Below are 111,922 nucleotides of genomic sequence, written 5' to 3'. Positions count from 1 at the left end.
CATATAAACAGTAATTTATCTTAGCAATAACTACTGATTCGATTACGAGAGAATGCGGTAGGCAGCGGCTTGGCTCTGCCCCTGGCATTGCTGAAGTCCATGGGCGATGGTAACCACTCACCATCAGGTGGGCCGTATGCTCGTCTGCCTACAAAGGCAATAAAAAAAAAAAAAGAATGGTAAATAAGCCGGCCGTTGCTCACAATTCCTAGACGTCTTTCACGATTTTATTAAAATTTGTTGTTCACTTTATTAGAATTAACGCGATCCGACGCGGTCAAAGGAAGCGGTTACGAAACACGTTCTCGATTCGTCCATAACAAATAAATGACAGAGCGTGTTTGTGAAGGTTCGTAAAACTGAATAGATTGCGAGCGGATTTGTTTTGCGTTCGTATTGCGTTCGTATTTTTGAGGCTCCGAGCTTCGAAAATTCAGCAAGAAATTAAGCCTTTACATTAAGACTAGACGATTAAACGAAATCACATTCTAACTTGTGACCAGTGGCCAAAAAGACATCGTCATGAATGGTGTTAATCTTAGCTTTTTTCCCTAATTATTCGCTGGTAACCTAAGGGGCTATTCCAGCTACGACTGGATGGGTAGGTGAGCTCACGGGCTCAACCTGAGAGAATTTAATAACACTAGCCCTAGCAAGAGCAGTACTTCGTAGAATCTACCACCGGATCGGAATCGCGATCCACTGAGAAGATCCGGCGAGAAACTCGGTTGGTATCTGAGCCTTCACACTTTAGTGCTACGAAATGTTTCAAAATGTATTTATGGATGTATATTGCGAGCTTACTTTGTTAATACCGAAGAAAGAAGAGGAGAAGAAGGAGGAAAGGATGAAGGGAAGAGTGAAGAGAAGAAAGAAGATACAGTCCCACCCATCACGAATCTATGCCTGCAATATACCAACACTCATCACACCACCCCTGCCTGAGATTTAGCTCGGGCAAAGGGGTTTCCCCGAGGCCCTCTCCGCGCCCCCGCAATGGGACGAGACGACCCCGCGTACTTTGTTAAGGCATTGTAAGCCGACACGGGTAGGTACCGTACTACCTATTATTTCCGCGAAATAGTCATGTTTCAGTTTAAATAGTCGTTATAGCCAATTGAGACTTCAATCTCATGTCTCAAGGAAGATGATTCCCGTACCCATTTCGATGCAAATGAGCACTTAAAATCAGCTGAGCCATGAGTATGGACACCCACCCATCTTAGCAAGAATGAAAACGTTACCATTAAATTGACGAAATCTTTCACGCAATTTCAAGATTTTTATTATATGCCTAATCTTAACCTGTAAAGACACAAACACTATCTTTTCAAACTGCAGAAAATTGTGAGCAGAAACAAAAATCGCTCAAGTTCTTTCTATCCTCTGAATAAATTACCTTCGGAATGGTTATCATCTTATGTTTTATAAACATTATGTGTGCCAAAATTATGAACAAAAAAATAAGAATTTCATATAATCAAACAAAGTCTCTTGGGCTTATTCCCATTCAGGGTTGGCCGTTTTGATAATTTTATAAGAAGTTTGAATATTTCACGGTTTATCCAATTTTAAATTAGAATTTATAAATAAAAATAGAAACCAATTCATTTAGCTCAACACCCGAGAAAGGTTTGAGTCATCATCAAGAATAAATAATTATGCTAGTATAAATTTAAAGAGCTATCGGATTATCACAATATTGTTTGTTATATACTATATATATATATATACTGGTGGTAGGACCTCTTGTGAGTCCGCGCGGGTAGGTACCACCGCCCTGCCTATTTCTGCCGTGAAGCAGTAATGCGTTTCGGTCTGAAGGGTAGGGCAGCCGTTGTAACTATACTGAGATCTTAGAACTTATATCTCAAGGTGGGTGGCGCATTTACGTTGTGGATGTCTATGGGCTCCAGTAACCACTTAACACCAGGTGGGCCGTGAGCTCGTCCACCCACCTAAGCAATAAATAAAAAATAAAAAAATTATAACGAAAAAATATTTTTTTGGCACACGATAAACAAAACAAAACAAAAACACAGCTAAGAAATGACTCCGAATAAGAAAATGGACGGAAAAATCAACCAAAGCAGTACGCGATGAGCCAGATATTTTTTGTTAAGGAAAAACAATAACAGAAAACGAAATAACACAGAAATGAAACACGTGCTCTATTGTTTATACATAAGGCTATTACTGTGAAGCTCTCACGTGGCTATTCACAAAGCCACTTGCGCATTTCAATAAGATCCATTGTCTAGACTCTTGACTGAAATTCTTGGAAACTGATTTCGAGATAACTTTAGAACATCCAGGGGCTTAAATTGAATTTGTCTATTTTATTAGTGTAGATGGGCTGAAAACTCATAGCCTATTTGATGACAAGCCCACATCACAGCACGATTACCACCACCCACCTTGGGATATGAGGTGGTAGTCTATATGGTATATAAACTCTTCAAACCGGCACGCGTGAGCTCTTCGTGACGGTAACAGTAGAACCAGTCACTGTACTGCTAGTAAATCAATAGCAGCCCAACACTTCAAACCAGAGTACCTAGTTTCTCCCCAACAACGTCGAAATAAAACATCAAAATCGTTGACAGTGTAATAAGCCAATGCGACTGACAGGCTGTGAAATGTAATGCACACGTGAACACACTTCATTGTCCGTCCAAATGTATTTTTAGAAAAAAAAAAAAACAATGGCAAACTCTCACGTGTTCACTAGCACGCTTCTCGTGTTCACTCCGGTCACGAGCGCTTCGACGAAATCGACGAGGGATCCTACTTTGAAAATCGGACTGATGTTTAATTAAAGAGGTAAAGAAAAAACAGTTTTTTTTTTCTCCTCTGTTTGTCCACCAATTTTCTTTGTTTGTGCTTAAGGTCGATTATTTTATGTGTAGTTAGCATACGTAAAGGTCAGAATGGTTATACATATTTCTAATTTTTTTTTTTTAATAATAGGCCGAATTAATGAGCTGCTAGATTTTTTACCACAAGTTTGTCGATGGATTAATAATAATTAAATGCCGACTAGATACGTCTTGAAGCAACAGTTGTACGGACATTTCGTATGAAGTATAAGATTGAGTCAATTGTGCCAACAATTTATTTAAGCTTAAATATTTTATGAAGACGTTTTGTGATGTATATGTTGAAGTTAAAGTAATAGCTTCCTTACAAGAAAAATAATACAGCCCCCTATTTGTGAACTCGTAACTAAAGCTGGCCAGGCCAAAGATAACGCGATTATTTTATAGATCCGTAGCGAAATAGAAAAAACGAAATCCTACAATTTCATCGTGTCCCTCAATAGTATAGGTATATTACAGACATATAAGTGGAGAACTATTGACAAAGGTTTACATAAATCTTGGATGTTTAGAGTTAGGATTTTTTATTTTTATTGCTTAGGGGGATGGACGAGCTCACGACCCCTGGTGTTAAGTGGTGGAGTCCATAGATAACTACAACGTAAATGCGCCACCCACCTTGAGATATCAGTTCTAAGGTCTCAAGTATAGTTACAGCGGCTGCCCCGCCCTTCAAACCGAAACGCATTACTGCTTCACGGCAGAAATAGGCTGGGTGGTGGTACCTACCCATGCGGACTCACAAGAGGTCCTACCACCAGTAAAAGGTATATAAAAGTAACGCTGCAGTGTTCTTATCCGTGGTCTTTACTGAAAATCATTATGGCGATTGAGAGGATTTTTTTATATTTTACGTGATATGTAGACAAGCTCTTGCAACACTTGGTTTTAAGTGACCGGCAAAGTCAAAGGAATAAAATCTGCTCATTAACCTTGAGACTTTAGATAGAACACTCAATTGTAATTATTAAGCCGAAGAGTATGACAGCGTGGTATTGGAAATAGGCAAGTACTAATTATCCGTGCGGGCTCACACCACGTCCTATGATTACCCATAAACTTTCAGGGTTTATTTTCCCACCCAGAGTAAATTGTATTTCAATGAAATAATTCATAAAGAAAAGTTCGTATTTTTTTTAGAAAAATTTCTATTTTTTGTGGGATTTAAACTAAGGCATGCTACATCGCGTCTAATTAGGTGTCTTACGAATTAAACATCAAAATAAATGGATTATTACGAGATCATAGACACAATTATCTTCCGCGTAATTGCCCCTACTATTCAATCTAAGCTGGGCTGCCGTAAAAATGCGTCAGGGGACATACAAACACAGATCAACATTTACGCAATTGTGTGCCAGATTCGTAATTTCCAGCTCCGTTAAAGAAACTGAACGTTCGTTCCTAAGGCCGTTTACTTAGATAGGTATTTACTTTAAGATCTTATAGTACTAGTTAAACTCAATTAAAATTAGTTACGATTCTTATCTTCTTCGCGATTTAGGTAGCTTAGAATCAATAGATCAACACTATTGAACACCATCAGAGAGGCTGGTAGGAAGTACGTACATGCGGTGACATACAATTTGTCTTCCTCCCATCTGAAGAGAAGGAGCTAGAGTAAGAATCAAAAGAGTGAGTGAATCATGATCATATTCATAAGCTCCAACCTTTGTGAAATAATTTGGTTTCATTGTTCAAACAAGGCTTACCAAACTTTTCTCGTGTGATTCGAACTACTTACTTCTTGTTGGAATTTCAAAAAGTCGACATGCAAAAGTTAAATTCAAGTCAAGAAGTAAATTAATTAAGCAAGAGTTCTTTAACATGAACCTCTGGGTCTAAGCGAGATTAAATTCTTATGATATAGCCTGGTGTGCAGAGTTCACTTTAATCTCTCCTTTTCTATAGTACACTTACACCGAGGTTTTTTCTTAGCTTAGCTACATTGAGAAATAAACTGAAGATGTACAACAACTTATAAATATGCTGAGATAGAACACGAGATTACATTCAATAGTTTGTGCACAACTTTTGATCCTTTGAGCTTCGGGTGATAGTTTTTATAACATGTGTATTATTTTCCCACGCTCAAAATAAGTATTTGAAGATTCCAGCATTAGGATACGCCTCCGTTACTGCGTAGGACGTATTCGCAGAGACTTTTTATTGCCCTTGTAAGTAGACGAGCATATGGCCTGGCCCAACTCATGATGAGTGGTTACAGTCACTTGTGGACGTCAGCAATGCTACGAGTCCAGCCAAGCCGTTGCCTAACATTGAGTACTCTCCACAAAACTAGTTTGAAGAATTACATGTCTTAGAATTCAGGAAACGCCGAGGAACGAAGTTCATTTCGAAGCCAAATACAAAACCCTACGCGGCCGTACGCGGCAAAAAAGATCTCCGAAAATGCACTATGGATGAACGCAGTGGTTCTTGGTAGTAATAAGAACTCTGCTCTGGTGGCGGGTGGTGCGATAGTAAAAACGAGATAATGGGATCATCTCAAACAATTACTTATACGGTCCAAAATATAGAGGGAACCATAATCCCTATGATCCTTCCGTAAACCCAGAGGTTTCAATTCATCCATGAGAATGGGGGCATCAACAACCCGAACGGCCCTCTTCTTTATGGAGCCAAATGAAAGTGACTGCTATTTGGGACGCGCTTTAACTGTATGACTCACTTTGTCTGTTTGTATGTCCTATCTACCATCTACTTTTTCACTGCAGAGGAATACGTCCTGATAGTAGGGCAGTAATCATTTAGCACTGGGTGAGCTGTGAGTTCGATTTTAAACAATAAGCAATAATAGTATATAATGCCAGTCGCAAAACATGAGATCGAAGTTCTGATAGCATTGGGTTTTGTATTTCATTGAACCCATGTGTAAATATCACAATAGATTGGGTACATATTGTGGTCATATCATGATATATGGATCGGCATTCAAACTGCCACTAATCGCCCATAAAGCTAAGTCTGTTTCTCGTACTTCATTTTAACTATTTTGATTTTAAATTCTTTTGACAATGCTCATCCTGAATGTAAAAAAAAGTTATCGTAAAGAGTTTGAATTAAACTAGTCACTATCAAAGCATCTATCTAGTAGGTCAAGAATTCAAAGTATTTATTGTATTTTTATCGAAAATTTTAACTTTAATAATCCAAACAAAATGTGGTTAGATCGTGTGGCACCAAATAAATTTTTATGCCGTTTCGAACTAAGAACCGGTTCATTATTTTATGGCATATTATTGACAGTGAGTATTCCACCAATTTATGAAATTTTTTACTGGTGGTAGGACCTCTTGTGAATCCGCGCGGGTAGGTACCACCACCCTGCCTATTTCTGCCGTGAAGCAGTAATGCGTTTCGGTTTGAAGGGTAGGACAGCCGTTGTAACTATACTGAGACCGTAGAACTTATATCTCAAGGTGGGTGTCGCATTTACGCTGTAGATGTCCATGGGCTCCAGTAACCACTTAACACTAGGTGGGCTGTGAGCTCGTCCAACCATCTCAGCAATAATAAAAAATATTTTCTAAAATCGTTTTGTTTAAGAAAATTCTTCAAGCAATTACATAAGGGAATATTTGCTTTTTTCCAAACTTTGCATGAAAGCCCATTAATGTCAGCATGAATACAGCTATACCATCCTTCAGGAATAATAAATATGATAGAAAATCGGATACAATTCATTCAGTCACTCGAAACCATATTAAAATTCCTCGTGCTATGGGAACTAGATACTGATACACATACTTAAATACGTTTAAACAAATAAATCAGTAGATATGTAGGTCCATACAAACACAAATCAAGCTTCTAAACACTGTGCCACCGGATAAATAAAAGAGGTTGGAATCTCAATTACATTGTATAACAACAATTATTTCTGTTCAATTCAACAAAGCATACTTTTATATAGCAGTTCAGTTTTTGTTCCAAAGATAATTCTAATAAAACATTAATAATGTTTCACTGTTGTGTGTCAAGGGTATGGCGGCAGAAAAGATAATGGTAATTTGTGTGGGCTTAGAACGTTAGGCTCCATAGATTTTAGAGGCTGAGCTTAATACTTTTGACCCTCAGAATCTTTTGTGTCAACAGTATCTTCTTCCAAACTGATTACGTTTTTATTCGGTAGCTGCTTCTATAAGAGATTTAAAAGATAAGATTAATTCTCGATAACATTGTTACATAATCGTGAGATTCCAGACAGACTAACAAAATTTACTCTTATAATATCTAGAGGCGCTTTGGCACAATTTGGTTGCTAGCAAACTTTGAGTTTGCCTGATCAAACATATTGTCGATAAACAAGTTTCTTAATCATAATTAGTGGATAACATTAAAATAACGTTATCAGAATTTTCATTTCAAGATCGATTTATTTTAAACTTAAAAGAGGTAATTATGGTCATGGTAATTATGCTTTTCATCATAATTACCATCTTCTTGCTCCTACCCTTACTTGGTTGCAGGTTTACCCATCTATATGTCAATATCTATACTAATATACAAATCTACAGTGGTTTTTACGGATGTTCCGTTATAACTACTGAACCATGCATCCGATTGACTTGAAACTTGGTATCCATGTAGAAAATACATATATTTAATGGATAGGCTGCGACAACTGCATAGTCTTTCCCTTAGGAAAAAAACAAAACACTAGTGTCTCAGTAAAAAAATATATATTACAAAAAAAACAGGCAGTTGAGCACACAAATTTGTAGGGCGTGGTTGGTTTTTTGGAGCCTGTTTGCCAGTACAATTTGAACACTCAGGTTTCTTAACTCCCTTGCGACCACACTTAAAACACAAAACTTCCGTATTAGTGCAGTCCCTAAAACTATGCGTATTGTTGCGGCACCTAGGACAATAGGGTAATTTTTCCCTTGCATCGTGATGACTTTCTTCAATACTGTGTAGATATTTTTGATTAATATTAGTGTTCCTGTTTATTTTTAATGGTTGATACGACTGTTTGTTGTAACTATAGCTAGATTTATAGTCGTAGGTCGATTTCACCTTGGTCGCATATTTGTACGCAAATTCTGGTGCCAAGGTATCGGAAGTCGCTGCAGATGGTTCTCGAAAGTGGACGAGCCTAGACTGAACAATTTCATAATTCCTGCACAAGGATCTCAATTGGTCAATGTTGCATATTTCAGTAGCAGAGGCTAGAGTGCTTGCATAGCAAGGGCGGATATTATGTAATACTATTTCAAGCTTGTCCTCTTCCGAAAGTGGTTTTAAGAGGCGGGCAAACATACCCGAGAGAATAGCTAAGTATATCGTAATATTTTCCGTTTCCCCTTGAGTCCTAGCACGAATCTCAGCAAGTAAACGGTAATCATAGTCTGCTTTATCAAAATCTTTTTTTAAAAGAACAACAAGATCATCCCAAGATGAAACCTGGTCCTTAACACTCCTGAACCAATGCAGCGCATCATCTGTAAATATTTCTGTAGCAGATGAGATAAGTTTTGAGTCGGGGATGCTACGCGCCTCGCTAAATTCGTAAACACGTTGAATAAAAGATCGAACACATGACTTACCATCGAACTTCAGCCTACTCAGTTCTGAAGTAACACCTCTATCACAAGTAACAGCGACATTAATTGGTGCCTGAATGCCAGGTACAGAAGCAGATGCTGAACTAGATACACCAACTAATAGAGGATCAACTGCCTTTTTGCTTAATTTCTGGAATTTTTCATAGGATTCTTTAAAAAGTTTACAACAAGCAGAGTGCGGCTTCTCTACTTCATCAACCACTATTCTGTTGATCCTATGATAAAGGTGATGAAAAATATTCTCTATGCGCGATAATGTACTTTTATCAGTAGGGCTTGACTCGAGACTTGCATTGACTTTATTCAGCAAGTCCAAAACAGATTGAAGATCATCTAGGGGTTCGAGATGAGAACATAATACATCTTCTGAAGGAAAAGATTGACTTAATTTGCTAATCTGTTTCCTAAGATCAGCCACCGTAGCACCGGGGGTCTCACCTCTTATCGCAACTTCGTATTCCAGTTCAGTTTTTTGTAGGGATAAAAATTTTATCGTAAAAACCATAGTGATACCTCAGAGTTAGCTCGAAATGGCATACGAATAAATAAAGGAATATAGTTAAGAGAAAAAAAAACTCCGTTCTGTTACAAGGTTCGTACCAATAAAACGTCTAGGACTAAATAAAAAAAATCCAGAAGATGAAAATAAAGTAAAAATATATATGTACTATTTAAATTTAAAAAAAAAAAATCGTCTGGATTGTATTAATACAAAAAAAAAACAAGCTTTTTGTTTGATTAAATTTTAAATTAACAAAGAAGAAAAAAGAAAAAAGAAAAAAATTTAAATCTTATTGCACTTTTGTTTAGGATTGTACCTATTTTTGCTTGAAACAAATCTTAAATAAAAACGTTAGGTTTGTAAGAGTATCATAAACTAAAAATGTAGGTACACAAAAATAACACAATATAGGACATGTACAGTACGACGATTTTTACAACACTTAGGACAGTCACAACACAATAATGCTTAACAAAAGGACACACACACACACGTATAATCTGCAACCACTTGACTCGAGAGGCAAAGTCAGATATAACCACGTAAAGGGCGCCAGTGCGACAACTGCATAGTCTTTCCCTTAGGAAAAAAACAAAACACTAGTGTCTCAGTAAAAAAATATATATTACAAAAAAAAACAGGCAGTTGAGCACACAAATTTATAGGGCGTGGTTGTACGGCCGATCTGACTCTCCCTCTGTAGGTTACCCTCCTGAATTCCGGCAGCCAACGGACGTGGGTTGACCCGCTGAAGCACCACGTCTGGACTCCTGGAGGTTTCCTGGGCTGGCTAGATCACCAGGGTACGGGTTACTGGGTGGAGATGACCTTTTCAGCACACGCAGTTATCGGGTGAAGCAATAAGCAAGAAGCGTGAAAAAAACAGCTAGGCATGAACCCCTAAAAGCGGGGTCGAATCCGTTTATTTTAATCGTGTTAATATTAAACAGCACACGATATTGCTGTACTAAATATATTTTTTAAATAAATTATTTGTAGGTAAGTCGTCTAGGTTTGAAAACGAACTTTAACTGAACTCGAATACAAACGTAAGACTAATAAGGAAGTCTAGTGACGACTCCGGCGGCTGCGCAGTGTCTGCGCCAGCCGAACCTACGTCTCGGGGGGAGGTGGGAACTATTGTTCTCACCTCAGCGGTACAGTCGATAAAATAACTGCTTTGAACATAAATACTTTTGTTTTTTTTTTTTATCTTTTTTTTTTTTTCAGACGATTTCAGTTGTAACGTTACGTTACAAGGCTAATATTTATATGAGTGTTGGACTCCCTAATAATAATGACAATAAATAATAATGTTAATTTTAAATGCCCAGCGAAGCGGGCGAGTACGGCTAGTACAATATAAATCTATGTGTCATTCTGAAAATTTCATAATGACAAATAAAAGAGCCTTATCCGATACTCGCTATACACCTTGAGAAATAATATGCCTCAATAATTCGATTTTTTTTATTGCGTAGATAGGTAGATGAGCTCAAGGCCCATCCGGTGTTAAGTGGTTACTGGAGCCCATAGACATCTACAATGTAAATGCGCAACCCACCTTGAGATATAAGTTCTAAGGTCTCAGTATGGTTACAACGGCTGCCCCACCCTTCAAACCGAAACGCATTGCTGCTTCACGGCAGAAATAAGCGGGGTGGTGGTACCTACCCGTACGGACTCACAAGAGGTCCTACCACCAGTAAAATTGATGGAAGGTGTGATTAATTCGCAGCAGAAAGGGGTAAAATAGTGATACCTTACTCGTGTGGGCGGCATTAACTGCTAAAAGTAATTATTAATCATAGACATTGGGCACCACAATGTACAACCACATGTACATATCAACGTAACATGGCCAAATTATTTTTACAAAATTATTTTGTTAATATTATACATGAATATGAATTAATATATTTTTTGAAATATCTATTCTTGACGCGATTTGAATACAATATAAATAAAATAATCTCATATTCCTTTGAAATGATATATTTTGAGAACTTCGAAGAGAAAAAACCTCGCATATATTATTAATCATCTTACGTCCCACATCCTGAAATATCCTGAGCAATACATAGAGTAAATTGGTTAAGCAATATTTTCACAAACAGACAGACCTCAAATCAAAAAGAGAGAGGTAGACGAACAAGTGACGTAAGCCAATTTATGAACATATTTCGTATTGCATTATAATTACACATTCATATAATTTTTGAGTGCCCACTTCCAACACTGTTATTTCCAATATTACTACTAACACAATAGTGACACTTGTTCTAAATTTGATTGTACACTTTTCTTGGAATGGTGTGAAATAAAACAGTTTTTTTAGTTGACCCTCCCCAAACAAAAGATTTACACTAGTAATAATTTTTTTCCTACCTATTCGCTAATAGCCTAAAGAACTATTCAAATACGCGCGAAAGAGTAGGTGAGCTCACGGGCTCAAGCTGAAGTAATTTGCTAACACTAGACACTAGCAAGAGCAGTGCTTCACAGAATCTACCTTACCAGACCGTAATTGCGAACCACTGAGAAGATCCGGCGAGAAACTCAGTGGGTATTATTAGTAATATTTGAAATAAAATATACATATGTAGAAAATATATAGACTATATCCAGTACACATCCTATTTAAAAAAAAAAAACTAGCCCCGGCCCGTTCTGTTTTGATCCGACCGGTCGCACTTCAAGGGGTTAATCGTTAGACCAATCAAAAGATTATCTCAGATTTTCATCGAAATCAGTCTAATCGTATATACATACATATACAGAAATCGACTATGAATACTGCAAATACATATACATTATATGGTAGTATCATAAAAAGCGACTAAGGAGAATGCATAGTAAAATTCTTCGAGTATAACACCAGACTAGTACGATAGCCAGATCCTTTTTACCGGAGATACGCACAATTGTTATCCCGCACAGGTATCATCATCCTGCCTCATTCTGAGAGACTGTTACTGTTTAATAGCAACAGCCACAGGCAGTTAAGTTACAGCGATATCTACATTCAAATGAACGCTTTAAGTATTGATTTTAAAGAGACCTAAGTGGTATTTATTGGCTCAACCCATCCAACTACTATCAGGGAAAACCACTTACTATCAGGACTATGCTTTTTTTATTGCCCTTGTGGGCAGACGAGCCACACAGCCCACATGACGGTGAGTGGTTACCGTCGCCTATGGACTTCAGCAATGCCAGGGGCAGAGCCAAGCCGCTGCCTACCGAGCCCTATCTGCCTTTTGGTAATAACCATTATAGTTCACAAGATATGTGACAAATGCCTGAATCACGCTAACAGCGCTTTCAAAATAATCTTTCATGTTATATACCAGTTCCGTAAATTAACAATTGGCCCGTCGGTCTACCAAAAAACCTCACCTGTTCGAAGGAATATCTTCTCTTTCCAATTATGCCCAAAGCCTCTCGACTCCAAAGAACTCAGCGACATTTTCGATTCTATTCTCCCAATCTTGGTTAATTTTGTACGAAAAACCAGCCCTATCGTCATGAAACTTGGTAAATTGCACCTCGACTTGTGGATGCGGATTTCGACGAGGCTATTATTCGAAAATGCCATGTTGCCGACGCAGCTAATCCGGAACATCAGCACAGCTTGGTAGCACGTGCCGATTATTGAATAGAGCGACCCGGCAAATATTAGATAACGTTGCCTTGAATAAAGTTCATAAAATAATGTGAAACGTTTGTTTGTTATTAAGGGATTCATTTCAAAATACAAACAAAATGACGATCTTTGATGACCACTTGAAAGGAATAGCATCGTTTAATAAAAATGAATTACAAAATCGTTTATAGCGTTCTGACCATTTTATTTAAGCACTAGCAGTCCCGACAGAAGTTTTGTACAAACTACCTAAACTACTACCTAAGTATTTTTTTTATTTTAAATTCCCAATAGCTCTACTATGAGGTGTTACAGGATTATCCATTCTTTCCGGGACACCCTGTATATTAAGATAATAAAGATTAATTTGAATTTCACTCTTCCAGAGTGCAATGGTGATTTGCACAATAACGATGATCGTGGATACGGTGAACTTGCTCAAGAACACGGAGTGCTCGAAGACCGTCACAAGCTACCGGATCACCGCAGGAGTGTACTGTTTGTTCATGTTGTGTGTCCATTTGTGGCTGATATGGGGCGTTAAAAAGGTAACAATTTGTTACATCAACTAAAGTAGGTAACGTCTGAAGCCACACATATTCGTGAAGATAACGTGAAAAATCGGTTGAAATTTTCCTTTTTTGTCGCTTCTTTACCGATTTTAGGTCACACGTGCTTTTTATTGCGTGGCCGCTTTTACGACTTCTCGGACCACATAGTGTTAAATAGTTTTGTTTTTGTTATTGCCCTTATAGGCAGACGAGGATGGTGGCCCACGTGATGGTGAATGGTTACTGTCGCTTGTGGCCGTCAAAAATGCCAGGGGCTTGGCTCAGCCGCTGCCTACCGTCGGTCGTTTTCTTAAAATATTAGATCTATTCAATTGGGAAGTTTCATTTTTTTTTTACTGCAGGATGTTATTCCTTCTCCTTGGAAATCAATCGTGAATATGAATTAAGTACGTACTTCATTACAAAAATTCGTATCAGCGCACAGGATTTTAATACTGCCATCGCATTCGCTCGATATGAACTATACAATGGGCGACTTATCATTTAGACCGCTACGCTTTCGAGCTGTGAATACCATCATATTATATTTCTACCGCAAAACTATTGGATTAAGAGTTAGGATCGGCTGTTACACGTACAATACTTATACGCATTGTCTTAATTTTTCTCTAGATACGCGGTACGTGCTCACGAACCACATGATATTAAGTGAACGTCGCCACTCATATTTAAGACATGCGGTCGAACTATCAATTGTGTAATATTAGTACTTACTTAGTATGATCGATAATTTGTCCTATCAACACTCCTTCACAATAATTATAATAGTGTTATGGCAAAGTTAGCTAGGCTAGACGAAAACAATTTTCGATAACTTATGCGATGTGAACTCAAGACTCCATAATTGATATGATAGTTTTGAAATTCTACCAACTTCGAGAAATAGCAGCTACCAAAATTATTAGTAGGGGGGTATATTAAAACAATGTTTTGTGTTGGTAGCACACATAAGATTAAACGAATATTCTAGAACCAGATCTTAAGATAGATCATAAAGTTTTCGACCAAGAAGAATACCCTCATTTCTTTTTCTTTTTTTTTATCGCTGGGAAATTACTCTTTACCGTTACCTGGACATGAGGGGACCGAAGACCTCTCCCTCTAGTTCATCCTTGGAGACTATGCATCGAGAAATGCATACTCGGGATTTTGTTTTAGTCTGGATAACTAACGAATATAATAAAGAGGCTATTTTTCCCTACCAATGCTGATAGTCTTGAGAGCATATTTCAGTTTCACCCTAACGTGTGTAGGTGAGCTCACGGGGCCCAAGCCGGAGTGTTGCTAACACTGATCCTAGCAAGAGCAGTGCTTCGCAGATCTACCACCGGATCGGAAACGCGACCCACTGAGAAGATCCGGCGAGAAACTCAGTGGCCTGTGTCTGTGGGTTAATTCGCTCGTCGAGCCCTTCGTCGCAAGCGACGGGTTCGATGAGGTTGATGACCGGCAAAGAGGAGATAAAAGCTATTTTGTTGTTCAGGAGAAAACCTCAGTGTTCCTAGGCTGGACGGTATTGACAGCCATGTGGCTGGCCCAAGTTTGCTGTCTGCTTCTCGTACAGATCAGTTTGAATGTCAACGACGGTGCTGTTTTGGCGTGGCTAATAGTCGCCGCGGTAGTTCTAGGTAAGATCTCAACCACTTGATCTAAATGTTTCTAAACATTATTATACAACATACTGCCGAAAAACCGAATATCGTCGATTTAAAAGTTAAGACGAATCATTTCATTCGAAAATAGAACGCCGTGTTTGAAGTTGTGTAATTGTTTTGATATCATTTTGTAGACACGACAAAGTTAGTGTTGCAAATTGACAGGTTAATGCTATCTAAATATCACGGGATTTAACAATAGAATGCGGTGCCTCTTATAGCTGGGCCCTGATTAATTTTATCGTATAGCAGCATCTTTAAAAAAATTGCAAAAATAATCGGGCATCCTATACCTGTTTGGGGGGTGACGCAAAACGTGGAAGATCTTTCACCGAGCGACTGAAATTTGCACGATACTTGGTGTATACCTAGTCGTGCCATAAATGCTGAGACAAAGGAAAAAAGAAATTCTATTGCAAATAACATTTATTACTTTTACAGCTTGTTAGTTTAATACATAAATATAAAACAATTTAAAGTATAAAAAGCTTATTCGAAGTGGTCTCCATTGGCTGCAATACAGTCCTTTAAACGTTGAGGCCAGTTATCAATAGAAGCACGCACTCTTTCCATGGGAAAAATGTTCACTGCCAATCGTACGGATTGTTTTAGGGACTCCAAATTATCATGGCGTTTAGAGCAAGCCGTACTCTCTAAAACTGACCATAAATCATAATCGAACGGATTAAGATCGGGACTAGACGACGGCCAGTCTTCAGCTCTGATGAAGTCCGAAACGTTCGTTTCCAACCAAGACTGCGTAGACCGAACTTTATGACCTGGCGCCGAGTCTTGCTGGAAGATTCTTGATTATTGAACATGGTGTTGTTAAGGGGCTTCACTACCTTCTCAAGAATGGTATCTTGATACACTTGTGCCGATGTTTTGATACCTTTTTCACAAAAGTATGGCTCAGTCACTCCTTCATAGCTAATACACCACCAAACCATCACTGAAGTCGGATAGTGCCCACGTTGCACTCTGTCGACTAATTGGGAAGCTTCCTTAGAGCTTTGAGCATTAATACGCTCATTTTGTTTGTTAAAATGTTGCTCAATCGTAAAAAAATTCTCAGCCGTAAACAAAAATTTTCTATGACCTCCTTTTGCGTACCGCTTCAGTGGTTGTTTCGATTTTACCACCCTATTCTCTTTTAAATTATCAGTTAAGAAATGACCAGTACGTCTCTTACAGGCTGCAAGTCCTAAGTCATCTTTTAAGATACGCGACATGGTTCTAGGTGCTATCTTCATCTCCCGAGATAAAATCTTTTGCTTTCGGTCAGGATTTCTTCGAATTCTTTCCCTTACTGCTTTGACCACCTTTTTCGTGCGAACACTACGTGGACGGCCAGATGTTTTTCTGTCACAAACAGAAGAGGTCTCATTGCATCTATTAATAGCCCGGTATACCTAGGCGGCACTGAAAATTTCGGGAATTAACGAAGTGACACAACATTACCATTTAAAAATGTATTTATTGCTTTTCGAAGTATTCTCCGCGAAATTTGACACATTTTTCCATACGATGGAACCAATCATTGAAGCAACCATTCCATTCGGAAGTTGGGGTCTCCAAAATATCCGTTTTGTAGGCGTCCACAGCTTCTTCAGGTGATGAAAATCTCTGTCCACGCAATTTATTCTTTATTTTAGAGAAAGTATAGAAATCATTAGGGCTTAGGTCGGGGCTGTACGGCGGATGGTCTAATAGTTCTAGTTCTAATAGTTTTCTTGCTCTAAAAACTCTTTTGTTCTGTGCACGGTTTGAGAACTCGCATTGTCGTGATGGAGGATGATGCGGCGGTTGCAGTTCTCTTTACGGAGTTCAGAAACGACCTGTGGCAAACAAATGCTAGCATACTATTCTGCGTTAACCGTTCTTTGTCCCTCAAGAGGAATAGTCGTAACATGGCCGGTTTTGGAGACAAACGTGGCCACCATTTTTTTTGCAACACTTCACACCACATTTTTTTTGAACGAACAATTTTTGTTGGCTTTAACTCATTTTCGAACACCCAAACTCGTGACTGGTTTTTTGTTTCGGGTTCGTACGCGTATATCCAGGATTCGTCACCTGATACAATGTTGTATACAGCATTTGAGGATCCTGCGTGGAATCTTTCGAGAGTTCTGACGCACCAAGTAACGCGAGCCGCTTTTTGCTCTTCACAGAGCGAATGCGGTATCCATCGGGAAAACAGCTTTTTTACACCTAATTGTTCATGTAAGATTATTTGTATTTGACTCATGCCAATGTCTAAAGTTGCCTGAATTTCGCGGTATGTCACATGTCGATCTTTCTCAATCAGCTTACGCGCAGCATCAACGTTTTCTTGGGTGACTGCAGTTTTTGGACGACCTTGACGGGGCTCATCACTGAGCTTGACACGTCCACGTTGAAACTCAGCAAACCAGCGATAAATTGTAGTTTTGGATGGGGCTTCATCACCAAATGCAAAAATCATCCGGTCAACACACTGTTTTTGTATTAAACCACTTCGAAAGTCATAATAAATCATCGCTCTTGAATTTTCTCGAGTCAATTCCATTTTCTCAACGACTAAACAAGATTGACAAAACCTCGTGACAAGACCGAGAATCTTTTTTTAAATAAATAAATGGTATTCGATTTTTAAAACCAAGGAGTTTTCAATTAAAAAGATTTTAATATGACAGGAACAGTGGAAATATTCCATTCCCGATACTTTTAGTGCAGACCTCGTATAAACATTTTACTAATACCAAGCGTATGGAGAAAATGACAGATTCCAAATTCAAATGTAATATTTTGTTTATTTTTAATTGTAACAGTATTTATGGCCAGACTAAGTATATCGATACGGTCCGAATTTTGTTATTCGGCACTTGTATATACCTAGTGGTCCCGTAGTAGTCGGAATTCGACTATAATTAATTGAAATTATATGTTTGAACATTATCAAGGCTCTATTGTCAAAGACTATTAAGCTTCTATAATCACAGATTTCGCCAATACTACAATATAGACAAATAATATTAAAGACAAACAATATTATATTAACCTATTCTCAATTTGACCACAGAATTTAAGCAATAACAAAAGTTTGACAATAAACAAAGCGTATATATGTGTGTGTGTGTCAAATACATGGTAGTGTGTGTAATGGTTTTTTATTGATTTAATGTATTATTAATGCATAATTTAAAAAAAAATAGCATTCTGCACTCCTCTATATTCTCTATAAGTGTGGGAAATTTCCTAACTCTCCGACCGCGCAATTTTTGTAAAAAGGGGTACAAAGTTTTGGCTTCACGTATTAATATATAGATAAGCTTAAGCAACAATAATTATTTTGAAAATGCCGTTAGCGAGATTCGTCGACGTCCGTCAAATATCTTGTGTTCTGTGATAGCTGCCCGCTACACCTGTATCACGGAAAATGTATCAGAAACAGATAATAGATAACGTATGTACCCATAAATAAAGAAAACTGTAACTTCTTGAAGGGTTATAAATCACTAGTGTCTAGACACGTTTTTCTTTCACAACATTAAGGATATTTTCCTTTATGTAATGTCTTGGAAGAGGCTCGAGCCCTTATCAAATGTAGAATACGTCAGGGGAGAGGATACAAAAGAAATTAAAAACATGTGTGCAATTCACACGTGGTAGAAGTGAAACCTTCAAAAATTTTGGCGTCAAGATAATGAGACGAACGTAAAATTTCGAGAAGAGGAAATAAAATTGTAGATTTTATTAATGATCAGAGTGATACAAAGTTTGATTATTATTTTACATTTTATTTGTATATGTTATATATATTTATTCAGAATGTATTAAGTACGAATATTAGATAAGAAGCAAAGCACAAAGAGAATCACGAATATAAGAAACACTATGTAATGCTTCCCATCTCATTTTCTCCCACGTTAAATCTTGTGAATTTATGTGTCTGTCTCTTTTTACTGTCGCTTTTTCGTTTCATTGAATTTCAAAGCACAATGATGCTACATAAGTTTTCACTTCAAAAACAAACAGCAGTTCGTGTGTAAGATTTTTTTTTCTTATTGCTTAGATTGGTGGACGAGCTCACAGCCTACCTGGTGTTAAGTGATTACTGGAGCCCATAGACATTTACAACGCAAATGCGCCACCCACCTTGAGATATACGTTCTATGGTCTCAAGTATAGTTACAACGGCTGCCCCGCCCTTCACACCGAAACGCATTACTGCTTCACGACAGAAATAGGCAGTGTGGTGGTACCTACCCGTGCGGCCTCACGAGAGGTCCTACCACCAGTGTAAATAATTACGAAAATACTAAGATAAAGCGGTCAGGTGAACGCTAGGCCCACCTGGTGAGCCATGATTGCTAAAGATCACCCTTCACCCTTCCGCAATCTAACGATCAAAGAAAGACCGTCAACTAGTATTTTTAACGAAAGAACAGACAATTTGAGTATGCTAGCTGTCTGTTCTGTTGCTGCTATTGATGGTAAGACGTATTGTGAGCCCGCACGGGTATCTACCACCACGCGCCTATTTCTGCTGCGAAGAATTCATGCGCTCCAGTTTTAACGGTGGTATAAGCCTTCATAAAATACAATTTAATTTTCGACCTTTGATATAAATGAGCACCAGTGACCACTTAACACCAGCTGATCTGTGAGTATGTTCGCTCGTCTTCACAAGAATATAGTGCTTAGTGGAATGCCATAGACATTTCGATCTCAACAACGGTCTACATATTATTATATCGACGTAGACGGTAACATCAACGCTAGAACGTTGCGCTTTTAAAAAACTCCCATTCAACTATCCTAAAAGTTACAATACTTCACTTTTCACAGCCACATTTTAAATATGATATACAAGTTTAAGGCTGGTGAAAACGCGGCGACAGTACAGTTTTTTTTCACGTCGGTACAAAAGTATTTATCAGTTGTTATCATCTTACTAGTAAAAAATCGCACAGCACACTTCCAAAATCCGACCCATTATTACTTTGTAGAATTTTGTCAGCGCTCAATGTTTCAATTTATGGTTTCAGTGATACCATTTTACGGGATACTAGTCGTCCACGGATACAGACTGGAAGTAATACGTGACAAGAAAACACAAAGGCACGAAACGGAAACGATCTGAATCATTTAATTAAACTACAATAAAAATATTTGTAAACAACCCGCTACAATTGTATTAATTGTATGTATATTTACGGAGGTATGTATGTGTGTACGTATGTGTATATTAATGTGTACATATATGTATATGTATTTCACTGGAATGGTACACCGCGCGTAGTTCGTTTCCAAATGATTCTTGTCCACCTGATGGTTGTCTGGAAGAGATCGCTCTTAGCGATAAGACCGCCAATTGTACTTTTTTGTGTTTAATGTATCGCACTGTTTATTTGTTTTTGTGGTGTACAATAAAGAATACTCTCTCTCTCTCTCTCTCTCTCTACAATTTAAACTGATTTTTGAAGTCGTTTTCGATGGCTGTTCACGACCAAAACGAAGTATATAGTTACTGAAAAAAGAAATTCAAATATATTCCATATTAGAAGTTTCTTAGAAATTAGAGGGTGAAAGAATTTGTTTCTTTGTTTTGCCGCCCTTGCATTTAGTTTCAAAGTAATTCAACTAGCCGTAGCTATCTTAACCTTTAAACGGAAATATATTATTACTTCGGGCTTTAATTGAATATGCAATTTCGAAAAGGGCACATGTCGCATATTTTGTCAAATACGTTTTTTCATATACATGTAGTTTTGAGGCTTACCTACACCAATTTCATAATAATTCCAGTAATTTTCAATTGCTAATTGACACTAAAATATATCTCAAAAGTTAATATTTTAAATTTTACACTGCTTTAGAAAATAATCAGTTTTTTTCATTTCCTGAACATTTTACATTTTCAGAGATGTACCCTTTTCGAAATTGCATATTCAATTATACTCGTAGTTTGTCAGGTTAGAAACATAGGAACTACAAATATGTTTGAAGACACGTTATTCTTGTAGATACTTCCTTACTTACATGTAGATTAGATTTTTACAATTTTCCCAGTGTTAAAAATTAAATCAAACTTTTTTTTAAAAGGAAACTCTTTTGGAATCCTTAGTGGAGTTTATTGTAACAAGTATGATTCAATTTGTAACAAATAACTTTGAATTTAAAATACGAATTAAAGAAGCCCATAACATATTAGCGTAGCCAAAATATTTTGGATGCCATTTGCAGAATACCTAAATTCCAGGAAGCAATATTTCAGTACGTAATCTCATACATCAGAACACGATGCACGAACAGCAACTAGAAAATCTAATTAAAACAACTTTTAAATTTGAATTTCGCGATTTTTTTTATTGTCCTTGTAAGCAGACGAGCATACGGCCCACCTGATGGTGAGTGGTTACCGTCGCCCATGGACTTCAGAGCAATTCCAGGAGCAGAGCCAAGCCGCTGCCTACTGCTTAATACTCTCCACAAGCCTCGTTCTAAGAAGGACATGTCATAGCGCTCGGGAAACACCGTGGAGGGGAGCTCATTCCATAACCGGACGGTACGTGGCAAAAAAGACCTCTGGAAACGCACTGTGGATGACCGCAGTGACTCCAGGTAGTATGGATGAACTTTACTCCGGTGGCGGGCGGTGCGATGGTAAAAATGAGATGAAGGGATCATCTCAAACAATTCTTCAGAGCATTCCCCATGGAACATACGGTACAAAATACAGAGGAACCGAAGTCCCTCCGTAGACCCAGAGGCTCCAAACGATCCGTGACAATGGGATTATCAACATATCGAACGGCCCTCTTCTCTATGGAGATATTTCATTGTCATTACATTATTTCCAACGCTTCGAATACTCTACAGTTTCCGTGGTCACAGATGACAGTCACAGTGGCTTTAATTATGCTTACATACGTCTCGCAAAAAATTAAGAAAATACTAGAAGCTCTAATCTCAAAATTGAAAACTCTTAAATTGGATTAGTGTTTGAGGAGACTTTATGTGGATCTTATCAAAGAGATTTTGGGCACAATCGCTTTACGCTAAATGCGGAGAGGATTGAGGAGGCTTAACTGGGGCCATTTAGAGCCAATTAGGATTTAATAAATGGAGCAAAAGTTATTTATACCATAAGGCCAGATCGCTTATAAGTTTCCAAAATGAAACATAAACTAGATAGAAACATTAACTTATCCAAACTGAAATGAATCTATATTCTACATCTCTATATATAAAAATGAATTGCTGTTCGTTAGTCTCGCTAAAACTCGAGAACGGCTGGACCGATTTGGCTAATTTTGGTCTTGAATTATTCGTGAGTCCAGGGAAGGTTTAAAAGGTCATAAAATATAAAAAAGCTCGGAATTATATAAAAACAAACAATTTTGTTTTCCTTTGATGTGTCCCCTTGATGTGTCGATTGAGGCACTACGAAGTCTGTCAGCTACTATTTAAATATATATTATACATTTTGAAAACAAACGTAGTGTTTCGTTCGAAATAAGCTAATAGCTGGAAGACATGAGTTCTAAGCTCAGTAAATGACGGCTTACGGTGAAATATTAGAGCAATAAACATAGATGAATCATGTTACTTACAAATGTACCAAAGCATTCCAGTAATAGCGACGAGCACCCGAGTCCTTTGCTTTCTGGACGTGAACACTAGGGCTAATAGCACCATCATGATCAGCATTACTACCGCGAACACCACCGCATACCATATCCAAATAGCGCAGAGAAAACTGTCATCCTTGAACATAACAACTTTAGAATTTCGTAATGGAAAAACAACTCCGCGCTGCCAATATTGACATTATATATTAGACGAAAGCTTTAGAGTCGCTAACGTCTCAAACTTTTTTTTTTAGTGTGAACGACCTGCCACGGTTCATGCAATAAGCTGGCGCTATGTGTAGGTAGGTTTTTTTAAAAGTCGGGCTGATAAGTTCTTGAATATCCAGCGGGTCGCGATTGAGATCCGGTAGTAGATTCATTCGCGAAGCAATTGCTCTTGAGTTGTTAGGTCTCCTTCGGAGGCGCTCGGACAGCTGTTAGCAAAGTCCACCCCTTCTGGCTGAGCCTTTGCTCGCCCACCTGTCCTGGTGAAACGGGAAAGGCCTCTGGGCCACCAGTGATCCTTCAATCATAAAAAAAACCAAGAGCTCATAGCCCGAGCTCCGGTTGAGGATAATAACAAAAACATGTGACCAATGAGCTATAGAAGTGAAACCTTCATAAATATTCTCATACTCTCACAGATTAAATACTTTGTATTATTTTTTCTACTCTCACTCATTTTTGGTGCTACAGAAGAGTTCACTTAAAAGTTAAATTTCAAAATGAATCACATGATGATTATGATATGGCATAAATATTATGATACTGGTGATAGGACCCCTTTTGAGTTCGCACGGGTAGGTACCACCCCCCCTATTTCTGCCGTGAAGCAGTAATGCGTTTCGATTTCAAGGGTGGGGCAGCCGTTGTAATTATACTGAGGCCTTAGAACTTATATCTCAAGGTGGGTGGCGCATTTACGTTGTAGATGTCTATAGGCTCCAGTAACCACTTTACACCAGGTGGGCTGTGAGCTCTTCCACCCATCTAAGCAATAAGAAAAAAAAAACAAGAAAACCTTATAAACACCACAAAACAAAACGACGCTTGCAGCAAAAAACAACGCAACCATTATCCATATTGTGACCAGTAGATAGCTCAGGGGTAAGAAGAACGTACATCCGAATGACGTTGGGTGAATCTGAAATAAGTTATCGTAATTTTAAACGACTATAGTCCTTTTCCGGTTGATAATATGCGATATTGTCGCAGAGCAATTCCTCTCACATATTCAGACCGGCTTAAGCTGCTAATAAGAACGTATATAATAGGTATATTAAGAGAAACAAGTATAACAATATGTTCGTTAATAGTTGACTGGCACGCGCTTCGTGCGTCTTTTGAATTAGCATCGCGATTACGGTTCAAGACACGCATCACACATATTAACATGTAAATTTCACTTTGTAACATGCTAATAAGTAATTATTGAAGACGTAACCGTTGTATTTTGATATTTGGCCAAAGCGTTTCATAGTTAAATCAAAATAAATAGTTGGAAAATGAATTACGCATATGTCTGGTTCCGAACTAGGATTCCCTCAACGAGCCCCAATTCTCTCTAGTTCGTCTAGTATAGAAATTAGTGCAAAGCGTAAATTAGAGAAAGTAAATATTGATAAAATAATTAAGAACTTTTAATAAAAAGTAAACCACAATTTGGGGAACATCAAAGTCTATATGAGAAATATCAAAGAAGGAATAATCTTATTTAACTCACCGATAGACAAACTATTTCGCATCGATTAACTATAAGACGAACTATTTTGCCTATAACTTCTTCGAATTTAAAACAGGATATTTATAAATTTCAAAAGCTAAAATAGTTTATTGGTTCATAATTAAAAAAGGGCGTAAGTAACGCGACATGCGATAGTAGAATAGCTTAATATTTTATATAGGTATACAAAAATCATGAAGTTAGAAAAAAGCTCACAGAGAAAATTTCACACGAACTATTGCATCGGGGCTTGTACTATGGGCACTTAAACCGCTTTCAGACTACGCTATGATATAATAGCATATATAGTTATAGCACAACAATATCGCACACCATACATTGCTATGGACATGTTCACACTGTACTGTACTATATATTATTGGCTAAGTATAGGCTGTTATACCATATGGCCCAAAAGTATAGCGTAGTCTGGAAACAGCTTAAAGATAGGTACGTAATTTTCGAACAGACCAAACAGTCGGTCTGTTCATTACACCAATTTTTATTTTCTATAAACCTATAAACCTAGCTCTACATTATCTTTTTTTAATCTTCTATCTATCGACTGATGGCATACCAGGTATTGAGCACTAATGGGAGCTATCAGAATCACCACGTCATCAATTATATTAATGCCGACTATAAAGTTGCCATAATGATCATGCGGCAGTATAACATTTAGGTCTAAATACACATGACGAAACGCTTGACATACCTTCTTCAAACGAGGCTTATGGAGAGTATTAAGGGGTAGGCAGCGGCTTGGCTCTGCCCCTGGCATTGCTGAAGTCCATGGGCGACGGTAACCATTCACCATCAGTTGGGCCGTATGCTCGTCTGCTCACAAGGGCAATAAAAAAACCAACGAAAAACGCGTTACATAATACGTTATATAACACACACGAAATTTATCTTTGTAATTAAAGGTCCGTTGTATTTGGCATTAGCATCAATAGTTCGCTGTTTTGAATTGAACTTCAGTTAAGTTTACTCCATTCATATAGCTGGAAAAGTTTTTATGCTATGATATTATGCTTTTTCTAAATTCTAAACTTTAAATGGCTCTCCTGTAAAGTTGCGAAATGTCGCTTAGCCTTTCACCCCTTGATATGTAAATATGTCCAGAAAATATCGTTAGAGCGATTCAGGCTTTCGTCAAATACATCTTCTATTGAACGATACTACAGATATAAACCAAAGCAGCTGTAAATGAACCACCTTACGTGCACACAGTTTATTTCATTGCGGAAACACAAGCTATCCTACCACCAGTAATTACGCAAATTATAATTTTGCGGGTTTCATTTTTATTACACGGTGTTATTCCTTCACCGTGGAAGTCAATAGTAAACATTTGTTAAGTACGTATTCCATTAGGAAAATTGATACCCGCCTGCCAGATTCAAACACCGGTGCATCGCTAGATACGAAGGCCACGACGACTTCAACGTTACAACAATAGTATACTTATGTAATTTTGTGCTAATTTATGTACACAAGCAGTACACTATAACTATTTGTTTACACAAAGCCACTTACTATACCAATGGAAGCTACAACCATCGAACCCGTTTTTAAATCAACTCCAAAAAACGAATCAACATCCGGTAGCTGGTCCAAAACGGTCATGTTCTTAATTCTATCGACTAATTCCAATTGCAGATGTACCGAAATTCCGTAACTTATTAGTACAAATATAAATCTAAACGTAACATATTAATTGTATAAACATATTAACTTGTATAAACTAAAATACGCTCTTTGCAAAATAACATTAATATTTGACGTGTAATGAATAACGAATTCATAAAACTTTTTACCTTAAACAATGCTAAAGAGGTGAAACTCATTGTTGCCAAGAGATTTATGGACAGGCGTACGGAAAATCAAGTATAGTGCTGATGTAAACTTCTTACTTGAAACTATCAGTCATAAGTTGACGTCATTGTCAATCTGTTTTATTAGTTATTTGTCAATGTATCAAATGTAGCTAAAAGAAATTTTACTGTTAATTTTAGCTTATTATAACCTTATATTCAGTAAAGGTTTTCTCTTATTACAAGTGCCACCAACTTATCTGTGAAGTGGCAAAAATACGAACTACGATCGCCATGTTGAAATGTCATTCGACTATCAGTGTCTACTACTCTCGAGTGTTCCGTTGATTTATAAGCCTTGTCGACGTACGGAATAATTCCCTGATAGCAAACCTACTCATGTAGGTCGAGTGGTTCTCCGTTTTTGAAACAATAGGAATGTGAGCAGATTAATACATAGTGAAACGAATGAAGGGCTAAAAGAACTGTAATATAGGAATTGGGTCGCATTTTTATAATCCGCGAATTGTTTTATTTTCTTTGCTACTGGTAGCTAAGAGAGTTATGTCAGCGTAATCAGATGAGGCCGCGAATAGTGAAAACGCGAATGAGGGAAGCACGAATAAGTCTTAGTAGGTTTTACTGTATATTATCTTCATCCATTATTTTTGCTTACCGCGGATAAAAAAGGAATCCAAAATAGATTTAATATAAGCTAAAATCTGTTTTTTTTTACCAAACTAAAAACGCAATTTAGAATTTTATTTTTGCTGAAATTGTAGTTGTAAAAACATTATACTTGATCAATTCTTCGCGACGGGTGGTTTTGTTTGGAAAAGCGAAAGAAATATAATACATATCTTTCCTTATTCGATGCAACAAATTATTCTCAACGAAGATGTATAGAAGAACTAGGCCCCGAGTTCAAATATATACCAACTTCTCCACATATGTACCAATTATTAAAAAATAGATTAAATTACGAACAAAGAAAAGAAAATTGAAATAAAATTGATATTTATTATTAAAACTTGAAGTTTTGGTGGCTTAATAAAGGACGAATTTAGCGATGTAACTATGCCAGTCTCCAAGCCTCGCGGGTAGGTTATTTATGTATAAGGAAATGTACGTATTGAGGAATTATTACCACAACTCCCACAAGACGATAGATGGGTTGAAGTTTTTTTTGCGTTTGATGTTGATGATGACGAATGAGTGTTCTTAAAGGAAAATCAGCAATCACTCAATCAATTGTATGGTATACGGGCTGTTCTATTCTTTATCTGGCTATATTTGCAAACAAGTTCATAGACCAGAAGCAAAAGACAGGGCAGCGGTACCTACCCTTTTTTTATGTTTGAGAAAGGTCCTACCCGTGCGGGCTCACAATACGCCCCACAACCGGCAAACAATTTAACAGAAATATCTAGTTTTTTTTTTTTAAACGAACTTCCTTATGGGACGATGCGGACGGGTACCCTAACCGGGAAAAAACGTCCGTAACATAAGATTTATATTAGTAATGCACACAGTGTACGACTTAACTTTGTAATAACGTACAAAAAATAACATGTCGCCCCCGAAATCCCCTGTATATTAAATTTTATGAAAATCGTTGGAGCCGTTTCCGAGATTCAGATTATATACATATATATTAATATACAAGAATTGCTCGTTTAAAGGTATAAGATGTTTATTACTTTTTGTATTAAATTTAATGCTATGCTGGTACGAGTAACGCCATGGATCGACAAATAACAGAAACGGATATCAAAAGAAATAGTATTATCGGGAATAGTATTATTGTAGTCGTCGTGGCCTAACGGATAAGACGTCCGGTGCATTCGTGTTGAAGCGATGCACCGGTGTTCGAATCCCGCAGGCGGGTACCAATTTTTGTAATGAAATACGTACTCAACAAATGTTCACGATTGACTTCCACGGTGAAGGAATAACATCGTGTAATAAAAAATGAAACCCGCAAAATTATAATTTGCGTAATTACTGGTGGTAGGATCTCTTGTGAGTCCGCGCGGGTGGGTACCACCACCCTGCCTATTTCTGCCGTGAAGCAGTAATGCGTTTCGGTTTGAAGGGTGGGGCAGCCATTGTAACTATACTTGAGACCTTAGAGCTTGTATCTCAAGGTGGGTGGCGCATTTACGTTGTGGATGTCTATGGGCTCCAGTAACCATTTAACACCAGGTGGGCTGTGAGCTCGTCCATCCATCAGCAATAAAAAAAAAAACGTTCGTGAAGTTTTATGGCGGTACGAGTAACGACATCTGTTACCAAATAGTGAAAACGGATACCGAAATGACTAGTATCATCGAAAATATTCTGGAAAATGTCGTATCGACTACAAAAGCATTGCAAAGAAGACATGAAGGCAGTCAGGATTCAATTACATTCGAACCGACACAAGGACTGCAAAATCTAAAGGGAGGCCATTTTTTTTAGATGTTTTATCGGATGTGTCAGCGAGCTCATGGGGCTCAGCCTCGTGAATTTGCTAACATTAACCCTAACAAGGGCAGTGCTTTGCTGAATCTACCACTGGATCGGAATCGCGACCCACTGAGAAGATCCAGTGAGAATCTCAGTGACCTGTGTCTGTGGGTTAGTTCACGACGAACCCTTCGTCGCATTCGATGGGTTCGACGAGAAGCCGAAGCGAAACGAGGAATGAAATTGTAAATGAAGTTAACCTTAAGTTTTGTAATAATTAAAATCAGTTTTAATTTATGTTTACGCGGACAGTTATTATTTATCCCGATCACAAAAGGAGTTAAAACGTCTTTGACATTAGCATTCCTGTTTATATAAAGGAAGCATTACTGGTGGCTCGGAGGCCTTTCTAGTTTTACCAGGGCAGGTAGGCGAGCAAAGACTCAGCCAGGAGGATTTGCTATCAGTTGCTCGAGCGCTTCCGAAAGATAACAGCTCAAGGACAGCTCCTTCGCGAATGCATCTACTACCGGATCGGAATCGCGACCCACTGAGAAGATCCGGCGCGAAACTCAGCGGGCTGATGTATGGATTAGGTGGCACGTCGAACTCTTTGCCGAGTTCGACGAGTACGGTAACCCATTACGGCATTCCATTACAGACGTTATTCTCGCCCCAGTTTTTACGTCTTAAAGTAATGTAATTTGAGGACGTATTTTTCAAACTTGTGACAATGCGTTTTTTTTTTAATACTTTCTACGATGGACGATTTAAAAGCCTTGTCGACGGATGGAACAATTCCCTGATAGCAAACCTACTCATGTAGGTCGAGTGGTTCTCCGTTTTTCAAACAATAGGAATGTGAGTAGATTAATATATAGTGAAACCAATGAAGGGTTTAAAGAACTGTAATATAGAAATTGTGTCGCATTTTTTTAATCCGCGAATTGTTTTATTTTCTTTGCTACCTATACTGGTAACTTAGAGGGCTATGCCAGCGTAATCAGATGAGGCCGCGAATAGTGAAAACGCGAATCAGGGAAGCACGAATAAATAGCTTTTACTGTATATTATCTTCATCAAAAAAGGAATCCAGAATAGATTTAATAGGAGCTAAAATCTTTTTTTTTTTACCAAAGTAAAAAGGCAATTTAGAATTTTATTGTTGTTGAAATTGTGGTTGTAAAAACATTGAGCCTGATCAATTCCTCGCAACGGGTGGTTTTGTTTGGAAAAGCGAAAGAATCCATATCTTTCCTTAATCATTGCAACAAATTATTCTCAACGAAGATGTATAAGAGAACTAGGCCCCAAGTTCAGATATATACCAACTACTCCACGTATGTACCAATTATAAAAAATAGATTAAATTACGAACAAAGAAAAGAAAATTGAAATAAAATTGATATTTAATATAAAAACTTGGAGTTTTCGTGGCTTAATAAAGGACAAATTTAGCGATGTAACTATGCCAGTCTCCAAGCTTCGCGGGTAGGTTATTTATGTGTAAGGAAATATACGTATTGAGGAACTATTACCACAACTTCCACAAGATGACAGATGGGTTGAAGTTTTTTTTTGCGTTTGATGTTGATGATGATGAATAAGTGTTCTTAGATGGAAATCAGCAATCACTCAATCAATTGTATGGTATACGGGCTGTTCTTTTCTTTTCTGGCTATATTTGCAAACAAGTTCATAGACCAGAAGCAAAAGACAGGGCAGCGATACCTACCCTTTTTTTATGTTTGAGAAAGGTCCTACCCGTGCGGGCTCACAATACGCCCCACAACCGGCAAACAATTTAACAGAAATATCTAGTTTTTTTTTTTAAACGAAGTTCCTTATGGGACGATGCGGAGGGGTACCCTAACCGGGAAAAAGCGTCCGTAACGTAAGATTTTTATTAGTAATGCAAACAGTGTACGACTTGACTTTGTAATAACGTACAAAAAATAACATATTTTTATCATTAATTGACTACGATCTCAGAGCGCTCGTTTGCGCAATACACCGTGAATGAAGTGTACCACAATAAGTTCGCACATTACCGAATAACCGTGGGTTGTTGCGAAACCTCCAGTTTTATTTTCTTTATACCTCGAATAGAACTTAAAATTAATATTTTTATAATAAGGAACTTCGTTCCTATCCGGTGTCCCACGACACCTCACATCTTTTTTTTCATTTAACTGCCACCGTCTCCTTGGCTAGAAAATGATAAATAGCAAAATAAGAAATCTTCGACTAACTATACCGAGAAAATCACATTTTATCAGGGCACATTTCATACAGTACGGTTGCTACGGACAAACTCCTTTATGGATTGGCAGTTTTATTTATAGAGATGTTTTTTTTTTCGACAATCGTTGGGAGAGCGACGTATTCATTTAGGTGTGATGTCGGACACGTAATATTCGTTTTGTGACAATATTTCGCACACACGTGATCTGCGAACAAACGCCGATGTACTTTAAAAGTACTTTTTCATAAATATTATGTAGTATGTCTGGCTGTATCGAATTCAGACGACTTGAATCAAGTTCGGTATAATACTTTTTTTTTTATGTTTGAGAATTTTCTGGTGGCAAGTCAACTTCAAGAGGGGTCGTCGTACGGAACGGGCCTCGGGGCAAACCCCACTACCCGGGCTGAAACTCCCTGCCACACAGGGCAGGGGTGGATATAGTGCTGGGACGACATTGAGAGGGGAGGGAGCTGTTCGCTGCGTGTACGGCGGCAATTTACATCTATTATTTTTAGACTTCTTTTCTGGTGGCCCGGAGACCTTTCCAGTTTTACCAGGGCAGGTAGGCGAGCAAAGGCTCAGCCAGGAGGGGTGAGATTTGCTAACAGCTACCCGAGCGCCTCCAAAGGAGACCTAACAACTCAAGAGTAGCTGTTCCGCGAATGAATCGGCGAAAGAAAAGGGCTCCCGTGTATAACGGTTTAGGCCAGTTAAGCCCTATGAGAATGTACTCCGTGAGGCGGTGCACCTACTTTACGCATGAGTGATTTGCGCGGAATCTGCCGTGAAGCAGTAATGCGTTTCGGTTTGAAGGGTAGGGCAGCCGTTGTAACTATACTGAGACCTTAGAACTCATATCTCAAGGTGGGTGGCGCATTTACGTTGTAGATGTCTATGGGCTCCAGTAACCACTTAACACCAGGTGGGCTGTGAGCTCGTCCAAACATGTAAACAAAAAAAAATTATAACATAGTCAATTAAAATGCAAATAAATAAAATGACATTTCGTTATGTTTAGTAATACATAATAAAAAATAAATAATAATTAGTTAATTTATAACTCTCAATTTATAGCTGTAAATAGGTACATATATTTAGGTATTCTGAATATTTTCTGAAATTGGCGATACCAGACTTCTGAGAGATTCGACGCAATTTCAATAAGATAGTCTAGACTTCTAAATAAACCATTAGATATTTTAGTGTACAATCGTTTATCAGCAAGGCGTTCGTTAGATTTTAGGTCGACTTCGTATCTAGATTTATTGATCTAGATTGACAGTGTGATCAATGGATTTAAAGATTAATGCTTTTTGTTCTAATTTAGCTTAAACAGTTATAGGACTAAGGTCACATTGATATAAAATTTGTTAATATTTTCAGTTTCGAGATGTCAAGAAAAAGAAAATTAAAAAACCACAGGAAAATTGTAATCTGTGATTTGTTATTTTGTGATATTCAAAATCGGAATAGTAGATCTTAATATGGATATGTCGCTGAATATTCTTGATAATCCTAGTAAAGTCTAATTGTTAAAATTTTAAATTGTCATCGGTTCTTGATAAGTATGCCAAATTTTCAATTAATCCGACGTTTTGAGGGGGATCAAAATAATTTTCAAAGTTTCCATTACATAGACAGATACTAACATACATACATGTAGGATTGGTAAGAACGGAACGTATGAAAAGAGTGTGGAACGGAGCGTTAAGATGTGAGTGAGAGAAAACGGAAAGAAAGAGAGAAGAGAATGACAGATAGAATGACAGAGAATTGGAAGATGGCGAAGACGGTTGAAAAATGAGTAAGACGTAATAAAATTAGTGTTAATTATTAATTACTATTATAATAGAAGATTTTGGAATAGTATAACTTTTATTTTGTGCGCTGCGATCCCTATTCTACATACATATGAAGCTAAGTGTTTTAAAATGATAGACATAGACAATATAATAATAGACACATCTCTAAACTGGTTACTTATTTCATTAACTCGAGCTGACAGAAATTCAAAGCATATGCTTGTACTTTACGCTATGAAATATTCATATTATGCCAATCATAGACTCTGAGAATCATTTTTACGTACATACATTAAACTTTCCAAAATACATTATTACGTAAGACGAAGTACGTTACATTACGGGACGTAACATTCATATCTTTGATTCGCTTAAACATTGCCCTAAAGAAATCCCCTGGGTACATGTTAGATAATGGCATGGAAACCCTTCTACTGCAGAATGGAAAATGTTCTAACGTTCGCAGCTTTGTCTTACAGCAAAATGCCGTAGAAAATTTAACCTTACGTAAATAAACATAAAACACCACACCACACCAGACGTGCAGGGTCCTCATTAGTATACAATACCTTTCCGCATATACTACAGAAATGAATGTTCTTTGGTACATGTGAGGACAATGTTGAATTAACAACCAAAACAGTCGAATCCACAAGTTCCTGTAGATTTCCACTTAAATTAATTATAGTGTGTGCTTCTGTAACATTAGGTTTTTATTTTTATTTTATTTTTTCATTGTTATTTAGAAATCAATAAAATGACCAACGCACCAGAGTTTATTTATTTTTCTTTAAACCAATAATTAAAAATCAATAACTAAAATGAACCAATGCAAAAATAAACCACACGCGAGCCAGCAACATTCAAATTGTGGAAGCCTTGTAATTTTAAACAAGGGAAAGTACGTAAAGATGTATCGTCAGCGAGTAATATCAACCAGTGGCGGGTTTCAATAAATTTTGGTAAATCGAGCAATAGGAAGGGACCCAATACGGAACAATAAGGGACACCTACATTAAGTAAGATATCGAAAGATTTATTTACTTCAATATGTACTATTTTGATTCTCTGTGTTCTTATTCGCCGGTGGCAAGTTCAAGACATAAATTTTCTTCTTACCATTATTTGAGATTTCGCGACTTGCCTTCTAAGACAATATATTGGTTTGTTTGTGAATGGATTAACAAATAACAACGCTAAGCTGTCAAGAAGTTACTAGAATTTGAGAAAAATAGTTAAAATCTGTAAACTGTAGATTGATATTTTAGGGATATTAGAGGCTCACTTGGCATTTACTTCCTCTTTCTCCCTCTCTTTCTCTCTTTCTATTTTGAGAACACACGAATCAGCTCGGATCTCCAAATGGGGCCGCTGATACATTTGCCTCAATTTATAACTATCAATAAAACTTCATTGAAAATTAACGCGATTTGCGAAATCTACAGTTGTGGTGATTTAGAATCTATGTCATGAGCCCTCTCGTGTGTTATAGCATGTACCATGATAAACGTATCCTTTGAATAGATTCGTGTTATTGGCCTATATCTTTGTGCGAAATTTTCTCCAAATTCGTAGAGCCATTTGTGCACCCCAAAAACTGGTTAAAAACAATTTTCCGGTCGTTTTTCTGTGTTATTGGGTGATAGACGTGAATAGAAAGAAAATATGACGTATTGTCGTTTCCTAGAAGGATGCCATTTACATTATAGTATTTTCTTTACTGAGTAATATTTATTTTATAAAAAATAATGTGAAAGTATATAGAAATCAATTTACGTGAATGTGAGAGTTGTTTGGTTGAAAAAACTCAATACAATAACTCACATTCACGTAATAAAGCTTCTTCCAAGATTTTACTGAACGTTTTTGTATTCCAATGAAAGCCTCATGACAGAAATGTTTTCTAGATAATTCGATGCGGGGTTTGCCGCGAGAATCGAATCACTGAATTATGTTTTTTTTATTGGCATAGCCGAATGAATGAGTTTGCGATCAAAATTGATGTTAAATAGTGAATTGTTTCTTTACACACTACATCTTTAACGTTACACTTGAATCCGGAAATAATACCGCATCTCTTCATAAATAGGTAGATAAGGACATATAAATAATAAGACTAATCACTTATAATCAATATCTTCTATCTATATATATAAAAATGAATTGCTGTTCGTTAGTCTCGCTAAAACTCGAGAACGGCTGGACCGATTTGGCTAATTTTGGTCTTGAATTATTTGTGGAAGTCCAGAGAAGGTTTAAAAGGTAGATAAATGTGAAAATGCTCGGAATTAAATAAAAATAACAATTTTGTTTTTCCTTTGATGTGTCCCCTGTCGAACGGATTCCTTTTGTTTGTTTTAAGTTTATTCTATGCAAAAGTTTAGGTTTTTTATTTATCGATTGAGGCACTACGAAGTCTGCCGGGTCAGCTAGTTATTGATAAATAAGGGCGCGTAAACTTTTTAAATAATAAAAATAAGTTAAAGTTGAGGCTAATAATTTATTTTGTTATAATTTTAATCGTTGGTAATTTCGTCTGTTATTTTTCTGTATTCGACCAAATGTATTTTTTTAATTTAGAGCGGGCAACACCGAGTGGAGTTGCATTGTGTTGAGTAGATGGGCGGACGAGCTCACAGCCCATCTGGTGTTAAGTGGTCACTGGAGCCCATAGACATCTACAACCGAAATGCCGCCACCCACATTGAGATATGAGCTCTAAGGTCTCAGTATAGTTACAACGGCTGCCGCACCCTTTAAGCCGAAACGCATTACTGCTTCACGGCAGAAATAGGCGGAGTGTTGGTACCTGCCCGTGCGGAGTCACGAGACGTCCTACACCAAACTTAAATTTTAAAGAACTTTCCTGTAAAGTTGTAAAAATGTCGTTTAAATCAAATAGCTTTTCACCTGTCAATATTATTATGATAATGTGATAAGTTTGAAATTATTTTTTTATCGCGTAAAAGTACTTGCGGGCAATGCTTTATGTCGCAAACAAGGATCGAGACTTGAATTATTATCTTTTCTTTGAATCTTATCACACTATCAATCGGTCTTATCACAGGATTTCTTTGTCAGTAAATTTGAGTAAAATAGAGTATGATTTATTTTACACCATAACCACGCATAACCGCTGGCGGGCACCTAAGCATCGAATTCCGGGGAAGGTGTCCCGGCAATACCCTCAGATCGCCATTCAATTGTTTTAACCCAAAAAAAAATCCAGATTTATTTTCACGCAATCCCAAAAGACGTTTTACGAAAATTAATTTACTTCCGTAATTGTGATATTGTAATATTTATCATGAATAGCATAGAGCGTCGTCACATTGAAAACATTCACTTTACGAACCGTTGTCGAACAAAATGATTTATATGTACCAAGTTAAGATTTCCCAGAGGTTAACTTGTACAATGGTTAGGCGCTGAACAGAAACAATAAATTCCTTTTGAAACTTCCGGAAATCTCTAGAGATAAGTTTTGTTCAATTTCGATGAGTACATGACGTTTCTGAATTTGAATTTTCGTTCCTTCTCTATCGATTTTCAAAATATTGCTTAACTAGCGACCCGCCCTCGATTCGCTTCGGAAACTGTAATTTATTATTGATTTCTCCACTATTTAATGGGAGTTATTATACATATAAACCTTCCTCTTCAATCACTCTATCTATTAAAAAAAACCGCATCAAAATCCGTTGCGTAGTTTTAAAGATTTAAGCATACATAAGGACAGATATAGGGACAGAGAAAGCGACTTTGTGTTATACTATGTAGTGAAGCCGTATAAATTATTCACTAGATGATGACCAATGATTTTTTGATAACGCCATCTTGTTGTGTCTTTAAAGCGGTTAGTTGCCCTCAATTAAGAAAAATAGTATTATTATTCGCCTATAGATGTCGGGAAGAGTTGATTATTGAAAACACGAATAAAACAACATAAATCGTAGCTAGATCGATTTATCGCCCCCGAAATCCCCTGTATACTAAATTTTATGAAAATCGTTGGAGCCGTTTCCGAGATTCAGATTATATATATATTGCTCGTTTAAAGGTATAAGATATAAGATAAAAAGAATATGAATTATTATTTTACTTCGCTTATATCTTTAATAATTATTCTTGGTAGAACATTGATTGACGTCCAAGTCAGAGTTCCGCCCGAAATTCACGTCGCGCAAAGTTACTTTACAAAACGTTTATCTTATGTAAAATTTTGACGTTCCGAATAAACTGAAGATTTTGTTTGTTGAAAAAATTCTCTCTTGAATAATTTTGTTCCTACGCTAGTTCCTTAGTTGTATTTTTAACGAAACTTCTTGATCGAATTCTTGACCTTTGTAATAATAATAACAGAATAATATTGCCTCAAGAAACCCGTCTATTATTTCATGATCTATTGTTACATAATCTTGTTCAGCGTTCGTGGTATTAAGCCTGTATTTTTTTTTTTAAAACTTATCGCCTCCATTTCAGTTTGCTACATGTATTCGGACAGACAATTTTAAGACTTAAGTTCTTAGTAATACATTTTTGACGTGACAACGTCTTTAATTCGATGGAGCCGGCTGCACGCACGAAAAAACATGACTCATGCGGCGTTACCTCGCTCGAAGGCGTTCCATTTATGGCTTGAAGTGCAAGCGAGAGCGCGCAACTAGCGACAAAGAGGCACAATCGGCCTCCGCGTTCGGCAGCGTTCGACATCTGTTTCTCTCCTACTTGAGTGAGCGATGCATCCGCGTGGAAAGCTGCTATACAATAATACATTTACATGGTTTCGTCAAGTGTGAAGTTCAGTGAAAAGTGAATGTGGTGTCAATTGTCCATACAAAATATCTATCAAACAAATAAAATTAAAATTTCTTTTGAAAAATGAAACCATTCCATCAGTATTTTCTTATGACGTTGTCACGTTCAACTATCATCAGTAAACCGACTTTACAGACAACCGATTTTTTTTATTGCCTTTGTAGGCAGACGAGCATAAGGCCCACCTGATGGTGAGTGGTTACCGTCGCCCATGGACTTCAGCAATGCCAGGGGCAGAGCCCTATGCCAAAGGCAATAAAAAAAAATGTTTTTACTAAATTAAGCATAAATTTTTTTATTCATAGTTTGTGCAAACGAAAAACTTATTTTTGAGTCCAGCTGTACATCCTTAGCCTTACTGGAAGCCGCACCAATTCTCACCAATCAGGTTCCATTTTTGTCGAACACATTATAAAATGTGAGAATCTAATAAAGGATGACAAATGTAATAATTGGGTTTTTTTTTATTGCTTAGATGGGTGGACGAGCTCACAGCCTACCTGGTGTTAAGTGGTTACTGGAGCCCATAGACATCTACAACGTAAATACGCCACCCACCTTGAGATATAAGTTCTAAGGTCTCAAGTATAGTTACAACGGCTGCCCCACCCTTCAAACCGAAACACATTACTGCTTCACGGCAGAAACAGCCAGGGCGGTGGTACCTACCCGCGTGGACTCACAAGAGGTACTACCACCAGTAAAAAACGTGTTGTATGTGTTTACCAGAGTCCATAGACTTCAACAACGTCAAAGGTGCCTCCCACCTCGAGATATGAGTTCTAAGGTCTCAGTTTTTACAATAGAACGGCTACCCCACCCTTCAAACCGAAACATTGCTGCTTCACGGCAGATATAGACAGGGTGGTGGTATCTACCAGGGTGTTGATACAAGCGATGGTAAAAATCGAAATGCCCTATTAACTGTCACAACCGCTGCCACATCTCAGAACTGCGAAACTACTGTCGCTATGACATGACTTCTTCAAACGAGGCTTGTGGAAAGTACTTAACGGTAGGCAGTGGCGTGGCTCTGTCCCTAGTATTGCTGCTGTCCATGGGCGAGGGTAACCACTCACCGTCAGGTGGGCTGTGTGGTCATCTGCCTACAAGTGCAATAAAAAAAAAAACAGAAGAATGGAAGCATTTTATACACGCAATATCTACAAGTTTCGTAAGTCACTAAGCTGGTAGACAGTCAGATTAACGTCGAAAATAAAACAAAACAATAAACAGGTATTCATAAATGAAACAATAAAAATTTTTAATATTTTTTAATTTATTCAAACATTCAATGAGGCGAACATAGACAATAAATATATTTTCCTTTAATCAAACATATAGGAAATAATTAATTCAATTATTTAAAAGCTTTTCGATGACTATCCAAGTCCGAGTACCCTCACATTTAGAGTCTCATTATTATCTGTTTTTATTTTTATATAGTTAATATATCAATGGAAAAATGTAAAAATTAATGTTAATTAAACTCAAACAAGTTCTAGTTACAACAATTGTTACAGAATTCGAACTTTACGAGTTCCGATGGTCCACTTCTAAGAACAAGATATAACATTAGGTTGGTAAATACCGAAACGATAAACGATTGGAGGGAGGAGAAATTATTACAAAAAAAAAACACAATTACGTTCAATATCCAACAGATTTTTTTTTCTCTCTTTGAAACATTCTTAACCTTACAACACCTTGAATGTAAATTTTATTTAATAAAAACGACATTTACAAAGCCTTCAAATAAATGTGTGCTAATTTATCTAATTTACACATCAACACATCTTATTGTCAATAATTAATAAAACATTTTTAATTACGATTGCGTTAACTGTGGATGTTCATAAAAAGAATCTATACTAATATTATAAAGAGGAAAGATTTGTTTGTTTGTTTGTTTCGAATAGGCTCCGAAACTACTGGACCGATTTGAAAAATTCTTTTTCCATTAGAAGCCGACATTGTCCCTGATGAACATAGGCTACTTTTTAATTTTTTTTTTTTTTTTTTTATTTGGTTTCATGTGTGTTTTAATGTTTCCGAAGCGAGGGCGGGTCGCTAGTGTAATAATATTTGGCGAGTTGTGAACATAAATAAAATTACATATAGACGCCTTCATTTCGCTTCTTTTATTGTCATTGCTTTACGACGAAACTTTTATTCGTCGATATACAAATCGCGTTCACACTAACGTATATTTTCCAAAAAAAAAAAAAGTTTTCTAATTTTATGTTTCATTTCACACAGAACGAATCTATGAATCTATAAAACCTGTACATTATTCGAAAGAGTCATCTAATACCATCATTGTCCTGCCCTTCTCCCAGTCACCTGGGGTCGGCGCAACATGTTTTCTCCTTCCATACTCTTCTATCATATACCATTTCTTCGCTCACTCCCCTCTTACTCATATCGTCTTTCACACAATCCATCCATTTCTTCTTAGGTCTACCTCTTTCTCTATATCCTTCCACATTCATAGTTAACACTCTCTTACCAACCTCATTTTCATTTCGTCTCATCACATGTCCATACCATCCCAAACGCGCACTTCTCAACTTCTCTGTCACAGGTGCCACACTAATATCATGACATTAAAAACGTTGAGATAAAGCCGTAAAAGTAATTGTAATTGTCTCTTCGTAAATAAACGCCGTGTGTATCTGCGGCAGATGAGCAGCTGTCTTTATCACAATCGCCCTCGCCATTACATGAATATACAAGTACAATTGTTACGGGGTAGAGTCAAACGAGTTGGTCAAACGAGGTCTGTGTGTGACTCGTTCACATCCCACATGTATTGTATATTTTCACAATATGATGAGAAAATTTATAAGTGCGGAAAATTGATACGATTCCACATTTAAATAGAGCTACGGCTATAAGTACAAAGAACAAAACCGAATTCTCCAAAATAAATGTGATCAATGTCAATTAAACACTACTAAGGATTACTCAAAAACCATTGGTCAGATCGTGATAAAAATTAAATAGAACCATATGATTATTCAAATAAAAAAATTCAAAATTCAAAAACGGTTCACCCAAAAAAAAGTTCGGATGTAAAAAAAAAATATTGACATTGAGAACCTCTTCCCTTTTTGAAATCATTTAAAAATACAAGCCTTCAATCGTGAGCTCTCAAATATAGATCGTTGGCTTTAAAAAAAAACCGGATTATTAATTTTCCATCCCCATTCTCGAAGGGTTTGTGTGTGAGCTGTACTTATTAGTCATCGCTAACAACAATAATAATATAATGAAAGTGTAGAATCCTGTGCGTCTGACTCCAGATCAGAAGGTTGCGTATTCAAATTACGTCGGTGTCACCGGTGGAACTAAGAACAGAAGATCTTCCACCGAGGGGGTGAAAATGCTCGCTAGACTGACGGACCGAATGTTGTTGTTCGGAACTTGTATATATGTGAGCTTATCTTGAAAATGTCATAAGCGAGATTCAGGCATCTGTCAACTCGAACTGAATATCTTGTGTTCGGTGATGGCTAACGCCACACCGGTATGTCTGAACATTGAATAAAAGTAATAAAAATAACAGAAACACCAGCAATTTTTTTAATAATTTTTCATCTCTGTTTAGGCAATTCGCGCAATCTCCGGAAATGCTGAATGGATTTTCATCGGTAGATAGAAATTAATTTGCAGCAGAATTTAACCTTTGTTTCATCGAAATCGGCTATTGCCAGAATTTTGAAAACATTATTAAATTTACTCTTGTAGATAAAAGTTACTACATAACAATAGAATATTAATACGAAGGCAATTAATTATATCTCTTACGCTTTGGGCCCAAATCTCTAAACCAATGTTTTCTTAGTTCCGTATGGGTATAACTTGAACCCTAGGAAATATCTTTCCTCCCACGACCGAGCACGGGTAATATATAGCGAAGTACATACATGCAGGCGAAAATGTGGCTGGAAAGATGGTGCATAACAAAAAACTTCACGATAAAAACCACTACTTAAATATCCCAGTAATTTATCAATAAAGAACTATCTTCTAAAGAGGTCAGCTAGTTCGTTTGATTCGAGTTCATACCAATGGCTCTTTCTGTCCGTAGTTATTATTTTAATAACATAACTACAATACATGACGTGACGTTTTTTAAACTCTTTCAAATAATGGTAGGAATAAATCGTATTCAATCATTGCACACGTTTCTTTGTTGAATTTTGGAATAGCAAAAGACAAGGGGACTATATTATTTTATTACAATAAAAAAAACGAACTGGGAATAAATAGAGAAATACGATATAGATAAATAATAGAATAAAGAGGGGTAATAATATGAAGGTTATTATTTTTGTAATCCAAGATTATTTAATCGAACCAAGATTGAATGAGGTCACTAATAATAAACACGCACAGTTAACAAAATCGATTTGTGTGACGTAGAATACAATGGTCACACAGGACAATATTTTAAGACTTAAGAAAACATGAATCCTTCATTAGTATAATAGAATAATTAAATATAATAGAATTCCTTCTTCATAAAGCCAAATAATCGTTACACAACAGGAATTCAATTTTCATTTAATTTTCTCTGTTGAGAAATTTCGGTGTCCTCAAGTGAAAACAACTATAAATTGGAGTAAGAATAATCTAAAACATTTAATTTCCTTATTCACATTATTTGTCACTGAAAATCCGAACCATCAGAGCAAATTTTTTTATTTTTTTATTGCCTTTGTAGGCAGACGAGCATACGGCCCACCTGATGGTGAGTGGTTACAGCAATGCCAGGGGCAGAGCCAAGCCGCTGCCTACCGCTTAATACTCTCCACAAGCCTCGTTTGAAGAAGGACATGTCATAGCGCTCGGGAAACACCGTGGAGGGGAGCTCATTCCATAGCCGGATGGTACGTGGCAAAAAAGACCTCTGGAAACGCACTGTGGATGACCGCAGTGGCTCCAGGTAGTATGGATGAACTCTACTCCGGTGACGGGCGGCGCGATGGTAAAAAATACCATAAATTGTTTGATTGGCTAAAAATTAAGCCTTTTAATAGTTCCTTCGGTATTCGCCTGTCGCAGACATACTTAAAACAACTTAATAATTTAATCTTGCGTTTTATTAAAGACTGTCAGTAGCTACTGACCACGAAAATTTTTTTTTTTTTTTTTTATTGCCTTTGTAGGCAGACGAGCATACGGCCCACCTGATGGTAAGTGGTCACCGTCGCTCATGGACGTCAGCAATGCCAGGGGCAGAGCCAAGCCGCTGCCTACCATAAATTGTCAAGTATTCGAACGTTTAACATAATGATAACAAAAATGCTAGATTTAATATTAAAATTAATTTTAATTAAGCATTCTAAGCGAGACTTGAGCACACCGAATTCTAATACGTCCTTAATCTAAAATAAAAAATAGTTGATAGAGTCAAACATTTTTGATGATTACTAAATTAGTAAATCCAACAACATAATTCCATTTTTTTTTTTTTATAATATCACACGATTTTTTTACAACAGCAAATAATAATTTTCTTAACCTACTCTAAGCCGCCGAACAATAAATATTTTTTTTCTTTGCTTGTTAGCCGTCAATTTGGAATATTCTATCCGCAATAACTATTGAGCAAATTTCATTAAAAATTACACTTTTTTCAGTACTCATTCAAAGTACCACAATAGAATGTGAATGAATATAATATAACAATTTTATAATTATATTGATATAATAAATCTTACACGATAATAAGTTCAATTGACATTCCAAATATTCAATGTTAAGTACATAAAATTTTATTCGTCTAATAATATAATCTTTTCTTAAATTCTTATATCACTAAAAATGGTAAAGTCACCAAATGACAATCGCAATATACAAATAGCATTCGTTGAATGCAGTATTATATTAAATTGTACGACCATTTATACAAAATGCAAAATATCCCACAGCAATTTGATAAATTCTGGACCTCTAGAGCCTCTTCAAGCACCCTTCAATACTTTAAATACAATTCAATTATTCATTTAAGCACGTGTTATAAATTAATGAAGTCCAAAATATTCTAAAATATGTATGATTACGTATTACAGCAAATTAATTTTTTTTTCTACCCTCCAATACGGCTTTTCCTTTTTGCCCGTATTTAAATTCTAATTTACCTACCTCATAAGTACATTTTTCTGGTTTCTTATTTCTTGGCACTCGTATCTATATCACAGATCTTTAATTTACATTCTCATTCTTATTAATTTACGTACTTACGTGTCTCGTTTCAGCACCTTTCTGGCCTAAATTGGTACCGACTCGGTCTGATTAGAGAAGAGACAGCGGAGACAAAGTCTTAATTTTATCTTACAAACCACAAATGGCAAAAGTGCCTATATCTTCGGTGGCATCATTTACTGTAAAGAATCAGGAGACTTTTATTCGATAATTCATTTACCAATTATCCCGTAGGACGATTACTTAGATTGAACTACAACTCGTCATTTCCCGTGCCACTTTTATCACACAAATAACTTTTGAAGCTATCGTGGCCCTGTTTGTATTCGTGATCGAAGAGCTTACTAATTGTACCTTTGAGAAAACTCTTCGGTTGCATCAAACTTTCCAGTTTTGTTTCAATTGACAATTTCCTTTTTTTGTTTTCGCTTGAATACCGTGGGAAATCTAAAGAGAAACTTTGCCGTATCATCTTGTGTCTCACATAGTTCTTGTAATCGTTCTCAGCATTACTATTATCATTCATAGTATCATCAGTAGCGTGTTCTTCAAAAGCTGTATTACCGTATACATTGGACGATGATGCTTCTGTTTCGTCATCTTTGCGACATGGCACTTTACTAAAGAGTAATCTCTCAGAATCCATTATTGTCAGTACAGGAGATTTTTCGTTGACGGCTCTGCAAGATTCACCGAACATATCAATTTTTCTGTTGCTGCTAGAATCGTCATAGGCGGACTCCCCTGAGCGATCAGTATCCGATACGGTCTTATTTTCTTGTATGGTACACAAATCCGGATTCCTAGTATACTGCCTATGGTATTCTTGATTAGTAACATCAGATGCATCTTCGTAGAAGACTCTCTTGTCTTTCAAAGTTTTAGTTGCGGTTGATGAATTAGTTTCAGAATTAAATTTCGTAGTATTCAGCGATAGTTTGTGAGCTGGAGACATCAGAGTATTATTATAGCCTCTTTCGGTGTGCGAGTTTTTCGATTTGGTATGAATGCCAAATATACGTTTGATAGATTGACGAAACTGTAAAATAGACAATTCAAAAATAAAATAACTGTAACTTTTTGTTCAAAATACTATTTGCTATTTCAAGAGCTTACTTGTGTATTCATACCGACGTAGATGAGAGGGTCATAGCATATAGAACTCTTCGCTACCAGTGCCGGTATCACACTCGCCCCGGGCGATACCTATAATGATATAACAAATTTTCAAACTTTCTATGTAAAGAAAATTATGTTCAATTGAGGTCAACAAACTTAAATCTTTTACTAAAACACATTCAACATTCTGTTGCCTAGCACTACCCTATTTCTTCTGTAGCATTTTATTAGGATTATATCAGCGTACTGCTATTGTCAACTACGTATTGTAAGGCCGCGCGAGTAGGTACTCGTTCTGTTTTTAAGGCGATACAGCCGATATACAATTGAGAATTTGACCTCAAGTCACCAAGCTGATGCCGGCATTCACCTTGTGAGGTCGATGGTTCCCGGTAACCACATTGGATGGGTCGTGAGCTCGTTAGCTCACCCATACAAAAGAAAAACATTTCAAAATTCTTTTAAGCTTTTTTTAAAATTCCGATATGTGATAACACCAAAAACCTAATCTATTTTTGCAAAGTGTACGGATCCATAACAATTCAATACGAAACTAATTTATCTGTACTTCATGCATTTTCTGTCCCAGAAATAAATTGCCAAGGGTATTTTCACGTGTCATCTATTGTGTGACCAGGATTCTCTAACATTAGATTTGGCCACTCAGGCTTGTGAGTAACACGCACTGAATATCAATAGTTTCCGGCAATTGAAATAGCCGTGAGCTAAAATAAAGGGTTCGTAATGAGTTCTCGAGAGATCGGAACACTTGGAATCGTTAATGAGTTTTAAGAATTCTAGGAATGTTGAAAACGCCACTTATTAACGCCGACTTTTAGCATCCTATTGAAATTCCGTGACGGAATGTCTTTTTCACTCATTTTATTAGCTTAACTGTATCTATATACGTATCTATGTAAGAAAATCTTTTAAAGACATTTTCAGCAACTTAAAATTTTTCGATTAACTTGAAAAAAACACGTATTAAAGACAGATGAATTATTATAATTTTATTGATAATAACAGAGTCACAAAGAAAAAATGTAATTTTTTTTTCAGCCTGTTATTGATGCGTGTTTCATTAAGTCTGAAACTATTTTTTTTATAACCTATTATTTACCGTACGTTACAAATATAGTTGTACATGTTTTTGATTGAGCGTACTTCTCTTTTATCTTCCATATAAAATATATATATTTTAAATGTATTTTGAATGCAAACAATGAAAAGACATTCAAACATAGGGCTTTCAAACCACAATGAAACAATGTTACTGACGATGATTTTGAAGCCAGAGCGAAATGGAGGAAAAAAATAAGGAAAACGAACCCTATCTACCTTTTGCTATAAATAGCTAGGAAGAGAAAGAGAAACCACAATGAAACAAAAGAAGAAGCACGCATTCGGATTCGTAATACAAAGAGAATAAGTTTTAATAAATTTGAATTAAAAATAGAGTAAGAAAAAATGATTTTATTGTAAATAGCCCTTCTACCCATATCTGTTCATAAAATATTTATAACTCTGACACCGTGCACCCCACGTTTTTTTTTACAATAAAAGCATTTTTTCTTACACTATTTTTAATTTAATTTATTAAAATTTATTTTCTATTTTTTAGTTGGAGATTCTATAAAAGCCTATGCCCAGCAGTGAGCAGATAAAGGCTGAAGATGATGATGTATTTTGTTAGTTTTTTTAAACTATTATTTATTTTTCATTTTTTAGTTGAATTTCAATTTTTTCAATTTCTTTAATTTAATTTTTTTTTAATATTCAATTGTCATCGGTTCCTAATAAGTATAACAAATTTCGAGTTAATCCGACGTTTTGAAGAGGGTCAAAATCATGTTCAAAGATTCCGTTACATTCTAACATACATACTTCTGAAGCTAATAAAAGCGTATTAAAAAACGGTCAATTTACTCAATCCTTAGTTATTTTCAGCCCATTAATTTTACACTTTTAAAACACTCACAATGCCTTCAGTGGCGAACTGTTCCATCAGAGCAAAGAGAGAGTAGGGTGTCCAGGCTACGGTGAACGCGATGATCATTATGAAAACCATGGCGGTGGCGCGTGCTTCGGCTCGGCTCACTCGACCTAGACGCTGCGAGTTCTGTGAACAATAAGTATTATTAGACTAACTGACCCGGCAGACTTCGTAGCGCCTCAATCGATAAATAAAAGACCTGAACTTTTGTATATAAAAAACTTAAAACAAACAAAAGGAATCCGTCCGACGGGGGACACATCAAAGGGAAAACGAAATTGTTATTTTTATTTAATTCCGAGCATTTTTATATTTATCTGCCTTTTAAAACCTTCTCTGGACTTCCACAAATAATTTGAGACCAAAATTAGCCAAATCGGTCCAGCCGCTCTCGAGTTTTAGCGAGACTAATGAACAGCAATTCATTTTTAGATATATAGATAGAAGATATATTTATGACAGGCCCAAGCAGCATTACTGTAATTAATAAAAACCAAAAAGTACATCAAGCTTGAAAGATTCGAAATTTCAAGTAACGTTTAAATGACGAACTATTCCACTCTATTTATTCTAAATGTAATTTTTAATAACAAAATTACTAAATAAGAATTAAAAAAAATAAAAACACGCTGCTGTAATTAGCGCTTTGAAAGGAAAAAAAAAAGGTTTTAGACATGATAGTTCGTTCTAAAGTATATGTAAAAAAGGTTTATTATAATTTTAAAATAAGTCTTAAATTATTGTGAAACCTGTTTTTTTTTCCTTAATCACTTTACTTTTGTCAAGCTATTATCGTCTTATATCAATGGGTATACTTTGAGAATAGCTGATCTAAGATGAATTATGCCGATTGATTAAATTCAATATACGTATATCATAAATTTTTCTAGGGCTTTTTTTGTAGAAGCCAACGCCGCTGTGACATTTAGGCGTTAGAAAGGCTAAGTTACTGATATCTGGGCAAACACTGAGTTCCTGTGCACACCACGTTTTTTAAACGCGCCGTCGACGCGCGTTCGTAGCGATACAGACGCGATACGCACGCAAGTCAGACGCAGCCTGTAGACCTTTGCACACCTGTATTAATTCAAATACGCGTTTGAATCGATACAATCGCACGGTAGCATCACGTTTGTATCGATACCAACGACAAGAAACCATTCTGTGGGATAAAAACGCGCCGTCGACGCGCGTTTGTGGCCATACAGACGCGACGCTCACGCGCGTTTGTATCGATACACTTGCGCGTTAGCATCGCGTTTGTATCGATACAGATGACAACAAACCGCTCTGTAGGATAAAAAACGTGGTGTGCACGGGCCCTAAGCTTCATCATGCAGGCAGATACTAGATAGGCTACTTTGGCTCAAGACACACATACATAATGTTGAACAATACATAAATCCATTGATAATTTTAAGTAAATGTCGTCGCCAATCTCTAGAGACGACGTAAATTTTTATTGAATTAGTCTCTGCGTAAGCTAGTCAAGAAGAAACTACAGATTTATTCTTACAGTTCTTATGAAAATTTTATTAAGCCAATTAACTTACTACTTAATAGTATTAACTTCAATTAAGAATCCGTAATTACCTAACTCTGCATATAATTTAGTTCTCGAAATGAACAAATTTAAATTCAAATAATTTTGAGAGTACAATATTTAGGTACAAACATTTTGTTTTGCATGTCACGTTTTTGTCGCGATGGAAGTTTAATTCAGTCTGTGCTTGTTCGTGAATTATTAATGTACAAAACGTAGCTTTGCTTTAAAAAAATGTAAGTCGACCTCAAATCGTTAGATGTTTGAACTGGAAAATTTAAACTGTGAACACATATTTATCTGTACACGTGAGCGTTTGTGCAAACCATATTTTTTATGAAGAACGAATTACTGCTGGCCCGAAGGCCTTTCCAGTTTCACCAGAACAAGTGGGCGAGCAAAGTCGCAGTCAGGAGTGATGGCATTTGCTAACAGCTACCCAAGCGCCTCCATAGGAGACCTAACAACTTAAGAGCACCATGCATACCACTCTACACAATGGCCCCTTTTAGGTGCTTACTAACAAGGGACAGGTAACAGCCCTCAGGGTCGGTAGTGACGCTCTATACAGGACAGCTAACAAAAGTTGGATGAAAGAAGGTGAGGATCGTGATGAGTGGCGTGCAAATTTAAGAGACCTATGCCCAGTAAATGCCCAGCAGTGGAGCTATAGGCTCATGATAATAATGAACAGACAAAAATTTTAAAATGCCAAAAAAGTATATTATTTCCAAGCAATGTATACACTTTATAATTCAGTCGCGATAAAGTGGAATACTAGATCGAAAGAAATAAGCGGCATATTCAGGTACTCATGCTTATTAGGAATATTTTTTGTATCTTAGTAATGGTTTGCCTTGATATTAGAGATACCAAAAAGAAATTGTCACACCCTTGCTGTCAATAGCAATTTATTGTGTACCAGAAATAATAATAATAAAAATGATCTGTCATTACACGATACTTAGAATGCAAAAGAGATCGAGAGGGCGGAGAGGGGCAGACGGGGAAAGTAAAATTAGAAGGGGAAGAAGAGAGGGGGAGAGAGAAGGGTAAATAAATATATATTAATCGCAAATTTAAACAAATTAAAAAACATTTCAAAACATGTACCTCTTCTATTTAGAAGTATTATTTTTTTATTGTCGTATAGGCAGACGAGCATACGGCCCACCTGATGGTGATTGGTTACCGTCGCTGATGGACGTTAGCAGAGCCAAGCTTTTAATACTAATCGTTTAATACTCGGTCTCTCGGGTCAATCTCGGGGAATTATGCTACTGAAGCGTTAATACTTTACGTAAATAATAAACGAATTGCAGCTTACTCGTTTCAAGGTCCTGATGATGTTGACGTAGCTGAAGGTGATCACAGACAGCGGCACGATCTGTCCCATCGCAAACAGGAACATGATGTAGGTCAGAGTGTTCGTGGATTGCTCGTGCCAATTCACGGAGCAACTACAACAAGAAATCTTTATATACCTAACGCCGAATGCCAATATACAAAAACTTTTTTCTATTTTTAATTATTATTTAGTTGGTTTTTTTTTCTTACCTAAGCTGAGAACCTTGAGAGATTATTTCAGCGTAACCTTAACTAGTAGGTGAGCACACGGGACTCAAACCTGACGACGTTGCTAACACGAACCCTAGCACGAGCCGTGCTTCGCGGAATCTACCACCGGATCGGAAACGCGACCCACTGAGAATATCCGGCGACAAACTCAGTCGGCTGTGTCTGAGGGTTAATTTACTCGTCGAGCCCTTCGTCGCAAGCGACGGGTTCGACGAGAACGATGACCGGTGCTTGAGGTACCTAACAGCGCCGTTAGTGGATCGGGAGGATCCGAAATGACGTGTTTTAGTTGGGTGAGTGAGCTCTCGGTCCACCCGGTGTTGAGTGGTAAGGAGGCCCACAGATATCAACAAAGTAAATGCATCCTTGAGACATGAGTTGTAAAAAGTACAGCAAAAATACATTTGTGTAAAAATACCTACATCATTAACAAATTGATCGAGAAATCGATAAACGAATTGTTGGGTCAAATATCTAAGAAATACGATTTAAGTGTTTCGACAACATATGGCTAATGCTTCTATTTAAAAGCAATATTCAAGTTTCAATTGTAATAAAATAGTCTGGTGAATCTTTTAAGAAACATCATTTGAAATTATTTCGTATGAAAAGATTTCCTCATTTATTCATTTATGTACACACAGAAAACAAGACATAGTACAGAGTAATAGGAAAATTATGTACAAAGGCGCTGCTTATTTCTTTAAGAAATCTCTTCCAGCAGACCTGCGAGAGGATTATGAGAATAATAATTAAAAGTGATGAGTGTGTGTAGAACAAATAACACATAACTAAAATAACAAATACAACATGAGAATTATAGTAATACATTTTCTTTCGTCTTTTTTAACCTTAACCCAATCGATTACACATTACGGCAATGCTATAGTATAAAATATAAATTCCTTAAACATTCTGATGTAAATTTATTTGATGATAAATAAAAACAATCACATCGTTCGTGATCATCGCCTCGTCGTCAGTACCTATTCTTACCGGGATCCCAGTTTCAGTCGAAGTCACTATTTTTGTCCAGACTTACCTAATATTGGCGGCCTCGTTGACATAGTTTCCCCATCCCAACAGCGGCGGTGTGGTCAGGGCCAACGAGTACGTCCAGATAAACATGATGGACAGAACCGCTCCTTTCGAACTTAGGTGGCGAGATGTCAAAGGCCTGGTCACCATCAGGTATCGCTCAAAAGATATGACCGTTAACGTTGTAATTGAAGTTATACCTGTAAGTAAATAAACTGTTGATATACTTTTTAATGCACTGGAAATCGGAACTTACTATAAACTAGATGAAACATTCGTCCATGATCGAGACTAAACTGTAGAAAGTGATTTAAAAAATGACTATTTCATAGTTTTGAAGTAAATGTGTAAGTTGAAGTAAAAAATCTGAATTCTCAATGCGAATTAACATAGAACAAAATCCTTGAAATACTACTTAAAATAGATTTGTTCATTAGTTTATTTACATAGGAAATTTAAAATTAAACGCCTTTTACGCATATTACAATTTTTTTTATTAATCTTAAACTTATAGAAGATGTTTAGCTGTTTAGTTCAGCTAGCTACAAAAGCGTGTTTTTAAACTGTTACTTATTTTTTATTCTGTAATTATGATAGTGTCATGGTAAAGAAGAATGAATAGGTTTTGTAGTTAATCAGGTTATTAGGTCGTTCTGTGATTTATTTCGGATTCGAAACAGCTCCTCCAATGTATGACTATTAATTACATAGGATTCTCTCTGTCAACGCATTGCGCGGACGGAGGAGTATGAAATTTTTTTTTTTTTTTTGCTTAGATGGGTGGACGAGCTCACAGCCCACCTGTTGTTAAGTGGTTACTGGAGCCCATAGACATCTACAACGTAAATGCGCCACCCACCTTGAGATATAAGTTGTAAGGTCTCAGTATAGTTACAACGGCTGCCCCACCCTTCAAACCGAAACGCATTACTGCTTCACGGCAGAAATAGGCAGGGCGGTGGTACCTACCCGTGCGGACTCACAAGAGGTCCTACCACCAGTAATTACGCAAATTATAATTTTGCGGGTTTCAATTTTATTACACGATGTTATTCCTTCACCGTGGAAGTCAATCGTGAACATTTGCCGAGTACATATTTCATTAGAAAAATTGGTACCCGCCTGAGATTCGAACACTGGCGCATCGCTCAACACGAATGCACCGGACGTCTTATCCCTTAGGCCACGACGACTTCTCACACTTATAGAGAATATAGAGAAGGAGTCCACAATGCCAATATTTTTTTTAAATAATGCATTAAAGATACTTTAAATCAATATAGAAAACATTACACACACTACCATGTATTTGACACAACACATACATAAAAATATATTCTTTGTTTACTCTCAATTGGGAAACTTTTGTTATTGTTTAAAGTCTGTGGTCGAATTGAAAATAGATTAATATTTTTGTCTAATTTATAATCAATTAATATTATTGATCTATAGTGCAGTTTTGGCGAATACTGTGATTATATTATCGAATTATAATAGGGTTTGACAATAGAACCATAATAATTTTTAAGCTTATAATTTCAATTAATTAAAGTCGAATTTCGACTACTGCGGGGCCACTAGTTTAGACTAAATACAGACTTAAGTCGCGTGTTAATTAATTTTAAACTAACACTAAAGTACGGATAAGTTTATTATTTCACACCAGTGCTTCTCACACTGACTTAGACATAAAATACTTTGGATGACTGCGTATTTCCTTTCTGATTCCCGAAACTAATTCATTTCCGAAACTCGAGAATGAAACTTCTTGTTGTCTTGTATTCTTAGAGTGGAGGCTATGTTCATTAATATTAAAACATAGCAACGATGATATTAGAAAAGTCTTTGACTTAGTTCGATTGTTTTATTAAAACTAATAATTTATATCATTACAGTAGCGTTTTCTGTGTTATCATCATATTAGACTTTTTTACCATCTTCAGCGCAATATACAAACGGTTTTGTTTTTGAATATTTTTCAAATAGTATTTTCCGGGTTTTTTTATTGCCTAGATTTGTGGCCAATCTCACAGCCCACCTGGTGTTAAGTGGTTACTGGAACCCATAGACGTAAATGCGCCACCCAACTTAAAATATAAGTTCTAATGTCTCAGTATAGTTACAACGACTGCCCCACCCTTCAAACCGAAACGCATCACAGCAGAAATAGGCAGGGCGGTGGTACCTACCCGTGCGGGCTCACAAGAGATCCTACCACTAGTAATTACGCAAATTAGAATTTTGCTGTATGTGGTAACCATAGACTATAGTTACCACATTGTAAATACCCCACCACTTAAGACATTGCGATCCGGTAGTAGATTCACTTGCGAAGCAGCTGCTCTTGAGCTGTTAAGTCTCCTTTGGAGGCGCTCGGGCAACTGGTAATAAATTCCACCCCTCCTGGCTGAGGCTTTGCTCGCCCACCTATCCTGGTGAAACTGGAAAGGCCTCCGGGCCACAAATAATCCCACATTCATAAAAAAATCCAAGTCTCAGCTTATGTAATACAAGCTTTAAGCTGAATCTGACGAGCGCTGCAGATCTAGACAGAATGACTAACTTACTCATACGGGTTAGTTGTACGCCATTAGCTCAATATATACCAGTTGACGATCGCAGTACTCTGATAAAAATACACAGAGAAAGATTTGTCCATTTTTCGGTGAACCCTATGATTTGGACCCGGTACCTCCTACTGTGGAAATCGGGTTGATGTTTTTTTCTTTTCTTTCTGGTATATAATTTTTGAAATGCTACTGAAACTTCGACGTAATTTCTTAAAATATACAGTGATTTTAATTTCATGATATCTATCGTGTCGGATATCCGATAAATACCAGATAGGCTTGCGTGTACCTATAACGATAGAAGCTACTTTTGATCATTAAGGAAAACATGATATTTCAGCATTACCTATTATTATAATTATAGTAGACGTATCTTAATTAAAAATTAATTGCAATAAAAACAAAACTAAAACGAAAAGCTCTTATTTACATTTAATTAAGAAAAGGTTTATACGTTTTAATGATGAATCATAACTTGAAATAGCCTTTATTATTATTCTATCTCTGAATATTATTGCGTCGTGTATTTCATAATTTCATAAATTCATCTATTATTGTTAGCAAGTCCGAGAAATAATTTAATAATTAAGCTGATTTCGATAGACTGGCCGATCCGTCCGTCGGTATCAGGATCTTCGAGGCTATTCTGCGATTATCCCTTTGCTCGTAGACTAAGTGAATAATACTTATTTCAAAACCCTAGCAGATGTGAAGAGATCTCAACTTTCAAAGGAGACCTTGCAGAATGGGATAGCGAATATTTCTATTTAGACAGATCCGCAATGACCTCCGTGGTGAAGGAATAACATCGTGTAATAAAAATCCATGCCTCGAAAATTTAAATTAGCGATTTTACTGGCATCTTGTGGGTCCACATGGGTAGACTCTTCCCATTACTGCGGCAAAGTAGTAATTTCTTTAGGTACGAACTTTAGGGCAGCCGTTGTACTATAAAAAAATGAGATTTATTATAGAACTCATGTCTTAAGGTGGGTGACGACATTTACGTTTGTTGATTTCTATCGCTCCAGTAACCAATTAACACCAGCCGTGATCACTTTGATTGGAACAGAGACATTCTATCTTCGGAAGTCTGTTACGAAAGCGATTTATAGAGAAGTATTATTGCACCCCCTTCAATATACTAGTGGATTTTTATTATTATACGACCCACCTGATGGTGAGTGGTTACCGTCGCCCATGGACTTCAACAATGCCTATGTAATTTGCAAATGAATTTAAATGTCACGAAAAAAAGTTTTTTTTTTATTGTTTAGATGGGTGGACGAGCTCACAGCCCACCTGGTGTCAAGTGGTTACTGGAGCCCATAGACATCCACAACGTAAATGCGCCACTCACCTTGAGATATAAGTTCTAAGGTCTCAGTATAATTACAACGGCTGCCCTACCCTTCAAACCGAAACGCATTACTGCTTCACGGCAGAAATAGGCAGGGTGGTGGTACCCACCCGCGTGGACTCACAAGAGGTCCTACCACCAGTAATTACGCAAGTTATAATTTTTGCGGATTTGATTTTTATTACACGATGTTATTCCTTCACCGTGAAAATCAATCGTAAACGTTTGTTGAGTACGTATTTCATTAGAAAAATTGGTACCCGCCTGAGATTCGAAAACCGGGTGCATCGCTCAACACGAATGCACCGGACGTCCTATCCCTTAGGCCACGACGACTTCTAAAGATATGCTTTAATTCGTTTTAAAACATGAATTAAATGAAAAACAAAAAAAGAGAAATTAATTTTGTTTTATATTAACTCGATGGCGAACAACAACACGTCTCCCAATAATACATACATTTAAAATCTTAAAAAAAAAAAAAAAATTTTGTTCAAAGGATTTCAACAATCGGAACATTTCCTACTCTTATATACAGATACCAACGCACGTTAGAACTATTCAGGTTGTCATCGGCAGCCATACCGTTATTTCAACATGGCACCAAGACATTAATACGCAAAAATATGTACATATGTTTTTGAACCGGTATGGCGTGTTTGATAAAAAATTCTGTATTTTATTTTGTCTACAAATTTTTATTGAAGCTCCGTGTATGTAGGTTCCAGTACAAAATCTTTGACCTGAAATATTTGTTTAATGGCCCGCAGATTTAAACTGCTGGACATAGGCTACCCCAGGGTTCGCCACAATGACCAGTGCTCCGCAGCCTGCGTCCATTCCTGCGCCCTTTAGCAGGTCAGTACACCTCGTAGGAGACCTACCCACCCTGCACTTTTCGAAACATAATCGCTATTGGAGAACTTTTCGGCCCTAGCAGCTATGTGCTCTACGGGCAATATGCCCACTGCCACTTCAATCTAGCAATCCTTCGGGCTATGTCAGTTACCTGGTAATTTTGCGAATCCCCTCATTACTGATTCGATTTCCAATGGTCTTTAAGTGACATTGAGCATTCTCATTAAACCCATTATCCGCAGCCTCGTGTTTTTTTTATTGCTTAGATGTGTGGACGAGCTCACAGCCCACCTGGTGTTAAGTGGTTACTGGAGCCCATAGACATCTATAAGGTAAATGCGCTACCCACCTTGAGATATAAGATCTAAGGTCTCAGTATAGTTACAATGGTTGCCCCACCCTTCAAACCGAAACGCATTACTGCTTCACGGCAGAAATAGTCGGGGTGGTGGTGGTACCTACCCGTGCGGACTCACAAGAGATCCTACCACCAGTAAAACGCCGTACGCCATTACCGACAACTTACACTGGTCAAAGCCATTTGTTGTTAAGCACTGCGGTATTTGGGACGAGAAGCTTTGTCCAATTTACGGCTTATAGTGGAACACAGTAATATTATTGAATCAATGGTAATTAATTATTTTTTAACATCAACGAGCTTTCTTCATTAGTGCTTAAATTCATAGCAGTCATCGCGTCTACGCCTAAGATTTTTTTTTTATTTTTTTTTTATTGCCTAGATATGTGGACGAGCTCACAGCCCACCTGGTGTTAAGTGGTTACTGGAACCCATAGACATCTACAACGTAAATGCGCCACACACCTCGAGATATAAGTTCTCAGTATAGTTACAACGGCTACCCCACCCTTCAAACCGAAACGCATTACTGCTTCACGGCAGAAATAAGCGGGGTGGTGGTACCTACCCGTGCGGACTCACAAGAGGTCCTACCACCAGTAAAAACCAGTAAGATATTTCATCTCATTCATTAATTACTCAAAGACTTGCGAAACTCAATAACAATATAATTTGAACCGGTCTCCGTCTTTGTATTTTACGAATCTGGAAGCGTATTTCAGAAGTCATCATCCTTAATTGAAATGCAAACTGTTTGTTTTGCAACTCTGCTCAAAACTTTATTGCTGTTCGGATATCCGTTGAGTTTCGTGTGAGTCACATGCTACGCTTGTTTAAAGAGTATGAGCCTTGAGGGGGAAATAATCACGTTGGAATATTCTTTTGTTTTTGTAAAATAGAACCAAGTATAATTTGAAAAGTTAAACATCACATACCACGAGAAGAGTTAAAACCGAGAAACATTTAACCGAATTGGTTCCAAAATTGTGAAGATAAAACATACACACAAAATATATATGAATCATTTCATTCGTCATGTAATGTATATGACAGAGCGTGGTTGGTTCCATGGTCTTTATAAAATGGTGACGTCAGCGTTGCTGACGCCATTCCCGTCATCATTGTCATTGCCTTCCATAGTGACAGTAATTAAGACTCACTTTTCCAATGAATTCCGTTATCTATATATTAATACTGTTTCGTACTGAAACAGATTTTCGTGTTTCTATATTTTTATTAATATCGAGTATTAGGCAATACATCTTCAAGACAACACAAATCTTAACCTAGGTGCAGTAAGGTTCGATCTTGCCTGTAGACGGCCGACTAGCCAACCAGAAGCTTGCTGAGCAACCCCTCCAAGCCTACGGGCAGAGATCGCCGTCGTATAGTAACTTAGCACACGCGTTCCGCGGCAGACATTCTTTTATTACAAACAACAAAAATTACCCAACGCAAGTCACGCGTAACCATTAGAACCAGCGACAATTGTTCATCGTGTACCAGTCAAGGGACAGACGGTCCCACCTCCGGAAACGACGCTGAGCCCAGGGAGCGCGAGGCAGTGGAAGGAAGGTGAACCGGTAAGTCTTCAGACTTATTTCGTTCCTTACTGTACAAATACGTTAAGGAAAAACTTTGTATCCTTTTTACGAAAATTGCGCGGACGGAGGAGTATAAAATTTCCCACACTTATAGAATATATAGAGAAGGAGTGCAGAATGTTAATATTTTTTTAAATTATGCCTAAAAAATTTATTAAATCAATAAAAAAAACACACCCTACCATGTATTTGACGCACACACGCATGCATACTATTTATTTATTGTCAAACTTTTGTTCTTGACGTCTGTGGTCAAATTGAGAATAGATAATTTCATACTTCAGTGGAATCATAGACCTATATAGGTTACATACTTCAGTGAGTTGAATACATTAAATATTGTTTCTCTTTATTAATATTTTTCTACAGTGTAGTCTTGGCGAAATTTGTGATTACAGAAGTATAATAGTCTTTGAAAATAGAATCATAATAGTGTACAAACTTATAATTTCAATTAATTATAGTCGAATTTCGACTACCGGGCGACCACTAGTTACATTTCAAGTGTACTCAGCTCCGTTCGACAGTTCGAGCCAGAACGTGTTGTGCTTTTTTTTTAGGATTGAAGGATTACTGGTGACCCTGAGGCCTTTCCAGTTTCGCCAGGACACGTAATGTACTGTGCGACAATATTCACTCGTATTTTTAATAGAAAGTGGTCAAGCTTGGTCATGAATTCTCTTGAATAGCGTGTTATACAGTTGTTGACGTGTGTAACATTAAGGAAACAGTCAATTTTAACTATTTCAGTCAGTAAGTATCTACAGTCGACATCATTACGCCACTTCGAGAAGGCGGCACGTCTAGAAAACCCTCTTGTCATGGCCGCTGGTAATTACATACCCGATTCTGTTGAACAGTCGACGCCGCCCTAAGCACGTCATTACGATAAGCCCGATCCATTAATGGTGCTTTTAGTTACCACAAGCACCGGTCAGCGTCCTCGTGGAGCCCGTCTACCGTATGGTAGATTCTGCGAAGCACTGCTCTTGCTAGGGCCAGCGTTAGCAACACTCCCGGTTTGAGTCTCTTGAGCTCACCTACACGTCAAGGAGAAGCTGAAATAGCCTCTCAAGGCTATCAGCATAGGTAGGGAGAAAAAAATTAACTATTTTTAGTTAGCTAAATAGTCACATTGCGCGGACATATACTATATAATTGTAGTTAGGTAGATAAGAAATTAAAATACTGTGCTTACCAAGTAATGCCATGAAGAATCCATACAGAACGCACATTGTGTGCCCGAAGATCCATCGATGGAACAGAGCCGAGATCAAAGTGAATGGATTCCCGAGAACGGACACGGAGAAGTCCGAGCAGACGAGGTTGAAGAGTATTATGTTCAGCGGCGTCCAGAGCTAGAAAAATAAGCTTTATAAATGTTACAAATAAAGATTGAATTGCTATGAACTGTTATGTTACAAAGTATGTTTTAAGAATGTTACCAATTTTGCAAGCTTCCACGTTTTGCAAACAACTGTGCGTTTTGAATAAGCTCACAGCGATTAATCCCATATCTCAAAGTTAACAGCGCTATTTAGTTAACGGTTTCTATAAATTCAAATTCAAATTCAAATTCAAAATCATTTATTTCAACTTAGATGTCAGTATGACACACTTGTTGAATGTCAAAATACAAATAACAATGTTAACTCTACCACCGGTTCCAAAAAAAGCCACAGTCCTGAGAAGAACCGGCGAAACAAACTCAGCGGGTTTTTTTTTTTGTTTGTGCTCAAATATTTTCTTTTTTTTAAATAAATAAAAATATTTACAATAAAAGAAAAAACAAGTCAAAAAATACAATTAAAAAATAATAATAATAATGAAAAATGAAAAGGCCAGGAGCGAAAGCTAGAGCCATTAAAGTAGGTGGATTTTAATTGTATTTTTTCCGGTGTAAATATCGTCGCCCAATTGAAGAAAACAATCGAATTGTAGTGGCTGTTTTTGTTTACAGAAATAGCACTGATGGAAATAACATTGAAATAAAGACTTCCTCAATATCCAAACATGAATACTTTCGAAGTAAAATAAACAGAAGGTGGAGTGTTACGGCCCGTGTAGATTCAGAGCCTGCTCAATGAATATCTTACAATAAATAAGTAACTTCGAAAAACCTTTAGAACAGTATTTACTAAGTCGTTTTCCTCTTTTATAATTAAGATAAAAAGTATGTACGTAAAATTTTGAATTACATCTATTTTGCCTACCTTCTATGCACTATTTAGAGATTACTGGGTATATTTTTGTTAATTTTTATTTTATTTATTTATTTATACTTTATTTTAATTTAAAAAAAAATCATAACATTTTGTTAGTAAGAATTATTATCAGGCATACATTACATTGCGTTACAATTTTTTTCCTTCCAAGTGCCTGCTGCAAAGGCTATTAATCAGGAGTCCCTCGATCTTGCTCGATATGACGCGCACTCAACGCAATAACGATGCACTTCTCTTACGCATTATTGCAAAGAAGTCATCGGTGTGAGATGTCGCAAACATTGTGGATGCACCACAAAAGCGCGGCAGTGACAACATCATCTTAAACGCATTATTATATTCAACACGTAGGGCATTGTAAGCTCTCCGCGTATATGTGGTCCACAGACTACTGGCGTAGAAAATTCTGATAAGCTTTAAAAATTTAATAAAATACAAATTATTGCTAAGATGAATCATCGAGCTACCACCCGGTTTTAAGTGGTTATCAGTGACATGACCACATGAACGCCGTTATCCACCTTGAGACATGAGGTCTAAGTCTTAATTGTGCAGTATAATTGCCGTTAGTGTTAGTTAAGCTGCTTTCACACTACGCTATAGTATAGTGCCATGTAGTATAGCAGCGTATACTTAGCCAATAATATACTTAGTCTGGCCATAAATACTGTTACAATTAAAAATAAACAAAATATTACATTTGAATTTGGAACCTGCTACCTTTTTTATATGATTGCTCATTAGGTTTTCTCATTTTGGCGCCAATACATTGTACTATATTTTGCGATATTAAAATGGAGTGGGGTGATAAAGAGAACCGAATCGCTGTGATTGCATTACACAAAGTAGGGATGGAGCCAAATGCAATTTTTAAAACTCTCCATACGCTTGGTATTAGTAAAATGTTTGTGTACCGGGCTATTAATAGGTGCAATGAGATCTCCTCTGTTTGTGACAGAAAAAGATCTGGCCGTCCACGTAGTGTTCGTACGAAAAAGGTGGTCAAAGCAGTAACGGAAAGAATTCGAAGAAATCCTGTCCGAAAGCAAAAGATTCTATCTCGAGAGATGAAGATAGCACCTAGAACCATGTCGCGTATTTTAAAAGATGACTTAGGACTTGCAGCCTATAAGAGACGTACTGGTCATTTCTTAACTGATAATTTAAAAGAGAATAGGGTGGTAAAATCGAAACAACTACTGAAGCGGCACGCAAAGGGAGGTCATAGAAAAAAATTGTTTACGGATGAGAAAATATTTACAATTGAGCAACATTTTAACAAACAAAATGATCGTATTTATGTTCAAAGCTCTAAGGAAGCTTCCCAATAAGTCGACAGAGTGCAACGTGGGCACTATCCGACTTCAGTGATGGTTTGGTGGGGTATTAGCTATGAAAGAGTGAGTGAGCCATACTTTTGTGAAAAAGGTATCAAAACATTGGCACAAGTGTATCAAGATACCATTCTTGAGAAGGCAGTGAAGCCCCTTAACAACACCATGTTCAATAATCAAGAATGGTCCTTCCAGCAAGACTCGGCGCCAGGTCATAAAGCTCGGTCTACGCAGTCTTGGTTGGAAACGAACGTTTCGGACTTCATCAGAGCTGAAGACTGGCCTAGTCCCGATCTTAATCCGCTGGATTATGATTTATGGTCAGTTTTAGAGAGTACGGCTTGCTATAAACGTCATGATAATTTGGAGTCCCTAAAACAATCCGTACGATTGGCAGTGAACATTTTTCCCATGGAAAGAGGGCGTGCTTCTATTGATAACTGGCCTCAATGTTTAAAGGACTGTATTGCAGCCAATGGAGACCACTTCGAATAAGCTTTTTATACTTTAAATTGTTTTACATTTATGTATTAAACTAACACACTGTAAAAGTAATAAATGTTATTTGCAATAGATTTTTTTTATTTTTTATTGTAACAGTATTTATGGCCAGACTAAGTATAGTACAGTACGGTGTGAACGCGTCCATAACAATGTGTGGTGTGCGATATTGTTGTGCTATGAGCTATATGCTATTATATTATAGCGTAGTCTGAAAGTGGTTTTAGTGTATTGAAAACGTATTACTGCTTTGCGGCAGAACTAGGCAAAGTGGTGGTGGCTACCCGTGCGAACTCACAAGACTATTTTTAGAGAATATTTTGTTCGGGAATTGATTTTTTTATATTGTTATATAATACATGTATCATATCCTACATCGTAGAAGACATTCGTGAACGTGTGCTATGTACGAATTTTATTAATAAAACTTGTCTTCGAAAATAGAGTATCGCCATAGTCACGTTGCCCGATCGATATACCAGTACATCAAACGTCTTCTGCTTCAGACAACGATAATATCTAAACGACTGTACAAGTTGTGTTTGTAACAAAAATGGAAATATCCTTTTTGCTTTTTTTTTGTTTTCCTTCTATTAAACTCATTTATTGAGTGTCGATTTACACACCAAATACGCAAAATAAAGTGGAACAATCTTGATGCTATCGGAAACACGAATATCATATTCAGTCTATCTATGACAAGTAAGTCTAAGTAAGCTATAGCAATAAGTAAACATAAAAAAAAGTAAAAAAAAAACCCAACATCATTCTCACCCCTCTTAGTTGTTATGGATACTGACAAAACAAAATTTTTGTCAGTATCCATAACAAAAAAAAAACAAATCTTTCACAGAATATTAAAATATAACATGCCCGGAAATCGATCTTCGAAGACACAAAATGGAAAACCCGGGGGAGTCTCGATGCTCCGTGGCAATAACAGCGCTTCGCGTTTTTATGTCGCTGTTCCTTTCACCAATTTCGAATCTGAACAGTAACAATTTAGAAATAATGCGTGCTCAAGATCTTCACTGCGTGAAACGAAACGCATATCCTCATTTTTATATTATCTGTGCATTTTTACATTCAATCACGACTTTGGCATAATCATGAAGTTAATAAGTACCTACAACAGTAACTCTATGGGCATAATAAATATATTAAATGTATAATCTATAACTTTGGCACCTTTTTATAATTTTTGGACTTTTTGGCGGGAACGCGAAGAGTTAAGTTGTGTGATTAGTTTTAAAATTTGTCTATTTAGTGTTTCTTCAGGTTTAAATGTGTAAGAACGGTGGTTTATTAACTGTTTAATATCTGTGAAAGCGCATAAATGTGGGAAAATGAAACAAAACCGCTAGACGTAACTTCTCAGGATCCTCCAAAAAGTTCACTAAAAAAATCTCGGTAAATGACCACCATTTTACTGAGATTATATTTCATGCCATACCTATTATATCAATCACTTCATTTAATTTCATCCCAGTTGATTAACGTCTCAAATTAATAATCTTCATTTCATTTCACTCCATATAATCATTTTTCATAAAAATAAGAATATAAATTAAAATAAGACGTGACCTAAAGGTCTTAAACAAAATTACGGCTTTTGCAGCTTTTTTATAAAGTTTCAATTAATCTAATTAACAATCTCGGATTAAAATTATATAACACTAGCAACCCGCCCTCGCTTCGCTTCGGAAACATTAAAACACACATGAAACCAAAAAAAAAAAAAAAAATTAAAAAAAGTAGCCTATGTTCCTCAGGGACAATGTCGGCTTCTAATGGAAAAAGAATTTTTCAAATCGGTCCAGTAGTTTCGGAGCCTATTCGAAACAAACAAACAAACAAATCTTTCCTCTTTATAATATTAGTATAGATCACTTCCACAAGACCGACTTATTATTTGTGCCAAGCCTGGACAATGCGATTAAAAAAACTTAATAAATCTAACCTTAAAAAGTACACGTTGTCGGATGTAAATATATAGATACTATGTAATTATGAAAAATTGTTATTAAAAAATCTCGTTTTTTTAAATTATATATTTATAAATTTTATCTACATATTAAAGAAAAAACCCTATTATTATTTTCGCTTTAGAAATTTGCATTTATCGAATGTTTCACGGTTTTGACCTCATGATGAATAAATTTGACTTTTAAACTAAAAGTTTGAATTTATATTTCACCCTGAGGTGAATCAATCGTCTAATATAAATTCAACTTCGTGTTAAGATAAGCGTCATCAACTTCTTTGACATGTCTGCTGTGTACTTAATATTTCTTTACCATACGTGATATTAACATTTTTGCTTTATTATTCATTTGGGTTTTGACGTATTAAATGAAGTGATTAGTTGTCGTAGGCTTTATTGTTTTTAACGCCGTCGTTCAAAGGGGAATGCCCATTTCAGGCCCAAAGCGGACAATAGATTAGAGAAACAATACGTACTTAGTGCATTAATTTTGTCATAAATAACTTACTTTACTTTCTTACTTTCTTCCAAATAAGCGCCACTACAGTTTACAATAAGTAGTTTTAAAAAAGTAACTCTATTGAAAAACCAAGGTTTTTTATTTTTGCGGGAAAAATATTGCCAGCATCAAAACCTTTTACGTATTAAGTAAACATTTTAAGTATTATCATTAATCAGTCGAATTTAATCGATTATAAGCACATAAATAAATATCAAAGACATATCCATTGGACTTTAACTTGTAACTATACTTGAGACCTTAGAACTTATATCTCAAGGTGGGTGGCGCATTTACGGTGTAGATGTCTGTGGGCTCCAGTAACCACTTAACAGGGTGGTTGTGAACTCGTCCACCCATCTAAACAATAAAAAAAACTTTACCAGTATTGTTATTTAAATATGTACAACTAAAACAAAAACATAAAAAATAAAAAATAATGTGTACTCGTAAGAAAAAAGATTAATAAATAAATCAATTATCGGTTATTTAAAAAAATTATCGAGATATGAATTTCATGTAATTATTTTTCTTTATACTGACAACACTGAATTTAATCTGACTGACTGACACTTCGCTTGCTGCTTGTGCTTGCGTTCAAAATGGATGTGATTTATTTTACTTTTATCAATAACGTTTCATACTACGACTGAAAAACATTGTGTGAATTGTGGTTTTAACCTGACCGAGATTTAAAACCGTGTATATGCTCTCCTGTGCTATTTTTAGATGATTTACTAATTGTGTATGAAGATGAAGAAAACATAGATATTTAAAGAAGTATGTTTGTTTTTTTATACCCTAATAACTACAATTGGATAAAAATACATTAGGAACATCTTAAACACTAAGAAAAGAAAAGTGTTTGAAGTATCTCACAATGCGACACTTATTTATATAGAAAATAAACCTCAAAACGAAATTTTATTTTTATTATATTTTTTATAATAGTGGCGTCAATTTCAATATATTTTTTAGATATCCAATACATTTAAGAATTTGAATCAGTCCATTTTTATAGTAATATTTGATGTCCATCTTGGGCCTAGCACACTATGGAGAGTGGGCACTCCTCTTTGTAAGTGTCTTTTCGACTCCAATCATTCGTCCAACTTCACTATAAATTCCATCGGATAGCGACAATCTCGACGGATCGCAACGGTTGCATTTAAACGATTTTCAATTTCCCTTGAATCTTTCCAATAAAGCGGGTCGTCGGCAGTAAAATGCTCTGAATATACGTCTTTTACAGTTCCGTATTAGAATCATAAAATTAATTAAAAAAAATCTTTAATTCCTGCGATCAGTCGCCATAATTATAATCAGGTGAGTTGCGAGAGGTCAGGGTTAGGTGAGGCAAAGCCAATAACTCCATCTCCCCTTTATAGAATAGCGCATCGACTCTCTTAAGTATTTTAATCGTATTTGGCTGCAAGAGTATACTACTAATAGCCCAAGAGCCCGCGACAGCCAGACCTTCGTTATTTTATAAAAGCTGAAAGTTTCTCTGTGTATGTCTCCAACACAGGTAAGAACGACTCGCGATTATAGAGTTTCGATTGTGGTTACTTGGGCAGGTAACAGGCAGTAAAGGTATATAAAATAGTACCTTAAATTCGTTAAAGTATAAAGGTCTTTTTTTTTATATTTACTCCAGAATATCTTTAGAAATCATGATATCCGTTGCCGGACACTTTTTCCAGTTGTTACCCCCTGCCAGACACCCCTAAACTTTAATAAATTTTAATTATACTTTCGTTATACTATAAAAGCTAAATTTTATATAAGGGACTTATAAAAATATGTTACCCCAATAGCCGGACAGTTTTAATGGTTCTTACATCTTGCCAGACACATTGAGAGCCCGCTGTAGGTGCGAGCGCGAGGTAGCAACTGTTCAAGCGGGTGTGAGCGAGATAGAGTGCTTAGCCTATTGTGATCTTTTAAGATATCCAATAAAAAAATTATTTTATTACGTTCATAGCAATATTATAGAAAATAAAAAATGTTATTTTAATATTATAAAGTACAAACAAAATATTACATGTCAAAGAAAAATATTTCATCGTTCTTATAATTTTCCTCATTGTCGTCGATATTGAACTGATGAATAAGGCGATATTGATATCGCCTTATTCAGTCGAGTCGGCCTGAGGGGCCTACGAGGGGGGGCATAGCTACTACCGTATCCGATTTGAGAGTACGAGCTAAGCGGTAGTAAGACCTTTGAGAGGGCGCGAGTCCTTCTAAGAAATCAGACCATCTGGCATCTCGGACTTCGGCGATGCGAGACTTTACGTCGCGTTGTAGGGCACGCATTCGAGTACGATTTTCCACTGTAGGATACCTGTCGTAAGCGCATATCGAGGCGTTCTTAGCTCTAAGGAGTTCCCTAATATCGTCGGGCAATTTGAAGCGGTGAAGGAAGTCCTCCGCCACAACTTGCTTCGATGACCTATCTAATGTCGAGGTGATGTGTGACGTTACGATGTCTATGGCTTCAGCGGTATCCTGAGTCCGGGCTAAACGGGAGCGATGGTGGATCAGACTCAGCCAGGCTAATGCCCAGCGTGTGCCAATCCACCACAGTCCTCGTGACGGGAACGGAATCGGGAGCGCGACCGAGCTTCATAATGACGGGGCGGTGGTCTGAATCTAACTCTAAAACTACTTCGATCGAGTGTAAGCGCAGAGTTACGTTTTTTAATAACGCTATGTCGAGTATATCCGGGCGATGCGCGATATTTAGCGGGTAGTGAGTCGGGGTTAGCGGAGCGATGATATCGAAGGCGAGATCATCGACTAACGCGTCGAGCCGCCTGCCATTAGGGGTTGTGGTGTGTGAGTTCCACCTGATGTGTTTACAATTTAGGTCGCCCGCCAGAATGACAGAGCTTCCCATGCCGAGTAGCGCCTCGATATCACTGCTTAGAACGGATAAATCCTATAAACGACAGCTGATGTGCAGTAAAAGATCACAATAGACTAAGCACTCTATCTCGCTCACACCCGCTTGAACAGTTGCTACCTCGTGCTCGCACTTACAGCGGGCTCTCAATGTGTCTGGCAAGATGTAAGAATTATTAAAACTGTCCGGCTATTGGGGTAACATATTTTTATAAGTCCCTAAGTAACATATATAAAATTTAGCTTTTATAGTATAACGAAAGTATAATTAAAATTTATTAAAGTTTAGGGGTGTCTGGCAGGGGGTAACAACTGGAAAAAGTGTCCGGCAACGGATATCGTTATTTCTAAAGATATTCTGGAGTAAATATTATAAAAAAAAACCTTTATACTTTAACGAATTTAAGGTACTATTTTATATACCTTTACTGCCTTTTACCTGCCCAAGTAACCACAATCGAAACTCTATAATCGCGGGTCGTTCTTACCTGTGTTGGAGACATACACAGAGAAACTTTCAGCTTTTATAAAATAACGAAGGTCTGGCTGTCGCGGGCTCTTGCTCTATAACAACGGCTTTGGGTGAGCTATCAAGCGGTTCTTATAGTTGGCTGAGTATAAAAATTTATATACCTAATTTTTTTTTTAATTCGTGCAATTTTTCTGTCGCTTGCATTTTTATTATACATATTTAATTTTCATAACTATTGGTTTTTTTTGGGAGTCCGCACTGCTAGATACCGTTCTGCTTATTCCTAATCTTATTGATATGTATTATTAGACTGCGACAGTATCTATGAGCTAGATAACGATTTGGTAATCAGTTAACTGTGAAGTGTATTTGTGGTTACAAAATTTTAGTAATACATATGTTGTAATCTTATTAAAAAAATTAGCGTTCGATTCTGATAAAATCAAATCTATCCCAAAAGTTTTCTACCTTCATTTTAGTCCATCTTAAGTTTATACTAGTGGTAGGACCTCTTGTGAGTTCGCGCGGGTGGGTACCACCACCCTGCCTATTTCTGCCGTGAAGCAGTAATGCGTTTCGGTTTGAAGGGTGGGGCAGCCGTTGTAACTATACTTGAGACCTTAGAACTTGTATCACAAGGTGGGTGGCGCATTTACGTTGTGGATGTCAATGGGCTCCAGTAACCACTTAACACCAGGTGGGCTGTGAGCTCGTCCACCCATCTAAGCAATAAAAAAAATAAAAAAAATCAAGAAAATCTCCATTTACAATACGTACCACCCTCGTTATTAATTTTTATATTTGTTTGGCATTTTTTTTTATTATAGCGTGCAACAAAATAAATTCTACTTTATAGGAAGTTATCTTGCCCTAAAGGATAAGACGTCCGGTGCATTCGTATCTAGCGATGCAACGATGTTCGAATATCGCAGGCGTGTACTAATTTTTCTAATGAAATACGTACTTAACAAATATTCACGATTGACTTCCACGGTGAAGGAATAACATCGTGTAATAAAAATCTAACCCGCAAAAGTATATTTTCCGTAATTACTGGTGGTAGGACGTTTTGTGAGTCCGCACGGGTAGGTACCACAATCCTGCCTATTTCTGACGTGAAACAGTAATGCGTTTCGGTTTGAAGGGTGAATTAGCCATTGTACTGTAAATACTGAGACCTTATTACTCATATCTCAAGGTAGATGTCTATGGGCTCCAGGTGGGCCACTCTTCCACTTAACTAAGGAATAAAAAAATAAAAAAATCAGCAACCAATATTTAATAAGTCTGCAGCTAAAAACCAATTGTTATACGCACAGATTATTATAATGCGGGATCATGAAATACGCATAAATTAATCACATAGCTTCGGCTCGATCCATGAAAAGCCATTTAAATATTGCATATAAAGTTCCGCCCCGTTTGTCTGAAGCGGAGATGAATCTAATATTTCAGTATTATGTTGACGTAGCCTCAGAAATAGCTACGTCATTATTAATGTTAAATGAAATTCGCTCTGCATTTGAACACGTAAAATTGTTCAAACGTTTTTGTCTCCTCTGCTTTAGCGCATCATTCACACATCTTTCAATTATAATTTTAGGACGTAAAATGTACCGCTACAATAATTTGATTTTATTTTTTATTTTCCAGGTGGGATGTGGGCTCGTCCACCAATATAATGTCTACGTCTCACGGCCTAGAGTGTATTGCTATGTGTATACTACCATCCTGCCGATTTCTGCCGCAAGTGGAAAAGACGTTGTACAATTCAACTGAAACTTCGATCTCGTGTAGCATTAACGATGTCCATGAGCTCCGCCGCTCACTTTACAACAGATGAGCAGTGAGCCGGTTCACTTATCTACACAATAAATTAATAAAATACTGTAAAATTTACACACAATAACCTCACCTGTCGATCCTTGAACATGAGGAGAATGACCATCAAGTTGAGGAAAAACCCAAAGAATCCGATTAGGAAGAGCACAAAAGCGGAAGCCACGTATCCCCATCTCGGCATGAGGAGAGGGAAACCCTCGTCGTAAGCCTTAGTCACTGTGTCGTTCATGTTTTCCAGAAACGACGTCATTTTCACTGTCCTCCACTCGCGCCTCGCCTGGTTTTCAAAACCATTCCCGATCTAGAAAGAAGAAAGTCATAAACAAATTATCCACTCGATTACAAGAGTCGGCAGGTTAATAATGAATAAGGTTTTAGAAAAATATGCTGTCCCGACACTTTTTGTAAGTAATAATGCGCTCTACAAAGTCGTAGTACATTATTTTATTCTACCATCAATAGTTTTCACAGGGCACGCGATGTAAAGAATATTTTAGGTTTTTTTTTTACACCTTGGATTACATTATTGGAGTTTTAGTAAGGATCCCTAATTGTTTTCAAAAAAGATTAGTGCCTATGTCACTCGGGAATAGTTTAGCTTCCAAACAGTGAAAGAATTTTTCAAATCGGTTCGGTAGTTTCGGAGCCTACTCAATACAAACAAACAAACAAATCTTTCCTCTTTATAATATTATTAAGTATAGATAAAACTAACTCATTAGCATCAATCACAAAGAACAATTCCGGGACCCATCTCGAAATACGAGGTCGTTCAACCTCAATTAATGCAATAAAAAACCTAAATAAAAAAGCAATATTCACCGTTACTATTGTCGGAGTTTCATATTTTATTTTCCCGTTTCATTGTTCGATTAATATCACTTCGACGACTTCGTACAGTGATCGTGAAACAGAAACAATGAGTAATTTGCCCTTGATCGGTTCCTGGTAGATTCCAAGAAATCTAGAGAATAATATATAATAATAGGGAAGCTTATTTTTTTTTGCTTTTTGTTTTTTTTGGGAATATTTTAAAATAACGTAAGGCTACTCTCATCGTAACACGACTTTGTGAAAAAGCATTGATGATATAGGTTTTATACTCTTCTTCTTCTTTCTTTCCTATTACCCTGCGCTCGGTTTTAGGGCTCGAATCAAATCCTTTCATTTACATCGGTCTTGGGCAGTCATTCACGTCATCGTCGACGTCAAGTTATGTATTTAATTTATTCTTTTGATATTAACATTTCATGTTTAAAAAAACTGATTTTTCCAAGAAAATATTGGTAACACTAAATCTAGTCATTGGCTACTAAATAGAACAAAAATCAAAATCGATTAACAACGAACTGGATAAAATGGTGCTTATCCGTTTTGTTTTTGCCAACATAAATATATCGCCTTTTCGCATTAAAAGTGTACAATTTCCAAAAATATCACGTCATCTCGGATTTTCTCACGTCATCTCGGATCCTCCCGATCCACTAACGGTGCTTCTAGGTACTTCAAGCACCGGTCACCGTTCTCGTTGAACGCATCGCTTGCGACGAAGGGCTCGACGAGTAAATTAACTCTCAGACACAGCCCACTGAGTTTCTTGCCGGATCTTCTCAGTGGGTCGCGTTTCCGATCCGGTGGTAGATTCTGCGAAGCACGACTCTTGCTAGGGTTCGTGTTAGCAATGTCGTCAGGTTTGAGCCCCATGAGCTCACCTACTAGTTAAGATTCCACTGGAATAGCCTCTCTAGGTTACCAGATTAGGTAGGAAAAAAAAAAAAAAAATTACCAAAAATATTTTAAATTGAGTTAATATGCGTAAACATTTGGTATCACCAGTATTTTATCCCATAAATACTGTCAAAAGAGCGTAGTTTAGTTTTAGTTTTTGTTTTTTAGTTTACCTATGCTTTGACTACTATTAAAAAAATTAATACATCATTTTATCTTACTTTAAAAGACAGATAATGTAACTGGTAAAAAATAAAAAAAAACAAATGTTGCAAATATAATTAATATTAAAAATGTTACATGTTAAACCTTTATAACACTCTCCTGTAAAATTATTCAGCTTTGAAATTATCCAGTTTTAATGCGAGAAGACGATATTATGTTATTTCAAAATTTTGCGGTAGCGCGGTCTCCGTCAATGTTCCTTCGGAGTTGTTCGATTGCGCTGAACTAACTTTAAGTGAAATAGATGTTTTTTCTAATTGTCTCACAACTTACAGGAAAAATCTGTCACAGATCATCTCCCAATTAAATATAAATTAATCTTAAGCAATGAATGAAATGTAATCAAATCTTAGTTGTATATTTTTTTTTTATGTTAATGCACTGTCGATTGCACCTATAATTGAGGTGACATCTGTCATGAACTTTTGTCAATTGTTCAATGTTTTGTATTGATGATCACTTTGTTGGTGCAACTTAATAAATAAATAAATAAATAAAAATTCGTTTACAAGGCTTCTCTCTCTCTCTTCGATCGGTTCCTCACTGCTGAGGATCGTGACTCCGTCCGATTTCGTCAACCAACTGTCTCCATCGATCCCGCCCTGCAGCCCGGTGGAGTGCGTCGCTGATAGGTATCCCCAGTTCCTCCGCTATTTGGTCCGACCATCGTTTGGGACCTCTACCCCTAGGCCTTTTTCCCTCTATTTTACCGGTCACCACAAGGCGTTCCAAATTGCTGGTATCCCTACGTGCAACATGACCAAAATACCGCAATATTCTTTGTAGGCAGATTGTGGATAGACGTTGAATCTTTTCTATTTTTAACTGCCTGAGAATAGTTATGTTGGTGCGGCGGGCTTAATGAGTGACAATTAAAAATAATTGAAACTACCACTCGCGATCTATGATATAAATGATCTATGTGTGGAAAAAATATAAAATTTTGCACCTTTCTAGATGGAAACGTTCAAATGAATTTACGGAAACGTGTTTTCATCAAAACTCTGCCAGTTGCGCGGTGCTTTCCGTAAAAATGAACAAAAAATAATATTAAAAAAGTTTCACACCTCGACGAGCATCACATATTTTATTGCACACGATCCGTCTGTTGTTAAACGGTCCCCGGAACTACTAGACAATTACAACGGGAATGCTGACACTAATCTGAAAACATGTGGGTCGAATCTGAACTGCCTTTTCTAATTACGGTCGACTTCAAACTGAAACGCATAGATAGCTACTACGCGACAGAAATAGGCAGTAATGTAACAACCGAATTATAAAATCAGGTCCCTCGGAATTGGTATAATACTTTTTCTGAATAAAAAGTTCTCCATCCTTTAGCATACCCCTGAAGAACTGCAGCGAAAATCTCACGATCATTCGCTTAGTATTTAAGAAGGGAAACCGTAAAAATCCAATTGACTTTCGTTTATTTTATAATACTGACATCCGGACATAAAATACCATGTAAGTTTAGCTAGCGTTGGTAATCCTTAAGAACCTTATATAATATTAAAAAGAAGCACATTCACTGAATATTTTCAGGGTTTTTTTAAAATATCTAAACAGTGCGTCCCTCTCGGAAATTTCATGACCTAGTAAACTTTGTATAGATTTATGTTTTGGGGTCGACGGCTAGAGGAATAGAGAAGGCCAATGGTAATTAACTGAGTTTAGCTTACACAAACTTTACCTACACCCTATGAGACCTTCGCATATTAATAGCCAGCGTACAATAACACTCAAGATATGAGATAAGTGTAAATTCGTACGTAGCAATAATAATTATGTTTACGCACGGGTAGGTACCACTACCCCGCCTATTTCTGCAGTAATGCGTTTCGGTTTGAAGGGCGGGGCAGCCGTTGTAATTATACTGAGACCTTAGAAGTTATATCTCAAGGTGGGTGGCGGCATTTACGTTGTAGATGTCTATGGGCTCCAGTAACCACTTAACACCAGGTGGGCTGTGAGCTAATCCACCCATATAAGCAATAATTTTTTTTTTTTAAAAGGACTGGTTACTGCTATGTAATATAAATGGAAATGAAAAGAGTGATCGTTTGTTATAATAAATTGAAAATACTCAGAGGTATTTTGCTTTATGTCCATACTAAACTGTTTTAAATTATTATTGGTCTAACATTAATTGTTCGGAACACTAGTTAAAAGTTTAATTGCAAAGCAACAATTATCATGTATAATTTTATAATTTTTTATTTTGTTTCTAAGGTTGTCAATAATAAACTGTCAGCTACGAGATGTGCATCCTAATTTTTTTATTGTAAAGTCTTCCTCCTAAGAATCCCAGGAATACCCAGGAAGTAAGGGAAGTGATCAATGTCTAATTTTAGGACACTTTAGTAATGTGTAACCAATTACTCTGTTTTTTGTTTAGATTACCAAGTACATACTCCTAGCATTTGTATTTGTGCACTAATAATAAGTAGAAACCAGGTTTGTCTGTTAAAACCAAAATAAATCATTATTTTGTGTTTTCTTCACTTATTATTGAGTTTTGTATTTACTATATTATAAGCTGGGTTAACTATAAGGTTTGTTTAATGCGTTTTTGTTGGCATTTTTTGGCAAAAATCTATAGACGTTTTTCATTAATTGTACATAATAGTGTGACTGTATCTACGTTATAGTTCATTATTTCAATTTTTACTGCTATCAATGCCAGATTAACTAGCCCGCTTCTGTCCAAATCCTTCTAAAATGAGTGAAAAAGATCAAAAGGAGTTAGTTAAACTACAAGCTAGTCTAAAAGGTCGATTGACTACATTCAGAAAGTATATCGAGGAGCGGTACGTTGAATCAGCAACAAGTAAATTAATTGCAATTAAAAATCGGTAAGATCGAATTATTATTTCAACAATATGACGTAATATAAACTTTCAGCTCGCAAAGCACAGAGAGAGAAGATTTCGAATCAATTTATTACAAATCCCTTTCACAGGCTCAGGAGATTCTTTCTCGTAATTCTAAATTGTTACAAACTGATGCGCATAGTTTTGAGAGTTGTTCTCATGTGAGCAATCATCGCCTGGTTAGACCTACCCAAATTTAATGGTTCATATAACAACTGGTTGGAATTCCATGACACCTTCAGTAGTCTTATACATTCGAACGAGGCGATAGGAGAAATTAATACATCACCATTTAAGTTACAAGAGGCAATTTCACGTTGCCATGGACATTCATATTACATAAACCAATCACCAATCAATCATCACCATCAACAATATCTCTCCAAATTAAATCTATTACAAAGAGCCCGCAATCATACAATGGAGTTCCCGAAAGCTGTTATTACTTAATTGATTTAATAGAAAAACATACCTGCTAACAAGATACTCATGTGTCTAAAGAAAATTAGATTAAATAACCCATTTAGAGAGCTTGCTGATGGCTGTTGTGGAACTTCCGTTGTGAAAATGGTAAACTATGATTATAAAATGTATTTTAGCGAGAGGTAAAGCGAAAACAATCGTTTTTTTGTTAAAATTGCAGTGATCGCGCGTAAGCTCTAACGAAACAAGATGACGTTTACTAAGGCGTGACGTAATTCGCTCTGATTGGTGTTTAAGCTATCATGGCTGATTGTTATATTTTGTAGATTTATTTTAACAAATAAATCATAAATCTCGCCATTAATATGAAAATAAATACATTTTTCAAAATCCTTGAATCCTGTTTCATTAGATCAGTTAAATATTATGGCGATACTTGACTACTGTCATCATGCCTATTGTCATGTATATTTTTATATTTTTTTATTTTGTTTCTAAGGTTGTCAGAGATGTGTCCTAATTTTTTTATTGTAAAATCTTCCTCCTCAGAAACCCAAAATATACCTAAGCAAGAAACCGTCCGCTACATTAATATACGGTTAGGTAGAGCAACGTGTTATTTCAACATATGAGGTTATTGTATAAAATAATAATTGATTCGAAGCGAGACCAGTTTCGACTGTTAATTTTGTACCAGTAAATATCTTAGAAAACGAATCGCCAGTGATCTCGAACGTCATAGAGCGAGATCGGTAGACTTGCCAGCTAAAATCGGTATATTTGTACTATTTTGTACCCAAAATCGGTATTTGTCAAAAAATATACAATATTCAATCAAATTCGTTTATTTATGGGGAAAAAAAAACTTACAGACTAATTTATAACAATCATATTTAAGAATAATTATTTATATTGTTCGGCCATAGCTGCAGTCATCGTCGAATTAATTTCAAAATCATAACAATTAGCTGTATAAAAGAGTCGTTTCGCATGTAATAGACCAGTGATTGACTCAGTAGACAGCCTATTTCACTGTTTTGTTTTCAAAAGATTAATATGTGAAAATATGCGTTCAACGTTAGCGGATGAATAGGAAAGTGATAAAATATTAAGGATGAAATTAGACAACAAGTGAAACATTTGGGTTTCATCGCCACGTTTTAATAAAGTTTACTTCATCCCAAAATAGTTCTACATCATTAGGAAATGTTTTGATTTGTTCACAATTTCTTAAAATGCGCCACTCTATCAATTTCCTGGAAGTCATTGCTCTGAATAATATTGGGAAAGAGCCTACTCTTAAGAAGTATCGAAGTAGTTTTGCCAATTTTAACATGTTTTGGATCAATAATGTCTAAAAGTGTCAAATCGGTAGAAAAATTGGGAGAATTTCCGTGCATACTCTGAAATCGTAGAAAAATCATTATATTTCGGCATTTCGGTAGATCAGTGATCAGTATCGGTAGATATACCGAAAAATCGGGACCACTGCGAATCGCGAACCTAAATCGCGCTAACGACATGTTCCCAAAAAGATGCCATTTAAACAAGCTTCGCAAAATAATATTTTGTAATCGTCGAACTCATTGACGTAAAACCTAGCTCTTATGCAAGAGCATCCGGGTGATGGAAGGCCGGCTATCCTCGACCCACGCTGGTTCTGACCCAGCGGGGTATTCGGGGGCAGACCGGTGATTTCCTAATGACAAAAAAAAAAGCTCACAACATCAGCCCGCTGAGTTTCTCGCCGGATCTTGTTACTTTTATACGCTAGTATTCGTGAATTCTCAGCGAAGGAACCACCCTTCAGCTGTTAGGTCTCCTCCAGAGGCGATTGGCAGCTGTTAGCAAACCCCACCTATCCTGGCTGAGCCCGGACCGGCCCACCTGTCTTGGTGAAACTGGATCTCTTGTGAGTCCGCGTGGATAGGTACCACCACCCTACTATTTCTGCCGTGAAGCAGTAATGCGTTTCGGTTTGAAGGGTGGGGCAGCCGTTGTAACTATACTTGAGACCTTAGAACTTATATCTCAAGGTGAGTGACGCGTTTACGTTGTAGATGTCTATGGGCTCCAGTAACCACTTAACACCAGGTGGGCTGTGAGCTCGTCCACCCATCTAAGCAATAAAAAAAAAGAAAGGCCTCAGGTCTACCAGTCTACTGGTCTACCAGTAATTCGTTCATCCCAAAAAAAAAACAAAAAACTTTCGTACCGTCGGTCTATCCAGCAATAGCAGCCACTCGGTTGAAAGTCTTTCTTTTTTTTCTATTTTACTTTAGTTTCTGTTAAAATATAGTCTAGACTGAACTGATTTAGTCATAACCCTTTGCCCTAAAGCCCTAAATCCAATTTAATTAGTTAACGTCGTTTTTAAATTTGAATAAAGAATTAACCAACCAAAATATAGTTCAGGTAGGCAGGCATATTTCATAAATTAAGCCATCGTTACTGCTAAGTGTGACCGGGTTTCGTCGGTTATAAATATTAAAGTTTTCAATTTTAGATTAATCAACTAAACTAAATTAGTGGGATGTATATGTTACCGGCAATCTGTATAATACGGTATTCTATACAAATACTTAGGCAATGTATAGAATACCTAAAATGTTAAGGTAATGTATAGATGAAGTATTTTTCATTTAATACTTTGCCTAGGCATTCTATACAATACCGAATGCGCTGCCGGCAATGTGTTTAAAGACGATAGTAGGAAAGGGAGAGTGCGGGCTAGCAGTAAACGAGGTAGGTACTACTGTTAGAATCCCTGTTCCGGAAGTCGACAAAGGTCGCGGTGATGCTCGCATTAAATTGGCTGTAGTCTTACAAAAAACGGATGACGAACTTTACAAAATTGGAACAAAAGAAGGTGTTGTAAAGACGTTGTTTTCAAAGGCAGCAGTTTAAAGTTTGTCATCATCAATTACTTTTATTTTTATTTTTTTATTGCTTAGATGTGTGGACGAGCTCACAGCCCACCTGGTGTTAAGTGGTTACTGGAGCCCATAGACATCTACAGCGTAAATGCGCCACACACCTTGAGATATAAGTTCTAAGATCTCAGTATAGTTACAACGGCTGCCCCACCCTTCAAACCGAAACGCATTATTGCTTCACGGCAGAAATAGGCGGGGCGGTGATACCTACCCGTGCGGACTCACAAGAGGTCCTACCACCAGTAAAATTAAATTTAAAATTATGTCCCTAATGAAGACGCTCCGTACAGTTCCGCAAATCGGCAGTCTACGGGGACCGGTCAGGGATTTGTCAAATGTACATGTAAAAAACTCTGTAATACTAAAAAGTGTTCATGTCTTAAAAGTAAGATTTTATGCACTTCAAAATGTCACGATAGTTGTTCATGTAAAAATTTTTTTTTTTTTCACTTACTCTATTCTGAGAAGCCAGTACGATCCACTTCCTATTTTTACAGAATTGTTTTGTTGCTTAGCTTTTTAACTGATAACTTATGAGTAAATTAGAACAGGTTAGTTAACCCAGAATAATTTTAAGTTCAATGTTATTTATTTGTGAATTTACTACAAATACCTACCTTTGAATAATGATTGTTTTTAATCAGAACTAACTACTTACTAATTGTTAATTTTAATCAAGTTGATTTTAAGCAAATCTAATGTGTTATTTTTGTCTGTCATTTTGTACCCTTCTACTTACTTGCTTCTTTTTTATTGCTTAAATGGGTGGACGAGCTTATAGCCCAACTGGTGCTAAGTGGTTACTGAAGCCCATAGACATCTACAACGTAAATACGTTACACGTGGCGCATTTGCGCCACCCACCTTCAGATATAAGTTTCTAAGGTCTCAGTATAGTTAGTTACAACGGCTGCCCCACCCTACAAACCGAAACGCATTACTGCTTCACGGCAGAAATAGGCGGAGTACCTTTTTACTGGTGGTAGGACTTCTTGTGAGTCCGCACGGGTAGGTACCACCGCCCCGCCTATTTCTGCCGTGAAGCAGTAATGCGTTTCGGTTTGAAGGGTGGAGCAGCCGTGACTATACTGAGACCTTAGAACTATATCTCAAGGCGTGTGACGCATTTACGTTGTAGATGTCTATGGGCTCCAGTAACCACTTAACACCAGGTGGGCTGTGAGCTCGTCCACACATCTAAGCAATAAAAAAAATAAAAAATAAACTTACCCGTGCGGACTCACAAGAGATCCTTCCACCAGTAATTACGCAAATTTTGCGGGTTTGATTTTTATTACACGACGTTATTCCTTCACTTCCTTGTGGAAGTCAATCGTGAACATTTGGTAAGTACGTATTTCATTAGAAAAATTTGTGCCCGCCTGCAGGATTCGAACACCGGTGCATCGCTACATACGAATGCACCGGACGTCTTATCCTTCAGGCCACGACGACTATAAGCTCTCTTACTTACAACATTGATAAATACAGGCCCATATATAGTTATTTTACATATTACCGGTGGACCAACAGGTACTCTATACAATACCTAGGAATTGTATACATTACCTAGGTATTGTATAGAATACCTGAATTATATAGATTGCCGGTAACATCCATATAATTTATTCACCAAAATTTAAATTCTTGTCATAATTAAACTACTACTAAATGTGTAAAATCTATTTAATCACCACCTAAGCATTGACCTCCGGTCTGCTGAATAGTACCCGTTTGTAGAAATATCCTACAATCTAATTAATTATATTGGTTGAGTGACCTAAATAGTCCTCGGTGGTCAAAAATCAGTTACGTCACATAACCAAGAAATTTAGTTAGCGCAATACGAAATTTCCACAATCTCAAAGCCTTAGAAACTTTGCGGCAAATGACACAGCTTGCTCACGCAGATGTTTGTGTTTGAAATTCCAAAAGCTTTCAGACTAATACATCGTATCTCATGAAGTTTTGGTAAAGCAGACAAACAGCCAAGTATTTTGCTGAGCGGCATATACTACATTCCAAAATAAAATAAATGAATATAACAATCCTAAATAATTTTATTTGAAAAATTAAATAATAAAAAATAATAAAAATTATAATTGTAAATAAACATGCCTTACCAAAAACCGATTTTGATGATTATTGTTTAAAAAAGATATTCCAAAACAAATTAATATACACTATATTCAGTTGTTCATCTTTTTTAAACAATAATCATCGAAATCAGTTGGCGTGATATTGAGTTATTGGGTTATTCATCTATTGGTCGCGCACGTACTTAATGCAAATTTAAGACTTATATGGTTTTCTCATGTATACCATTATCAGAACTGGACTAAATTGAAATGGGACCACACGGGAAGCGTCAGCTTTCTAATAATAAAAAAATCATCGATTCACCCACTCAAAAACTATGAGGTAACAAACATTAAAAAAAAAAAACATACAGTCGAATTGAGAACCTCCTCCTTTTTTGAAGTCGGTTAATAAATAAATCCTAAATTAGTGGAGTTTAACACTCGGAAACAATACGTTTAAGAAGTGAAATATCTACTTTGTTCCTTAAAAACTTCAAACTATCTATTAAAACATTTCCGCTATAATTTGGATGCATGATGCATAATTACGAATTCCGATTGGCACTGTTTTAAAAAATCTGTCTTTCGGAGTAGAAAGTAGATTTATTATCACCTCTTTAGTGTGATGCTTAACTTCCTATTATTCTTAGTTTTGTTTTTCTTAAAACTTATATCTTATACTTACTTACATAAACTTATATCTTATACTTATATATTTATATATAGGTATACTTTAAACTTATACCTCTAAGTAGGTTGCGCATTTACGTTATTGATGTTTGTGGGTTCCAGTTAGCACTTAACACCAGGTGGGTTGTGAGATCGTCTACACAACTAAAAAAAAAATTATAGAAAAAAGGAGAATAATGGCTGACAGAAAAAAATGTTTTTTCTTTCTAGCTTTACCAGGAAGGGTTATTTTTAATACACATTCGAATTCACAGTACTCGTTTTGTTTGATGTTACGGCTAGTGAGTTTTCGTGAGTTTATATAATAACACTCGAAGATTTTTGCAACTATTAACATAATCATGTACAGGTGAATAAACTTTGGTACGATACGAGACCTTCGGTATGCGGTGTATATTGGTATATATGCGGTATACTATTACTGTTGGGTTATCAAAAAACTTTGTTACCTTTGTGTATCTTCTATTTTTTTTTTCAATAAATTAAAAGTAAAACCATTGTTTCGCCTACTTTTAAACAGTACAATATTTAAATATATTAACAAAATTTTGGTACTCAAATAAATATGTATAATACATGCGAAATCTAAATATCTATGATTTGGATTCAAGTATGTGGGTATTACGACGAAGGGCAGTTCTTCCACCGAGCGGGTGTCATTGCTCGCTAGACTGACGCGACGGTCCGGAGATTGTTGTTCAGAACTTATTTTTTTTATTGAGAGATTACTGGCGGCCTGGATGCCTCTTCAGTTTTACCAAGGCAGGTGGGCGAGCAAGGGCTCAACCAGGAGGGGCGGGATTTGCTAATAGCACGGAACTTGTATGTAAGTATGTATGCAAGCTTATCTTGAAAATGTCGTAACTAAGATAAGCCTCTGTCAAATATCTTGCGTTGAATAATGGCTTCCCGCCGCAAGTACTAAAGGGTTTGCTCATAGAAATCGTAAAGGTAAACACAGATATGACAGATCTTACCGAATACGGCCTTTAAACATATTAAAATCTACACACTATATTTTTTTATTTTTTTATTTATGTACATACAAAAAAGAAGATATGGTACAGAGTAATAGGAAAATTATGTACAAAGGCACCGCTTATTTCTTTAAGAAATCTCTTCCAGCAGACCTGCGAGAGGATTATGAGAATAATAATTAAAAGTGATGAGTGTGTGTAGAACAGCTAAAATAACAAATACAACATGAGAATTATAGTAATGCACATACACATAGCAAATATTGTTAAACTTGAATACAAAATATTATAAGTAACACAGTATATACGAAGAGTATAAAACAATGATCATTCGGTTGATGAGAGATAGAATTGTTCATATACTATCTATATCATATCTAATATATTGTACTATCATATAAATCAACAACTACATAACCTTCGATCTTAACTAGCCAAGTTTTAGCACTAGAATATAACTCTATAGAAACTTATTAGTTATGTCAATAAAACACGCACTAAAGCAATTAACATTGACTTTTAAATGCTGGTCCATAAATATTGTCGTGTAGAAAATAATATTAAACGAACTGCGTGAAGCGGTATCGAAACCGCAAATGTCGACCGGCTAGGAATAGAATTACGAAGCGTAATCAATATGAAATGCAAAGGTGTTGTATATTTTGCTCTTGACAAAATCGGTCATATCAATCTTGTAGTTCAAAGATTTTTCTTTTATATTGCATCTGTAATTACGCATATGAACGGTAGAGGCCCGACACGTTGGACTGACCAGATCCGCACTACCCTCGACACCACAGCTCACGATGATCTAGACTCGGCGGCAGATAGAGGCAAATGGTGTGGAATGGTCCGTAATAAACTCCTGTTGCGAGGAGGTAGTCACGACCCTCAGTATTGAGGAAACCGAAGCAAGAATTAGAAGAAGAAGAATTACGCATATATAATTAAAGTACTTTCTACGGTTTTCGTAAGTTTCGTAGTCTCATGGAAAGAGTTGGAGGAAGAGGAGGACCTCCGTCTTCCTCTTCTTCTCTAGAAGCGCCAGAGTCTGGGATAACTCAGTCTGGTACCTTCCTCAACCAGGTATCCGGGTATGGATTCCCCAGCGTTCAAACAAAATAAGTCTTGACGAATTCATTAAAACTACTTTTACGATTTAATCTCGTGTTTTGAACTGTCACTATATTAAATATTATTTTCGATCGATTCGATTACTTTACAGTTCTATTGGTGACACGGACGACTATGATGATAGCATCTTCAATATACGAATATTGTCATAATTACCGTTCATTTTTCTATATAAAATAATAGACTAGACTTTTACAACCAAAAACATCATGAAAACGTATTATATAAACATCGGAAATAATAATAATATAAGGAAAATACAAGGGGGTGACAATAATAAATGAAAACTCATTTAGTCACGAGAAATCACAGAGATAACTTAGTCTCTAATTAAGAGAGAATTTTCGTCACACGTTTCACGATTTTCATTCCGAGACGCCTTCGTCAGTATGTCTACGTTCAGCCTTGAACTATAATACAATATATCCAAAGATTAATTAGTATGCAGCTACCGCGATACGAGTATGCGTACGTCTTTTTAAAGATAAGTTTTTTTTGTCCAAATTTGACATAAGACAAGAAGTCTATCTAGATCTCGAATAACAGTTTTTTTTCAATTGCTTATATGGGTGAACAAGCTCACAGCCCACCTGGTGTTAAGGGGTTACTGGAGCCCATGGACATCTATTATACAACGCCACCCACCTTGAGGTATAAGTTCAAAGGTCTCAAGTATAGTTACAACGGCTGACCCACCCTTCAAATCAAAAGGCATTATTACTACACGGCCGAAATAGGCGGGGTGGTGGTACCTACCCGCGCGGACTCACAAGAGGTCCTACCATCAGTAATTACGCAAATTATAATTTTGGGGGTTTGATTTTTATTACACCGTTGCATCACTACATACGAATGCACAGAACGTTTTATCCTTTAGGCCACCCTGATAAAAATCATTCAAGGATCAAGGATTGGACCATATCCAAGGATCATTATTGAGCCAGGTGGTACTGTATGTAGAGTCCCTAACTATCTAATAATCTATCTACTAAATTATCCCTAAGTATCTTCTTCTACAGTAATTGTCATCTCTAAATATCTCCAACTTTATGGCCAAGATGGTATTTATTTTCTGATTAAAAATTAGATAGATTATTGCCATAATCTTTATGGCAGTAAGTAATCTATCTCTCTTAAATGATATACATGAGCTAATTTCAATAAAGTAAGTAAATTCCAGTATTCATTCGGTAATCGCTGTCAGAAACTGTTCTCTTTGGTACAATCTTTTTTATATACCGGTACAAGTAGTTATCTAAATCTATTTAAAACTTGTGTTCGCCGAATTATCGATATTGGACCATAATCAATGACATCTTAAGGTTTAGATTAATTTCCTGTATTACATTTGCTTTTACGTTTTGGTATTTACTTTAGAAAATCTTCGTGAGTTTTTTAACGAATAAAACAAATAAGTCTTAAATGCTGCTAATTAAAAAAACAATTCACAAAAGTCTACTCATATGAGTACTTATTAAAACATTTTTATATTAGATGTAGTCAGCCTATATGTCCACATAAGCATCTTCCGCTGTTTTCACGGTTCAAATGCTTAAGGGTACCATTAGAGGCAAGATGTTTGAAAGAAGGACGATAATATAGCCTCCAAGACGAAGCAATGTGGTCAAAATAACGTCAACCTGGGCACTTCACAATCTCTAATATCGGAAACATTTACCAACCACAAAAGGATAATTTCTTTTGAATTTTGTTTTCGAAGACCCACAATCTAAATAGTCTTCTTCTTAGGATTTGGATGATCATAAGTTTCTATAAAATCATTGTTATCACGACTGTGTGTTGGTGTTATAACGGAATAAATTCTTTTTTTATGAACTTCCTTTAACCTTAATGCTCTCACTGTGATGTCGAAGCACATCGCGATATGCTTCGACAGGATCTGCCACATGATACTTCGGACAGAGCGTCATAATCACCGTTGGCATTGTATAAACGCGGTAAATGAACTCTCTCCCACAATGTTTCCTGAACGCTATAACATGTTCTTCTTCAAACGAGGCTTAAGTATTCAACACTGGGCAGCGGCTTGGCAATGCCCATGATTGTGAATTAAAACATTTCCCGGTTGGTAAACACACTCAAGGTGGAAGAAAAGAGACCACACGGCCGATCACTGGTGTGACCAAATAACCACCCTAACTGGGCTGCCAGTCACAACCGCCCTACGAAAACCTGAAGACCGGACGAGGTGGAAACAGCTCCCAAGACAGACCACGGTCATGTTCCAAGGACACGACCTTCAGCTATGAAGAAAGCGACGATGGAGAAGAAACACACGCCTAAGCCACTGGCAACGTTAACAGTAACAAAACGATAGGATCTATGGTTCTAAAAACGAAAATCCTTTTGCTTGAATTGTAACTCTCCCATTAACAATTATGAACCCACATCATACCTCGAGCATAGACTGTACGCGGTACATTGACCTTAAAAGCGTCCACTAGTGGGCATAAGAATCTCACCGGGCTAGCCAAAACAACCGGTCATGAAGATTTCATAATAACCAATCTCCATATTCATGACCTACGCACAACGACAGAAGCGCAACGGACATCATTAAAATGCACTCCAAAATGGACGCACAAAGAAACATATTTATAAACGTTATATATTTTGAATTTCAACCCTGTTACGTTGATTAACATAGTCATAGCCTTCAACATGGTTCCTAATTAAGGAAATACCTTTGATGTTTGAACATAATACAGTTTCAAAAGCAAGGTTGTTAAACTGAAATGTTTAGACTCATGCGAAACGCAAACTTCAGTAACAGTTTGTAGAGATACGTGATGATGTTTCATGGCTTTTATGTGTATTTTACATATTTTGATGGATCCCTGACTTAAATTAGGTAAAACTATAAAATACGTACCCCACACATGTTCACGAATAACTACCATGACGATGAAATATGTGTATTAAAAGTAAGCCACCCCAAAGTATGTACTTAATATGTGGGTCGGCTAAATATTGGTACCATCATCCCGAAAATCACTTTCCGAAGCAGTTATGCATTTTAAAGGGTTGGATGGTTGAAAAACATTGAGACTAGACACATTAAGCAATCGGGACTCAATGAGTGACATTCATATTATTTTTTGTTTTAAACCTAATTCAATTTTCGTCGTGTGCTGTCAGAAAAATCATTTGAAATTTAATGGTAATGTTTTGTGGCTCTGTCTTAATTCGCCCTTTCTATTTTTATTAACTTCCTTTAATCTTAATGTGTTAAGACTCTCATTGTGAGCCTCGATATTGCCAAATACTTCGAGTGTTTGCCACATGATACTTCGGAAGAAGCGTCATAGTCATCGTTGGCATTGTATAAACGCGGTGAATTAACTCCCTCTCACAATCTTAGTTTAGGTACCAAACTAGTCACCATCTCCGGTTAAATATTTAATAACGAAAAGTTTCGACCATTCGAAATTTTACCCAGCTAGGTTAGTGGTCTTGTACAGAAAGCAGTTATCCTTGATAGTGAGAAGGTTTCTCACTCTGTAGTCCTAAGCACTAGTAGGTTGTGTTGTGGACAACGCCAGCTACTTCAATCTATGTTTATATACTGTTTTAAAAAATATATATTTTAATTCCTTTCCTTTTTTAATATTGTATAATGAATAAGATTTTAATAAATATAGTATAATAGTTAATATTAATGACGTTTACTTGTAAAACAATACATTAGTCAACGTTTTACTCAGCTATTATATTTAAGCAATACTAGGGACTATGTTATTATAGTAGGCGTAGTTGTATAAGTCTAGACTCCTGTTAGGAGCCCATATCGATAACAAGAACATATTTACTGTAGGTTCTCAATTCTTTGAGTTACACACACCGCAGGTTGTTATCCGTAATTATGTATCCTTTTGTTGGTTTAACCCCGCTAAAAGTCCTGCAGGGTTCAACAGCAAAAAACCAGAGGTGCTACTTCGTACAACTAGACACCTTTTTTTGGGGCAGCTGCCGAAGGTCCCACGAGTTTCCCACGCCAAGGAGGCTTGCAGCATATGTGGGGTTCGGTAACTGAAGATGGCAAAGGCCTACCCACTAAAATTGCACACCCGCACTCTCTCGCCCCACGAGCAGCCTATCAACACTGACCAACAAATATCACTTCTCGAAATTTCTAGAAGCATCGATGCTTCTATATACGTCTTTTGTGAAAGGGAATTCCGGTGAAAATACTTTTTATTAAGCCTCCACTAACTCCTGAGCAACCTGAGATAAGTATTATTTGTCTTGTTTTCCGCAATTATTTAAAGCAGATGACATGACTCTGATTGCGATTTCCCGCCGTGTCTAACAATAGTTCGATATTTTTGTTATGGTATTCCTATTTCGATTTAGTTCGCTTAATGGAAAAAGATGTCATCGCAAAACTTTCATATTCTTTCATGTAATACGTTTTCAAACTTGTGAAAGTTTCTTTCGAGGACACGAGCTTTACACCGACCGACCCGCAACCAACAAAAGTGTCAGAGATTAACTAGGTCGGGTGCGAATGACACTTTTTATGAAGAGCTAAAAACTAACACTCTCTGTGTTTATTCAGTAAATTTAATGTAATGATAACGTTTTCAAGAATTACTACTAGTTTAATATAAATATTATATATTGTAAATCGAATTAATCCGATTAACTACTACCAGTCTATTTCTGCGGCGAGCGTTTTACAATTTTATTTAAATGGGGATTTCTCGTTTTAATATTAGTGTTAGATTTCATTTAATAATGAAGGAACCATCAATTCGTCTAATGCCTATATATATCGTCGTCTGTGGTACAGCCAACATATAATTATACTAACTGCATAAAAATTTAATTTTGGCATATGTATATATATATTTTATTGCTTAGATGGGTGGACGAGCTCACAGCCCATCTGGTGTTAAGTGGTTACTGGAGCCCATAGACATCTACGACGTAAATGTGCCACCCATCTTGAGATATAAGTTCTAAGGTCTCAGGTATAGTTACAACGGCTGCCCCACCCTTCAAACCGAAACGCATTACTGCTTTACGGCAGAAATAGGCAGGGCGGTGGTAACTACCCGTGCGGACTCACATGAGGTCCTACCACCAGTATACTCACATGAGGTCCTACCACCAGTATGTTTTACCATACCTACCATATTTACCGTATAATAATAATAGAAGAGTATCTATATATTAATACGTGAAACTTTGTACCCCTTTTTACGAAAACTGCGCGAACGGAGGAGTGTGAAATATCCCACACTTATAGAGAATATACAGAAGGAGTTCAGAAAGCTAATATTTTATTGAAATTATGCATTATTAATACATTAAATCAATAAAAAAAAAACATTGCACACACTATCATGTACTTGACAAACACACACACATATATATACTCTTTGTTTGCTGTCGTCAACAGAAGCCTTTTATAGTTATATTATGTGAGAAATTTGAAGTTTTACGAGATGTTATATCTATATATTAAAACGTGAAGCAAAAACTGTGTATCCCTTTTTACGAAAATTGCGCAGACGGAGGAGTATGAAATTTTCCACATTTATAGAGAATATAGAGAAGAAGTGCACAATGCTAATATTTTTTTTAAATAATGCATAAAAGATAGATTAAATCAATAAAGAAAACATTACACACACCACATACCATGTATTTGACGCACACACGCATGCATACTATTTATTGTCAAACTTTTGTTCTTGACGTCTGTTGTCAAATTGAGAATAGATTAAATATTGTTTGCCTTTGTTAATATTATTTATAGTGTAGTCTTGGCGAAATTTGTGATTATAGAAGTGTAAAATACACTATATGAGTGTACAAACTTACAATTCCAATTAATTATAGTCGAATTTCGACTACTGCCGGAACTCTAGTCCCACTAAATACTCAGAAAACATTTGACTATTACTTCAATAATGTTTATCACAAGGTCGTATGTGAGAAATTTATTGATTTACCATCGAAAAAAAAAAAAATACAGAACTACATACTCGTATAATCGTAATTACAAAAAATAGAGCATAAAGAAAACGCGTAATTCAAAAACATTTTCCACTTATATTTTATTGTATTTATTTAAAAGTTGTTTTCAATTTGATGAATACCTGAAACCGACTTTATTAGTTGCTAAAAATAGAACTTACATCTCAAGGTGGGTGGCGCATTTACGTTGTAGATGTCTATGGGCTATATATAGCAATAAAAAAAAAAAAAAAAAAATATAATCTATATAAATCTCGTCGTTGGTGGCCAGACTTGAGCTTGTGGTTAAAATTCATATTTGCTTGTGAGACCTGTGGTTTGTAATTTTCTCTCCTATTAGCGGGAAATTGCACTCACAAATAAATAAGTCAAACACACTATTTTATAAACACTTATAATGTTTTGCTGGTGTACAGTATTTTAACTAAACGTAAGCTAAATATAATACTTTTTTTTTATTTTATTTTATTGCCCTTGTAGGCAGACGAGCATACGGCCCACCTGGTGGTGAGTGGTTACCGTCGCCCATGGACTTCAGCAATGCCAGGGGCAGAGCCAAGCCGCCGCCTACCGCTTAATACTCTCCACAAGCCTCGTTTGAAGAAGGACATGTCATAGCGCTCGGGAAACACCGTGGAGGGGAGCTCATTCCATAGCCGGATGGTACGTGGCAAAAAATACCTCTGGAAACGCATTGTGGATGACCGCAGTGGCTCAAGGTAGTATGAATGAACTCTAATCCGCTGGCGGGTGGTGCGATGGTAAAAACGAGATGCCGGTATCATCTCGAACAATTCCTCAGACCTATATATAACACTATAACAAATAAATATAACCTAATCATAATTAATCAAATGTAATCAAGTTTTATATTATAGTTTCTAATAAGTGTAGATAATAAATACTTTGTTACCTAGTGACAAATTATTATTCTGGATTTCATATAAATTACTCATTATATTTTTACTTCTTTTAATTTTATGATGTTGTCAACTATTGTACTATTGATTGCACCTGTATAAAGGTGACATCTCCCATGTACTTATTGTCAATGTTTTTTATTGATGATGATGACTTTGTTGGTGTAACTAAATAAATAAATAAATAATATTCACGGTACAGTAAACGGAGTAAACGAAGCTAGACTCTAGGTGATATTAATTACATTATATTACGAATTTATTACATATTTTCATGATAAACTTTAAATTGGCGCGCGTATTATGCCGACTGACATCTAGTGACAACTGCGTGTTCGGATATTCCGATTGCGTCCGAAGACACCCGAGTGTAACTTGATGTGCCAATGCTGCACACTGCAAACCTTTTTACACATTACTAACGACCCGCCCTCGCTTCGCTTCGGAAACATTAAATTTTATTATTGATAGCGAAGTCCTGCGATGCTACCCGCGTTTATTCTCGTACCGCGGGTGATGACGCGGGGCGAAGCTAGTCTAAAAAAAGAAGCCTATGTTACTCTTTATATCATTAGCTACCTATCAGTGTAAGTTACATCAAAATCGGTCCAGCCGTTCCAGAGATTAGACGGAACAAACAGACAGACAGATCGAAAAATTTAAAAAAATGTTATTTTGGTATATATATGTACCGTATATATATATTCATATTATGCATGTAGTAGAAAGCGGTTATTTCAGTATTACAAACAGACACTCCAATTTTATATATATGTATAGACTACAGGTACATAATATTATTTATATTAGTAATATTATTCATGTTATAGAGTGTATATATTATATAATCTTGGCTATTATATAATGGCTAGCAGAGCCCGTGCACGTTAACAATGTTGATACTACCACCCACCTTGAGACATAAGTTGTAAGTCTCAGTTCTATAGTACAACGGCTGGCCCACCCATTAAATCAAAATGCATTACCACTTTACGGCAAAACTGGTACCTACCCGTGCGGCCTACAAGATACTCTACCACCGGCGGGTACCGTAACCGATAACAGAAGAACGAAACGATAATTTCAATACAAGTTTAATTTGCATACGAGACTAGTCTGACGATGGCCATTATGTTTTACGAGGAAACTTGTGCAATAGAAACTTCCGCGCGACGCTTAAGCGTAGCCTGCGAAGTCTTCCTATTTTTAAGCTCCTACAATGGTTTGATTTGAATTAGGAAAATCAATAAAAACAAATAAAAAAAGCCCATTCTTCGTTACAATTTCGATCTTCTGAACAACTCATTTGTATTTTATTAACGAAAAAAAAACAGCATTACAGTGGACTCGTGGTAAATGTAGTAGTGAATGAGGTCATTGGCAACACCGATTTAACGAAATTTGGCAGAATCGATCTGCAGACTCCTTTAAAACATTAACTTAAGAACTTTAGCTAGAGTAAAGCAATAAACACTCTATTAAGTGAGCTGGAAACTCGTTGGTAATTTAAAAAGAAGGTGCGATTGCGAACTCATTTCAAAAAAAAAAGTATTTTTTCTTATATATTGCCAAATTATTGACACCGAAATTTGATATATGCATTATACATATGAGCAATTATAATTGGATTGGTTCTTTGAACTACAATTGTGCAGTCAATAAAATCATAAAGTATTTTTATTCAATGTCGATTTTGTTATCATTTTCGCATTATGGATGAAGGTTCATTGCCATTAGGGGACAAAATAGTTGAATACACTTAGTCATTAAATCGATTTCATAGATTAATTTAAGTATGTAGAGTAGTACTTTGACGTATTGCAGGAAAACTATGTTTTATTGAATTGAATTGAAGTCGTCGTGGCCTAACGGATAAGACGTCCGGTGCATTCGTGTTGAGCGATGCACCGGTGTTCGAATCTCAGGCGGGTACCAATTTTTCTAATGAAATACGTACTTAACAATTGTTCACGATTGACTTCCACGGTGAAGGAATAACATCGTCTAATAAAAATGAAAACCCGCCAAATTATAATTTGCGTAATTACTGGTGGTAGGACCTCTTGTGAGTCCGCGTGGGTAGGTACCACCACCCTGCCTATTTCTGCCGTGAAGCAGTAATTCGTTTCGGTTTGAAGGGTGGGGAAGCCGCTGTAACTATACTTGAGACCTTAGAACTTATATCTCAAGGTGGGTGGCGCATTTACGTTGTGGATGTCTATGGGCTCCAGTAAGCACTTAACACCTGGTGGGCTGTGAGCTCGTCAACCCATCTAAGCAATAAAAAAAATATTATTGAATTATAATCTAGCGAATGCCAATTTTAACTAACTCGATTTAAATTTAGCTAAAAAGCAATTCAAATTAGTTGAAAGTGTACATTAGAGATGCTATCAGGGCTTTAATCTTTCCTACAAAGGGAATAATGCTGTAGCATAATATAGTAACACGCTTTCAACTGTAATTTTTAAACAGGTACAGAAAATTCCTACATTTTCAAATCCAACAATCTGAGCGAGTTCTCAGGGAAAATTATCATAACTTTACGTATATTATACGTACCAAACTAAATAAGGATGAAAATTGTAGACATGTCTACGCCGTAGCTGGCGCGTAGCTGATAAGAAGCGCAAAACGTAGAAGCGCTACAGTTTTCTTGAATTCTTGAGGCGATTTCGAATTGCCGTTAAATCGTTTTTTAGTCTTAAGCGGGTTGTATTCTGAGCCCGCACTTATAAATATCAATCCAGTCAATTTCTGCCATGAGCAGTTCCAGTATGAAAGGACAATAATTGCACAAAACCATTTAAAACTTCGACCGCAGGTAATAAAATAAACAAAGAGCTTACCGTATATGATAAACTATACACTGAGTGTAAAATAAGTATCTCTGAATGGCTCGGTTCTAAAAACTATGACGAAACAGAGGCTATACTATACCTAGTCAGGTCATAAATTCTATCACATGTTTAATGTAAAATAATCGAAACAAGTTTATTGATTATGTAACCATTTATATACCAAAATGAACTTAACAAAACATAGATTCTTATGACACTAAAGTTTATTCAAAATGACCTCCGTGATTTTGAATACAGGCCTTCAATCTGCGCGGCTATCGCAGCTAGTCGTCTATCGCAGCACGAACGAGGTCCATGTCAATATCGGCGGCTGCCTTAATCAAGGATGTCTTGAGTGACTCCAAATTGGGATGAGGCTTTGAGCACACCTTTTCCTCCAAGTGTTGCCATATCTTGTAATCTAACGGATTCAAATCTGGACTGGAGGAAGGCCAATCTTCGTGCCGGATGAAGTCGATTTCACGCGCCGCCAGCCAATCTTGTGTGCTCTTCGCTCTATGAGCTGGCGCCGAATCTTGTTGGAATACCCAGTGCCTGTTATTGAACATGGTATGAGAAACAGGTTCCACAAGATTCGTCAGGACTGTATTTTGATACACAACTGCATTCGTTTTTACACCTTTCTCACAAAAATGTACCTCTGTTAAGCCCCAATAAGAAACTCCCAACCTTACCATGAGCGAGGATGGAAAATGACCTCGTTGGACTCGCGGAATACGGTTGCTCGCTTCTTCACTACTGTGTGCGTACACCTTTTCATTTTGTTTGTTGTAGCTCTCTTCTACGGTAAAAATTGTTTCATCCGAAAAAAGAATTTCCCGATATTTTTTTCCCGCGTACCGCTTCAACAAAGCGCGGCATCTCTTCAGTCTCAGGTCCATTAGACGAGCATTCAAACGATATCCTGTTTTTCTTCGATATGCCCGAAGCCCTAAGTCTTCATTTAACACCCTTTTCACCGTGGTTCTGCTTAACCCCATCTGAAGGGCCAACAGTTTCTGCTTACGTTTGGGATTTCTTTGAATTCGCGCCTTCACAGCTTTTATCGCTGCTGGAGTCCTAACAGACCGAGGGCGACCACTTCTTGACCTATCATCTACACTAGAGTCTTCATTGTATCGTTTGATGGTACGATAAACGAATCTTTTGGTTATATTCAAATTTTTCAGTATGTTCAAAATTTGAATTGGCGCGTAACCGCAACGATGCAACGCAATAACTACAACACGGTCTTCTTTAAGCGTCCACTCCATATTTAAAAAAGAGTAAAATTCTAAATGTATACATTTTTATTTTCATGAACAATTCGAAATTCGAAATCAATAAACTTTTTTGTGGCCAGCATTCTAAAAGAAAAGTTTTTACTGTGTGACAATACTTATGACCTGACTAGTTATATATTAAAGTAAAACACACACACCCACACCCACGCATACACACACACACACACGCACACACACACACACACACACACACCCACACACACACGCACACACACAATTTGTTATGTATAATTGGTAGTATTGTGGTATATAACGTGCTTTTATGGAAGAGCTGAGTCTCCTAATGCAGGCTTGCACGCTTAAAAGGAGACTCCAATCATTGTATTGTTTTGACTCGCTTTTAAAAATAAAGTATTTTTGTATTTGTATTTTGTATTTTTCATATGATATTGTTGGTGATGCATTCACTTTTATATCAGCTAGGACGTGGTGCATGTGTGTACCCATCGTCTATCATAAAATCAGACAGTGCAGATCTATTTATTCCATTTCCATAAAAATAGCACACGTTCGATGCGAGAAAATAAATTATCGGAACATCAAATATTACAAAAGGCTTTGTCAACGGACACGGCTCCCAGTAAACGAGGATTTAGACATTACTTACGTCTACTACAAAGCTTTGTATGTTTCTTACTCAGATTTCGTCCGTGTGATCAGTGCGAAAATTCAACGGTCCCGTTGCCATAAGTGGCGACTGTTGGAATCAAAGTACTTCAGTTTGTAGATACATACGTATGGCAATGCGGAATGTTTTTGAATAAAACGAGCTTTGATTTTTTCTTTCTTTCCCTTTATCCCGCCATTATGTTGGATCGGTGTAATATGTCCTATTGTCGTGCTGCATAGGGATTTGCCTTAAGTTTTACCTGCTGCCTACTTGACGTCAATCCCCTTTGGGTTATATCTGCATTGCAAGACGGCCAAAGAAAGACTTTCTCTTTCTTGTTTTCTTGTTTCTCTTGTTTCTTTTACTTCGACCGTTTTTGGACTTAATGATTTGAATTTTATTACTATTAACATTTACACTAAAATTCAGATATTTCGAATCATCATCATCATAATTCTTTCCTATTACCCTCTGCTGGGGTGTAAGGCTCGAATCAAATCCTTCCATTAACATTTTTTGAATACCAAAAAAATTAAAATATCACATTTTATTCGTTTTTCTGTATTTTCACAATAAAATATACAAAATCATAAGAAAACATCAGTAAAAATTTCGTTAGCAGTGAAAAAGAGACCGAAATCGATAAAGTTTTCAGAAAATGAAAGTGCTCACAATACGCTATACTAGCAATAAGTTCTGCGGTTGCTAAATGCTGCTGCAATACTTAAAGAATACTGCTGCTTTTCTCCGATCAATACCTTAGTATTTTAGGACAATCATGCGAAGATATGAAGCATTGCTACCAATTATTGTATAAATTATTGTGTAAAAAATGTTAGTTTTCGTTGTTCACAAGTCCAAAATTTGCAACGAGATACTTAAAAGCAATCGATAAAAAATAACACGTTATCGAATTACTACTCTAAGTACAAAAACGTTCGAAATTGAATTAGGTGAAAATTTCAATAATGTGAACGTGCTAAATCTAAATCGAATAAAGTGAACCTGCAATGCTTACAAGTCTTCAACGCTTGCGTGCTGCCGGTCATGACATATGGCGTTGAAACGTGGACATTGACCGTAAGTCTGGTCCTTAAGTTCAAAGTCGCTTAGCATGCTATGGAAAGAGGTATTCTCGGAGTTTCTTTGATGGATCGAGTCGGAAATGAGGAAATTCGTCGAAGAACCAAAGTAACCGACATAGCCCTAAAGATTAGCAAGCTGAAGTGGCAATGGGCCGGACATACGATACGCAGAACCGATAGACGATGGAGCATACGCGTTCTGGACTGGAGACCACGTACCGGTAAGCGCAGCGTTCGGCGTCCCCCTGCCCGGTGGACCAATGACTTGCGACGACATGCTGGAGAAGATTGGACGCGGAAGGCGGAGGATCGTTCATTGTGGTGGACTATGGGAGAAGCCTACATCCAGCAGTAAAGAGATACAAGTTGATGATGAAACTTGATTGGTTTAAACAATATCTGCTTACTTTGATTCTTAAAGCTAATACTGCCTTTTGAAAAGTATGTAAATGAGTTTCCATTACGATATTCACATCTTTCTATATTTTTGTAGATACATGAAATGTTTGATTATTCAATCACACAAAATTTTCAGGTCAGACTTAGATGAAATTTCACAGAAATATAATAGATTACCTGGATTAACACGTAGAAGACTTTTAATCTTGATAAATGCCGTAATCCGGGCAAAGCCGGGTATAACTGCTTTAATAAATATGATAATGTCTTCGCTGCTTCCTGATTTTACCGACCAACAGATTTACAATTCGACTAAGTAGCTTATGGACCAGAGCGATAATGTATCCCGGGAAAACTTATTGTTTGTCATTATTTTTAATCAGAAACTTTAACGCGAGCGTAACCGCGAGAGGCGTCTAGTTTTGCAATAAAACCGAAACCTTAAAACTTGATTTGTTTGAATGTAATAAGGTCCTAAACGTCCCACATATTTGTATCACGAAACATTCCATTCTACAGTCCAATTTAAATGGCTTATATCTTATATTGATATTAGTTGTATTTGTAGTGTTAGGTGTCCATCAACAGGCTGATGACATTTTTTTTTTTATTGCCTAGATGTGTGGACGAGCTCACAGCCCACCTGGTGTTAAGTGGTTACCGGAACCCATAGATATCTACAACGTAAATGAGCCACACACCTTGAGATATAAGTTCTTAGGTCTCAGTATAGTTACAACGGCTGCCCCACCCTTTAAACCGAAACGCATTATTGCTTCATGGCAGAAATAGGCGGGGCGGTGGTACCTACCCGCGCTGACTCACAAGAGGTCCTACCACCAAAAAGTAAAGTGCTTGAGTTCGAGTTTTACGACCCACCGAGCGCTTGACTTCAATCCTGCTTGGGTTATAGTAGTACATATTATATCTAATCTAACCAGCCATGGAAAGGGACTTCTCTGTTTCTTCTAACTATGCTAACTAGGACAACATTAACATGAAAACTAACCATACTGACTCAGGCTCATGATGACGATCATGTACCATCTATTATGATAGAAGCAACAAAACGATCCACAAATAAATAAATAAACCAATCAAACCATATTCACGACAAAAGTAACCATTTGAATAAATTAAAATTTAGTAATTGTACAATCTTGATGTTATTGTTAAAGATAATGTTAGTCTCTCAGGACATTCCTAAAACGCTGTTAAAGTGTCATTTACTCTCTAAGTAAATCCCAACCATTTGATTGAGAGGCTCGAAGTGCCACCTTCAAAAGCCTAATATCATAGTCAAATAGGAAAGTCTTTGATCAAAAATCATTTCTGAGGATTGTTGGTCGCGAAATTCGATTGATGTACCAAAGACATTGTTCATCTTTATTTCTCAGGTTAATTATTGGTCAATTAATTGCTTTTGTATTTACAGTTAAACCCGGTGACATTCCTATACCCACCAGGGATGAAATCGAAGAAAACGACAAATATTCTCATTATAATTTGAATATGAATGTGTAATTGAGTTTTTCAATTAATTTGTTATCCGTTTACACAGATTTAGAGGCTTAATTAATTTACTCCCACACATTCTGGATAATTCTTAACGCACATGTTATAAATACCTAATTCGTTTATTCCTGGGAGATCGAAATAGTATAGAGCATTTTTAAAATAGATAATCATAATTTAGTTTCGTTAAATAAATAAACAGCTCAGTAATTACTTTAGTAATAAATAATTAGCTTTGAGGAGTGCCCTGAGGAATTGTTTTAGATGATTTCATAATCTCGTTTTTACCATCGCACCGCCCGTCACCGGAGTAGAGTTCATCTATACTACCTGAAGCCACTGCATTCATCCAAAATACGTTTCCAGAGATATTTTTTGCCACGTACCATCCGGCTTTGGAATGGGCTCCCCTCCACGGTGTTTCTCGAGCGCTACGACATATCCTTCTTCAAACGCGGCTTGTCGAGAGTAGGTACTTAACGGTAGGCAGCTTGTTCGCCCCCTGGCATTGTTGTAGTCAATGGACAACGGTAACCACTCACCATAAGGTGGGCCGCATGCTCGTCTGCCTACATGGGTAATAAAAAAATATAAAAAAGATACCACTGAACTGTACCAGTTTAACAATAGGCCACAGAATCATATCGGTATGTGTACATAATTATTTGAAACGTATTAACGGATCGTAAATTATTAAGTAAGGTCTTGGAATCTCACCTCCGATATTTATATATTTATTTGAAGAAATAATAAATGATCACTAAATATCAAATTGCGAAAATAATACAATAGTCTAGACTAAATACAGAGTGTTTAATAACCATATTGTAAGTCGATACGAAAACCCATTTCACTGTCTTCAAGTTTCGACAATACTCTTATACCTTTATTATTACTAGAGGTCCCGCAGTAGTCGAAATTCGACTATAATTAATTGGAATTGTAAGTTTGTACACTATTATGGTTGTATTTTCAACGCGAAGACTACACTATAGAAAAATATTAATAAAGACAAACAATATTTAATCTATTCTCAATTTGACCACAGACGTCAAGAACAAAAGTTTGACAATAAATAAATAGTATGCATGCATGTGTGTGTCAAATACATGGTAGTGTGTGTAATGTTTTCTTTATTGATTTAATGTATCTTTTATGCATTATTTTGAAAAAATATTAGCATTATATACTTCTTCTCTATAAGTTTGGAAAATTTCATACTCCTCCAGCCGCGCAATTTTCCCTAAAAAGGGATACAAAGTTTTTGTTTCACGTATTAATATATTATTATATATACTTTTGTTATTTATATATCATATTTACTATAAAGCATAGGAGTATCATCGAAAGTTGAGACGTTGAAGTGGATTTTCGTATTGACTTACAATATGATTCTGAAGCACTCTGTATTTAGTCTTTACGATGTGTTAACACGCTATGAAGAGATATATATTATACTAAAGTATTTAGTTATAAAGATAAACTTCATTTAAAAGTATATAATGATAAATCAAATATTTTTATCGAAATTATTTTATCAGTAAACATTAGTCTATTATTTACAAGAGATCCCATATCTCTGTGTAGCCAAAAGGGCAAAGGCCTCGTTTTCTAATGTTTTCCAATATTGTCTTCTTCTAAGCCATTCTGAAACTCTCAGATTGTTCAGAAGATAACAAAGGTGCTACTACATACGTTGAACTGTACTATGTGACCTGAATGGCGTAGTTTAAACAGCTATGAAGGAAACCAAGATAGGAGATAGACGTCCCAAAATAGAATGATCGCATGATATTGGAAAGAGATAAGTTGCTCTAGGCGAAGTTGCTGAACTGCACACCGATAGTGAGTTAAGTGACGAGAAAACTAAGACGGAAACGTTTATTATCTTTTTAAAATTTTAAGAGGTTTCAAATAATTACAGAAGTTTCTTTAAAAAACTTGTGGAAAGACTTTCTCTTCAAACCTACTTTTGTCAAAAATTGTTAGGAACTTCTTAAGCGCTGCAACGGACAGCTTGTATCAGCTGTTTCTAGCTCATTTGTCAGTTTCGTAATTATGAATATTCAGATAGTTCTTACGTTTTTGGGGAACTAATAATGGTGTTTAGTTCAATCTAAGCACTTTTAATCTTAGCAGTTTTTAGCGGTTAGCGTGGTATGGACACGTGATGCGTAGAGAGAAGATGCATGTGACTAGGAGATATATGGAAATGGTAGTGCAAGGTAGAGAGGGAAGAGGTCGACTAAAAAAGACAAGGATGGAGTGTGTGAATGACGATATGAGAGAGTGATGAGTGAGTGTTGAGCTGACGGCTGATAGAAGAGAATGGCAGAGAAAAAATAGCTATCCTGACCCCACCTAGTGGGATAAGATGAAGAAAAAGAAGAGAATCTAAACAGTTTTAATCAGTGCGATTTGTTATTCGTTGATGTTGATTATGGTATTATCAATCACGTTCTAATATTCTGGTAAATTACTAATCATTTGTCGATCGCTGGTCGATTGTCTTCCTCACGAATTGTCTTTCTCACGGTCCGAAATCATATCAGAAAAAAAATCATGATATGATTGAATGATGAAGTAAAGTAAGTTTGATACTGTTGGATGATATACTTATGACCAATGATATTTTATATGTAAAAAAAAGCAGATATGTTTCAAGCGCACGTCAAGTGAAGACTCGAAAACAGGCTAATTGGGACGTTTCGTCTTTAGTCGCGTCTAAACAAATGCAATAATAATATAACAAGTGCAATCGTTCCAATTATAGCTATCTTTTTTACTCACGCGCTTATCCCATCTTTTGTACTTTTCATTAATGCTACTTGTCAACATGTGTGTGCACTATATCGGTAGGTATGTAGATATATATGGCGCGATCAGATTTGAAGAATCAGTTACTATGAAGATATCTGTTGTATAAAACATCATTGCTTATGACTATAATATAATTGTTTGCATATTGTATGCCACACGAACAAGCAACAATGCTTTTATGGACTTATCACGTAACGATTACACACATCTTTTATATATATAAATGAATTGCTGTTCGTTAGTCTCGCTAAAACTCGAGAACGGCTGAACCGATTTGGCTAATTTTTTTTTTTTTATTGCTTGGCTGTGTGGACGAGCTCACAGCCCACCTGATGTTAAGTGGTTACTGGAGCCCATAGACATCTACAACGTAAATGCGCCACACAACTTGAGATATAGTTCTAAGGTCTCAGTATAGTCACAACGGCTGCCCCACCCTTCAAACCGAAACGCATTACTGCTTCACGGCAGAAATAGGCGGGGCGGTGGTACCTACCCGTGCGGACTCACAAGAGGTCCTACCACCAGTAATTACGCAAATTATAATTTTGCGGGTTTCATTTTTATTACACGATGTTATTCCTTCACCGTGGAAGTCAATCGTGAACATTTGTTGAGTACGTATTTCATTAGAAAAATTGGTACCCCCCTGCGGGATTCGAACACCGGTGCATCGCTTCAACACGAATGCACCGGACGTCTTATCCGTTAGGCCACGACGACTTCAAAATTTTTTTTTTGGTCTTGAATTATTTGCGGAATTCCAGAGAAGGTTTAAAAGGTAGATAAATGTAAAAATGCTCGGAATTAAATAAAAATAACAATTTTGTTTTTCCTTTGATGTGTCCCCCGTCGGACGGATTCCTTTTGTTTGTTTTAATTTTATTTCATACAAAAGCTTAGGTCTTTTATTTATCGATTGAGGCACAACGAAGTCTGCCGGGTCAGATAGTTTGAAATAAAACTTATCACGCGTCAAGTATTCGCATTTGAAGAGAAATAGTACACCTGTCATACAATTGAGACCTGAAGTTCTATTTGATCTTATCTCATAAGTTGTATTGTGGCATTCACGTTATGAGGTCTGCTTGCTATATTTCCATGAGAATTCAAAACCAGATGAGCCTCAAGTTTGTCTGTCCGTATATAGGAATGAAGCAAAAGGAATCGCGATTTATGTCAAAGTTCCTTTTCTTTATTTGGCGAAGTGACTACTTTAAATAAAAGCCAAGATAAGTATGGAATGAAGAAGATTGACTATCCTTTAACCTAGCTGAGGCTAGACTGATACCGGAGCTCTTAGATAGATCAACGAAACTTAAGGGTGAAGTCATACCATCACTTTTACAAATAAACCAAAATACTTTTTTTTTATTGCAATCGGAAGCAATAGAGCTGACAACAATAATCTATTTCTTCGTACTTCAAGATAACTTTCTTGAAAAGAATAACGTTTTAGTTCAGCCTCCTCGGCAAATCTCCTAAAAGTTTGATAGAAGAATGCAATAACAACAACAGTCTTACAACCACGCGCTCGGATTATCATACGCGAAACCTCTCACATTCACCGACGTCAATATGTGTGATAGATACACATACGAAATAACAGGTACACTCAAGTATTAAAGTAAGACGTTCCGTGAATGGGAAATATTAGAATACCTTTTCCTCCTGTATGTGAATAAGTAATCTGAAATCATCAGGCTGGAAGAGTTGTCGGCGGAGAAGGAGATTGAAAATTTTGACATAACAGTAAATTTTTTTGTTATTGCTTACATGGGTGGACGAGTTCACAGCCCACCTGGTGTTAAGTGGTTACTGGAACCCATAGACATCCACAAGGTAAATGCGCCACCCACCTTGATATATAAGTTCTAAGGTGTCAAATATAGTTACAACGGCTGCCCCACCCTTCAAACCGAAACGCATTATTGCTTCACGGCAGAAATAGGCAGGGTGGTGGTACCCCCCCACGCGGACTCACAAGAGGTCCTGCCACCAGTAATTATGCAAATTATAATTTTGCGGGTTTCATTTTTATTACACGACTTCACCGTGGAAGTCAATCATGAACATTTGTTGAGTACGTATTTCATTAGAAAAATTGGTACCCGCCTGGGATTCGAACACCGATGCATCGCTCAACACGAATACACCGGACGTCTTATCCGTTAGGCCACGACGACTTCAAAATGTAATGAATGAATATAATTAAATTAATTTAGAAATGGCTACAAACAGAAGATTTTTTGAAAAATTTTCTTTTCTTTGCTCAGTAGGTCAACCGATCCGAGATTGTTGTCCGTACAACTTGGATTTTTGCAAAATTATCACGAAAAAGTCTTAAACAACATCATAGGTTTTTATCAAATATCTATTACATTCGATGATAGCTACCGCTCCGATCCGTATAAATTTCGAATTCATCTCGATAATCGTAAACCCAATAATAAATCGTGTAATCAAATTCACATTTATCCCATCTTTCTTCGATCTAAGAAAATTTCCTAGCGTATACCAATTCCTAAATTCAGTATAAAAAACGGTGTAAGCCTCTAGAGCGATAGACAGTTTTTTTCTAATCGGCAGCACCAGTACCATGCACATCTATACTTAATATTATAAAGAGGAAAGATTTGTTTGTTTGTTTGTATGGAATAGGCTCCGAAACTACTGAACCGATTTGAAAAATTCTTTCACTGTTTCGAAGCTACACTATTCCCGAGTGACATAGGCTATCTGTTTTGAAAAAAATTAGGAATCTATATATTAATACGTGAAGCAAAAACTTTGTATCCCTTTTTACGAAAATTGCGCGGACGGAGAAGTATGAAATTTTCCACACTTATAGAGAATATAGAGAAGAAGTGCACAATGCTAATATTTTTTTAAAATAATGCATAAAAGATACATTAAATCAATAAAGAAAACATTACACACACTCCATACCATGTATTTGACGCACACACGCTATACGCACACATACTATTTATTGTCAAACCTTTGTTCTTGGCTTCTGTGGTCAAATTGAGAATAGATTAAATATTGTTTGTCTTTGTTAATATTTTTTATAGAGTAGCCTTGGCGAGATTTGTGATTATAGAAGTATAAAATACAATCATAATAGTGTACAAACTTACAATTCCAATTAATTATAGTCGAATTTTGACTACTGCGGGAACTCTAGTCCTTATTAAAACTCCAATAATGTAACCCAAGGTGTAAAAAAATTACCAAAATATTCTTTACTTCGCGTGCCCTGCGAAAACTATTGATGATAGAATAAAATAATGTAACTACTACGACTTTGTAGAACACATTATTATTTACAAAAAGTGTCGCTACAGCATAGTTATGCCGCAATATGTGTTCTTTTATTTAAAAAAATAAAATAACGTCAGATATCGTTGAAATCTTATACCTTTAAACGAGCGATTCTTGTATATATATATATATACATATAATCTGAATCTCGGAAACGGCTCCAACGATTTTCATAAAATTTAGTATACAGGAGGTTTCAGGGGGGGTAAATCGATCGGGTTACGATTTATTTTCAGAAAAGGTTGTTTTGTTCGTGTTTTCAATAATCAAATTTATCGATAATCAACTTTATGACTCTTCCCGACATCTATTGGCGAATAATAAATACTATTTTTCATAATTGAGAGCAGCTAACTGCTTAAAAGCACTAAAGCTATTTCAGCAGATTGCGTTGTTAAGCCAACCGAAGCCAATGAGTGTTTGGTTTAAGGTTAGACCACGAAAATGAATTGTTTACCCCCTGGGGGAGATTTCTCTGCGTTCCATATTAAAATTTTATACAATTAACTACTCTGTAATAAGTCAAATACGCATTCCTATAATTCACAATAATTACGAGTGTAATACTCACGATATAACTCCTAATTAGCGTACCGAAGAAAATCAAAATCACTCGAAAACATCGCTCCACTAATACCGTAGATGCGAATTAATTGAAGAATCAAATACTTGAAACAAAAGATTTCTAAAAAAGAAATGCACTTGTCCTAATAGGGCTCCAAGTTAAAAATGCTGTAGAGACAAAGGAAATTCACTTGTTCAGAAATTTTGAAGTGGAAGTTCCAGTTGATAAGACATCTCAAGTTGATACAGTAATTCACGATCCGAGATGAAATCTATTTGTAATTTACATTTATTTTTCTCAATATAGAAATAGTCTTGTCACATAAGAAATAGATTGTAAAAAAAAGGTTGTAAAGGGTTGAAAGGTAGGATGCAAAGTTTTTTTTTTATGATTGAAAGATTACTGGTGGCCCGACGGCCTTTCCAGTTTTACCAGGACAGGTGGGCGAGCAAAGGCTCAGCCAGAAGCCAGTTTCTCACCGGATCATCTCTCAGTGGGTCGCGATTCCGATCCGTTTGTAGATTGATTCGCGAAGCAGTTACTCTTGAGTTGTTAGGTCTCCTTTTGAGGCGTTCGGGTAGCCGTTAGCAAACCTCACCCCTGCTGACTGAGCCCTTGGTCGCCCACCTGCCCTGGTAAAACTGGAAAGGCATCCGGACCAACAGTAATCCCTCATTCATAAAAGAAACAAAAATCCCGAAGCGAAGCGAGGCCGTGTCGCTAGTTTATAATAATTTTAATCGCTATAGCTTAATGATTCATTAGGCGAAGCTCACTCGTCCAGTCATTAGGATTCGTTAAAATTTCTGCTCTCTAGAATATACTGCGTTTAAACGCGTTTTTAATTTCAAAGCCGTATCCGTATGCTGAATAATTTTAATACTATTTTAGGAACAAAAAAATGTGGTGGCCAAAAACAGTATTTATTCTTTTTTAACAAAAGTAATGAAATATATTCAAGGTTACATTAAAAATATATCCATTTAAAACACAAAAAAAAACAAATTTTCAAAACGAACTAAAGTGTATAAAACTTGTTTTTTCTCCCATCCAATTCTGAGCTATGTTTAAAGTTTCAGGCCTCTGGCTCTGAAAGTCGGTCTAAGATCATTTACAAATTACCATTTTCTTTAAAACTTCCTAAGAAGTAATAAAGAAATAAAAAAAGCGGAATGAACACATACCACACCACAATTTCACATTAAGATAGTTCTCATTTTCGGAAAAAACTACACAGGAAGCTATTAATAGGGGTTCATGAATGAAATTGCCGTTTTATTGTAATAGGGGTACTTCGAATTGACTTTGTGGTTTGCGATTTTTGAATGAAACTTTTTAAATGGTACCTATGAGGTTCTTCTTTTAAAAAACGTGCAACATCGATTATCGACTTTTAGTTGTTTTTTTTATTCAGCTTAGACTAGAAAGAGGGATACTTCGAAAATTCGAGTAATTTTTGAATAAAAGTTCCGACGCGGAACTAACGCTGCAGAAACAGCTCACAATATCAATGTTGCGTTTGGAGAGGGGACTCCTAATGAACGCACCGTGCGATTTTGGTTGAAACGCTTTCGTGATGGAAATTTTGATTTGTAGAACGAACCACGTGGAAGACCGCCCGCCCACACATGTGAATAACAATGAATTGAAAGAGATGGTGGAAGCCGATCCGAGCCAAACTACCTAGGAATTAGCGGCATGGTTTAACATGGTTTCACTGGTGGTAGGACCTCTTATGAGTCCGCACGTGTAGGTACCACCACCCCGCCTATTTCTGCCGTGAAGCAGTAATGCGTTTCGACTTGAAGGGTGGGGCAGCCGTTGTAACTATACTGAGACCTTAGAACTTATATCTCAAGGTGGGTGGCGCATTTACGTTGTAGATGTCTATGGGCTCCAGTAACCACATAACACCAGGTGGGCTGTGAGCTCGTCCACCCATCTAAGCCGTAAATGAATAAAAAACGTTACCTTACCAACAAATTGACTCATTTGCGTCAAATCAATAAAATAAAATAAATGAAAAATGGGTGTCTCATGATTTGACCCATCTACAGAAAGAAACGCGTGTTGAAACTTGAGTTGCTTTGTTGAATCGATACAGAAATGAAGGAATATTGGATGACCCCAGGTCAAACCCCGCAATAATGTCCTAAAGCAAAGCTTACTGATAAAAAGGTAATGGTAACTGTTTGGTGGTGTCAGCATGGTGTTATTCACAATAGTTTTCTCCGATCTGGTCTAGCAATAAAGGTCTACTGTGCCAAGCTCTGAACAATGATTTTTTTTTTTTTTTCCACAGGAGAAAATCGCCGGATCCCCACCCGCGCGGCAGGTGGGGTATGTGGGAGTTGAACCTCACTAAAAACTCCTGCCGCTCACAACCGGCGCCCTACCTCGGACCGGGCCGGAGCCCAGTCGGGGCTATTGAAACGGCGGGACAGGGTTGACGCAGAGCACATTACATCCATCCCACCGTCCCACGGACGCCGGACCGGCGGCCGCCAGCGACACGACCACCGGTTCCCTCGTTCAGCGGGCCGAGAGCCCGCTTTGATGGCGCCGCGTTACACCTTCCCGAAGAGCGGTCGGGGGAACGCGGTCTACCATCACCCGGCTTCCTACTGCGGGTGAGCGTGCAAAGCACGCCACCCCACGTCTGGGTCTCTCCCCGCACAAAACGGGGGGGACCCCTAGCTCTTAGGGGGCCAGGTCTCGGATACGACCCCGGTCCCGACCCCCTGCTCGGCGGCGGCGGGTTTCTGCGTAGTGAGGAGAGCTTTGCCTCACTCGCCCCGCCGCCTCCTTCTGCGAGATGGTGCACTCGCAGAAGTCGAGCATAGCCTTCCATGACTCATCGCCGCCAAGCATCGACGCCACGACGCCAGGCAGCGACAAGTCAGGTTCTATCTTTGCGACCAGAACACGGCACTGCACCTCCCAAGCGGGGCAGACAGCGAGCGTATGCTCCGCCGTGTCCAGGTCGTGTCCACAATGGTGACACCTCGTCGTCGGCTCAGCCCCTATCCGGCGCAGGTACTTCCCGAAGCATCCGTGCCCGGTCAGCACCTGCACCAGACGAAAGGTGAGACGTCCTTCGCCACGATTCACCCAGTCATCAAAGACCGGGTAAACCGCCTCGACGGTCCGTAGCCCCCACGTGGGGTTGGCCAATCGCCTCGACCACGACTCGAGCACGGACCGCCGAGAATGGGCCTTCCGCGCCCGCAGCTCATTTTCGGGGAGACGCGCCACGCCCCGAGCACGAAGCTCGCTGCGCCACCGATAGTCGGCAGCGAGCGACTCCGCCTCCAGCTCCCATGGCGGCGTCCCCGCCAACACACACGCCGCCTCGAAGGAGACGGTGCGATATCCGCGGATGACCCTGATGGCAACGGTGCGCTGCGGCCGGCGCAGGAACCGAGCCATAGTGGCCCGGTTGCGCGGCTCAGCCCATACAGGTGCACCGTACAGGGCCATCGATCGCACCACCCCCGCGTAGAGGCGGCGCACAACCTGATCCGGTCCCCCAATATTCGGGAGCAGCCGGCTCAAAGAACCGGCCGTCCTCATCAATCGGGGGACCAGCTGAGCAAAGTGAGCACGAAAAGCCCACCGGCTGTCCCCTATCCGGACGCCTCCAACCACGATGTGGGTGTCAACGGGTGGCGCCCTCCGCGGGCCGTGAAACCACAGAGCCTGGGATTTACTGAGCGCCACGTCGAGACCCAGCCTCTTTATCCTTCCGACGACGAGGGCCACTCCCGCTGTGGCGAGACGGGCAGACTCTCTATAATCATCCTCCCGGGCCACGACCAACGTGTCGTCCGCGTAACAAATAACGCGGAGGCCCGGGAGGAGGGCGCCCCTCAGCACCCAGTCGTACCCGATATTCCACAAGAGGGGGCCGAGAACCGACCCCTGCGGAACACCACGCACGACCGGAAAACGATGAAGGGTCCCACCGTACCCGGTACATACGACCGAGCTGGCCCCCAAATAGGACCCAACCAGCCGGCGGAGGTAGAGGGGCACTCCATGCCTTTCCAGTGCCCCCCCTATCACGGTCCAGGGCAGAGTGTTAAATGCGTTGACGATGTCAAGAGACACCGCCAGCGCCACCCCACCCCGACTGAACAATGATAGCAAAACTTGCAGTGAAACAGCCCTGACTCATGAATCGATCTTCACCATTATTGCTCCATGATAACGCGAGACCTCATGCAGTACGAGAAACCGTTATAACTCTACAGGAACTGCAATTAGAAGTCATCCGTATTCGCCAGACCTTGCTCCAACGGACTACCATTTTTTTTCGTGATTTGGACAATTTTCTACGTGATAAAATTTTTTCTTCCCAGGAGGCAGTACAAAATGCTTTCACACAGCTTGTACAATCTAGATCACCAGAGTTCTATCGCAAAGGCACAAATGACCTTGATATGGCAGCAATGTATAGATAATAATAGTCCATATTTTGATTAAATAAATATGTTACATGAAAAAAAAACTAATTTAAATTTTTCGGCAATCCGCAAAATCATACTTTAATCCTATATTTACATAAAAATCTTTAATAATCAAGTTAGCCTCTTTTTTTTAAACTAGTATTATAATATTTATATTTCGGTTTTAATCATTTGTCTAAGTCACTTTAACCTAGATCCAATATAACGAGTTTCCTTTTGCACTAATTCGCAGGATTCTAAAATAGTTCTAAATCTAGCTCAATTAAAACTTAAGCATTTAATTAAAACTAGTTTCACCCGGACGACAGTGGCTAGGGAAAACTGTTCGAAGCGACGGAAATAATGCAATGACAATAAAAATATACAAGACCAAACCATAATATCTATGTATTAATACGTGAAGCAAAAACTTTGTATCCCTTTTTATGAAAATTGCGCGAACGGAGGAGTATGAAAATTTCCACACTTATAGAGAATACAGAGAAGAAGTGCACAATGCTAATTTTTTTTTAAATAATGCGTAATAGATACATTAAATCAATAAAGAAAACATTACACACACTACCATGTATTTGACGCACACACGCATGCATACTATTTACTGTCAAACTTTTGTTCTTGACGTCTATGGTCAAATTGAGAATAGATTAAATATTGTTTGTCTTTATTAATATTTTTTATAGTGTAGTCTTGGGGAAATTTGTGATTATAGTATGTGTACAAACTTACAATTCCAATTAATTAAAGTCGAATTTCGACTACTGCGGGACCTCTAGTCCTAAGTAAATTTCATTTTCCAGAACGATTCATAAGTTCATTTGCTTTTAAAACTACTTATAAAAATTTAAAATAATAATTTAAAGTTATAAAAAAATCCAATTACCGACAAAGTGACTGTGTCTTTCCGGACATCATACCGGAAGCCAACAAAGTTAGATTGAATATATTCTAAAATTTAATAGGAAGTTGGATTTCAAAAGGATATCAACATGACATATTTTGAGCTCGTCCAGACATCTAAGCAATAAAAAAAAATAAAAAAAAACTAGGAGTTTAATTGAGAATTTAACTTTAGATTGGTTGAAAGTTTGTGTTCCGTCCAAATAAGTGCTATCCTTTTCAATTTTAACTACATCTAGTTAGTTTCTATTGGAAGTCTAACAGTAGCATGCGCTGATGGTACTACCAGAGTTGGTGAGCGACAGTAACCACTGACCACCAGTTCGTTTGTACATCTGCAATGAAATGCCAATAAAAAATAATTATAGAAAGATGCATTCTCATAATTAATTAATTTTTTTAGAAAATATTGATAATTCTGTAAATACTAACTCATATATTAGCATAACAGCAGACGTCCAAAAGAGGACCACATTAAAATTAAATAAAAAAAAAACTGTATTAATTCAATACATGAATAATACTCACCAAATATTAATGAAATTAATGAATCATTAAATTTACACAAAACTTTCACTACACGAATCTCACTTAATATTTTTTAAACATTTTTTTTTTAAAGTCAAAACATATACAGTTAATTATACAAGAATATTAAACTTCAAACAACGAGACGCGCTGCTCGTCCAACGCGTTATCGCAGACTAAATTGTTCAAGGGTTGCCTGCCCTTATATACGAAAATACACGTACAAGCGAACGAAAGCCTTTTGCAACCACTTGTTGCGTGGGCTTTCTCCTACAATGCGTCATTAACTCGAAAACTCTCAGAGATAAAGCAGGCCTACACGTGAAAATCTCCGACTCTATTACTGAATTAATTTGATAACGTCGGAAATAATTTTAAAGATAATAAAAAACGCGAAATTTTTTAATTAAAGTTAAATAGTAAAAGCTCCGTTTTCACGCTTCCTTCATGCGTGTTTCCACTATTCGTGGATTTAAAAAATAGGCGATCCAATTCCGAGCTCAAAGTTCGCGGCTAAAGATTTCTTTATCTGAGGATCTAATCGGTACGTCGGTTTGTTGATAAAAATAATAATGAAAAAAACTAACAAAATACGCTTTTATAGAAAATCCAACTAAAAAATAGAAAATAAATTTTAATAAATTTGAATTAAAAATAGTGTAAGAAAAAATTATTTTTATTGTAAAAGTTTATTATAAAGTTAAAAAGTTTATTGTTTATTTTAAAGTTAGTTTTTTTATACTATTATTTATTCTATATTTTTTCGTTCAATTTAAATTTTTTCAATATATATTTTTTTTGTTTTTTTTTTGAATTGTCACCGGTCCCTAATAAGTATACCAAATTTCAAGTTAATCCGACGTTTTAAAGGGGGTCAATATCATGTTCAAAGATTCCGTTACATACTAACATACATACATACATACGTCTGAAACTAATAAATAAAAAAAGCGTATTAAAAAGGATTCCACAATATTGGAGACCCCAACCGAATATCCTTTGTAAACGCAGTTTTCCATATTTACCGTTTTTTGTATTCGAGGCATATTTACACGGAACATATATCCCGCGAATAAAGAGGTTTCCATTCAATTATTGTATTATGTTCACAACTCGGAAAACCCGAAAAGAACACCAATCGCATAATATTGCTGTCGCGACAGTAAAAATACACAGAGTAAATTTAATTTGAAAACTATCGTAGCTTCAAGACATTTTTGTTCTGATCTCTTATTGTCCCTTGGATCTACTACTCTGTGTAATAACTTGTTATATTAGAACACTCCATCCAAGGTAAGTTGATAACACTACTTAAATTTATACAAATATAGATAGTATCACATACCTAGATTACGAAGCAGATAAATACATCGACGGGTGAAAGAATATTTGGTTAAAGCGACATTTTTTAATTATCGCTTACATGGGTGGATGAGCTCACGGCCCACCTGGTGCTAAGTGGTTACCGGAGCCCATAGACATCTACAACGTAAATGCCGCCACCCACCTTCTAGGGTCGGCAGACTAAAGCACATAAGTCAAAATTTTCAATTTATTTTTTACTACATCATCGGTTTACATTTTGCTCAACACACAATCTGACTAAAGCACATAAATCAAACTCAAGTATTTCATGGCGTATTCAAGCGGCGTTCTGTATCAACCTTATCAAATCCTAATATAATCAAACGAACTAAAAAACATAACTGGACTTATGTTCTAAGGAACACCATAAGTACAAAGTTATTAACGTAAGAAGTCTGACTTATGTTATAAAGAACATCAAATGTAACATTTCTTTAGAGAAAGTGGTTACTTAAAAATATTTATAACGTAAACAATACTTCGGTAAGTGGTTTTAATTTACTAATGTTGTCGATTGTACACAGTTTGTTGGTTAGTTGTGTGTGAGTGCTTAAGTATTTTAATTATTTAAGATGAATATTCAAAGAGGCAAGAAATTAGTTGAAATGGCGTTATCCACTCATCTGGAAAGCAATGAAAGTATATTTTCACATAACTTCAAAATTATGATTTGCAAATTACGTAATTATATCAATATTATATCATTATAAATAGATAATTGTCTTGTCCTTTTTTAGAAAATGTAAATCAACAGTCGATTTTGAACACAGAGAACCTAGCAGTAGACGATCCTATACCGTGAACATCATCAGGTCAAGTCAGTAGTTTAACATACTATTCTGTACTTGACTTCTCTAGTGATGATTCTGTACGAGATCCATGTT

The 111,922-nt window shown here is 36.9% G+C and overlaps 4 protein-coding genes across 4 annotated transcripts; 1 reads left to right on the top strand and 3 right to left on the bottom strand.

Annotated features, from left to right (window-relative positions):
• Window positions 1-5,846: 5,846 nt before the first annotated feature.
• On the top strand, window positions 5,847-19,982 carry LOC114244345 (uncharacterized). Its single transcript, XM_028176116.2, has 4 exons — window positions 5,847-6,148; window positions 13,005-13,166; window positions 14,674-14,818; window positions 19,879-19,982. Exons 1-4 carry the CDS (start codon window positions 6,062-6,064, stop codon window positions 19,971-19,973), a joined length of 489 nt encoding a protein of 162 aa, XP_028031917.2. The 5' UTR covers window positions 5,847-6,061; the 3' UTR covers window positions 19,974-19,982.
• Window positions 6,961-8,975, bottom strand: LOC149500940 (uncharacterized). The gene is made up of 2 exons (XM_089734935.1): window positions 7,794-8,975; window positions 6,961-7,041 (listed from the first exon to the last, which is right to left on the bottom strand). The coding sequence occupies exons 1-2, from the start codon at window positions 8,973-8,975 to the stop codon at window positions 6,961-6,963; spliced, it is 1,263 nt and encodes a 420-aa protein (XP_089591061.1).
• Window positions 19,983-20,298: 316 nt separating the features above from the next.
• On the bottom strand, window positions 20,299-25,816 carry LOC114244337 (uncharacterized). Its single transcript, XM_089734554.1, has 4 exons — window positions 25,727-25,816; window positions 23,486-23,608; window positions 22,447-22,600; window positions 20,299-20,360 (listed from the first exon to the last, which is right to left on the bottom strand). Exons 1-4 carry the CDS (start codon window positions 25,814-25,816, stop codon window positions 20,299-20,301), a joined length of 429 nt encoding a protein of 142 aa, XP_089590680.1.
• A 12,933-nt stretch (window positions 25,817-38,749) lies between these two features.
• Window positions 38,750-109,828, bottom strand: LOC114244381 (parapinopsin). The gene is made up of 8 exons (XM_089734790.1): window positions 109,674-109,828; window positions 69,392-69,619; window positions 58,753-58,912; window positions 50,809-51,004; window positions 49,516-49,648; window positions 46,631-46,771; window positions 44,650-44,739; window positions 38,750-44,572 (listed from the first exon to the last, which is right to left on the bottom strand). Exons 2-8 carry the CDS (start codon window positions 69,566-69,568, stop codon window positions 43,787-43,789), a joined length of 1,683 nt encoding a protein of 560 aa, XP_089590916.1. The 5' UTR covers window positions 69,569-69,619; window positions 109,674-109,828; the 3' UTR covers window positions 38,750-43,786.
• Between the last annotated feature and the right edge of the window lie 2,094 nt (window positions 109,829-111,922).

Source organism: Bombyx mandarina, chromosome 18, assembly GCF_030267445.1.
Source record: "Bombyx mandarina strain Sakado chromosome 18, ASM3026744v2".
In the NCBI taxonomy this organism is placed as follows: domain Eukaryota; kingdom Metazoa; phylum Arthropoda; class Insecta; order Lepidoptera; family Bombycidae; genus Bombyx; species Bombyx mandarina.
Note: the sequence above shows the minus strand (reverse complement) of the source record. Positions and strands in the feature narration are given on the sequence as shown.

Bases quoted from the DNA above. Each gene is read 5' to 3' on its own strand.
- LOC114244381 (XM_089734790.1), bottom strand. From the start codon at position 69,568: ATGACGTCGTTTCTGGAAAACATGAACGACACAGTGACTAAGGCTTAC. The intron at 58,913-69,391 runs GTGAGGTTATTG...TTATTTTTCTAG, and splicing joins TCATGTTCAAGGATCGACAG to CTCTGGACGCCGCTGAACAT. The intron at 46,772-49,515 runs GTAAGCTGCAAT...TATTGTTCACAG, and splicing joins TCATCAGGACCTTGAAACGA to AACTCGCAGCGTCTAGGTCG.
- LOC114244345 (XM_028176116.2), top strand. From the start codon at position 6,062: ATGTGGTTAGATCGTGTGGCACCAAATAAATTTTTATGCCGTTTCGAA. The intron at 13,167-14,673 runs GTAACAATTTGT...TTTGTTGTTCAG, and splicing joins TGATATGGGGCGTTAAAAAG to GAGAAAACCTCAGTGTTCCT. The intron at 14,819-19,878 runs GTAAGATCTCAA...TTATGGTTTCAG, and splicing joins AGTCGCCGCGGTAGTTCTAG to TGATACCATTTTACGGGATA.
- LOC114244337 (XM_089734554.1), bottom strand. From the start codon at position 25,816: ATGACCGTTTTGGACCAGCTACCGGATGTTGATTCGTTTTTTGGAGTT. The intron at 23,609-25,726 runs GTAAGTGGCTTT...AACTTATTTCAG, and splicing joins TTGTAGCTTCCATTGGTATA to ATTCACCCAACGTCATTCGG. The intron at 20,361-22,446 runs GTAAGTAACATG...TTCTTTTTTCAG, and splicing joins TGGAATGCTTTGGTACATTT to TAACTATATACTTCGTTTTG.
- LOC149500940 (XM_089734935.1), bottom strand. From the start codon at position 8,975: ATGGTTTTTACGATAAAATTTTTATCCCTACAAAAAACTGAACTGGAA. The intron at 7,042-7,793 runs GCAAGGGAAAAA...AATCTCTTATAG, and splicing joins TTGAAGAAAGTCATCACGAT to AAGCAGCTACCGAATAAAAA.